The following is a 126434-nucleotide window of genomic DNA, read 5'->3' as shown; positions in this document are numbered from 1 at the left end:
TCTTGGCTACAGGGTCATTTTTATTGTCATAATAAAATTTATATAGAAGTATAAATAAAATTGATACATCTCTAAGTCCTGAATAAATATTTAAAGAATTTGTTACATATTTTTCTTTGAACATGTTTTCTCTTTGCCTGCAAACACATACAGGCTTTTAGTTTTGATTTATATAGAGTTAAATATATACATATATTACTCTAAAGATAAACCTTAGGTGTAAGAAAATTATGAAGTGTGTGTGAGTATGAGTTTGTACACATTTTCAGAAGGAGAAAGCAATATTAAACAAAACAAATTAATACGGTGACTTATTAGAAAACTAAAAACCTCAAAAATGTTGAAAGCAAATCTATACTCTGCATTGTATTGAATTCATTGCTGTAAAATGTTAGGGCTTGTTGTTCAGAATCTCCCTATGCACATTCTCTGTTTTTACTTGTCTGGTACTCATGCTAGACCCATAATTTTCTTGTTTTGTAGTTATGAAGTACTCATTATGTAATCTGGTCAGGGATTATAAGAATGATTTTTATGAAATTTAAGAGTGCACACAAAATAATTTTTAGATGTGATTACAAAATTACTCTATTGTTATATTTTAACATTTAATTTTGTTTTATTGGAGAAACCTGTATAAGCCTAATTTTCTTTATTGTTTCTTTCACTTTTCATAATTGACATAAGTAAATCTATTGAGTGAGCTAATTTGCTTTGGTAAGTACTAGGGAGACTTCATAAGTCGTGAGGATGTTTTTACATATGTAGCAAACAAATATGACTTCTGAGTAAAACATGCTTTATAATAAGTCATAAATATTTTTGCTGGAGTTTTTAACTTCAAGTCAGAGGTGTAAAATAGCAATTTTGAAGAAATAACATTGTTTCATCATGTGGAGAGGACATTTTCAGGCTGCAAAGCTGACTTGCTGAATTTAAACACAATTTCTGCTGCTTTTATCTCCTAATGATCTTCAGTTTTGTTTGTCTTATGTGTATTCCAACTATATATGCATCACAGCGTTTCTTCGTTTACTGTGTTATGACTACAGTTTTCTCATTGTTGTCTTCATGCCTTGTCATTTTACATGGTAGTTTGTATGTTCTCATGAGAAAGTTGGTATTCTTTAATGCACTGAAAAATTGGTTTTAACTGAAGAATTTGCTTATCAATAAAACTTTCAGATTAGTTAAAAGAATAGACATACACTGTTAACAAGTGAAAAGATTACATCACTTCATTTTTTCTTTGTAAAAAAATATTTATTCTTACAAAAAGCATGGCAAATATAAAATTTGTAAAAAAAAATGTATTTTAGAAATTAGATTCTGGAGTTAAAGGTAAAAGAACAATTTTAAATTTAATTTTGTATGATATATTTATATCACAACTTATGTTTCTACGCAGAATCTTTTTTTTTTTTTTTTTTTTTGAGACAGAGTTTTGCTCTCTCAGGCTGAAGTGAAGTGGCCCGTTCTCAGATCACTGTGACCACCGCCCCCAGGTTCAAGTGATTCTCCTACTTCAGCCTCCCAGGTAGCTGGGATTACACCACACCCAGCAAATTTTTGTATTTTTAGTAGAGATGCGGCTTTGCCATGTTGGCCAGGCTAGTCTCAAACTCCTGACCTCAGGTGATCCACCCGCAGTGGCTTCCAAAAGTGCTGGGATTATAGGCGTGATCCATCATGCCTGGCAGAATCTTCTATTTTTAAGTGTGAATGTTGAATGTGGCAAAACAATACAATGACCTGTGGATTTGAAATTTGGAATAATTTATCAATATGTATCAAAATACATCTTGATAAAACAATTTGAAGAAATTCCATAATTTCTTTTTTGATATGGAGTCTCGCTCCATTGCTGGGGCTGGAGAGTAGTGGCATGATCTCAGCTCACTGCACCCTCCACCTCCCAGGTTCAAGCGATTCTCCTACCTCTGCCTCCTGAGTAGTTAGGAATTACAGGTGCACACCACCATGTCCGGCTAATTTTTGTATTTTTAGTAGATATGGGGTTTCACCATGTTGGCCAGGCTGGTCTCAAACTCCTGACCTCATGATCTGCCCACCTCGGCCCCCCAAAGTGCTGGGATTACAGGCGTGAATCAGCACGCTTGGTCCATATTCTTATATAAATTTTTTTTGTTAGGTAAAGTTTAATCTACAGATTTTTAGTCACCTAACTGTAGCCAACTCCTTGATCACTGGTAAATTACTGATTAGTAATTCCAAACTATTGTCCAGATGCAGTGGCTCATGCCTGTAATCCCAACACTTTTGGAAGGCCGAGGCGGGCGGATTTCCTGAGGCCAGGAAATCGAGACCAGACTGGCCAACACGGTGAAACCCTGTCTCTACCAAAAATACAAAAATTAGCTGGGTGTGGTGGCAGGTGCCTGTAATCCCAGCTACTCGGCAGGTGGAGGCAGGAGAATCACTTGCATCTGGGAGGCGGAGGTTGCAGTGAGCCGAGATTGCGCCACTGCACTCCAGCCTGGGCAACAAGTGAAACACCATCTCAAAAAAATAATTTTTTTAGAAAAAGTAATTCCAAACTATTTTATTTTAGTCACTGTAAAAACTGAGTATTCTTTAATTATTAAACAGGAAAAAGTATTCTGATATTAGTGTTTCTGAAACTTTCAGAAAGTGTAGACCAGTCAAAAAATGATCATGTATATGCAGACCATAAATTTTATATTTAATTATAGGTTCATTCTAGCTTTTAATATAAAAATTTGATATACTTAAAATTAGTGGTTCTTTTAAATCATGGGAGAAATATCATTGTTAGTATTCATTTACCAAAGTACTTTTTTGGCTTAGTAATGAGTACTTTAAACCAAAAATCAAGTTCTACATACTATCTACGGGTGTAAATAGTGAGTTTTAAATTCGTTTTAGATTCTACTAAATTCAAAAATTCAAAGCCAAAATGTTACATCAGAAATGGAAAAAAGCATTAGGTGAGAGGGTGCTGGGCATAATGATTAAGATTGATACTTTCAGTATCAGGTGGTTCCTGTTTGCATCCCAGTTCTGCCACTTACGAGCTATATGGCCTGAACACAGTTTGTTAACCTCCGTGTGCTTAACTCTTCAGCTGTACAGTGAGGATAATAGTGCTTAAATCTTAAGGCTTTGGTAAAATTAAAGCAATTAATACTGATAAAGGTACGAGAAGAGTTCCCAGCACATAGTGAGTGTACAGGAAATGTATTAGCTCTTGTTAATTCTGTTAGCTCATGATCAATGTTGAGCCTAAAAAGAACGTGGCTGAATCAGTGGTTTGTAACCCATGTTTATTCTAATCAGTCTGTGGCTATAATAGTAGTTGGATGTTTTTAATACTGTCTTTGGCAAATTCCCATATATTCACATACAGCACAGTTACAAATATCTGTGGAAGTATTTCTTGTTGAGTACTGCTCCTTAGCACTCCAGTAACACTAAATAAGCACTTAAATGCCTAGAGTCTGTCAGTTTTAAAATTAAAGAGGCAAATTGTTTCTTCATCTGCTTGTTTAATAAATTTCTTATTGCCAAGTATTTATGTTCATTTGTTAAATTTAAATGTAGTTTACAAATATGTGTTCAAATATTTTTTCTCTAACAAGTGAAGGAGAACATCTACTTACACATTTAGAGAAAACTTTAAACAGTTGCTTTAGAATCTGTTGTTTCTTAAAGTATTACATTATGTTGAACATTCAAATCAAGATATTTTCTGAATTTTGGGTTCAGACTATTCATAATATTAAAAGTTTACCTTCCTACATTACTAAATGAGAAAGGCATTTGAAATATATATATTCATCTTAAAATTCCAGGAAACATATATATATGTCTTAATTTATATATCTATGTGTGTGTATGAGTGTGTGTGTGTATGTTTCCTGGAATTTTAAGATGAAGAAACACTTTTTCTCTGACCCAATTTCATAAGGTATACCTCTTTTTTAAAATATTGGCTGGGTGCAGTGGTTCACACATGTAATCCCAGCACTTTGGGAGGCCGAGATGGGCAGATCACTTGAGGTCAGGAGTATGAGAGCCATCTGGCCAATGTGGTGAAACCCCATCTCTACTAAAAAGACAAAAATTAGGCCGGGCACGGTGATTCATGCCTGGAATCCCAGCACTTTGGGAGGCTGAGGCAGGCGGATCACCTGAGGTCAGGAGTTCGAGACCAGCCTGGCCAACATGGTGAAACCCTGTCTCTACCAAAAATCCAAAAATTAGCTGGGCATGGTGGTGGGCGCCTGTAATCCCAGCTACTCTGGAGGCTGAAGCAGGAGATTCACTTGAACTCAGGAGGCAGAGTTTGCAGTAAGCCAGATCGCACCACTGCACTCCAGCCTGGGCAACAATAGTGAAACTCTGTCAAATAGGTAGATAGATTAGATAGAATAGGTAGATAGATAGATAAGATAGATTGCCCAGCCAGCCTGCCAGCCAGCCAGCCAGCCATGGTGGCTCACACCTATAATCCCAGCTACTGGGGAGGCTGAGGTGGGAGAATTGCTTTAACCCAGGAGGTGAGGTTGCAGTGAGCTAAGATCGCACCATTGCTCTCCAGCTTGGGGGATAGAAGGAGGCTCCGTCTCAAAAAAAAAAAAATGTATTTGCCGGGCATGGTGGTTCATGCTGTAATTTCATAACTTTGGGAGGCCGAGGCAGGTGGATCACCTGAGGTCAGGTGTTCGAGACCAGGCTGGCCAACATATAGTGGAACTCTGTCACTACTAAAAAATACAAAAACTACCTGGGTGTGGTGGCGTACACCTGTAGTCTCAGCTACGCAGGAGGCTGAGGCTTGAACCTGGGAGATGGGGGTTGCAGTGAGCTGAGATCGTGCCACTGCACTCCAGCCTGGGAGACAGAGTGAGACTCCATCTCAAAAAAGTATTAATAGTATTTTTACTGGCAAAAAAGTATTAATAGTATTTTTACTGGCAAATCAGAGTTTTATACATTAAAGGGTACAAAGTGATGTTTTGATATATGCATATAAAATAAGTAAAATTACATATCTACTCAACCTTTTCGTGGTGAGACATTTGAAATTTACTCCTAGTTATTTTGAAATACACAATGCATTATTGTTTACTATAGTTATGCTGCTGTGCAATGGATCTCAAACCCTATTTTTCTCTGTCTATTTCAAATCTTGTACCCTTTGATTAACAACTCCCTATTTCCCTCTCAGACCTCTGCCTTCTGGTCACCGCTATTTCACTTTCTACTTTTTTGAGTTAAACTTTATTATATTCTACATATAAATGAGATCATGCAGTGTTTGTCTTTCTGTGTCAGACTTATTCATCTAGCATAATGTCTTCCAAATGTGTATTGTTTCAAATGATTGGATTTACCTTCTTTTAAGGCTGAATTGTATTCCATTTACCACATTTAAAAAATTAATTTAAATACATATTTATTGGTTGATAAACTTGTGTATTATGTAAAAATGTGTTAAAGAATATATTAATGGAATTCAGCATATAAACATCTTATAGCTAATTTTTACTGAGCACTAACCATAACATTATGTGTTAATGGATTTTAATTCTCATTGTAAATTAACATTTAACATTTAAACACTCATTTTTAATAAAAATTAACAAAAATTGAATCACATATTTTTATGATTGTTTGAATGTATAAAATGGTACATTAAGAAATAATTTAAGCAAAAAACATTAATATTTGCAATAAATTGAAAGTAGTTAATTATTTTCAGATGATATCTTTGTTTACTTTGATAACAAACTACCAGACTCTTAAAAGTCTATTCAGGTGGGTAGGCAAAATTCTAAGATGATCCCAAGGATTCCCAGTCTGTTGCACATCTGCTGTGCAATCCTTTTCTCTTGAGTGTAAAAAAGGTGTGACTGTGGTGAGAAATCACTCATGAAATAAGGTTACTAATATGTTGACTTGGTGTTCATCAATTTCATGTGCGTCCGTGTGAAGAGACTACTAAACAGGCTTTGTGTGAGCAATAAAAGCTTTTAATCACCTGGGTGCAGGCGGGCTGAGTCTGAAAAGAGAGTCAGTGAAGGGAGATAAGCGTGGGGCCATTTTATAGGGTTTGGGTAGATAAAGGAAAATTACAGTCAAAGGGGAGTTGTTCTTTGGCGGGCAGAGTGGGGGTCGCAAGGTTCTCAGTGGGGGAGATTTTTGAGCCAGGATGAGCCAGGAAAACAACTTTCACAAGGTAATGTCATCACTTCATCACTTAAGGCAAGGACCGGCCATTTTCACTTCTTTTGTGGTGGAATGTCATCAGTTAAGGTGGGGCAGGGCATATTCACTTCTTTTGTGATTCTTCAGTTACTTCAGGCCATCTGGGCATATAAGTGCAAGTCACAGGGGATGCGATGGCTTGGCTTGGGCTCAGAGGCCTGATATTCCTGCCTTATATTAATAAGAAAAATAAAACAAAATAGTGTTGAAGTGTTGGGGAGGTGAAAATTTTGGGGGAGTGGTATGGAGAGAGAATGGGCAATGTTTTTTAGGGCTGCTTCAAGCAGGATTAGGGGTGGCATGGGAACCTAGAGTGGCAGAGATTACGCTGAAGGGAGATCTCGTGGTAAGGGGTGATATTGTGGGGTTGTTAGAAGAAACATTTGTCGTATAGAATGATTGGTGATGGCCTGGATACGGTTTTGGATGAATTGGGAAACTAAACAGAAGATACAAGGTCTGAATAAAAGAAGGAGAAAAATGGGTATTAAAGGACTGAGAATTGGGAGGACCTAGGACATTTTTTTTTTTTTAATTTATGAAGTATTAATTGATGATTCTTGGGCATTTCTCGGAGAGGGGGATATGGCAGGGTCATAGGATAATAGTGGAGAGAAGGTCAGCAGATAAACACATGAACAAAGGTCTCTGGTTTTCCTAGGCAGAGGTCCCTGCGGCCTTCTGCAGTGTTTGTGCCCCTGGGTACTTGAGATTAGGGAGTGGTGATGACTCTTAAAGAGCATGCTGCCTTCAAGCATCTGTTTAACAAAGCACATCTTGCACCGCCCTTAATCCATTTAACCCTGAGTTGACACAGCACATGTTTCAGAGAGCACGGGGCTGGGGGCAAGGCCATAGATCAACAGCATCCCAAGGTAGAAGAACTTCTCCTAGTCAGAACAAAATGGAGTCTCCTATGCCCACCTCTTTCTACACAGGCACAGCAACCATCTGATCTCTCCTTCCTTTCCCCACACTTCCTCCCCCTTCTCTTCAACAAAACCGCCATCGTCCTCATGGCCCGCTCCCGATGGTCGCTGTCTCTCCGGAGCTGTTGGGTACATCTCCCAGACGGGGCGGCAGGGCAGAGGCGCTCCTCACCTCCCAGACAGGGCAGCCGGGCAGAGACACTCCTCACTTCCTCCCAGACGGGGTGGCGGCCAGGACCTAGGACATCTAATTAGAGAGTGCCCAAGGGGATTCAGCATAATTACTTGCTTGGTTGGCAAGTTTTTGGGCTCTATCCTTGAGTTTTTTTATGTTGTCATACACCGGGCCAGATTGATTTAGGTAAAAACAACACTCTTCATTTAAGAATATACAGAGTCCTCCTTTTTCAGCAGTGAGTAAGTCAAGGCCTCAGCAGTTTTGGAGGACAACTACAGCTAAAGAGTCAACTTGGGCCTGGAGGACTGATAAAGTTTGTGATATGTCTGTGATGCTAGCAGAGAAGTCATTAGACAGGCTACAGAAGGTTGTGACAGAGGTTGAAATGCCTGCTATTCTAGTACTGAGAGCAATAGTGGAGGCAGAAAGTCTTAAACTTACTATCAAGGGAATTAGTGGAATAACTCTTTTTTGTCATGTCGGTGTCATGAGGGGAACAGGGAGCTCTTCAGTCCTATTTGCAAATTGAATTTTGGGGGTAAGGAAAACTAGTGTGCATGTGCCTGTCCAATTAGCAGGTAGACACATGTAGGTAGAGGATCTACAGAGGAAGAAGAGACTTTGTGCGAGGCAAAACTGGAGATGTAAAAAGGTGAGAAGGAGTGCTGCAAGGGGTGTCTTGTACCTAGGCTGCTAGGGATCCAACTAGGGCGGCAGCTGTCAGAGGTTGTAATGGGGACTGATGGGGTAACTGCTTAGAGGAGGAAGTTTGATTTTCGTGGTGTATGAGAAAACATTGAGTATCTATGAGAAACTTTTCACTGTTATTTTGGGGCTGGGTATAAGTAAACAAGAAGGCCTGGGAGGAGAGTCTGATGAGCAGGGGGAAGGTAGCCAAGGATGGAGTGAAATACAGGGTAAATGTCTTCTTAAGCAATAATTACTGCTAACATTTTTGAGTTTGTCAGTATTGATAGAGGGCTTGTCTGTAATATGGAGCTGGAAGTCTCCAATTGTTTCAGTGATGTGTGTAGTTGGGCTTTGGAGATGAAGAGTAAAGGAACATCGAGAAGGTGGAATATTACTTAGGGGAATTCCAGTGGGTCTTTGCCAAGAGATACATAAAGGGCCGGCCACAGGAATAGTAGTTTGTATTGTGAGAGGTCTAAATATGGGGGGAGTAGTGTTAATATAAGGAGAAAGGTTCTTTAAATAAGTGCAGAGGAGGGCGGCAGCTTGCTGATGTGAAATGTCTGGGGAGGTCTTACTGGACTTGTCTAGAAAGTAAATGAGTTCTTTAGGAGGGTAAAGGTAAGGGCTGTTAAAGGAAGTTCGGAGGTGTAAGGAGACAGGAGATGTTGCCCAGTCTGTCTGTAAGGCGGGGACAGCTATGTAGGCACTGGAAGAAAGGGAAATGCAAAGCCAGCAGTTGTTCACTAAGGAGGGATTAGAAGTGGCTAGGAGTGAATGGGTAAGGTTGATAGTGTGGTGGAGATAGCTGGGGAGAGGTAAAGGGTGACATAAGAATGGGAATGAGAATAAGAGTGAGTATAAAAGTAAAGAATAGAACTTCATCAGGGTGGAAGTATTGGAGGGTGCCCTGCCAGCAAAGATCATCTACCCACTCTAAGAGGGAATTAAGAGTGGCGGTTTGGGGATAGCACCAAGAGATATCAGCTGTGATGGCTTGAAGAAACAGTGTAAACCAGCAGTGTAAACAAGAGTAGGGCATGTATGAGTAGTTGAGAACAGAGAATAGGAGTATGACTAGACAGAAAATAGTAGGGATGACAAGTTTTTTGGGGCTCGGCCAAAGTGGTGGGGGTGACTTCATAAAGCCTTGTTGCAAAAAGTAGGGTAAAGACGAACAGACCTAATAGAATGAAGGGATGTATTAGGCTCATAAGGGTTATTACTGTTCTTCAGAAATACAAGTGAGTTTAAGGGAAGTCGGGGAGAGTACTTGTGACTTCCAGGAGGAAGAGGAGGGATTAGGCTGGCTGTCCGATGGACACAGCTTTATTCTGGAATGGTGAACCCAGTGGGGAAGATCCTGCAGGCGGACAGAAGTTGGGGTGCTATAGATGACTAAGTAGGGTCTGGTCCATCGAGGTTGTAGAGTTTGAGGGGTCAGATTCTTAACAAGAACTGATTGTCTAGCTAGGTTGTCTTCATATGGCTGGGGATCTGGAGTAGGCAAGAGAAGATTAGCAGCCTGGTGAATTTCCTGTCTAGCCTGTTGGAGGACTGGAAGATAGTCACCTAGAGGGCTGGTGTCTGGGATGATGTTGGGGCCAAGCAAGAAAGTGTGTCAATATAAAAGTTCAAATGGACTGTACCCTGTACAGCATCTCAAGGACAGGCTCTGAGAAGGGCAAGAGGTAAAGTACTGTCCATTTTTTTTTAAGTTGGAGGCTGAGCTTGGTGAGGTGTGTCTTTAAAAGACCATTAGTCCGTTCTACCATTCCTGAAGATTGAGCATGATAAGGGATATGAAGGTTCCACTGAATACCAAGAGTCTGAGAAACTGCTTGGGTGATTTGACTAGTAAAGGCTGGTCCATTATCAGACTGTACAGAGATGGGAAGGCCAAACTGAGGAATTATGTCTGATAGAAGGGAAGAAATGACCAAAGTGGCCTTCTTAGACCTTGTGGGAAAGGCCTTTACCTATCCAGTGAAAGTGTCTACCTAGACTAAGAGATATTTTAGTTGTCTGACTTGAGACATGCGAGTAAAGTCAATTTGCCAGTCCTAGGCAGGGGCAAATCCTCGAGCTTGATGTGTAGGAAAGGGAGGAGGCCTGAACAATCCTTGAGAGGTAGTAGAATAGCATATGGAACACTGAGAAGTGATCTCCTTGAGGATAGATTTGTATGATGGAAAGGAAATGAGAGGTCCTAAGAGATGGGCTAGTGGCTTGTAACCTACATGGAAGAGGTTATGAAATGATGACAGAATAGAATGGGCCTGTGAGGCTGGAAGGAGATATTTTCCTTGGTCTAAGAACTATTTGCCTTGTGTGGGAAGAGATTGATAGGTGGAAGTTTCAGTGGGGGAGTAGGTGGGAGTAACTGATGTGAAGGATAAAAACTGGCCATGAGGGACAGAAGTTGGAGAGCTAGCTGCTTGTCTAGCCACCTTATCAGCATAAGCATAGCTGTGAGAGACAGAAGTTGGAAAGCTAGCTGCTTGTCTAGCCACCTTATCAGCATAAGTGTTGCCTAGAGCAATGGGATCTGAGGCCTTTTGATGACTTTGCAGTGAATGACTTCAGCTTCCTTTGGAAGTAAAGTGGCCTTGAGCAGAGTTTTTATTAAAGAGGCATTAATGATGGAGGACCCTTGTGAGGAAGCTTCTTTCAATCTATATGACCACATGGTGGTGCAGAATATGAAAGGCATATTTAGAATCAGTATAGATATTGACGCATAGTCCTTTTGCAAGAGTGAGGGCTTGAATTAAGGCAACTAGTTTGGCTTGCTGAGAGGTAGTGGAGGGGGGCAGAGCAGTAGCCTCAATGATAGATGTGGAGGGTACTATAGCACAGCCTGCCTTTGCTGGTGAGTGGCGATTAGGCCTGGTGGAACTGCCATCAATAAACTAAGTGTGATCAGGGTGACAAACAGGAAAGAAGGAAATGTGGGGAAATGGGGTGAAGGTCAGGTGGATCAGAGAGATGCAGTCATGAGTGTCAGGTGTGGTATCCAGAATAATGTGGGAGGCCAGATTGAAGTCCAGGCCAGGAACATTGGTAATTGTGGGAGACTTAACAAAGAGTGAGTATAGCTGAAGGAGCCAGGGAGCAGAAAATATATGTGTCAGGTGTGAGGAAGAAAATAGATTTTGGAAATTATGAGAGCTGTAGAGAGTGAGTTGAGCATTGTTTCTGATTTTGAGGGCCTCTAAAAGTATTAGGGTGGCAGCAGCCACTGCACGGAGACATGATGGCCGGCCTAAAACAGTAAGGTCAAGTTGTTTGGACAGAAAGACTACAGGACGCCATCCTGGTCCTTGTGTAAGAATTCTGACTGCACTGTCCTGCACTTTGGCTGCGTGTAATGAAAAGGGTTGGGATGAGTCAGGGAGAGCTAAAGTGGGGGCAGTCTCTAAATCTGTCTTCAAGGAATGGAAAGAGGAGTGAGGAAAGGATTTAGGATCTATGGGGTCAGCTAGGTTTCCTTTTGTGAATTTATATAATGGTTTTGTTAGGATGGCAAAACCAGGTATCTAAAGGTGAAAGTATCTAACTATGCCTAGGAAGGAAAGGAGTTTTGTTTTTTAGAAGGGGTTGGGGTTTGAGAGATCAGTCAGACATGATTGGCAGGGAGAGCATGTGTGTTTTTATGAAGAATTATGCTGAGTTAGGTAACGGATGGAGAAGAAATTTGAGCTATGGAGGGGGATACCTGATATCTTTTGGAGAATAAATGCTGAAGGAGCAAAAGTGTGTCTTGTTGAGAAGATTCAAAGGAGGGGCTGCAAAGAAGAAGGTCATCAATATATTGAATAAGGTGAGAAGCAGAGGGGTGGAAAGAGTAAGTCATGAGAAAGAGCTTGGCTGAAGTAATGAGGGCTGTCCTTGAAACTTTGTGGCAGTACAGCCTAGGTAAGCTGCTGGGACTGATGGGTGTCAGGGTCAGTCCAGGTGAAAGCAAACAGAGGCTGGGATGAGGGGTGCAGGGGAATAGTGAAAAAAGCATCTTTAAGATGGAGAACGGAATAGTGAGTTGTGGAGGAAGGTATTGAGGACAAAAGAGTGTACGGGTTGGGCACCACAGGATGGATAGGCAAAACAATTTGGTTGATAAGGTGCAGATACTGAGCTAATCTGTAAGACTTGTCTGGTTTTTGGACGGGTAAAATGGAATTGTAAGGAAAGTTTATAGGTTTTAGAAGCCCATGCTGTAGCAGGAGAGTGATAACAGGCTTTAATCCTTTTAAAGCATGCTGTGGCATGGGATATTGGCATTGAGTGGGGTAAGGGTGGTTAGGTTTTAATGGGATGGTAATGGGCATGTGATTGGTTGCCAGGGAAGGAGTAGAGATGTCCCATACTTGTGGGTTAAGGTAGGGGGATATGAGAGGAAGACGAAAAGGAGGCTTTGGGTTGGGGAGAAGGGCGGCAATGAGATGCGGCTGTAGTCCAGGAATAGTCAGGGAAGCAGATAATTTGGTTAAAATATCTTGGCCTAATAGGGGAACTGGGTAGGTGGGGATAACTAAAAAAGAGTGCATAAAAGAGTGTTGTCCAAGTTGGCACAAGAGTAGGGGAGTTTTCAGGGGTTTTGAAGCTTGGCCGTCAGTACCTACAACAGTTATTGGGGTGAGGGAAACAGGCCTTTGAAAAGAAGGCAATGTGGAGTGGGTAGCCTCTGTATCGATTAAACAGGGGATGGACTTACCTTCCACTGTGAGAGTTACCTGAAGCTTGGCATCTGTGGTGGTCCAGGGGGCTTCCGAGGCAATCAGGCAGCATCAATCTTCAGTCACTAAGCCGAGCAGATCTGGGAAGCAGTCAGTCAGAGAGCATTGGGCTAGAGCTTTAGGGGCTCTAGGAGTGGCTGCTGGGTGAGCTGGGCAGTCTGCCTTCCAGTGGGTCCCTGCACAGATGGGACATCGCTTGGGAGGAATCCTGGGCTGTGGGCATTCCTTGGCCCAGTGGCCAGATTTTTGGCACTTGAAGCAAGATCCTGCTGGAGGAAGTCTTGTAGGAATGCTTGTCTGCTGCAGCTTAGGCATGTGTGGCTTAGGCATTTTGAAGTTCTTGTATGCTGGAGATGTGGCTGGGTTTTTTCTCACAGCAGAGGCAAGTAATTGTAACAGAAATGCAATGCCGTCTGGCTGCTTCCTCTCTATTATTGTACACCTTGAAGGCAAGGTTGATTAATTCTTGTTGTGGGGTTTGAGGGCCAGATTCTAATTTTTGAAGTTTTTCTCTTAATGTCAGGAGTGGATTGGGTGATAAAATGCGTATTAAGAATAAGGTGGCCTTCTGGCCTTTCTGGGTCTAGGGCGGTATAGCATCTAAGGGTTGCTTCTAAGTGGGCCATGAACTGGGCTGGGTTTTCATCTTTATCTTGGGTAGTTTCTTTAAGCTTGTCATAATTAACAGCTTTATAAGCTGCCTTTTTAAGCCCTTCAACTAGGCAGGAAATCATGTAATCTTCCCTAGCTATACCTGGGGAATTTGCCTGGTAGTTCTATTGGGGATCCTCTTGGGGAACTGCTCTAATGCCTTCCTGGAGGTCTGGCTCATGAAGCCAGTGGTTATCAGTGTGATATTGGGCTAGAGAAAGAACTCTTTCCTGTTCATCTGGGGAGAGGGTAGAAGTCAGGATGACATTTTAGTCACTCCAGGTTAAATTGTAGGACAGAGTTAGATATTGGAATTCCTGTATATATTTAGTGGGGTCTGATGAGAAAGAGCCTAAATGCTGACTGATCTGAGAGAGGTCTGATAGAGAAAAAGGTACATGTACCCTGACTATGCCTTCAGCTCCAGTCACCTCTCTAAGAGGAAATTGTTGGGAGGTGGGGAAGAATTAGTCACAGAACTAAACTGTAAGTCGGACCAGAAGTGAGGAGGGGAGGTGGTAGGATTATAGGGTGGAGGAGCAGAGGCTGAGGAGGAATTGGGACTTAGGTCGGCCTGGTGACCAGCAGCCTGGGGAAGAGGGGAAAGGTCAGATGGATCTGTAGAAAAGGAAGACTGGAAAGACTCAGCGACACTTGGGATTGGGACTGAGGGGACAGGCAGGAGGGAAAGGAGGATTTGGGAGGAATCGCATTGGAAACAGAGACTAGGGAGGGAATGATGTGTGAAAAATGCCTGGACATAAGGCACCTCAGACCATTTGCCTATCTTTTGACAAAAATTATTTAGGTCTTGTAGGATGGAGAAATCAAAAGTGCCATTTTCTGGCCATTTAGAGCCATTGCCAAGTTTGTATTGAGGCCAAGCGGTGTTGCAGAAGAAAATAAGGCATTTAGGTTTTAGGTCAGGTGTTAGTTGAAGAGGTTTTAAGTTTTTGAGGACACAGGCTAAGGGAGAAGAAGGAGGAATAGAGGGTGGAAAGTTGCCCATAGTGAAGGAAGAAAGCCCAGAGAAAAGAGTAGAGACACGGAGGGAAGTGGTTCAGGGGTTCTTACCCTCTAGAAAAGTGGGAAAGGGGTCGGGGCACAGAGATATGAGGTTGCGCATGGAAATAAGGGATCGGGGCACAGAGATATAAGAGGTTGGGACATGGAAATAAGGGATTGGGGTACAGAGATATAAGAGGTTGGGGCGCAGAAATAAGGGATCGGGATGCAGAGATACGAGGTTGGGGTACTTGCCCCTCCCCCAGACAAGCGGGACTTGACACTAAGGGTGAAGGAGAAAGGATTGAGGGTTTCTTGCCCCCCAGAAAAGCAGAGAAGGTGTAGAGACACAGAGAGAAGGGGTTGGGGAACTTGCCCCTCCCCCAGAAAAGCAGGACTTGCCGCTAAGGGTGAAGGACCAAGGCAGGCATCCCTGCGTGGTCTGACACCTCTGAAACATGGGTGAATAATCAGAGAGGCATCCCTGCAATGATTAAACACCAAGGAAAGGCTGCCTTCCCAGTCCGTGACTGGTGCTGGAGTTTTGGGTCCATGGATAAAATGTGTCTCCTTTGTCTCTACCAGAAAATGAAAGGAATTGAAATTAAGAGAAGGGAGAGATTGAAGTGTGGCGCCAAGATTGAAAGGAGAAAGAAGTTGAGGGATAGTGAGGGAGGTTGGAGAAGAGAGTAAAAAGAGGCCACTTACCGGATATGAAATTGGTGAGACGTTTCTTGGGCTGGTCAGTCTGAGGATCTGAGGTGGATCTTTCTCATGGAGCAAAGAACAGGAGGACAGGGGATTGATCTCCTAAGGGAGGTCCCCTGATCTGAGTCACAGCACCAAATTTCATGTGCGTCCATGTGAAGAGACTACTAAACAGGCTTTGTGTGAGCAATAAAAGCTTTTAATCACCTGGGTGCAGGTGGGCTGAGTCTGAAAAGAGAGTCAGTGAAGGGAGATAAAGGTGGGGCTGTTTTATAGGATTTGGGTAGATAAAGGAAAATTAAGTCAAAGGGGAGTTGTAGTTTGGTGGGCAGAGTGGGAGTCACAAGGTGATCAGTGAGGGAGATTTTTGAGCCAGAATGGGCAAGGAAAAGGACTTTCACAAGGTAATGTCATCACTTAAGGCAAGGACTGGCCATTTTCACTTCTTTTGTGGTGGAATATCATCAGTTAAGGCAAGGACCAGCCATTTACATTTCTTTTGTGGTGGAATGTCATCAGTTAAGGCAGGGCAGGGCATATTCACTTCTTTTGTGATTCTTCAGTTACTTCAGGCCATCTGGGCATATACGTGCAAGTCACAGGGGATGCGATGGCTTGGCTTAGGCTCAGAGGCCTGACAATCAAAAGGGAGATTATCCCAATTTGGCTAAACTTAATTAGAGGTGCTTTTAAGAGGAAGAGACACATCATAGAAAAACACCCCTGCTTGCCTGGAAGTAAGTGACTTCTAGGTGGGCCATGCTGTAAGCTGCTTATGGTAGTCAAATGGCAGGAAATGTTTGTATATTGTCATCATTTCTGCTTCCCACATATTGCTTCCCATAGGAAGACAGAAGAACTCCATGAAAAAAAAAAGGGGGGGGTCTCATTCATGCAAGAAATAATCACTTCTCGTTTGAGATAGTGTTAAGATGAACAGAAAAGACCAAAACATGAACACATCAATGAGAGGAAAAAGACAACATGGTCAAAAGTGCTCACTGACATTATGGAGAAACATTTAATAAGCCATAGTGAATGATCAGCCTCTGGGATACTGGTAGTCTACCAAGAAGGTTAAACTCATTCTAATAAATCAGCATGTCTCCACCATTCTGGTAGCCCAGTTTTATACTATCCATTTCAGAAATACCATGGAGACTAGTGGGTACCCTCCTAAAATTGAAATTATAATTTAAAAGCATACCTAATTATTTGTTTTCTCAATTGAAAAGCTTTGAAAACAATGAATTTATTAATAATGAACTGCTAATATTAGAAGATTTTACTATATTGTAATACAACATTGAACTTTAAACACCTTAATATGAATATTTCTTGAATGCATAAACAGTTATGTAGATAGTTTCTCTTAGATTAACATGATAAAGGTAAAAGAAAACATTTGAAATGGAATAAAATTAAAGCCACATTTTTCAATGTCTTGGCATAATTGCCATGCTTTTTTAAATGGCCAGATTACTACCAAGAAGCAAAGACAAGATTTTAGCTTTGCTCAATCATTACATGATTGACCTTTAGAAATCTAAAATTCTGGCTAAAAAATTAGAAGAAAATATTTTTTAGGTAACTTCCTAGGATTTCTGAGGCAATATAAGAATTCTGATAGACAGGAAAAAAAACACACTAAATACACACGTTGCTCTTCTCTGATTTGCTTTAACATTAAAAGATTAAAAATTGCAAATATAAACTCTAAATTTAGAGTATGTTAAAAGGTTTATTTTTCAGCCAAGCAAATAATTGTATAAAATTAATGAGTAACAGATGCCATCATATGCGAAAAATAACATGACTAGATTCAGTAATTAGCTATAAAAATGAAAGCCCAATTAAATTAAGACCCTGATAGGTGCATGTGGAAAGCATGTGCAAGGTGCTTCATCTCCACTTAGCGCCTCCTTCTGCCTCTTTACAGAGATAACAATTTCCCCTGAGTGACTTCCGGTGAATACTGAGAACTAAGAATGCTTTGTTCAGAGTGATTACTGAGAACATGGTTAACACAGTTTTTTCATATTGTAATAAAATTTTGTAAATCTTACTCTACCTCTGAAAGGCTTTTAATAAAAGAACTGTTTAGGTATAGTACTCAATTTGGATTCATAGAAAAATTTATTCTTCCAGGTAAGTCAGAAACACGTCAATCAAATTCTATAGTACATTCTTGAATGAGATAAAGTCTTCTCAGCTAAGAATTCTATTTCATTAGTACATTAAGAGAAAAATAGAAAACCAGTACTTTGGGCCCAAAACAGTGTTTGGCATGTGAGTACCACCCAAACAAGTGCTCTTTGCTCTTTATCATCAGTGTTAAACTAGCAATAGCACTGTGTGGTTTCCTAGAACTAGCTGGCCTGTTTTCTACTGATAAAAGTGCAGAAAGCACTGAAATAGTGGAGGGTCATATAAATTGAATACTTATATGAAATACAATTTTTAATAAAAAGTAGCGTTTGATGTTGTACAACTCTGGGTGAAACTATTAGTGTGAAGTCATATTTTTACTTCTATTGACAGAATAACTTCATTGACAATATTCTGATTTCCAGTAATATTCCTTTATCTGCTGTATATTTGCTAGCTTTAGATCAATATTACCTGAGCTCAAAAGAAATCAACAAAATGAATATCAATGAGTATTTTATTATTGATGCATATGCTTATTTTGCTTAAAGTATGTTAGCTTTTTATGAAAGATTTATACTTTCAGTGTTTTTTACTGCTGAGAAGTGGCTATTCTGCCAGGAAACTGGCATTCTCAGCTCTACTCACATTGACTAATAGTGAGTGGAAGTGATGTGTGGATGCAAAGCAAATGTTTCTTCTCAGCATGTCCTTTTTCATCCATTGGCTGAAGAAAGAGGAGGATGTGAGAGAAAACGAAAGTATTCCGGGTGCGGTGGCTAATGCCTGTAATCCCAGCATTGGGAGGCTGAGGCGGGTGGATTACCTGAGGTCAGGATTTCAAGACCAGACTGACCAACATGGAGAAACCCCGTCTCTGCTAAAAATACAAAAATTAGCCAGGCATGGTGGCGTGCACCTGTAATCTCGGCTACTCAGGAGGCTGAGGAAGGCGAATCATCTGAACCTGGGAGGCAGAGGTTGCAGTGAGCCAAGATGGCACCATTGCACTCCAGCCTGGGCAACAAGAGTGAAATTCCATCTCAAACAAACAAAAAAGAAATATAATCTCTGAAAGATCATGAAGTGCTCTTAAAAAACATTAAAAGAAAAAAAAAGAGGACAGTGACGTGAGTAGAAAATATATTTTGCTAAGCCTCTGAAATTTCAGCATACAACATGCATTACTTTAACATATTATTTCTTCAGTTTTGATTTTTTTTTTTTTTTTTTTTTTTTTTTTGTGCGGAGTTTTGCTCTTGTCGCCCAGGCTGGAGTGCAGTGGTGCAATCTTGGCTCACTGCAACCTCCACCTCCCAGGTTCAAGTGATTCTCCTGTGTCAGCCTCCTGAGTAGCTGGGATTACAGGTGCCCACCATCATGCCCAGCTATATTTTTGTATTTTTAGTACAGATGGGGTTTTGCCATGTTGGGCAGGCTGCTCTCAAATTCCTGGCCTCAGGTGATCCGACCACCTACCTCTGCCTGGAAAATTGCTGGGAATACAGCCGTGAGCCATTGCGCCCGGCCCCAGTTTTGATTCTTAAGGATATAATTCAATTCCTTGATGAATTAAAACTGAAAGGAGAACAATTCATTTGTTAAGGTGGGTGATTTAGGGAAGACCCCTTGCTTTTGGCCAGCATCTCCACCTCCAGTCCCAGGCATTATTCTGTTCTCTGCTCCTGTGAGCTTGAATATTTTAAAACTCTACATGAAAATCAGATCGTTTGGTATTATTTTTTTCTGTGCTGGCTTATTTTACTTAGCATAATGTCCTCTGGGTTTATTAATGTTGTTGCAAATAGCAAGACTTTCTTCTTTTTAAGGCTAAATAACATTCCATTATGTAAATATACCACATTTTCTTTATCCATTCCCTTGTCGATGGATACTTAGGTAGACTTCATACATTAGCTATTGTGAGTAATCCGTATCTTTACTTTGTTTTTATATAATTTTTCCTTCCTTTTTTTATTCCTAGATTAATCTTAAAATGTAAATTATGACTTAAACGTTTTCTATGCCTTATTTTGGTTAATATTTTGGCCGATTAAGGAGATGTTTCTTTTTTTATTATTTTTTATTATACTTTAAGTTCTAGGGTACATGTGCACAACATGCAGGTTTGTTACATATGTATACATGTGCCATGTTGGTGTACTGCACCCATTAACTCATCATTTACATTAGGTATATCTCCTAATATTATCCCTTCCCGCTACCCCAACCCCACGACAGGCCCTGGTGTGTGATGTTCCCCATCCTGTGTCCAAGTGTTCTCATTGTTCAATTCCCACCTATGAGTGAGAACATTCACTGTTTGGTTTTCTGTCCTTGTGATAGTTTGCTCAGAATGATGGTTTCCAGCTTCATCCATGTCCCTGCAAAGGATATGAACTTATCCTTTTTTGTGGCTGTATACTATTCTGTGGTGTATATGTGCCACATTGTCTTAATCCAGTCTATCATTGATGGACATTTGGGTTGGTTCCAAGTCTTCACTATTGTGAATAGTGCCACAATAAGCATACATGTGCATGGGTCTTTATAGCAGCATGATTTGTAATCCTTTGCGTATGTACCCAGTAATGGGATGGCTGGGTCAAATGGTATTTCTAGTTCTAGATCCTTGAGGAATCACCACACTGTTTTCCACAATGGTTGCACTAGTTTACAGTCCCACCAACAGTGTAAAAGTGTTCCTATTTCTCCACATCCTCTCCAGCTCCTGTTGTTTCCTGACTTTTTAATGATGGCCATTCTAACTGTTGTGAGATGGTATCTCATTGTGGTTTTGATTTGCATTTCTCTGATGGCCAGTGATGTTGAGCATTTTTTCATGTCTGTTGGCTGCATAAATGTCTTCTTTTGAGAAGTGTCTGTTCATATCCTTCACCCACTTTTTGATGGGGTTGATTTTTCTTGTAAATTTGTTTAAGTTCTTTGTAGATTCTGGATATTAGTGCTGGGTACTAATGTACTACTTCATTTTCAGGTTAGCGTTTTAGGGCTATGCTTTCATTTTCAATGTGTGAATGTGCTACTCCCATCAACCATTCTGAGTCTGCCTTGAGGAATCTACTAGTTGATGATATTGGGTCTAAGGACTCTGAGCTAACTGGCTGACTGGAATCACCTGGCCTGAGCTAATTGACTTTATTCACCTTGGCTGAGATAATTGACTAATTGGAATCACCTAGGCTTAGCTAATTAGATTATTGAAATCACCACCACTGAGCTAATTAGATGAATGGAGTAACTGTGTTGAAGGAGATGCATAGTGAAATGACATGTTACTTTTGGGGCTTCTTAATAAGACATACTCATAAATGGACATTACATAGACATTATTTACACAACTGTGTAATTTGTAAATGTTAATCCATGTACATATTTTGTGTCTGTATCTAAATCTAAACAAAAAAAACTGTCCAAAATAAACTTCAATTTGCTTTCAGTATAGAAATCTAAGTCACAGACTTAACGCTTTTTTTCCCCTACCTAAAAAGTCATTTCTCCAGCCAACAAAAAAGCCAAGATTTTAGCCTTGAGCCACATGTCCATAAAAAAAGAGCCCCTGACTGGGCGTGGTGGCTCACGCCTGTAATCCCAGCACTTTGGGAGGCCGAGGCGGACGGATCACGAGGTCAGAAGATGGAGACCATCCTGGCTAACACGGGAAACCCTGTCTCTACTAAAAATACAAAAAAAAAAAAATTAGCCAGGTGTGATGGCTGGTGCCTTTAGTCCCAGCTACTGGGGAGGCTGAGGCAGAAGAATGGCATGAACTCTGGAGATCCAGCTTGCAGTGAGCCAAGATCACACCACTGCACTCCAGCCTGGGTGACAGAGCAAGACTCCGTCTCAAAAAAAAAAAAAAAAAAAAAGCCCCTGAATTTCTTGAAGTTTAAAGAAAATTATTATTTAAAAAATTTGTATGAGGGTCTATATGCTGAGGCTACTGTAGCTCTTATCCTAGTTCACCAGAATGAAGAGTCATCATTGAATTGGCAGTGAATGACTCCCATGACCTTAGTCTATCTTCTGTTCACAGATGTGACCAATACAGACCAATTCTTTCTTCATATGTATTAAATGTAGCAGAATGTATATCAGATACCTCCATTTGTGTACTTTTGTGGATATAGCTCAAAAAGCATATAAAATTTTACCTTTATCAAAGTTTATTACTCAGTAGAAATACCTATCAATACTTCCACTTTCTATATTTATATTCTGTATAAATACAGAATTATAGACACATCCGGATATAGATATACATAAGTAGATAAACACACACGAGATTATATGAGTTTGTCTATGTAAATATTCATGTATACAAAAGATGTTCATCAAGAGGCACTTTTAATCCCTCATCCTGCCTGGAGGATACAGACTTAGACTTATTTTCACCTATATTGCTTTATATAATCTCAGGCTGGAACAGAGCCATTAAATGTTATGAGTAAACATCAAGAAAGTTTCACATTATGGGGCACAGCCTGAGAAGTTTTCATTACTGCCATGTAAGACTTTACGTTCACTTTGACATTTTAGGACCCCACACTCATACTCACTGTATGCCTGTGTTATTCACATCAGCCATGTTGTGATGTGGCTTTATAACACCACAAAATGTAATGCTTTCACTTTTCCAATTTAGCTAATTGGCTGATCATATCCATCTGAGCTGAGAGGATTGGCTGATTGAATTAACCTGGGCTGAGCTAATCAGCTTCTCAAATTCACCTGGTTTACAGGTGTTGTGAAGGAAAATAATCTCAGTCTTACTTTTTTTCCTGAGGCTTAACAGATGTATGTATATATGGAGTGTGTATAACATACCCAGGGGACCCATTCTGTATGTTTATCCACCAATCTTATACCTGTATCTATATGTATTTAAAAAGCCCCCAAGAAAAAAATAGGTCAGGACTCGACAGAAAAATGGTAAACAAAAGGCAGAATTAGATCACAGCTTCCACTCAGACACACAGAGCAGCATGTTGAGACCCGCATCATGAACTTTTCCTCCAGAACTACTGCAGAAACATACCAGAAAAGCCAAGAAAATCCAAAAACCCTCTGAAAAAAGCAGATTGCTCCTGCAGGACCTGGGAGACTGCCCAAATACCGTGAGTTCCCAAGCTGTGAAAGTAAGAAAGGGGGATTGTTTGCCCACAAACACACACCCTCACTGAAAAACCTGATGGTCTAGATCACGGAAAAAGAATTTGACCTTACCTGGAGCTGAATCAATTTAGAGAGCTGAGCAAAATGCAGGAGTAAAAGCAGCAGCCAGAAAAGACCTGTGGGCAATCTGGGTTCCCCAGAAAACCCAGTTCTGATCTATTTTACAGGGATCCTTGGGGAGGGATGCCAGAGGCACTGGGAAAAGACTACAGGGAGAAGAAAAGCTCCAGCTGAACTTTGTAACAATTCGACTGGACACGAAGTCTCCTGACCAGAACATAGGAAGAGTGTGAATCCGGTGTGCACACATGACAGGTGGTAAGGTGTGAAAGTCCTGCTTATTTTCTCAGCTGGAAGGCTGGGAGCCTGTGGCAAGTTCTCAGCCCTGCTTACCCACTGCCTGGAAACAGACTCGGTGCTGTGGGGGTGGCACGGTGAGAGTGAGACAGACCTTTTGGGTTGTACAGAAGCTGGGTGAGGCCTGTAACTGCTGGCTTTCCCCCAGTTCTCTGACAACCTGAATGACACAGCAGAGGCAGCCATAATCCTCCTGGAAACATAACTTTGATGACCTGAAAACCACACCTCCACCCCCATAACAGCCACAGCAAGCCCTGCCCAAGGACAGCCCGAGCTCAGATATGCCTAACCCTGCCCCCACCTGATAGTCCTTCCCTACCCACCTTGGTAGCTGAAGACAAAGAGGGTATCCTCTTGGGAGTTATGGGGCCCTGCCCACTGCCTGATCCTCCTTTTACTACCACAGCTGATGCTCTCTTGAAAGCACCACCTCTTGTCAGGAGGCCAAACAGCACAAAAATAGTGCATTAAACAACCAAAATTAAGAAGCATCAGAGTCCGTTTTACTCCCCTGCCACCTCCACTGAAGCAGGTGCTGGTATCCATGGCTGAGAGACCTGCAGATGGTTCACATCAAAGGACTCTGGGCAGACAAGCCCCAATACCAGCCCTCAGCCTGGTACTAAGTTGCTAGATCCAGAAAAGAAATATCACTACAGCTCATCTCTAAGAAAGCCACATCCCTAGGAAAAGTGGCAGATTACTACATCAAGGGAACACCCTGTGGGACAAAAAAATCTGAACAGCAGTCTTGAACCCCAGATCTTGCCTCTGATATTGCCCACCAAAATGAGAAGACACCAGAAAAACAACTCTGGTAATATGAGAAAACAAAGTTCTTTAACACCCTCCAAAAATTACACTAGCTCACCAGGAATGAATTTGAACCAGGAAGAAATCTCTGATTCATGTGAAAAGGAATTCAGAAGGTCGATTATTAAGTTAATCAAGGAGGCACCAGAGAAATGTGAAGTCCAATTTAAGAAAATTTGAAAAGATACAAGAAATGAGGGGAGAAATCTTCAGTGAAATAGACAGCATACATAAAAAACAATCACGACTTTGGGAAATAAAGGACACACTTAGAGAAATGCAAAATGTCCTGAAAAGTCTCAGCAATAAAATTAAACAAACAGAACAAAGAACTTCAGAGCTCGAAGACAATATTTTAAAATCAACCCAATCCAACAAAAACAAGGAAAAGATAATTTTAAAATAAGCCTCCAAGAAGTTTGGGATTATGTTAAACAACCAAATCTGAGAATAACTGGCTTTCCTGGAGAAGAGAAATTAAAAGTTTGAAAAACATTTTTTGGGGGAATAATCGAGGAAAGCTTTCTCAGCCTTGCTAGAGACCTAGACATCAAAATAAGAGAAGCTCAAAGAACATCTGGGAAATTAATCACGATAGATTATTGCCTAGGCAAATTGAGGTTTTTAGTTTTCTAGTAAATTAGTCATATTATAAAAATAATTTTTTTTGTTCTAATATTGTTGTGTTCTTCTGAAAACAGATACAAACTCATAGTTACAGAAACACACTGCATAATGTTTTTACACCTCACGTTTGTCTTCAGAGTAATATGTGTGCATATCTAATCCAACTTAAATCAAAACTAAAAGTCTGTATGTTTTTGCAGGCAGAGTGTCCACATGTTCAAAGAAAAATATGTAAAGTGTTTTTAAAAATATTGAGGTCCCAGATATGTATGGATTTTATGTATATTTGTATATAATCTTTATTATTACCATAAAATGACCCTGTAGTCAGTAACCATTTAATAGTATATTTTAAAATAACTAGAAGCATAAAACTAATTATTTGTAACTTAAAGAATAAATGCTGGAGGTGATGAATCCCTCATTTACTCTGATGTAATTATTACAAATTGTATGCTTGTATCAATATATGCCATATATGCCATAAATATATATATATACACTATGTACCCACAACATTTTTTTTTTTAAGTTTAAATAAGAAAAAAACAAAAATTTAACCTATGAGAACAATAGTCTCTAATTTAGTTGCAGGTTAAAGCCACTGAAAAAGAATAGATTACTAGAGATATTATTCCACTATGTTACAAAATAATATACTGTTACCGTCTTTTACCTACACCCTTGAGTAAGGTGGTATAGGTTAAAGTTACTGGCATAATAGCACTTCATTGAATGCACAGTAAACTTAACATGTTTAAAAATGTTTAAAAAATTAAGTTCACATAAAATCTAAAAATTTTAAATGTACCACATTCTATTACATATAAGCACAATTGAAATGATATACTACTAATTTTATTAATTTTAATTTTAACTAAAATAAAGTTTCTCTCACTATAATGCACAAGAATATTACTTAGAAACCTATCTCATACACTACTCAATATTATAAGTTAACCACAAAAAATCACTTAGATTTTAATCATGCACCTTCTATTTTAATATCTTTATTCTTTTATGGAAAAGTACATAAATAATGCCTATCTAATAAAAAATAATCACTCATATGTCTGATATGGCAACAGATGATCACAGGCTTTCACATGTGAATACAACAGAAATGAGGAGCATAAAATAATTTGAGGGTTCAATTACATCATTATTTGCTTTTCAAAAGGTCTGTGACTTTTTTGAATAAAAAGTATACTTCCAATGTAATTATAACTACAAAAAATCTACTCCAAAAGGATTTTATCTTTAAAAAAAGTTATATACAAAAAACTTATCTAACAATTTTAGTTTGGGATGATTTTCTATACTCAACACCCTGATTTAGTGTAATATCTGACATGCCAGTGCCTTATTAGTTCTACTGTGTATTCTCTGACATGGACATAGACTTAATTTTGGATAAAATATTCTTTATATTTAGTGCATTTACAAAAAATATATCTTAGTATACTCCCTGATGTTTTCTTTTTTTTTTTTTTTTTTTTTTTGAGATGGAGTTTCACTCTTGTTGCCCAAGTTGGAGTGCAATAGCATGATCTCGGCTCACCGCAACCTCCACCTCCTAAGTTCAAGCAATTCTCCTGCCTCAGCCTCCCGAGTAGCTGGGATTGCAGGCATGCGCCACCACACCTGGCTAATTTTGTATTTTTTTTTAGTAGAGACGGAGGTTTCTCCATGTTGGTCAGGCTGATCTCGAACTCCCAACCTCAGGTGATCTGCCCGCCTCGGCCTCCCAAAATGCTGGGATTAAAGATGTGAGCCACTGCATCAGGCCTTACACTCTGATGTTTTCTAAGCTGTAGTTTTTTTAAAAAATGTTTTTCCAAATTCATTAAATTTGCAGGGTATTTCTCCAATATAAATTTCCTGGTGTTCAACAACGTTTGAGAAACTGCTTTAAGGTTTTCCTCTAGCACAAAATGTATACAACAAGATCACAATGTAATACAAGTAAAGGCACTAAAACCCTCTTTATATTTGTAATGTTCATCTTCAAAATAAATACTCTTTTTTTTTTTGAGGCAGAGTTTTACTCTTGTCCAGGCTGGAGTGCAGTGGTGTGATCTCGGCTCACTGCAACCTCTGCCTCCCGGGTTCAAGCGATTCTCCTGCCTCAGCCTCGTGAGTAGCTGGGATTACAAGCACGCACCACCACGAATGGCTAATTTTGTATTTTTTTTAAGTAGAGATGGGGTTACTCCATGTTGGTCAGGCTGGTCTTGAACTCCCAACCTCAGGTGATCCGCCTCCTCAGCCTCCCAAAGTGCTGGGATTACAGGCGTGAGCCACTGTGTCCGGCCCAAAATAAATACTCTTAAAGGTTTATCTGATAGATCTTTTGATAGTAATTGCATTTTTAATGCTTTTATTAAGTATGAAGTCCATGATGTTGAGTAAGATGTGAGCAGATATGAATGGCTTTTCCACATTTCTTATATTCATATAATTTTTCTCAAGTATAAATGCTTTCCTGTGCAATAAGATGTGAGCATTGAGCCAGGCATGGTGGCACACACCTATAATCCTAGCACTTTGAGAGGCCAAGGCAGGCAGATCTCCTGAGGTCAGGAGTTCGAGACCAGCCTGACCAACATGGAGAAACCCCATCACTATTAAAAATACAAAATTAGTTGGGCATGGTGGTGCATGCCTTTAGTCCCAGCTACTCAGGAGGCTGAGGCAGGAGAATTGCTTGGGCCCAGGAGGCAGAGGTTGCAGTGAGCCAAGATTGCGCCATTGCACTCCAGTATGGGCAACAAGAGTGAAACTTTATCTCAAGAAAAAAAAAAAAAGATGTGAGCATTGGTTAAACCTTTTGTCATATTATTCACACTTGAAGAAGTTTTCTCCAGTATAAATTAACTTACAATCAAGTGTGACAAAAATTTAAAGGCTTTGTCACATTATTCCCACTTCTACTGTTTCTTACCAGTATGATTTCTTTCATGTTTAGAAAAGTTTGAGGTGTTCTAAAAAACATTGTCACATCTTTCATGTTTGTAGAGTTTCTCTCCAGTATGATTTGAGAACTTATTAAAAGCTTTGCCATATTCTTCACATTTCTAGAATTTCTCTCCAGTATGAAGTATCCTTTGTGTAATAAGGGTTTAGAAGTTAAAGCCTTTGTCACATTCTTTATCTTCTGTAAAAATTTTCTGATGTTCAGTAAGAGTTGAAGACCAGTTAAAGACCTTGTTACATTTTTAGTATTTGTAGGGTTTGTCTCCAGTATGAATTATTTTACATTCAATACAGTTTGAGGACTGGTTAAAAGCTTTGCCACATTCCTCATATTTGTAGGGTTTTTCTCCAGTATAAATTTTCTTGTGTCTAGTTAGTTCTCAAGACCAGTTAAAACCTTTGGCACATTCTTAAAATTTGTAGTTTCTCTCCTGTAAGAATTATTCTTATTCAGTTCTGAGGTCTACTTAAAAGCTTTGCCACATTCTTTACATTGTAGGATGTCTCTCCACTGTGAATTATCTTTTGTTCAGTAAGTTTTGAGGACCACTTAAAAGCTTTGCCACATTTGTAGGGTTTAGCTCCAGCAAAAATTTTCTTATGTCTAGTAAGGTTTGAGAATTGGTTAAAAGCTTTGACACATTCTTCACATTTCTAGGTTTTCTTTCTAGTATAAATTATCTTATTGCAGTAAGGTTTGAGGACCAGTTAAAAGCTTCCCAATTTTTTTTTCATTTGTAGGATTTCTCTCCAGTACGAATTATCTCATTTTCAGTAAGTTTTGAGGACCACTTATAAGTTTTGCCCCATTCTTCATATAAATTACCTTATGCTTAATAAGAAATAAGAAATGGTTAAAAGATTTGCCACATTCTTCACATTTGTAGGATTTTTCTCCTGTATGAATTATCTTATGTTTAGTAAGGTTCAAGGACCAGATAAAAGCAATGCCACATTCTTCACATTTGTAGGGTTTCTCTCCAGTATGAATTATCTTATGTTCAGTAAGGTTTCAGGACCAGTTAAAAGCTTTGCACATTCTTCACATTAGTAAGGTTTATCTTCTATATGAATTCTCTCATGTTTAGTAAGAGTTGAGGAAGAGTTAAAAGCTTTGCCAAATTCTTTGCATTTTTAAGGTTTCTCTCCAGTATGAATTATCTTGTGTGTAGTAAGGTGTGAGGACTGGTGAAAAGCTTTGCCACATTCTTCACATTTGTAGGGTTTCTCTCCAGTATGAATTTTCCTATGTTTAGTAAGGTTTGTGGATTGGTTAAAAGCCCTGCCACATTCTTCACATTTGTAGAATTTCTCCCCAGCATGAATTTGCTTATCTGTAGTAAGGGTTGAGGATTGTTTAAAAGCTTTGCCACATATTTCACACTTGCAGGGTTTCTCTCCAGAATGAATTCTCTTGTGTGTAGTAAGGTTTGAGAAATGGCTAAAGGCTTTGCCACAGTCTTCACATTTGTACGGTTTCTCTGCAGTATGAATTTTCTTATGTGTATTAAGATGCAAGGACTGCTTTGTCACGTTCTATACATATGTAGGGTTTCTCCCTAGTGTGAATTAATTTATGTTTAGTAAGGGTTGAGGAATGGTTGAAAGTTTTGCCACATTTTTCACATTTGTACGGTTTCTCTCCAATATGAATTCTCTTATGTGCAGCAAAGTTTGAGAATCATCTAAAGGCTTTGCCACATTCTTCACATTTCTAGAATTTCTCTCTAACGAATTATCTTATGTGTAATAAGGGTTGAGGATTGGCTAAAAGCTTTGCCACATACTTCACATTTGTAGGGTTTCTCTCCAGAAAGAATTCTCCTATGTGTAGTAAGATTTGAGAACCAGCTAAAGTCTTTGTCACCTTCTTCACATTTGTAGAATTTCTCCGCAGTATGAATTATCTTATGTGTGTTAAGGTGTGAGGACTGCTTAAAGGCTTTGCCACATTCTTTACATGTGTAAGGTTTCTCTCCAGTATGAATTTTTTTTATGTTTAGTAAGGTTTGAGGAATTATTAAAAGCTTTGCCACATGCTTCACATTCATAGGGTTTCTCTTCAGTATGAACTCTATTTAGTAAGAGTCGAGTAATGGTTATAATCTTTGCCACATTTTTCACATTTGCAGGGTTTCTCTCCAGTATGAATTAATTTATGTTTAGTAAGGGTTGAGGTTGAAGAATGGTTAAAAGCTTTGCCACATTCTTCAAATTTGTGGGGTTTCTCTCCAATACAAATTATCTTATGTTCAGGAAGTTTTGAGGACCACTTAAAAGTTTTGTCTTTTTTTTTTTTTTTTTTGCATTTGTAATGTTTCTTCTCAGTATGAATTATCTTTTGTGTAGTAAGGTGTGAGAAATGGTTAAAGGTTTTGTCACATTCTTTACATTTGTAGGGTTTCTCTCCAATATGGATTCTTTTATGTTCAGCAAGGTTTGAGGACTGCTTGAAAGCTTTGTCACATTCTTTATATATGAAGAGTGTCTCCCCAGTATGTATTCTTTTATGTTTTGTAAAGGTTGAAGACCAGATAAAGCCTTTGTGAAATTTATCACATTTGTAGAGTTTGTCTCCAGTATAAATTATCTTATGATTAGTGAAAGTTTAGGAACATTTAAAATCCTTGTCACATTCTTCACATTTGTAGGAATTCTCTCTAGTATGAATTATCTTATGTTGAGTTAGGTGTGAAAGCATGCAAAATGATTTCCCATATTTTTTACATTTGAAAGAGTTCTTTTTAGTGTCTCTTATGTTATTTCTACATAAATTTGAATATTTATGAAAGACTTTCACATATTTATTACACTGAAATATTTTGCTCTGGGTGGTTTTCAAACATTGGTTAAGTCCATTATAACCTTCTTTGTGTATCGTATCACCATTCACCCCTTTATAGTCTTTTCTTAATTGTAAATTCTCATGTCCCCATTTTGCAAATATTCTTAGTATTATTTTTTGGAAAGAATCTTTTATGCTGTGCTTTGGCCAAAGGTCTTGAGTAAAATGAGAACACATAACTGAAAGAAATATAAATAAAAAATTACTCTACTTGCTAGACTCAGATGAATATACTTTACAAATCTAACCTATAAATTATACAAACTACATAAACAAGATGGCATAGCAAAATAACACAGGTACTAATTTTTTCCTAGACATATAAATGTAATAAAAACATAGTGACAAAAATACATTTTTTTCTTTTCTTTTTTATTTGAGACAGAGTCTCGCTCCATCACCCAGGCTGGAGTGCAGTGGCATAATCTCAGCTCACTGCAAGCTCCACCTCCCAGGTTCACGCCATTCTCCTGCCTCAGCCTCCCGAGTAGCTGGGACTACAGGCGCACACCACCATGCCCAGCTAATTTTTTTTTTTGTATTTTTAGTAGAGACGGGTTTTCACCATGTTAGCCAGGATGGTCTCGATCTCCTGACATTGTGATCTGCCCGCCTCTGCCTCCCAAAGTGCTGAGATTACAGGTGTGAGCCACCGTGCCCAGCCAACAATAATAGATTTATGCACTGGGAACCTATGACAGATTTTTACATAAGTTTGTTTGTATCTGTGTGTGTGTGTGTATCTCACATTATGCTTCCAAATATAAAAAAAATTGAAAGAACTGAAGAAACAAGTAGAGAGCAATATAATTACAGTAAGATATTTCAATACCCTATGATCAGTGATAAAAATAAAACAAAGCAGAATATTAGTAAGGGAACATAAGATTTGCAGGCAGTATAAAACAATCATTACTAAGAAAGGTATAGAGAATACTCCTTAACAACATAAGGACACATCCTTTGCAGTAGCTCATAACATTCTCTTTGATAGACCACCTATTAGGCCAAAAAAGAAGTCTTAACAAATATTTAAAACTAAAATTGCATGGATTACTTTTTATAACCAAAATTGAATAAGAATATATAAACAATAGAAGAAACCTGAAAAATTCACTATTATCTACAAATTAAACAATACTCTTGAGCATGCTCCTGGTGAAAAGTTGAAATAATTAATACTGTGAAGATGTTTATACTGCTCAATGTAATCTACAGATTTAATGCAATGTTTTAAAAATTTCTCATTGCATTTTTAAAGAAATAAAAACAGTAAATGCAAAAGTATATGAAATTGCAAGAAACAATAATGTAACAAAAATATTCAAAAAAAAGAACAAGTTGGAGGCATTACAGTTCCTGATTTCAAAACACATAAAGCTAAAGAATTAAAATAATTTGGTATGAATGTAAAGGTTAAAAAGTAGACTAATAAAATAAAATGAAACACATACATAAACTTTCACATATGTGGTAATATAAAGAGTTATTTGCATACCCATAATTATTGCAGCATTGTTATTGTAAGCCAATAGGAGAGAGCAATGCAAATTTCTGTCATCAAATCATTCAGTAGATATAATTCTAAATATAAATATATTGAAAATTCACTGTTTTCAAAAATAAGGAAATATTCTAACAAATAAAAAGATAAGTCTTGATGACATTATGCAAAATGAAATAAACCAGCCACAAAATGATAATGTATGAGATATATAAAGCAATTATGCTCTTAGAAACAGAAAACAGTGATGTTTGAAGTGCCAGAAAATAAAAAAAGTTAGTTGTTTAATGTGTATTGAGATTTAGCTTTGCAAGACAAAAAGATTCTAGTGATATGCTGCATAACAATATCAATATAATTAATATAACTAAACTGAATATTTAAAAATATTTTATTGTAAATTTTGTTATGTGATTTTGGCAAGTAAAAATGAATAATACTTAAAAGAGATACAGAGTTATGGTAGTTTTAAAATTACCTTCAAATACAATAGCATGTCTCTCACACAAAAATAATACAGATTCACAAATAAATAGGATGTTGAAATTAGAATAATTTTTATGACTACTCACCTACAGAGGATTAAACAACCATTCACAACAAACCTACACCACAAATGTACAAGTTATAGGCCGGTCATGGTGGCTCACGCCTGTAATCCCAGCACTTTGGGAGGCCGAGGCGAGTGGATCACGAGGTCAGGAGTTCAAGACCAGCCTGGCCAAGATGGTGAAGCCTCGTCTCTACTAAAAATACAAAAAAATTAGTCGGGCACAGTGGCCGGCGCCTATAATCCCAGCTACTCGGGAGGCTGAGGCAGGAGAATCTCTTGAACTCAGAGGGCGGAGGTTGAAGTGAGCCGAGATTGTGCCACTGCACTCCAGCCTGGGAGACAGAGCAAGACTCTATCTCAAAAAAGAAAAAAAAAAGCTGAGAACTTCCCAAATTTTGATGTAATAAAATAAAAAATATTCTTAACCAATAATACCTGATTAGGAATTATTATATTTTAAAACAAAAAAAATAAAGACTTTCCACAATCAAAGGTAACAGTGTTCATCAGCACTAGCACAGTTCTAAAAGAAATGCTGGCTGGGCGCGGTGGCCCATGCCTGTAATCCCAGCACTTTGGGAGGCCAAGGAGGGTGGATCACTTGAGGTCAGGAGTTCAAGACCAGCCTGGCCAACACGGTGAAACCCCGTCTCTACTAAAAATACAAAAAATTAGCCAGGCGTGGTGGCACGCACCTGTAGTCCCAGATACTTGGGATGCTGAGGCAGGAGAATCACTTGAACTTGGGAGGCGGAGGCTGCGGTGAGCTGAGACTGCACCACTGCACTCCAGCCTGGAAGAAAAAGCGAGACTCCATATCAAAAAAAAAAAAAAAAAAAGCTACATGGTACCGAGGCACAGTGGCTCATGCCTGTAACCCTACACCTTTAGGAGGCCAAGGCAGTCAGCCTTTAAATTGAAAAATAAAATGATGCTGGACAGCATCATAAGACCATATATAAATATAAAGCCCTCTATTAAATGTAAATATTTTATCTGTTTATTTATTTTGAGATGGAGTCTCGCTCTGTCGCCCAGGTTGCAGTGCAGTAGCACAATCTCGGCTCACTGCAAACTCCACCTCCCAGGTTCAAGCAATTCTCCTGCCTCACCCTTGTGAGTAGCACGACTACAGGCCGGTACCACCAAGCCCGGCTAATTTTTTATATTTTTAGTAGAGATGGGTTTTCACCCTCTTAGCCAGGATATCTACATATAAAAACGGGGCTCCAAAATATATAAATATTGACAAAGGTGAAGCAAGAAATAAATTGCAAGATAAAAGTTGTAGACATCAAGACACCATTTTCAACAAATAGAAAATTCAGATAAAAGATTAATAAAACAGAAAATGTGGACATTATAGACTTTAATAATTATTTTGCATATAGAGAAATATGTGAGAGTCGATAATTTATAAAGAAAAAATGTTTATTTTGCTCACAGTTTGGCAGACTGTACAAGTGTGTGCCATTATCTGCTTTTGGTGAGGGTCTCAGGAGGCTTACAATCATGGTGGAAGGCAAGAAGAACTGAACATATCACATGTTAAGACAGCAATTGAAAGGTAAAGAAGCCAGTTTTTTTTTTTAACATAGAGTTTCTCAAAACTGTGCAGATATTTATGTGTCCCCAATAACAATGGAAAAGCAGTCAGATTGTGCAGCTGCTTCTATGCCATGAAGACGTCTTTGGTTGTTACTGTAAAGTTGAAAAGATCATTGAAGGGAAAGAAGAACTCCTAACCACAGGTGATCCACCTGCCTCCTACCAGCAATTTCTGCTACAATAATGGTAATATGAGCCACCCTGACCTGTCCCTACCTAATTCAAACAGAATAAATTCTGTCACCACCCTTTAGTGCAAAGATGAAACTTAACACTTAAAATGTATCTTGAACCCCTCATACTTCATTCTGACATCACCTTAGAGTAACATGAAGCCTTTAATTAAAAAAAAAAAAAGAATACTTCCAGAGCAATAAATAGAGCCTGTGGGGAGGGCAGAAGTAGAGATTTCTGCAAATTGGCTATGTAATCCTAATTAGAAACCAGAGCTGATAACCACTTAGCTAAGCACTGCCTCTGAAGCTTTAATGAGCTTCTAAATCACTTGGTGATTTTGGCCCTACTGTATGTAATATGAATCTGCAGGTCTGGAAAGGGTCCATGAATGGGTGTTTTAAACAAGTTTATTGACAATGCTAATGCTGATGTTGTTCTCCTGGCTTATTATCAGCCTTACTTAGAGAAAGCAGGCACAGCACAGAGTCCCTTACACTCAGCACTTTTGTCACAACACAAATATTTTTGGTACAAATGAAGACAACCAATCTCTATCCTAAAGTATCACATTTTTTGCTGGTTCTTTAAAGTTTACAGAGAAAACAGAAGGCAGTGATGTCTGAAGAAGTCTGTATTTGGAAAACAACATTTACACATGTACTAATGCAATGTTCATTAAGTAATAAATTTGTATTGTGTTTATATTTACTTGTTTGGTGACTTGTGAGGCAACTACTGGGTTTGCAGGAATATTAAGTTGCTAAATGTAATGTCTCTGCAGACACTGGTTTTAATTAAAAAATTACCGGGCACAGTGGCTCACGCCTGTAATCCCAGCACTTTGGGAGGCCAAGGCGGGCAGATCATGAGGTCAGGCGATCGAGACCATCCTGGCTAACACAGTGAAACCCCATCTCCACTAAAAAAAAAACAAAAAAATTAGCCAGGCGTGGTGGTGGGCGCCTGTAGTCCCAGCTACTCCAGAGGCTGAGGCAGGAGAATGGGGTGAACTGGTAAGCGGAGCTTGCAGTGAGCAGAGATTGCACCACTTCACTCCAGCCTGGGTGACAGAGCGAGACTCCTTCTCAAAAATAAATAAATAAATATAAAAAAATTAAGCCGTTCCAAGATGGCCAAATAGGAAGAGCTCTGGTCTGCAGCTCCCAGCATGATCAATGCGGAAGATAGGTGATTTCTGCATTTTCAACTGAGGTACCTGGTTCATTTCATTGGGACTAGTTGGTAGTGGGTGCATCCCATAGAGGGTGAGCCGAAGCAGGGCAGGGCATCAACTGGGAAGCCGTGACAGACTGTACCTGTAAAATCAGGACACTGCCCCGCCTAAATACTGTGCTTTTCCAATGGTCTTAGCAAACAGCACACCAGGCTGGCTCAGTGGGTCCCATGCCCACAGAACCTTGCTCACTGCTAGGGTAGCAGTCTGAGATCAACCTGCGTGGCAGCAGCCTGGCAGGGGGATGGGTGTCCGCCATTGCTGAGGTTTGAGTACGTAAACAAAGTGGCAGGGGAAGCTCAAAATGGGTGGAGCCAACCGAAGCTCAGCAAGGCCTGCTGCCTCTGTAGACTCCACCTCTGGGGGCAGGGCAGACTGTCTCCTCAAGTAAGTCACCAACATCAAAGACCAAAAGTAGATAAAACCACAAAGATGGGGAGAAACCAGAGCAGAAAAGCTGAAAATTCTAAAAACCAGAGCGCCTCTTCTCCTCCAAAGAATCGCAGCTCCTCGCCAACAATGGAACAAAGCTGGATGGAGAATGACTTAGATGAGTTGACAGAAGTAGGCTTCAGAAGGTCGGTAACAACAAACTTCTCCAAACTAAAGGAGGATGTTCAAACCCATCGCAAGGAAGCTAAAAAACCTTGAAAAAAGATTAGACGAATGGCTAACTAGAATAAACAGTGTAGAGAAGACCTTAAATGACCTGATGGATCTGAAAACACCATGAACTATATGATGCATGCACAAACTTCAGTAGTTGATTCAATCAAGTGGAAAAAAGGGTATCAGTGATTGAAGATCAAATTAATGAAATAAAGCAAGAAGAGAAGTTTAGAGAAAAAAGAGTAAAAAGAAACAAACAATGCCTCCAAGAAATATGGGACTATGTGAAAAGACCAAATCTATATTTGATTGGTGCACCTGAAAGTGAAGGGGAGAATGGAATCAAGTTGGAAAACACTCTTCACTCTTCAGGATATTATCCAGGAGAACTTCCCCAACCTAGCAGGCCATGCCAACATTCAAATTCAGTAAATACAGAGAACACCACAAAGATACTCCTCGAGAAGAGCAACTCCAAGTCACATAATGGTCAGATTCACCAAAGTTGAAATGAAGGAAATAACGTTAAGGGCAGTGAGAGAGAAAGGTCAGGTTACCCACAAAGGAAAGCCCATCAGACTTACTGCGGATCTCTCGGCAGAAACTCTACAAGCCAGAAGAGAGTGGGGGCCAATATTCAACATTCTTAAAGAAAATAATTTTCAACCCACAATTTCTTTTTTCTTTTTTTTTTTTTTTTTTTTTGAGATGGAGTCTTGCTCTGTCTCCCAGGCTGGAGTGCAGTGATGCGATCTAGGCTTACTGTGAGCTCTGCCTCCTGGGTTCATGCCATTCTCCTGCCTCAGCCTCCCGAGTAAGTGGGACTACAGGTGCCTGCCACCAAGCCCAGATAATTTTTTTTGTATTTTTAGTAGAGACGGGGTTTCACCGTGTTAGCCAGGATGGTCTCCATCTTCTGACTTTATGATCTGCCCACTTCAGCTTCCCAACATGCTGGGATTACAGGCATGAGCCACTGCACCCAGCCACATTCAACCCAGAATTTCATATCCAGCCAAACTAAGCTTCATAAGTGAAGGAGAAATTCACCACCAGACCTGCCTTACAAGAGCTCCTGAAGGAAGCAATAAACATGGAAAGGATCAACCAGTACCAGCCACTGCAAAAACATGCCAAATTGTAAAGACCATCGATGCTAGGAAGAAACTACATCAACTAATGGGCAAAATAACCAGCTAACATCATGACAGAATCAAATTCACACATAACAATATTAACCTTAAATGTAAATAGGCTAAATGCCCCAATTAAAAGACACAGAATGGCAAATTGGATAAAGAGTCAAGACCCATCAGTGTGCTGTATTCAGGACACCCATCTCACGTGCAGAGACACACATAGGCTCAAAATAAAGGGATGGAGGAGGATATACTAAGCAAATGGAAAGCAAAAAAAAAAAGGCAGGGGTTGCAATCCTAGTCTCTGATAAAACAGACTTTAAACCAACAAAGATTAAAAGAGACAAAGAAGGCCATTACATAATGCTAAAGGGATCAATTCAACAAGAAGAGCTAAGTATGCTAAATATATATGCACCCAATAGAGGAGCACGCATATCCATAAAGCAAGTCCTCAGAGATGTACAAAAAGACTTAGACTCCCACACAATAATCATAGGAGACTTTATCACCCCACTGTCAATATCAGACAGATCAACAAGACAGAAGTGTTATAACAAGGATATCCACAACTTGAACTCAGCTCTGCACCAAGCAGACTTAATAGATATCAACAGAACTCTCTGCCCTAAATCAACAGAATATACATTCTTCTCAGCACCACATCGAAATTATTTCAAAATTGACCACATAGTTGGAAGTAAAGCACTGCTCAGCAAATATAAAAGAACAGAAATCACAAGAAACTGTCTCTCAGGCCAGAGTGCAATCAAATTAGAACTCAAGATCAAAAAACTCACTCAAAACCATGCAACTACATGGAAACTGAACAACCTGCTCCTGAATGACTACTGGGTAAATAACAAAATGAAGACAGAATTTAAAAAGTTCTTTGAAACCAATGAAAACAAAGACACAACATACCAGAATCTCTGAGACACATTTAAAGCAGTGTGTAGAAGGAAATTTATAGCACTAAATGCCCACAAAAGAAAGCAGGAAAGATCTAAAATCAACACCCTAACATTACAATTAAAAGAACTAGAGAAGCAAGAGCAAACAAATTCAAAAGCTAGCAGAAGGCAAGAAATAACTAAGATCAGAGCAGAACTGAAGGAGATAGAGACACAAAAAAAACCCTTCAAAAAATCAATGAATCCAGGAGCTCGTTTTTTGAAAAGATCAACAAAATTGATAGACTGCTAGCAAGACTAATAAAGAAGAAAAGAGAGAAGAATCAAATAGACACAATAAAAAATGATAAAGGGGATATCACCACCAATCCCAAAGGAATACAAACTACCATCAGAGAATACTATAAACACCTCTACACAAATAAACTAGAAAATCTAGAAAAAATGGATAAATTCCTGGACACATACACCCTCCCAAGACTAAACCAGGAAGAAGTTGAATCTCTGAATAGATCAATAACGGGGTCTGAAATTGAGCCTACCAACCAAAAAAAGTCCAGGACCAGATGGATTCACAGCTGAATTCTACCAGAGGTACAAAGAGGAGCTGGTACCATTCCTTCTGAAACTATTCCAATCAAGAGAAAAAAATGGAATCCTCCCTAACTCATTTTATGAGGCCAGCATCATCTTGATACCAAAGCCAGGCAGAGACACAACAAAGAGCATTTTAGACCAATATCCCTGATGAACATTGATGTGAAAATCCTCAATAAAATACTTGCAAACCGAATCCAGCAGCACATCAAAAAGCTTATTCACCAAGATCAAGTTGGCTTCATCCCTGGGATGCAGGGCTGGTTCAACATACACAAATCAATAAATGTAATCCATCACATAAACAGAAACAAAGACAAAAACCACATGATTATCTCAATAGATGCAGAAAAGGCTTTCAACAAAATTCAACAGCCCTTCATGGTGAAAACTCTCAATAAACTAGGTATTGATGGAATGTATCTCAAAATAATAAGAGCTATTTATGACAAACCCACAGCTAATATCATACCTAATGGGCAAAACCTGGAAGCATTCCCTTTGAAAACTGGCACAAGACAGGGATGCCCTCTCTCACCACTCCTATTCAACATAGTATTGGAAGTTCTGACCAGGGCAATCAGGAAGGAGAAAGAAATAAAGGGTATTCAATTAGGAAAAGAGAAAGTCAAATTGTCCCTGTTTGCAGATGACATGATTGTATATCTAGAAAACCCAATCATCTCAGCCCAAAGTCTCCTTAACCTGATAAGCAACTTCAGCAAAGTCTCAGAATACAAAATCAGTGTGCAAAAATCAGACACATTCTTATACATCAATAACAGACAAACAGAGAGCCAAATCATAAATGAACTCCCATTCACAATTGCTACAAAGAGAATAAAATACCTAGGAATGCACCTCACAAGGGATGTGAAGGACCTCTTCAAGGAGTACTACAAAACACTGCTCAACGAAATAAAAAAGGACACAAACAAATGGAAGAACATTCCATGCTCATGCATAGGAAGAATCAATATCATGAAAATGGCCATACTGCCCAAGGTAATTTGTAGATTCAATGCCATCCCCATCAAACTACCAATAACTTTCTTCACAGAATTGGAAAAAAATACTTTAAAGCTCATATGGAACCAAAAAAGAGCCTGCATTGCCAAGACAATCCTAAGCAAAAAGAACAAAGATGGAGGCATCATGCTACCTGACTTCAAAATATACTACAAGGTTACAGTAACAAAAACAGCATGGTACTGGTACCAAAACAGATGTACAGACCAATGGAACAGAACAGAGACCTCAGAAATAATACCACACATCTACAACCATCTGATCTTCGACAAACCTGACAAAAACAAGAAATGGGGAAAGGATTCCCTATTTAATAAATGGTGCTGGGAAAACTGGCTAGCCATATGTAGAAAGCTGAAATTGGATTCTTTCCTTACACCTTATACAATAATTAATTCAAGATGGATTAAAGACTTGTATGTTAGACCTAAAACCATAAAAACCCTAGAAGAAAACCTAGGCAATACCCTTCAGGACATATACATGGGCAAGGAGTTCATGACTAAAACACCAAAAGCAATGGCAGCAAAAGCCAAAATTGACAAATGGGATCTAAATAAACTAAAGGGCTTCTGCACAGCAAAAGAAACTACCATCAGAGTGAACAGGCAACCTACAGAATGGGAGAAAAATTTTGCAATCTACCCATCTGACAAAGGGCTAATATCCAGAATCTACAAAGAACTGAAACAAATTTACAAGAAAAAAACAATCCCATCCAAAAGTGGGCAAAGGATATTAACAGGCATTTCTCGAAAGAAGACATTAATCAACCAACAGACACGTGAAAAAATGCTCATTATCACTAGTCATTAGAGAAATGCAAATAAAAACCACAATGAGATACCATCTCACACCAGTTAGAATGGTGATCATTAAAAAGTCAGGAAACAACAGATGCTGGAGAGGATGTAGAGAAATAGGAACACTTTTACACTGTTGGTGGGAGTGTAAACTAGCTCAACCATTGTGGAAGACAGTGTGGCAATTCCTCAAGGATCTAGAACTAGAAATACCATTTGACCCAGTGATCCCAATACTGGGCATATAACCAAAGGATTATAAATCACAAGGACAGAAAACCAAACACCGCATGTTCTCACTCATGGGTGGAAGTTGAACAATGGGAACATTTAGACACAGGGTGGAGAGCATCACACACTGTGGGCTGTCATGGGGTGTGGGGCTGGGTGAGGGATAGCAATGGGAGAAATACCTAATGTAAATGACGGGTTGATGGGTGCAGCAAGCCAACATGGCACATGTGTGCCTATATAACAAGCCTGCACATTGTGCACATTTACCCTAGAACTTTAAGTACATAAAAAAAATTTAAAAGATTAGGCCCTAAAATGTATACTTTTTTTCCATTTATCTGCTTTTAGATTTCAGAAAATTGTGAGCACTAGCTCTAGAAAGGCAGTAGAATACATCACCCAAAACTCTAATCTCTTCTAATAAGTTATGTGAAGTAAGATTCCAGGGTGGGGCCAGACCTAAATAAGGCCCCCATTAAGGGTGAATCTGAACAGAACCGGGGCAGGAAGTGGACCTTATATAGAATTCTGTTCTCTGTGCTACTGGGGTATTTTCAGTTTTGTTTTTCCTGAGCTTACCTAAGAGAAACTTAAATCTTAAGATTTGTGTAATTTTGTTTCAGTCACTGCCCTGTCAATTTTATAACATATATTCATAAACAACTTAAACAGATCTTTTAAGGTTTTCTAGGGTAATTTTATTAGAAGATAAATAATATATTTAGCAAGGTAAAAAAATAGAAATAATAACAACTTTTCTGTCCATAAACATCCCTTCAGGTGATGACATCTGAAGTCACAACAATATAAAGAACATGTACCAAATAAAGTCCAAGTTTTTCTGCACACATCTATTCATTGTACCAACCATATGTTGCTTAATTCAACCATGTATCCAGTTGCTAGTCTAGACTAAAAGTTCCTGGATGGTTGGGACCACAACTGCTTCATCTGTCTTTGAATAGCCATATGAAGTGAAAGTAATTAGTTTCTCTCTTTGAGTCTCCAGACCTTCTCCATGTTTCTAACTGAAGTATCAGGAAACTGAAGAAACTGTCATCTAGGTACCAACCAAAGATATCTCTTGAATGAGAGGAGGAACAAACACAGGATAACTCATTTCTCTTAAAACAAGACAGAAGCAGAATATACCACTCTTGTCAGCCTGAAACAATTCTGTTCTGGACATCCTTAAATGTCTCAAGAATGCCTAGGTGATTGTGAGAGGGTTTCCAGTGACTTGGAGCTGATGCCTAATGATAAGCTAGGCAGGAGAGACTCAGGCTCATTCTAAATAGAAAATGAAACTTCCCTGGTGAAGCTCCAGAACCTGCATCACCTGTCCTGACTAGCTAGCTCCTGGGTAAAAGGACAAGAATACTCTACTCAAGTATTACATTTTTTTACAGGTAGGGATAGTTGTGGTCATGGCTCTGGATACTTTGTTACTCACTCCAAAAATGTTTGTTTAAACTTGTAGATCCTGCCATTAGATTCTATTTACACCTGGAGTCTCTCCCATAACTGTAGCAGGTCATTAAACAAGATATGAAAATCTCAAAGAGCCACACTCTCAAAGAGGGGGGCTTTAAGATGTCTATGCTGACATCTCACAATGCATAAAATATCTCCTGTTGGTTTTCTGAACATTTGTAATCCAGAATGTGACATGTATCACATTCAAGCCACTTAAGAGATTGCAAAGACAGAAAGGTAGTCACCATAATTCATCCAGAAGTTGAAGAATTTACACCATATCATATGTAGTTCATCCTAAATTCACCTAGTAATTGGGGAAGCCATTCGTGTATGCTAATTTGTTCTAGTCAATGCCAAAATAAACTTCACATTGTCATGACAGGAGGTAGTTTTGCAACTTGAAGCTAGGTGCCTGCTGAAGGTAGGCTTTCAATCTCCTACATAAATAGTTAAATAGGGTACTATCTTTTTGTCTATTTACATTTTAAAGTAATGGCTCTGGCGGGGCGTGGTTGTTCACACCTGTAATCCTAGCACTTCTGAGGCAGAGGCAGGTGGATCACCTGAAGTCAGAAGTTCAAGACCAGCCTGACCAATATGATGAAAACCCATCTTTACTAAAAATACAAAAATTACCAGGTGTGGTGGCATGTGCCTGTAATCCCAGCTACTTGGGAAGCTGAGATAGGAGAATAGCTTGAACCCAGGAGGGGGAGGTTGCAGTGAGCTGAGATCGCGCCATTGCACTCCAGCCTGGGTGACAAGAACAAAACTCCATCTCAAATAAATAAATAAAGTAATGGCTCTGTACTCCCTGAGCACTGATCTACAGATAAAGAACTCCTGCTTGCCCTCTCCTGATGGCTAGTGTCTTCTCTTGACTCCTACTACATGCCACTGAATAATAGCCCACATCACACAGCTCACAGCTGGCAGCTCACATCTTACATGAACCACAATTGCCACAGCAGCACTTGAGTGCCACATCAGAGTGAGGCCTGAGCTGCAGGATGAGAGCCTGCAGGCCTCCTGGGTAGAATTGTACCTTCACAATAATGGGACTGGGAGCAGTGTTTCAGCCTCAGTTTCTATTTTTAATAGTAACATTAAAATATACTGCTGAATTTCTAGCATGATTCCAGATAGACATGGCTCTAGGAGTTATCGTTGTGTCAGTCCAGCTCATTTACACAAACCATGGGATACTAATAAGGCTTCTGAAACAGACACATAAAGCTTTAAAAAGAAAAATAGCTCTGTCTGAGCAAGATTGTATTGAGAGAAAAAAAGAAGTTAAAAGCATCTTAAGAAAAAACTCAGATAAAGATTGATCAAGTCAGCAAAATAAATATTCCCCTTAAAAGAATTTCTCGGCCGGGCACGGTGGCTCACGCCTGTAATCCCAGCACTTTGGGAGGCTGAGGCGGGCAGATCACCTGAGGTCAGGAGTTCGAGACCAGCCTGCCCAACATGGAGAAACCCAGTCTCTACTAAAAATACAAAAAGTTAGCCAGATGTGGTGGTGGGCGCCTGTAATCCTAGCTACTGAGGAAGCTGAGACAGGAGAATTGCTTGAACTGGGAGGCGGAGGTTGCAGTGAGCCAAGATCTCACCACTGCACTCTAGCCTGGGTGACAAGAGTGAAACTCCGTCTCAAAAAAAAAGAAAAAGTGTCCTGGCACCATGGCTCAGGCCTGTAATCCCAGCATTTTGGGATGCAAAGGCGGGTGGATCACGAGGTCAGGAGATCGAGACCATCCTGGCTAACACGGTGAAACTCCATCTCTACTAAAAATACAAAAACAAAATTAGCTAGGTGTGGTGGTGGACTCCTGTAATCCCAGCTACTCAGGAGGATGAGGCAGGAGAATGGCGTGAACCCGGGAGGTCGAGCTTGCAGTGAGCAGAGATCGCGCCACTGCACTCCAGCCTGGGCGACAGAGCGAGACTCTATCTCAAAAAAATAAAAATAAAAATAATTTATCTGGCCCGGGCGCAGTGGCTCACATCTGTAATCTCAGCACTTTGGGAGGCCAAGGTGGGTGGATCACCTGAGGCCAGGAGTTCGAGATCAGCCTGACCCACATGGAGAAACCCCAACTCTACTAAAAATACAAAATTAGCCTGGCATGGTGGCTCATGCCTGTAATCCCAGCTACTCTGGAGGCTGAGGCAGGAGAATTGCTTGAACCTGGGAGGCAGAGGTTTCAGTGAGCCAAGATCATGCCATTGCACTCCAGCCTGGGCAACAGCTTGGGCAACGAGAGCAAAACTTCGCCTCAAAAAAAGAAATAAAGTTTCCTCTGGAAACAAACAGCAAACCTACTCTCAGCATGAGAAACATGAACGTTATGAAGAAACTGCAGAATTTTAGGTTTCTCCTCCATCTCTTTTGCTCTCTCATCTCCTAGCCATTGAATGGGAAATCTATGTTGAAATACATCTGACAACTTTCACCAGCACTTTCTGATAAAGTATTGGAATCTGACTTTGTTCATATAGTGAAATATATTTGAGTTTGCAACATAGCTAACATAAAAACTATTATGGTTTTGGGGTGGCCACATCACCTTTGTTTATCTGTCCTGTAATAGCAGCATTCCAACTTAGTGACATGAAAGACACAAATCATGCTTACATATAATTTTCCCTATTGGATTAATTAATAAACATATCAGACTAATATCTATTGTAAAAATTTAGTAGTCTTTTTTACGTTAGCTGGAAATATCTAAGTATAAACAATTTCAATTTACTAGTTGTAAAGCACATAGGATTTAAAAAAGTCTGTAACCATAATTCAGTTAAAATACTTTATTTATTTATTTATTTATTTTGAGAAAGAGTCTCACTCTGTTGCCCAGGCTGGAGTGCAGTGGCACAATCTTGGCTCACTGCAACCTCCACCTCCCAGGTTCAAGCAATTCTCCTGCCTGAGTCTCCTGAGTAGCTGGGACTATAACCGCCCACCATCATGCCTGGCTAATTTTTTTTTTTTTTTGTAGTTTTAGTAGAGACAGGGTTTTGCCATGTTGGCCAGGCTGTTCTCCAATGCCTGACCTCATGATCCACCCATCTTAGCCCCCAAAGTGCTGGGATTACAGGCATAAGCCACCGTACCCAGCCTAAAATACTTTATATTACAAAAGTATGAATAACAATATTAAAATGATTTGAGATTAATTTAATATAAATATTGTGGCCTTATATTTATACTATTGTAAAAAATACTGTTTAACTTATATGAATATGGGTTGTCTATGAAACACTACAGATAACTATGTTAATTGTTCTGAACTAATAAATAGAAACCAAAATACAACTACAGACCCCGTGGTTCAGTTAGACCCCCTCGTTCAGTTTATACACTGAACCTTGCTTTTGCAGTGTAAGTACTTTGGCCTGCAAATGTTAGATAATTACCTTGGATAATCAGTTTTCTGTCAAAAAAAAATACTCAGTATTTTCTAGTCTTCATCATTCTGTATTGTGAAATTTAATCCCACTTTTGTCCTCAACGTTTATGTGCTCTCAAAATGAGCTTAAATCTAATCAAATCTGTTTCTACTTTAAAAGACTAAAAGTCAAAGGCTGGGTGTGGTGGCTCACACCTGTAATCCCACCATTTTGGGAGGCTGAGGCAGGTGGATCACAAGGTCAAGAGTTCAAGACCAGCCTGGCCAAGAGGCCAGCCTGGCCAATATGGTGAAACTAAAAATACAAAAAAAATACTCTACTAAAAATACAAAAAAAAAAAAAAAATTAGCCAGGTGTGGTGGCAGGCACCTGTAATTCCAGCTACTCAGGAGGCTGAGGGAGGAGAATTGCTTGAACCCGGGAGGCAAAGTTTGCAATGAGCCAAAGATCATGCAATTGCACTTCAGCCTGGGTGACAGAGTGAGACTCCAACTCAAAATAAATAAATAGAAAAATAAAACAACAACAAAGAAGACAGAAAGATGTTATAAAAATCCATGGTGCACATGAATAAAGCAAGTTCTTAGAGACCAATGAAGAAACTTAGATTCTCACCACTCACAGTGGCTCACACCTATAATTTCAAAACTTTGGGAGGCCAGGGTGGGCAGTTCACTTAAGGTCAGGAGATCAAGACCAGCCTGGCCAACATAGTGAAATCCTGTCTCCAATAAAAATACAAAAATTAGGCCAGACTTGGTGGCTCATGCACTTTGGGATGTCAAGGCAGGCAGATCATTTGAGGTCAGGAGTTTGAGACCAGCGGGGCCAACATGGTGAAACCTCACCTCTACTAAAAATACAAAAATTAGCCAGGTTTGGTAGTGCACACCTGTAGTCCCAGCTGCTCAAGAAGCTGAGGACAAGAGAATTGCTTGAACTTGGGAGGTGGAGGTTGCAGTGAGCCAAGATTGTTCCACTGTACTCCAGCCTGGGTGACAGAGCAAGACATCTCAAAAAAAAAAAAAAAAAAAAATAGCCAGGCCTGGTGGCATGCACCTGTAATCCTAGCTACTTTAGAAGCTGAGGCAAAACAATCACTTGAACCTGGGAGGCAGAGATTGCAGTTAGCTGAGGTCGTGCCACCGCACTCAAACCTGGGTGACAGAGATGAGACTATGTCTCAAAAAAAAAAAAAAAAAAGTTAGATTCTAACACAATAAGAGTGGGTGACTACAACATTCCACAGACACTATTATATCACTGAGGCAGAAAATTAACAAGATATCAGAACCTAAACTCAACACTTGACAAAATAGTCCTAACAGACATCTACAGGATTCTCCATCTAAAAACAACATAATATACACTCTTCTCATCACCACATGGCAAATACTCTAAAATTGACCACACAATCAGAAATCAAACAATACTCAACAAATTCAAAAATCTCCAAATTATCCCAATCACACTCAGACCACAGCTTGATAAAAATATAATTCAAACGAAGAAAATAACCTGACAACATGTACTTACATGGAAATTAAACAACATGCACCTGAATGACTTTTGGGAAACAACAAAATGCAGAAATCAAAGAGTTCTTTGAAACAAATAAGAACAAAAATACAATGTACTGAATCTCTGCAACACAGTTAAGGCAGTGTTAAAAGTAAAATTACAGCACTAAATGCTTACATCAGAAAATTAGAAAGATCTCAATTTAACAACCTAAATTATAAATAAAAGAACAAGACAAGCAAAAGGAAGCCAATCTTTAAGATAGCAAAAGGCAAGAAATAACCAAAATCAGATCTGAAATGAAGGAGATTTAGACATGATAAACTATACAATAGATCAAGAAATCTAGAAGTTAAATCTTTAAAAAACTAAATAAGATAAACAAACTACTAGCTAGATTCATGAAGAAAGCAGAGAATAACCAAATAAACACAATTAGAAATGACAAAAGGGCAAGAAATTGAGACCATCCTAGCCAACATTGTGAAACCTTGTCTCTACTAAAAATACAAAAATTAGCGGGGCGTGGTAGTGCGTGCCTGTAGTCCCAGCTACTTGGGAGACTGAGGCAGAAGAATCGCTTGAACCCAGGAGGCAGAGGTTGCAGTGAGCTGATATCGCACCGCTGCACTCCAGCCTGGCGACAGAGCAAAACTCTGTCTCAAGAAAAAAAAACGACAAAAGGGACATTACCACTGACCCCCACAAAAGTACAAATAACACTTGAAGTCTACTATGAACATCTCTATGCACAGAAACTAGAAAATCTAATAGAAAGAGATGTATAGAAAAGATCAATATTATTAAAATGGTCATACTGCCCAAAGAAATTTACAGATCTAATGCTACACCTATCAAACTACCAAAAACATTCTTAAAAGAACAAAAAGAAAAAACAATTTTTAAAATTCATACAGAGCCAAAAAAGAGCCTAAATAGCTAAGGCAATACTAAGAAAAAGAACAAAGCTGGAGGCATCATATTACCAGACTTTAAACTGTACTATAGGGCTGCAGTAACCAAAGCAGCATGGTTCTGGTACAAAAACAGACTCATAGGTCAATGCAACAGAATAGAGAGCCCAGAAGTAATGCTGCACACCTACAATCATTTGATATTTGACAAAGCTGATGAGAGGAGTGTGGGAAAAATTTCCTACTTAATTAGTGGTTCTGGAATAACTAGCTAGCACTATGTAGAAGATTAAAACTGGACTCCTTTCTTACACCTTACAAAAATCAACATAAGATAAATTAAAGACTTAAAGGTAAAATTTACAATTATGAAAAACCCTGGAAGATAACCTAGAAAATACAATTTTAGAAAGAGGAACAGCAAATATTTCATGATGAAGATACCAAAAACAATTGCAACAAAAGCAAAAACTGATGGGACCTAATTGAACTAAAAAGCTTCTTCACAGCAAAAAAAAAAAAAAAAAAAAAAAAAAAACAGTAAACAGACAACCTACAGAATAAAATAAAATATTTGCAAACTATGCTTCTGACAAAGGTCTAATATCCAGAATCCATAAGGAACTTAAACACATTTTACAAGAAAAAAACAACCTCATTAAAAAGTAGGCAAAGGACATGAACAGATCAAAAGAAGCTATGCGTGTAATTAACAGGCATATATATATTTAAAAAAAAAAGCTCATTACTAATCGTTACAGAAGTGCAAAGAAAAACCAAAATGAGATAGCATATCACACCAGTCAGAAGGGCTATTACTAAAAAGTCAAAAAATGGCCGGGTGCGGTGGCTTATGCCTGTAATCGCAGCACTTTTGGAGGCCAAGGCAGGTGGATCACCAGGTCAGGAGATTGAGAACATCCAGGCTAACATGGTGAAACCCCATCTCTACTAAAAATACAAAAAATAAGCCAGACGTGGTGGCGGGCACCTGTAGTCCCAGCTACTCGGGAGGCTGAGGCAGGAGAATGCCGTGAACCCGGGAGGTGGAGGTTGCAGTGAACCGAGGTTGCGCCACTGTACTCCAGCCTGGGTGACAGAGTGAGACTCCATCTCAAAAAAAAAGTCAAAAAATAACAGAGGCTGACAAAGTTGCACAGTAAAGAGAATGCTTATACACTGCTGGTGGGAGTGTAAATTAGTTCAAGCATTGTGAAAAACAGTGTGGCAATTCCTCACAGAACTAAAAACAGAATTACCATTTGACCTAGCAACCTCCTAGTTGGGTATATACCCAAAGATATATAAATTATTCTATCATAAAGACACATCCACAGGCATGTTCACAGCAGTACTATTCATAATAGCAAAGACAGGGAATCAGCCTAAATGCCTATCAATGGCAACTGGATAAAGAAAATAGGGTATGGTCATGCACAGTGGCTTGTACCTGTAATCTCAGCACTTTGGGAGGCTGAGGCAAGTGGACTGCCTGAGCTCAGGGGTTGGAGACCAGCCTAGGCAACATGGCAAAACCCTGTTTCTACAAAAAATACAAAAAGAGGGGCCAGGTGTGGTGGCTCACACCTGTAATCCCAGTACTCTGGGAGCCTGAGGCAGGTGGATCACTTGACATCAGGAGTTCAAGACCAGCCTGGCCAACATGGCGAAACCCTGTCTCTACTAAAAATACAAAAATTAGCCAGGCATGGTGGCAGGCATCTATAATCCCAGCTACTTGGGAGTCTGAGGCAGGAGAATCACTTGAACCCAGCAGAGGGGCAGAGGTTGCCATGAGCCAAGAATGTACCACTTCACTCCAGCCTGGGGAAAAGAGTGAAATTACGTCTGAAAAAAAAAAAAAGAAAGGAAAAGAAAAATTAACTAGGTATGGTGGTGCATGCCTGTGGTCCCAGCTACTAAGGGGGCTGAAGTAGGAGAGGATTGCTTGAGCCCAAGAGTTGAGGCTGCAGTGAGCTGCAATCACACCACTGCACTCCAGCCTGGGTGACACAATGAGACCATTTCCAAAAATAAATAAAATAAAATAAAAGATTTGGGTCAGGCACTGTGACTCGCACCTGTGATCCCAGCACTTTGGGAGGCTGAGGCAGGCAGATTACAAGGTCAGGAGTTCAAGACCAGCCTGGCTAACATGGTGAAACCCCATCTCTACTAAACATACAAAATTAGCTAAGCATGGTGGTGCACACCTATGATCCCAGCTACACAGGAGGCTGAGGCAGGAGAATGGCCTGAATCCGGGAGGTGGAGGTTGCAGTGAGCCAAGAGCACACCATTGCACTCCAGCCTGGGTGACAGAACAAGACTCTGTCTCAAAAAAAAAAAAAGATTTAAGAAAAACAAAATATTGGTGGTGGCTCACGCCTGTAATCCCAGCACTTTCAGAGGTTGAGGTGGGTGGATCATGAGGTCAGGAGATCAAGACCATCCTGGCTAACATGGTGAAACCCTGTCTGCAATAAAAATACAAAAAATTAGCTGGGCACGGTGGTGGGGACCTGTGGTCCCAGCTACTCGGGAGGCTGAGGCAGAAGAACGGCGTGAACCTGGGAGGCAGAGCTTGCAGTGAGCCGTGATCAAGCTTTTGTACTCCAGCCTGGGCAACAGAGCTAGACTCCATCTCAAAAAAAAAAAAAAGAAGAAAAACAAAATATTATATATAAACATGATGGAACACTGTGTACCCATCAAATAAGAGCAAGATCATTTTTTTTTGCAGCAACATAAATGGAGGTGGAGACCATTACCCTTAGAAAACTAATGTAGAAACAGAAAACCAAATGCATGTTATTATTTACAGTAAGAGCTAAACAATAAGAACACATGGACACAAAGAGGGGAACAACAGACACTTAGGCCTAGTTGAGAGTGGAGGGTAGAGGACAAAGAGGATCAGAAAGAATACCTGTTTTGTACTATACTTAGTACCTCCATGATTAAATAATTTGCACAACAAACCCCCATGACACAATTTTATCTACATAACAAGCCTGCATGTGTACCCTTGAATCAAAAATATCTAGCAAACCCTATAGTAATGGCAGAAAAGCTTTTTAAACTGACAACTTCCGCAAAGTTTCAGGGTACAAAATAAATGTACAAAAATCTGTGACATCCTTGTACATTAACAACATCCAAGCCAAAAGCCAAATCAAAAACACAATCACATTCCCAATTGCGACAGAAAGAATAAAATATTAGAGATATGGCTAACCAGGGAGGTGAAAGATCTCTACAACAAGAACTACAAAACACTTCTTAAGGAAGTGAGAGATTACACGAACAAATGCAAAACTATTTTATGCTCATGGACAGAGAAGATCAATGTCATCAAAATGGCCATAATTTCTGTCCAAAGAAATTTACAGATTTAATTGCTGTTTATATCAAACCACCAAAAACATTATTTTTATTTTTTATTTTTTTGAAATGGAGTTTCACTCTTGTCGCCCAGGCTGGAGTGCAATGGTGCAATCTCGGCCCACCACAACCTCCACCTCGCAGGTTCAAGCAATTCTCCTGCCTCAGCCTCCCAAGTAGCTGGGATTACAGGCATGCGCAACCACGCCCAGCTGATTTTGTATTTTAGTAGAGATGGGTTTCTCCATGTTGTTCAGGCTGGTCTCAAACTCCCGACCTCAGGTGATCTGCCTGCCTTGGCCTCCCAAACTGCTGAGATTACAGGCATGAGCCACCATGCCTGACTCCAAAAACATTCTTAACACAACTAAAAAGCACTATGTTGAAATTCATATGGAACAAAAAAGAGCCCAAATAGCCAAGGCAATCCTAAGCAAAAAGAACAAAGCTGGAGGCAATGTATTACATTACTATTTTATAGGGGTATAGAAGCTAAAGCAGCATGGTACTAGTACAAAAGCAGACTCACAGACAAATGCAACAGAATGGAGACACCAGAAATAATGCCACACACCCACAACCATCTGAATTTTGGCAAAGCTAACAAGAGGAATGTGGGAACAATTCCCTATTTAATCAATGCTGCTGGAATAACTAGCAAGCACTATGTAGAAGATGGAAACTGGACCCCTTCCTTACACCATATACAAAAATCAACTCAAGATGAATTAAAGACTTAGATGTAAAATTTTAAATTAAAAAAAAAACTAGAAAGCCGGGCATGGTAGCGTGTGCCTGTAATCCCAGCTATTCAGGAGGCTGAGGCAGGAGAATCGCTTGAAATCGGGAGGCGGAGGTTGCAGTGAGCCGAGATCGTGCCATTGCACTCCAGCCTGGGTGACAGAGTGGGACTCCGTCTCAAAAGAAATAAAAATAAATAAATAAAAATAAAAATAAAAAACTAGAAAATAACCTAGGAAATACCATTCTAGACAAAGGAACAGGAAAAGATTTTATGATGAAGATATGAAAAGCAACTGCAACAAAAGCAAAAATTGACATATAGGACCTAATTAAACTAAAGAGCTTCTTCACAGCAAGGGAAACTATTAACAGAGTAAACAGACAACCCAGAGAATGGAAGAAAATATTTGCAAGCTATGCTTCTGACAAAGGTCTAACATCCAGAATCCATAAAAAGCTTAAATAAATTTATAAGAAAAAGCAAATAATTTTATTGAAAAGTAGGCAAAGAAGATGAACAGATGCTTTTCAAAAGAAGACATACATGTGACTAACAAGCATATGGAAAATATACTCATTACTAATCATTAGAGAAATGCAAAAAGAAACCACAATGTGATACCATCATATAGGAGTCAGAATGACTATTAATAAAAAGTTAAAAAATGACAGATGCTGGAAAGGTTGTGGAGAAATGGGAATGCTTATACGCTGCTGATGGGAGTATAAATTAGTTCAACCATTGTGAAAAGCAGTGTGGCGATGTGGGGAAAAGAAAGAGATCAGATTGTAACTGTGTCTGTGTAGAAAGTAGACATAAGAGACTCCATTTTGTTCCGTACTAAGAAAAATTCTTCTGCCTTGAGATGCTTTTAATCTGTAACCCTATCCCCAACCCCATGCTCCCTGAGACATGTGCTTCGTCAACTCAGGGTTAAATGGATTAAGGGCTGTGCAGGATCTGCTTTGTTAAACAAATGCTTGAAGGCAGCATGCATGTTAAGAGTCAACACCACTCCCTAATCTCAAGTACCCAGAGACACAATACACTGCGGAAGGCCACAGGGACCTCTGCCTAGGAAAGCCAGGTATTGTCCAAGGTTTCTCCCCATGTGATAGCCTGAAATATGGCCTCAAGGGAAGGGAAAGACCTGACCATCCCCCAGCCCGACACCCATAAACGGTCTGTGCTGAGGAGGAATTAGTAAAAGAGGAAGGCCTCTTTGCAGTTGAAATAAGAGTAAGGCATCTGTCTCCTGCTCGTCTCTGGGTAATGGAAATTCTCGGTGTAAAGCCGATTGTATATTCCATCTGAGATAGGAGAAAACTGCCTTAGGACTGGAAGTGGGACATGCTGGCAGCAATACTGCTCTTTAAGGCATCGAGATGTTGAGATGTTTACGTATATGCACATCAAAAGCACAGCACTTTTTTCTTTACCTTGTTTATGTTGCAGAGACATTTGTTCACGTGTTTACCTGCTGACCTTCTCTCCACTATTATCCTATTGTCCTGCCACATCTCCCTCTCCAGGAAATGCTCGATAATGATCAATAAATACTAAGGAAACTCAGAGGCCGGTGCTGGCGCGGGTCTTCCATATGCTGAATGCTGGTCCCCTGGGCCCATCTTTCTTTCTGTATACTTTGTCTCTGTGTCTCTTTCTTTTCCAAGTCTCTTGTTCCACCTGATGAGAAACGCCCACAGGTGTGGGGGGGCACCCACCACTTCATGGTGATTCCTCACAGAAATAAAAACAGAATTACCATTTTACCCAGCAAACTCATAATTGGGCATATACCCAAAGAAATATAAATTTTTCAGCAGGGAGTGGTGGCTGATGCCTGTAATCCCAGCACTTTTGGAGGCCAAGGTGGGTGGAGCACCTGAGGTCAGGAGTTCAAGACCAGCCTGCCCGATATGGCAAAACCCTGTCTTTACTAAAAATACAAAAAATTAGCTGGGCGTGGTGGCGGGCACCTGTAATCCCAGCTATTCGGGAGGATAAGGCAGGAGAATCACTTGAACCCAGGAGGCAGAGGTTGCAGTGAGCTGAGATCCCACCACTGCACTCCAGCCTGGGCGACAGCAGCAAAACTCTGTCTCCAAAAAAAAAAAAAAGAAAAATATAAATTTTTCTGTCATAAAGACATATGCACATTCAGGTTCATTGCAGCACTATTCACAAAAGCACTAAATGCCTATCAGTGGTAGACTGGATAAAGAAAATATGGTACGGTCAGGCATGGTGGCTCATGCCTATAATCCCAGCACTTTGGGAGGCCAAGACAAGTGGATTTCCTGAGCTCAGAAGTTTGAGACCAGCCAAGGCAACATGGGGAGACCCCATTTCTACAAACAGTACAAAAAGAAAAATTAGCCAGGCATGGTGATGTGCACCTGTCATCACAGCTACTTGAAGAGCTAAGGTAGGAGGGTTGCTTTAACCCAGGATGTTGAGTTGCAGTAAGCCAAGATTGCATCACTGTAACTCCAGCCTGGGTGACAAAGTGAGAGCCTGTCTCCCAAAAAATGAAATAAAATAAAATAAAAGTATTTTAGAAACAAAAATATGGTACTTAAACATCATGGAATACTCTGTGACCATTAAAAAAAAGAACAAGATTATATTCTTTGTAGCAACATAGATGGAGTTGAAGCCCATTATCCTTAGAAAGCTAATGTAGAAACAGAAAACCAAGTGCATGTTCTCATTTTTAAGTAAGAGCTGAATAACAAAAACACATGGACACAAAGAGGGGAACAACAGACACTGAGGCCTAGTTGAGGGTGGACAGTGGGAGGACAAAGAGGATCAGCAACAATACCTGTTTGGTGCTATGCTTAGTACCTCAGTGACAAAATAATCTACACCAAACTTCCATGACACAATTTTACCTACATAATAAACCTGCATGTGTACCTCTGAACCAAAAATAAAAGTTAAAAGGAAAAAACTCTCTGGGTGGGGGAGAGTGCAATCCAAGTGGCAGGACTGGTTTGTGCTACAAATAGGAGCCCAGGTGGGGCTGTGCTCTGAATTTATTTCTGGGTCCATGCAGGCAGAAGAGATTACAGACAGGTGGCCCAGAACCCTAGGTTGGTGGAGAAAATAGTTTGCTGCTGCAGATTCAGTGTTTGGTGGGGGGCGGGGGGGATAGGCCAGGAGACTTGTAGACACTTTTGTGAATTTTTGGCAAGAAACACTAGGATCAAAAATACTGTAGGAAAGTTAACTGAGGGTGGTGCCTAGTCCTGGGAGAGGTGTGGACACATCAATGTCTAGTGGTTGTGTTTGTGAGTGGGTGGGGATCCTGTGGTGGCAGTGGTAAAAGGGGGTCTGTCATCAAAGCTGCTTTTTTTTTGAGGCAGAGCCTGGCTCTGTCACCCAGGCTGGAGAGTAGTGGCATGATCTCAGCTTATTCCAACCTCTGCCTCCCGGGTTCAAGCAATTCTCTCCCTCAGCCTCCTGAGTACCTGGGATTACAGGCAGTTGCCACCATGCCCTGTTACTTTTTTGTATTTTTAGTAGAGACGGGGTTTCACCATCTTTGCCAGGCTGGTCTTAAACTCCTGACCTCGTGATCCACCTACCTCAGCGTCCCAAAGTGCTAGGTTTACAGGCTTGAGCCATCACGCCCAGCCAAAGCTGCTTTCTTCTTTTTTTTTTGAGATGGAGTCTTGCTCTGTCACCCAGGCTGGAGTGCAATGACACAATCTTGTAATGCCCAACCTTGTTTTCACTAACCCTGTTTTTAGACACTCCCTTTTGCTCTCTTAATCACCTAGCCTCATTTCCACATGAACAGACTCTCCCTTAGCTGGGAAAGCCAGAAGAGCTCCATCTGGCCCCCTTGATTTACAAGACATTAAGGACTCCTTACCCAACCCCCTTTTCCTCAAGGAGTTAAGTTGTGTAAGCAGATTCTCAACATATCAAAGGAGTCCAATTAACTGATAAGGTACTGGAACAAACCATGTATGAAGTTCCCAGGATTTTGCTCAAAAGATAACACCATAAAGCCTTGAGTTTGTGTCTGGAGTAGTGCCCATATCTAACTCTTATGAAGGATTTAGATCCCCGCACCTGGTACCTTACTTTTTTTGTAACCATTTGTCTTTTAAATTGTTTGTTTCTCTGTAACCATTTGTCCTTTTAATTTTTTGCATGTTTTTACTTCTGAAGAATTGTTGCATTTAAGCTCCCCTCCCTTTCCTAAACCAAAGTATAAAAGTTAATCAAGCCTTTTCTTTGGGGCTGAGAGAATTTTGAGCGTTAGCCGTCTCTTTGGCCGCTGGCTGAATAAAGGACTCTTAATTCATCTCAAAGTATGGTGTTTTTCTAACTCACTCGGGTACAACAATCTCGGCTCACTGCAACCTCCACCTCCCAGGTTCAAGTGATGCTCCTGCCTCAGCCTCTGGAGTAGCTGGGATTACAGGCACCCGCCACCATGCCTGGCTAATTTTTGTATTTTTCTAGAGATGAGTTTCACCATGTTGTTGGCCAGGCTGGTCTTGAACCCCAGACCTCAGGTGATCCGCCTGCCTCTGCCTCCCAAAGTGCTATGATTACAGGCATGAGCCACTGTGCCTGGCCAAAGCAGCTTTCTTCTAAGTTTTCAGTCTTCTCTCATACTGGGAGGAGACCTGGAATCACAGGACAATGAGCAGTGTGACAGCCTGTGCACAGGAGAGCAGAGCTTCCCATTTCCAGACACCCGGAGTTTTAGTCCAGGCCAGGTCTCTATTATATTGTTTTTCTGGCAAATCTGTAGAGTTTGCTGAACACCAAGCAATTCTCCAACACCAACCTATTATCTAACATTTGAATTCTGATACCACCCAGAATCAACACAGACCCTGATTCAGGGTTCAGTTCCATAAGATTTTCCTTAGTGCAGATGCCAGTCACAAACCCCATGGGACTATCTATGCTTCTGAGGTACTTTTGAAAAATTGAGGACCTCCATAACCTCCCTCAAGTTAAATAATTTGATAGAGCTACTCAAAGAACTCAGCAAAACACTGCAGTTATGGTGACCAGTTTATTACATAAGATACAACTCAGGAAAACTGAAACGGAAAAAATGTACAGGATAAAAAAAAGGTGGAGAAAGATGAAGAACATAAATTCCTTTCCAATTATGAATTACAGGGTGCTATCACATAGCCAGAAATAGGTTCTGCACATTTGCTCCTTGCTCTCATTAAAAAATCAGCTAAATTTGTCTTCAGCAGTCAAAATAAACTACTTCTAAATCAAACCTCACTTAAGTTTATTTCTTTCCCACAGACTCCTGAACTTTAAGCTACCCTCAGTGTGAGCCAACATATAACCCCATTTTATGTCCCTTCTAAGATTCTCCTGAACCAGAATCTGATTTTTTTCACTCTCCATTTGCCATTCTCCTCCTACCTTATTTTTAAATCTTCTTTGCTGCTCCCTATGAAAGAAAGCCCTGGTCTGCCTATCCTTTGCAATCCTTAATTCTCTTATAATTAGTACTTCTTCCTGTTTCAATACTTCTTTGGATTTTAAATTATTCTTACATAAATCTGTTTTATTTTACAACTTTTAGAAACGGCCTCAAAACAAGAACAATATTATCTTCAGGAAGAATCTTTCAGGGGGCCGGGCACGGTGGCTCTCACCTGTAATCCCAGCACTTTGGGAGGCCGAGGTGGGTGGATCACAAGGTCAAGAGATCGAGACCATCCTGGCTAACACTGTGAAACACCATCTCTACTAAAAATACAAAGAATTAGCTGGGCGTGGTGGTGCACGCCTGTAGTCCCAGCTACTCAGGAGCCTGAGGCAGGAGAATCACTTGAACCCGGGAGGCAGAGGTTGCAGTGAGCCGAGATTGCACCACTGCACTCCAGCCTGGGTGACAGAGCAAGACTCCCTCTCAAAAAAAAAAAAAAAAAAAATCTTTCAGGCCTGGCGCGGTGGCTCATGCCTATAATCCCAGCACTTTGGGAGGCCGAGGCAGGTGGATCATGAGGTCAGAAGTTCGAAACTCCATCTCTACTAAAAATAGAAAATTACCTGTGCACGGTGGTGCATGCCTGTAATCCCAGCTATTCAGGAGGCATGAAATCACTTGAACCCGGGAGGTGGAGGTTGCAGTGAGCCGAGATCGCACCACTGTACTCCAGCCTGGGTGACAGAGCGAGACTCCGTCTCAAAAAAAAATCTTTCAGGCTGGGCACGGTGGCTCATGCCTGTAATCCCAGCACTTTGGGAGGCCGAGGCAGGTGGATCATGAGGTCAGAAGTTCGAGACCAGCCTGACCCACATGGAGAAACTCCGTCTCTACTAAAAATAGAAAATTAGCTGGGCATGGTGGTGCATGCCTATAATCCCAGCTATTCAGGAGGCATGAAAATCACTTGAACCCAGGAGGCAGCAGTGAGCCAAGATGGCGCCATTGCACTCCAGCCTAGGCAACAAGAGCAAAACTCTGTCTCAAAAAAAAAAAAAAAAAAAAGAATATGTCAGTCCCCTTCCATCTTAACCTTAACTGCATCTGCCTGTGGGTCTCCAGCTTTCCTGGGCTCTGTAGCTTCTCTCAGTATATAGTCTTCTTTCATGACTTGGACATCTGCCCGGGAAGCTCCCAAGGAAGAACAAACTGGGCCTTTAATAACCTCCTATCGCAGGATCGATATTAGCTTTAGCTTGTAGTCACTGGGTGCAAGCTTTAATTTCCATATCAGAGTTATTCACTTGGTTTTTGAAAGTTTAAGTGTTTGAAAAATCCAGTGAAATTACCCAAACAGTGTTTATATAAAAAAAAGGAGACCAAGTGCTGTGGCTCACACCTGTAATCCCAGCACTTTGGGAGGCCAAGGAGGGCGGATCACGTGAGGTCAGGAGTTCGAGACCAGCCTGGACAACATGGCAAAACCCCATCTCTACTAAAAATACAAAAATTAGCCAGGCATGATGGCAGGCACCTGTAATCCCAGCTCGGGAGGCTGAGGCAGGAGAATTGCCTGAACCCAGGAGGCAAAGGTTGCAGTGAGCTGAGATTGTGCCACTGCACTCCAGCCTGGGTGACAGAGCGAGACTCCACCACAAAAAAAAAAAAAAGGAAATTTTAAGGTGCTTACATTTCATACCTCAGTAAGAAAAGCAAAAGTATCTATTCCTTTCAGACAATAAGTGTGTTATTATATTATTTCCATTAAAAATCATATAGTAAGTAATTAGTCATATGGGAACACTTTTAGTAGGTTCCAAGTTTCATCTTACAAAATTTGGCATTAAACTCAGAAATCAAGATAACAGGATATAGAACAGGTATAGTCAATGTCACAAATTTACCCTGCACAAAGAGGAACTGATGTTTTTGTGAATCTTGTAACTTACCCATTATCTACCACTTTTTTTTTAATGTATGCATTTTCTATAGCCAAAACGGAAAATATATTTTACCTATTCTTTTCTTTGGTAGCATTTTAAAAAATAAGCCTTGGAATTCTGTTTGAAATTCACTCAGCCATAAAAAACACACCTTACAGAAAAAAAAAAAAAAGGTAAATGAGAATTTTAAACAAATGGAATGTGTGATTAGATTTATTTTCTGAAACCCACCTCTTTTATGACCTCTCAGGAGACACTGCACTATGTCCCAGGGAGTTCCCAAGTGCATTTTACTTTGCAAGTTCTTGCACCATCTCACCGGGGTCAGGTTTTTGTATTTTGCTTTGTTTTTTAGGGATACCATTTTTCCGACGAATCTCAGAGAATCTAGAGACAGAAATCATTTCTGTTTTCACCTCAATACCAGCATCTGATTGGCTGACCAGCAATGTGTGTCCAAAAAATGGAAGCTGGGTTGGGTGAAGACAATCCTTTTTTTTTTTTTTTTTTTTTTTTTCCAGACGGAGTCTCTTTCTGTCGCCAGGCTAGAGTGCTGTGGCGCGATCTCAGCTCACTGCAACCTCCAACTCCCTGATTCAAGGGATTCTCCTGCCTCTGCCTCCCGAGTAGCTGGGATTACAGGCATGCTCCACCATGCCCGGCTAATTTTTTTGTACTTTTAGTAGACACGGGGTTTCACCATGTTGTCCAGGATGGTCTCGATCTCCTGACCTCGTGATCCGCCCGCCTCGGCCTCCCAAAGTGCTGGGATTACAGGTGTGAGTCACTACGCCGGCAACAAAAGTGAACTTCTAAGGTTGTGTCATCTGTTTCCCCTCTCTGCCCTCCAAGCTATCACTGTTAAATATAATGGGTATTGAGAAAACTGTTAGATATTATTAAGGAATTCCTATATATCCTCCAGTTGAGTTAGGTGTTCTGATGTAGCTCAAGTATTTTCTTATCCCTACCTCCAAGGTCTAAACTAGCAAATCACATCAGGACACCTACAGAGGACAATTGGTGATTTTCCAATAGAAAGTGAAATAACCCCGTTAATGAGAGTAATGCAGTAATTTTTAAAAAGAGAAGTCAGATTGAGATGTAGCACACTCAGGGCACAATTACCCTGATAATAGCCACTTCACACAGATTGGTTTAGATGTTTTTCTAAAATGAGCAAATTTAGGCAACATAATTCATGTTTATCCCCAGCCCCAGGTGCTTCCCCATTCCTAATGGTCATCCCAAGCTGTGCACAGCAGTGTGGTACAGCACGGTGAGAGAGAGCCTCAGGGATGTGATGAGGGTCTTTGCTGCATTGTCAAAATAATTAAAAAGTTGTTAAAAGGGTATCCAAATGTTCTGTTTCTTCCTCTTAAGTAGCTACTAAGATGCACTATACAAGTTGACCCAGGTAAGGAAAAGAGCAAGTACATTTCAAGGCTCAGCTCACTTGTTGATTAGCTGTAATTCCCTGGGCATGTGACCCCGCCTACTTGAGCCTGGTTCCCTGTCCATAAAATGCGCAAATACTGGGGAGGGTGGGTCCTGGAGCGTTATCCAATCAGTGGCGCTGTCGTGGGACCCACCCAATCAGACGCGCAGTTGGAGAGGGGGCCGTGGCTTCCGGCTTTTGGCGGGGCCTTTGTCTCCAGCTCCCGCCAGAGCTTGGGACCGGCCTCTGCTTTTCCGCGTCCTCCACCTCGGGAACCCCTGGTGACTTTGTCGCAGCCTCCGTTACCCTGTGATCTGCAGGTCCTGGGAGACGCACAGCTAAGATGCCCGGACATCCTGGAAGCTGGGAAATGGTGAGTGTGCGGGGTCAGGCATCCCGAGAGGGGAGAGCAGGCTGTGAAAGTCGAGGGACCCGCCTCCTCACAGTCCGCTCCTGATCCCTGGTCGCTGGCGCAGCTCCGCCCCAGGCCCCTCTGGCTGCAAGATGGCGGCTGGTCCCGCAGCCGAGACTCCCGCGTCCCTCCCCATTCCTGCGCGGTACCCTGTCTGGAGCTCTCTGGTCAACTCTGCACCGGCAGCCCCGAGTATTTCCCAGATTGTTCAGGGATGACCGGCGAATGATCGGGGCAGAATCCCGACTCGGTGTGTGCGCAGGAGGGGCTGCGGCCCTGGGGTCTTCAGTTTCTGTTGTTAATTTTTTTTTTTTTTTTTTTTTTGAGAGGGAATCTTGCTATGTCGCCCAGGCTGGAGTGTAGTGGCGCGATCTCGGCTCACTGCAACCTCGCCTCCAGGTTCAAGCGATTCTCCTGCCTCAGCCTTCTGAGTAGCTGGGATTACAGGTGCGCACCGCCAGGCCTGGCTAATTTTTATTTATTTATTTATTTTTACTAGAGATGGGGTTTCACCATGTTGGCCAGGCTGATCTCGAACTCCAGACCTCAGGTGATCCGCCCGCCTCGGCCTCCCAAAAGTCCTGGGATTACAGGCGTGAGCCACCGCGCCCGGCCTCTTAGGAACATTTCTGAATCTCACACTCGGAGGCTGTCAAAAGTTGGATAATTGACTCTCATATGTGGGCCTGGTCCACAGGTGGGTTGGTTACTCTCAGACCAAGATTCAGTACACATGTGAGGCTGTGACTGCACTGAAAAGCACAGCCCACAGACAAAACTGTGGCTCTCTTGCAATACTGTCAACCATTGAGATTGTGACTCACATACTTAGACCCAACATACAGGAGGTGTTGACCCTCATACCTGGAACCTGGACATGTGTGGAATTTCTAATCTCATTCCTGGACTTTCCTGCAGGTAAGATTGTATGCATCCACTAAGCACCTTAGTGATTTGACTCTCCTGCCTTGGCCCAGCCCACAGATGGAGATTGTTACATACCGCTTGACTTTGCACCTTGAAGATGTGACTTTTTTCCAGCTTTGGTGATGCCCACAGATGGCATTGTGACACATAGCTGGGCCTTTCACTGAGGTGACAGGAGTCTTTTTTCTTGCCTTGGCACTGTCCACAAGGTGCATTGTTACATATTGCTAAGCCCTGCACTCAGGTTATGTGACTCTCCTTTTTTCCCTAGTCCCTGAATATTTTGGACGTTAGGACATGTTACTAGATCTAACACCTATAAAATAAGAGGCTCCCGCCCAGGCCCTTTCTTTTTCTTGTTTTTGTTTGTTTGAGAGAGTCTCGCCCTGTCTCCCAGGCTGGAGTGCAGTGGTGCTATCTCGGCTCACTGCAACTTCCGCCTCCCGGGTTCAAATGATTCTCCTGCTTCAGCCTCCTGAGGTGCTGGGATTACAGGTGCCTGCCACCACGCCCGGCTAATTTTTGTATTTTTAGTGGAGACAGGGTTTCACCATGTTGGCCAGGCTGGTCTGAACTCCTGACCTCGTGAGCCACCGTGTCTGGCCCTGCCAGGCCCTTTCTACAGAGGGTCTTGTGACATATCTCTGCATCAATCACTTAGGAGAGTGACTCTCCATTTTTGCCTGCACTCTGCCTACAGGAAAAATTGTGACTTATCACTAGACTCAGGTAATATGTCTCTCCTGCCTGGGCCTGGACCACAGAGAGCATTGTTATCCATTGCTGGGCTCAGCACCCAGGTGATGTGACTCTGCTGCCTGTGTCCTGCTTTCAGGGGAAGTTTGTAACATATTCCTGGCTAAATATTCAGGTGATGTGATACTCCTGTCTGGTCTCTGCCCTCAGAAAAGACTGTGACATATTCCTGGCCCAAAACCCATGTGATGCGACTCCTCTCTCCCTATTCACAGGTGGGATTGTGAATTATAGCTTGGCCCAGTTCGCAGGTGCAATTATGACTCTTCTACCTTCAACCAGCCAGTAAGAGATGCTGCCTCTTATAGCTAGGCTTAGGGTTATGAGTATTATCCTGGGTCTCTTTCTTGTACAAATGTCATAGAGAATTACTTTTTTTTTTTTTTTTTTTTGAGACGGAGTTTTGTTCATGTTGCCCAGGCTGGAGTGTAGTGGTGCAATCTCGGCTCACTGCAACCTCTGCCTCCTGGGTAATTTTTATATTTTTAGTAGAGATAGGATTTTGCCATGTTGGCCAGGCTGCTCTTGAACTCCTGACCTTAGGTGATCCACCCACCTCAGCCTCCCAAGGTGTTGGGATTACAGGCATGAGCTACCATGCCCAGCTGAGAATTACTTTTTTTTTTTTTTTTGAGACAGGGTTTTGCCCTTGTTGCCCAGGCTGGAGTACAATGGAGAGATCTTGGCTCACTGCAACCTCCGCCTCCTGGGTTCAAGCGATTCTCCTGCCTCAGTCTCCTGAGTAGCTGGGATTACAGGCGTGTGCCACCACGCCTGGCTAATTTTGTATTTTGAGTAGATACGGGGTTTCTCAGTGTTGGTCAGGCTAGTCTAGAACTCCTAACCTCAGGTAATCTGCCCGCCTCGGCCTCCCAAAGTGCTGGGGTTACAGGCGCCAGCCACCGTGCCCAGCCAAATTACCACTGTTTTGAATACTATATAAATCTGTCGTGGTACAGAGAGTGTCATTATAGAGTTCAGCAAGCAGGTGAGATTGTGTTTCTTCTTTACCCACCCCACCAACCATTAGAATTGTCACCCTCACACAGTGATGGAGCCCACTGGTGAGGTCCTGAATCCCATGCACAGACACAGTCCACAGTTAAAATTGTGGCTGTTATATGTGAACATTCTGCAGGAGTTTGAATAATGACTCATTTCTAAATCTAGTTCATAGGTGAGAATTTTTCAATCTGAACCAATGAGAAGTCTATCTTCCTGAGGACATGTTGACTCTCATACCTGGGCTGAGGGCCAGAGCAAACGTAGCTCAGAAGAGAGATGGAGGCTCTTATGCACAGGTTCAGTTCATTGGTGAAATTGTCACTAGCGTACTTAGACCCAACATAGAGAACGTGGTGACTCTCATACCTAGAACTGGGACCTGTACGGGATTAATTCATCACTGGACCTTCCTGCAGGTGTGGTTGTGACATTGGCCAGCACCTGAGTGATTTCAGTTTCCTGTCTGGTCCCAGCCCAAAGGTAAAATTGTAATATATCACTGATCCCAGCACCTAGGTGATATGACTCTCCTCTTTTTATGGGACCCCACAAATTTTGGGTATTGTAAAATATTACTGAATCCTGCACCCATGTTATGTGACTCTCCCACCTGTGCCCTACATGTTGTGCCATATTATGGCACAATATGTCACATTAGAAATTGTTACATATGGCCGGGGATGGTGGCTTATGCCTGTAATCCCAGCACTCTGGGAGGCTGAGATGAGCGGATCACTTGAGGTCAGGAGTTCAAGACCAGCCTGGCCAACATGGTGAAACCCCATCTCTACTAAAACAGTACAAAAATTAGCCGCCTGTGGTGGCGCATGCCTGTAATCCCAGCTACTTGGGAGGCTGAGGCAAGAGAATCACTTGAATCCGGGAGGCGATGGTTGCAGTGAGCCAACATCACACCACTGCACTCCAGCCTGGGCAACAGAGCAAGACTCTGTCTCAAAACAACAACAACAACAACAAATTGTTACATATAAGGCCGGGCACAGTGGCCTCAGGCCTGTAATGCCATCAGTTTGGAAGGCTGAGGCGGGTACATCACCTGAGGTCAGGAGTTCAAGACCAGTCTGATCAATATGGTGAAACGTCTCTACTAAAAATACAAAAATTAGTCGGGCATGGGGGTGTGCGCCTATAGTCCCAGTGACTCGGGAGGCTGAGACAGGAGAATTGCGGGACATGGAGGTTGCAGAGCCAAGATGCGCCACTGCACTCCAGCCTGGGAGACAGAGCAAGACTCTGTCTCAAAAAGTAAAAATAAAAATAAAGAAATGGTTACATATTGTTGGGTCCAACACCCAGGGGATGTAACACCTTTTCTCTGGACCCTGCCTACATGGAGCTTTGTGACGTAACTCAATGATGCCCATCACCATGGTGATGTTACTTTTTTTTTTTTTTTTTTCGGAGACAGAGTCTCGCTCTGTTGCACAGGCTGGAGTGCAATGGTGTGATCTTGGCTCACTGCAACCTCTGCCTCCCAGGTTCAAGCGATTCTTCTGCGTTAGCCTCCTGAGTAGTTGGGACTACAGGCATGTGCCACCACACCCAGCTAATTTTTGTATTTTTAGTAGAGATGGGGTTTCAGCATGTTGGCCAGGCTGGTCTCGAACTCCTGGCCTCAAGTGATCCACCCTCCTCAGCCTCCCAAAGTGTTGGGATTATAGGTGTGAGCCACCGCGCCCTACCAGTAATGTTACTTTCTTCTCCTGCCTGGTCTCTGCTTACAGAGACCTAGCATCAAGGTGATGTGACTCTTATTTTTCTTAGGCCCTTCATATTTGTGTATTGTGACATATTGCTCAGCTGAACACCTAAAGGTTGGGAGTCTCCTACCTGGGCCCTTCCTACAGGGAGCACTGTGACATGTCCCTGCCTTCATCATCTAGGAGATATGACTCTCCTCTTCTGCCTGCACCCTGCCTACAGGGAAAATTGAGGCACATTGCTGTGGCCAGCAACCAGATGCTGTGTCTTTTCTGCATGGGGTCTTTATTACAGAAATGATGGTTGACATGGCTGAGCCCAGCATCCAGGTGATGTGACAGTCTTCTTCTGTCTGGTCCCTGCATACAGGAACATTGTAGCATATTGCTACGCCCAGCACCTAGCTGATGGGATTTTTCCCTGGTTTTAGGTTTTGCCTGCAGCAGACATTGTGAAATATTGCTAGGCCCTGCACTGACATGTGAGTCTTCTGCCTAGGATTTGGCCACTTGGGCCATTGTGACATATTGCTGGGTCCAACAGCCAGGTGATACAACTTTTATGCCTGGACCCTGCCTGTGGGTGGCATTTTGAAATGTCTGTGCACCAGTCACACAGGTGATTTGACTCTCTTGTCTTACCTGGCTTCTGCTCACAGGAAGTTTTGTGACATTTTGCAGCACATAGCTGATTTGATTTTTTTTTCCTTAGTTTTTCCTCCAGGGAAGATTGTGAAATATTGGTGAACCCAGCACCAAAGTGGTGTTACTCTATTTTTTTCTTAGCCCTGCTCACATAAGACATTGTGACATGTTGCTGGGTTTTATACCCAAGTCATGTGAGTTTCCTGCCTGGACCATGCTTACAGAAAACATTTTAACACATATCTAAGCTCATCAACTATTTTATATGACTCTCCTCTTTTATCTGGGCTTTGTCCATAGATCAGATTGTAATATATCTTTGAGCCTGGGTTGTGCTAACAGAAAAGAGAGTGACTTATTGTTTGGCCCAGCACACAGGTGATGTGATTCTTATGCTTGGTCCCTGTTTCAAGTGGTCGTTGTAACATAACTCTGGGCCAATCACCTAAATAATAGGTCTCTCCTTTTTATTTCTGAATCTGTCCACAGTAGGAAATGTGAGATATCGCTTGGCCCAGCACTCATGTGATGTGACTCCTCTCATGCCTAGGCCCTGCCCACTGTAGTGATTGTGCTACCAGCTCCTATGTTATCTGACTCTTGTCTTCTTCCCGAGCCCTGCAAACAGGTAGCACTAGGAAATATCCCTGGGCCTTTCACCTAGGTGATGTGACTTTTCTGCCTGGGCTCTCCTTATCCAGGTATTATAACATGTTGCTGGATGCAGCATTTAGGTAATGTGACTTCTTCTCTACTGCTTGGACTCTGAACAAAAAAAAAGATTTAGATGTATCACTGGGCCCAGCACCTACATGATGGGACTCTTCTCTTGTCCGGGCCCTGTATACATTTTTTTTTTTTTTTTTGAGATGGAGTTTCACTCGTTGCCCAGGCTGGAGTTCATTGGCACAATCTCGGCTCATCTCAACCTCTGCCTCCCAGGTTCAAGCAACAATCCTGCCTCAGCCTCCCGAGTAGCTGGGATTACAGGATGCACCACCACACCCGGCTAATTTTGTATTTTTAGTACAGACAGGGTTTCTCCATGTTGGGCAGGCTGGTCACAAGCTCCCGATCTTAGGTGATCTGCGCGCCTCAGCCTCCCAAAGTGCTGAGATTACAGGCATGAGCCACCGCGCCTGGCCCCTGCATACATATTGTGACATGTAGCTGGGTCTATCACCAAGGAGTCTCCTACATAAGCCCTGGCTATGAGAGTATTATGACATATCTTTTCATTCATCACCTAGGTGATATGACTCTTCTTCAGCCTGCACCCTGCCAAAAGAGGATTGTGATGTATCATTGGACCCAGCACCTAGATGATGTAACTCTCATCTTTTCCCTGGACCTTGCATATTTTGGGTATTGTTACATATTACTGGGTCTGACATTAGGGGATGAGAGGTCCCTGCCTGGGCCTGCCCACAGGGGGCGTTGTGACATATTTTGACATCCATCAATTATAATATGTGACTTTTCTCACCTACATGCACCATGCCCCTGAAAAACATTGTAACACACCACTGGGATCAGCAACCAGATAATGTGTCTCACCTCTCAGGGTATTGCTCATAGAGAGCACTGTAACATATTGTTGGGCCCTGCACCCAGGTTGTGTAACTTGCTGCCTGTGCCCATCTTACAGGAAGAGATGTTAAGGCATCCCTGGCCAAGCACCTAGGTGATGTGACTCTCCTGTCTCGTCCTTGCCCTCAAAAAAGATAGTGACATATCTCTAGACCAGCCCCAGGTGATGTGACTCTCCTGCTCACTCCTTACCCATAGGTGTAATTGTAACATTGTAACATATATATATAACACACACATATATATGTTATATATGCACATATATAACATGTAACATATAACATGTTATATACAACATGTATGTAACATACATATAACATACATATATATATTTTTTTGAGACAGAATCTTGCTCTGTCGCCCAGGCTGGAGTGCAGTGGAGCAATCTCGGCTCACTGCAAGCTCCGCCTGCCGGGTTCATGCCATTTTCCTGCCTCAGCCTCCCAAGTAGGTGGGACTACAGGTGTCTGCCACCATGCCCGGCTAGTTTTTTGTATTTTTAGTAGAGACGGGGTTTCACCATGTTAGCCAGGATGGTCTCGATCTCCTGACCTCATGATCCGCCTGCCTCAGTCTCCCAAAGTGCTGGGATTACAGGTATAAGCCACCTTCCCAGCCCTTGTCATATATATTTTGCCTGAGCTTATGAATTACTATGATGATTCTCATACCTTGGACCAGGCAATAAAAGAGATACACCTTGCCTAGCTAGGCTTGGGAAAACAAACATTCTAAGTTTCCTTTTTTTTTGCAAAGGTCATGGAGAATTATCACTCTCTCAGATATTATAAAAAGCTCTCAGGTGGCACAGAGAGTGTCATCACAAGCCAAAAACACAGATGAGATTGTGTTTTGTGTATCTTTTTTTTTTTTTTTTTTTGAGACAGAGTCTCCCTTTGTCACCCAGGCTGGAGTACAGTGGCACGATCTCAGCTTACTGCAACCTCCACCTCCCAGGTTCAAGTGATTCTCCTGCCTCAGCCTTCTGAGCAGCTGGGATACACCTGGCTTTTTTGTATTTTTAGTAGAGATGAGGTTTTACCATGTTGGTCAGGCTGGTCTCGAACTACTGACCTCATGATCCACCTGCCCCAGTCTGGGCCTAGGGCCACAGGTACGATCATGGGTTTATACAATCACAAAGATCTCAGAGTGGATTTGACTCTCCTGTATATTGTATAAAGCCCTCGGGTAATGCACTGAGTGCCCTTACGTGGCCCAGCACACAGGTGACATTGTTATACTCATATGCACAACCAGCCAATAGTAAATATTGTCATCCCTTAACATAAACATAACCTACTTCTGAAGTTCTGAATGTCACACCTGGAGGCAGTGGAAAATTGCAAAATTGACTCTTATAGGTGAATCTGGTCCACAGATGGATTGGTGACTCTCAGGTCAAGATTCAGCACACCTGTGAGGCTGTTTTTTTTTTTTGAGACTGAGTTTCACTTTTGTTGCCCGTGCCAGAGTGCAATGGCATGATCTCGGCTCACTCCGCCTCCTGGGTTCGAGTGATTCTCCTGCCTCAGCCTCCCGCGTAGCTGGGATTACAGGCGCCCGCCACCATATCCGGCTAATTTTTGCATTTTGAGTAGAGATGAGATTTTGCCATGTTGGCCAGGCTGGTCTCTACTCCTGACCTCAGGTGATCCACCTGCCTTGGCCTCCCAAAGTGCTGGGGTTACAGGTGTGAGGCACCGTGCCTGGCTGAGGCTATGATTTTACTAAGAGACACAGTCTGCAGAAGAGATTGAGGCTGTTATGCATGGATTCATCTCATCTACATTGAGATGGTGACTTGTGTACTTAGACCCAATATCCAAATGGTATTGACTCATACCTAGAATGAAGACATGTGAAGAATTGTTTTATCTCATTTCTGGGTCTTTCTGCAGGTGTGATTGTGACACATACCTCTGCTCAGAATGTGAGCGATTTGACTCTCCTGCCTGGGCCCAGTACACAGATGGGATTGTGACATATCGCTGGACCCAGTATGTAGATTGTGTGACCCTATACTCTTGCCTTGGTGCTGTCACAGAGGGCATTGTGACATATCACTGGTCCCTGCACCCAGGTAATATGTTTCTCCTTTCTGTGCCCTGCCCAAATGGGCTATTGTAACATATTACTGGGTCTAACAACCAGATGATATGAATCTCCTACCTAGACCCTGGCTTCAGGGGACATTATGCCATATTTCTGGACCCATCTATTTGATGTTACTCTCCACCTTTACATGGGCTTTTCCCTAGGAGACGTTGTAACATATCTGTGCCAAGCACCTACATGATCTCACTCTTCTCTCCTGCCTGGGCCCTGACCACAGAAGAGGGGGTGACATATCACTAGGCCCTCACCACAGGTTATGTGATTTTTCTGCCTGGTCCCTGTCCAGAGAGGACATTATGACATTTGCCTGGGCCCATAAACTAGATTATATGACTCTCCTTTTGTCTCTGAAACTTGTCCACAGTGGAGATTTTGACATATCACTTGTCTCAGGATCTACATAATGTGAATTTTGTTCCATGCCTCAGTCCTGCCCACTGGGTGATTATACCATATAACTAGTCTCAATTCCTAGGTTATGTGACTTTTCTTTATGAGCCTTACCCACATAGGGTATTTTGACATATCTCTGGAGCCCTCTCAGATGAGGTGACTCGGCTGCATGGGCCCCTTTTTTTCAGAAAATATTGTGCCATATTTTTTGACCTAGTAACAAGGTGATGTGACCCTCATCTACTGCTTGGTTTCTGCCCAAGGTGGGATTGTAATTTTTTTTTTATTTTATTATTATTTTTTTTTTTTTTGAGATGGAATCTCACTCTGTTGCCAGGCTGGAGTGCAGTGGCACGATCTCAGCTCACTGCAACCTCTACCTCCCAGGTTCAAGCGATTCTTCTGCCTCAGCCTCCCAAGTAGCTGGGGCTACAGGCACGCACCACCATACCCAGCTAATTTTTGTATTTTTAGTAGAGATGGGATTTCACCATGTTGTCCAGGATGCTCTCGTTCTCTTGACCTGGTGAACCGCCAGCCTCTGCCTCCCAAAGTGCTGAGGTTACAGGTGTGAGCCACCGCGCCTGGCCAGGGATTGTGATTTATCACTGGGCCTAGCACCTTGGTGATGTGACTCTCCTCTCCTACTACAGGTTTCAGAAAGATAATGTCATAATTATCATAATGTCAGAAAGATAATGTCATAATTCTCCTATTAGCAGGGCCCATGCAGAAAAGTCACATCACCTAGTCGTTGGACCCTGCCATATTTCAATATACACAGTTTGTTTCACCTGGGTGTTGGTGAATTGTGTATTGTATATATTAAAATATGGCTAGTCCAATACCTAGGTGATGGGACTCTCTGTACCTGCTAATAGAGGAATTATGACATGTCATTTGTTTATCACCTAAGTGATGTAATTCTTCTACCTGAACCCTGTAAAAGGGGAGGATTGTGACATATCACTGGACTCTGCATCTGGGTGATATCACTCTCTTTAACCTGGGCCCCTTGTATTGTGGGTATTATGACACATCACTGGGTCAAACCAAATGGGTAAAGAGCTCTTGCCTGGGCCCTGTCTGTGGGAAGCACCTTGTGACATATCTGTACATCCATTATTTTGGAGGTGTGACTCTCCTCTTCCATCTGCACCATGCCCACAGAAAGACTGTGTCGCATATCTGGCTTCAGCAACCAGGTGCTGTGTTTCTTGTGCCCAGGCCTTGCCTGCAGAGAGAATTGTGACATAGTTGGGTCCAGTATCCAAGTAACATGACTTTGTTGTCTGTGCCTTGCTTTCGAGAAGGAATTGTAACATAACCGTGGACAGGCAACCAGGTGATATGACTCTCCTGCCTGGTCCTTGCCCTGAAAAATTGTGACATATTTCTGACTCAGCAGCAGGTGATGTTACTCTCCTGTTTGCTTTCTACTCACAGGTTAGATTGTGACATACACTTCAGCCCAGTTCACAGTTGCAATGATGATACTCACACCATAAACCAGTCCATAGCAGAGATACTGGTGCTGGTAGCTAGACTTAGAGAAATGGGTAAAGTCCTGGATTACCATTCTTTCACATTTTGTATAAAGTCTTTGGACGGTACAGAGAGTGTTATCATAGGGCCAAGCACACAGGTGAGACTGTTTCTCAAATGCACAACCTACCAAATGTTAGCATTGTCACCCTCACATGGACAGACCCCACTGGAGAGATCTTGAATTTCACACGTGAATGGAGTCCACAGTAAAAATTGTGACTGTCATGTGTAATCATGTGACAACAGTTAAGATGGTGACTCATTTCTAAACCCAGCTCATAGGCAGGTGAGAACTCTTTTCTCTAGACCCAGCCAACTGGAGAGATGTTGACTCTAATGCATGAACCTAGGTCCACAGGTATGATTATGAGTTTGTATTAGAAAAAAAGTCTCAGAGCAAATTGTGACTACCATGGATATTGTATAAAGCCCTCAGGTAGTACAGAGAGTTCTATAACAGGGCCTAGCACACAGATGACATTGTGACACTCGTATGCAAACCCAGCCAACAGTAAAAATTGACAGCTTTCCACATGAACACAGCTCATTGTTGAAGTTCTGAGTCTCACACCTGGAGGTGGTTGGAAAATTGACTCTCAAATGTGCATTCGGTTCACACGTGGGCTGGTGACTCAAACCAAGATTCAGCATACCTGTGAGGCTGTGACTCCACTAAGGGGACACAGTCCACAGCAAAGATTGAGGCTCTCATGGATGTATCCAGTCTACCGTTGAGATTGTGACTCGTGCACTTGGACTCAACATACAACATGTGTTGACTCTAATACTTAGAAATGGAATGTGTGGGATTGTTCATTCCTACATTTTTTTGTGACTGTGATTGTAACATACACCTTTGCCCAGCATCTGAGTGATTTGACTCTCCCGCCTGGTGCCTAGTACACAGATCGGATTGTGACACATTGCTGAATCCAACACCTAGGTGGTGTGGCTCTGTACTTTTGCCTCAGTGCTGCCAACAGGGGGGCATTGTGACATATCACTGGACCCCACACCCTGGTTATGTGACTCTCCTGCCTGTGCCCTGTCTTCATGGGCCGTTGTGACATTGCTATGTGCAACATCCAGGTGATGTAACTTTCCTTGCTGGGTCCTGCTTGCAGGAAGCATTATAATCTATCTGCATCCATCACCCAAGTAATGTGACTCTCTTTCTACCAGGTTGCTGCTTAGAGAAATAATTGTTACCTATCACTGGGCCAGCACCTAGCTGTTGTGATGCTTTTTTTCTACTTACATTCTGCTCACAACTTAGATTTTGACATACTGCTGGGCTAAACACCAAAAATGAAGTTATGTTTTTCCTCAGCACTTTCCTTATCAGGCATTGTGACATATTGTTTGGCCCAGAACTAAGGTAATGTGAGTCTCCTGCCTGAACCCTGTCCTTAGTGGGCATAGTGACATATTTGTGAACCCATCATCCATATAATGTGACTTTCTTACTTGGCTTTTCCCTATAGGAGAGATTGTGACATATATTTGAGCCCAGAACCCAAATAATTTGACCGTTCTTTCCTGCTATGGCCATGCTCCCATAAAAGAGAGTGACTTATCACTGCGATTAGCACACAGGCTATGTGATTCTTCTGCCTGGTTCCTCTCCACAGGAGTTACTTTGACATATCTCTCGGCCCATTACTTAGATGATGTGACTCCTCTTATTCCTGGGATGTGTTCACAGTTTGGATTGTAACATATCGCTTAGTCAAGCACTTATGTGATGTGACTCTTTTCTCATTCTTTGGCCTTGTCCACTGGGGTGCTTGTGATATGTAGCTGGGCCCAGCTCTTAGGTTATGTGATCTCTTTTTTTTTTTTGCCTGATCTCTGCATACATTTTGTATTGTGATAGATATGGCTGGGTCCAACACCTAGGTATTATGAGTCTCCTGAATGGGCTCTGTTCAGAAAGGTATTATGACGTATTCTTTTTTCTTCATCACTTAAGTGTTGTGACTCTCCTTTTTTGACTATAACCTGCTACAAAGGATAATTGTGAAATATCACTGAACCCAGCACCTAGGTGATGTGACTCTCCTTTTTTCCTGGGTCTCACATAATTTGAGTATTGTGATATATTGCTGAGACCCAACATTTAGGGGATGGGAAGCTCCTTTCTTGACCCTAACCACAGGAGCTTTGTGACATATCTCTGCATCCATGACCTAAATATGTGATTCTATGTTTCTGCTTGCACCCTGCTAACAGAAGATTATGACAAATTGCTAAGTGCAATGTATCTTGTTTATCTTGTGCTGACCTGCTGTCTCATCCTGTGACTAAGAATGCCTAACCTGGGGAGGCAGCCAAGTAGGTTTCAGCATATTTCACACAGCTGCTATTCAAGATTGAGTTGCTCTGGTTTGAATGCCTCCAACATTAAGATCCACTATAAAATTATGAAAAAAGTCTATAGTAAATGAGAATTAAATTAGGGTGGGCTATTCTAGTCTGGGTGCAGTGACTTACAATCCTGTAATCCCAGCACGTTGGGAGGCCAAGGCGGGCAAATCACCTGAGGTCAGGAGTTTGAGACCAGCCTGGCCAACATGGGGAAACCCCGTCTCTACTAAAAATACAAAACTTAGCCAGGCGTGGTAGCGCACATCTGTAATCCCAGCTACTCGGGAGGCTGAGGCAGGGGAATTGCTTGAACCCAGGAGGAGGAGGTTGCAGTGAGCTGAGATTGCACCACTGCACTCCAGCCTGGGTAATAGAGCAAGACTGTATCTCCAAAAAAAAAAAAAAAAATTTTAGAATGGGCTATTCTGAAAGATGTAGCAATAATTATATTTGTGTTTACGAGTTTTTTTGTTAACCTCTACACTTGATAATGAAAGAGGTTTCCACTGTTAAAGGAAAATAAATCTGTTGATGCCAAAATTACTAAGTCACTAGAAAAGTCAAGTTGAGAACTATGTCAGGCAAACCTGCCTCCCATTTTATTTCTAAATAAGATAACTACAAAGATAAAAAAGCTACATACTTTTTTTACAATTAGCCAACAAGGAAATTCCTTGAGAACCAAAGACAGACAGAACTCAGAGTCATTTCTCTGAGCCTTGCCTGAGACAAATGCACATCTGATTGCTTCCTCTGCACTGCTGTTAATTTAGATATGCAGATTCACCGAGCCAGACTAAATTGTGTATTCAGTTAAATGCTTATCAAGGACTCAAAGGAATCCAGACTTTTATCTCCTATTTACTTATGACCTGGATGCCCTCACTTCAAGTTGTCCTGCATTACTGGATCAAACCAAGAAAGAGAGAGAGAGGAAGAAGGAGGAGGAGGAGGAAAAAGGGAGGGAAGGAAGATCTTATACATATTGATTGATGTCTCATGCTTTCCTAAAATGTTTAAAAGCTGCTGGGCACGGTGGCTCACACCTGTAATCCCAGCACTTTGGGAGACCAAGGCAGGCAGTTCACCAGGTCAGGAGACATCCTGGCTAACAGGGTGAAACCCTGTCTCTACTAAAAATACAAAAACATTAGCTGGTATTCATAGAAAATATAATTTTTAATTATTGAGTAATCTGAATAAATGGATATATCATAAAAAAAAAATTGGCTGGGCATGGGGGCATGCGCCTGTATTTCCAGCTACTCAGTAGGTTGAGTCAGGAGAATCACTTGAACCCAGGAGGCGGAGGTTGCAGTGAGCCGAGATTGTGCCACTGCACTCCAGTCTGGTCGACAGAGCAAGACTCCATCTCAAAAAAAAAAAAAAAAAGAAATATAAAAGTAAGTGTAGGCAATTGTAGATGCAAATACACATCTGTTTAGACAAATTCCTACTTTCAAAATCACAGAGAATGGTCACTTTTTAGCCTTTTTATGAATAAAATTCTGGATTCCATTTATTATTCTATTAGAACTTCTGTACCTATTTTGAAACTTGAGATTAAATTGTCTTTTGCTGAGTTTGCCCAGTTTATATTTCAAGTAATACTATATCACGGGAACACGTTAGAGATTTTCTATATTTTTGTTTTGCATCAGTTTCTAAAACCTGGAAATTATCTTGTTTTGAATTTCTTATGAAAATAGAATACTGTTCACTAAGAATATTCCATTAGCATACTGCAACTTAAAGTCGGGAGATCTAAACTTTTTCTGGTAACATTACCTATATAATATTTAGTTTTTTAAAAAATTTCTCTCTCTTTCTGTATATGCTTTTTAATTTACTTTTAAAAAATGTGCATAACATGTCCTTGAATTCTATTAATGGACCTCAATGCTTTAAAAAAATTTTTTGATAAAATAAAAACTCAGTCTGAATGTGATGGTTCATGCCTATAATCCCAGTACTTTGGGAGGCTGACTTTGTAGGATTCATTGACCCCTAGAGTTTGAGACCATTCTGGGCTATCTAGTGAGGCTTCATCTCTACAAATAAAAATATGATAACAAATTAGCTGAGCATGGGGGCACATGCCAGTGGTCCTAGCTACTCAGAAGGCTGAGACAGGTAAATTGCTCGAGCCTAGATTGCTGAGGCTGCAGTGAGCTGCAGTCATGACACTGCACTCCAGCCTGGGTAACAGAGAGAATCCCTCTCAAGAATAAGAAAAACAAACCCCACGGAGGATAAATAATAAAATATTCAATGTTTGTAATACCTCCTACTCAAAGGACCAGAAGCCAGGAAGGTCATAAAAGCTGAAATTTAAAAACAATTATTTTAATTTTTTAGTAGCCATATAATATATTATAAGTGCGGATGACCTTATACACGAGGTTAAAGGCAAATCAGGCAAATACCCTCTGGGTTGGGCCTGCTCAGCTCAGGGAGGAAGCCCTGCCTGAAAAGGCGGCAGCCTAGGCTGTCACTCTCTTCATTCAGCCCAGCGTCTGATGACATCTTCTTTCATTCAGGGCTTGTGGGGGCAGGACCTTAGAAGATATCCAATCAGGGACGCTGGGCTGGAAACCGTCCAATCAGGCACGGGGCAGGAGAGGACAGGGCGGCTTCCGGGATGTGGCGGGGCCTTTGTTTCTGGCTGCAGTTTGAGCTCCGCGTCTCGTCTTCATTCTTCTGTGTCCTCTGCTGCTAGAGGTTCAGCCTCTGTGGCTCTGTGACCTGCAGGTATTGGGGGATCCACAGCTAAGACGCCAGGACCCCCCGGAAGCCTAGAAATGGTGAGAGTGCCGGTCAGACATCCGGAGAGGGGGAAGGGGCTGTGGCGTGACTCAGGCCTTCCCGCAGTCAGCTCCACAATCTGCGCGTGCCGGAGTTCTTGCCCAGCTCGGCCTCAGTCCCCTTCAGACATAAGATGGCGGCTGGGCTGGCAGCCGGCCCCGGCGCCCTGTCTCTTCTCTGTGCAGTGATTGTGTCCCGGCCTGGAGCCTTCTCTGGGCAGCTCTGCAGCCGCAACGCGGCGTCTCTCCTAAATTGTGCAGGGGCCACAGGAGGGTCGTCAGGGGAGAATCGTGACTCCTGATGCAGTTTCATGAATAGAAAGAGCTTTGGTCCGTGGCATTTTTAGTCCCTCTTTTGGTCTATTGGAAACTTAGGAGAGTCGGCCGGGCGCGGTGGGTCGCGCCTTTAATCCCAGCACTTTTGGGAGGTCGAGGCGGGCGGATGACGAGGTCAGGAGTTCGAGAGCAGCCTGGCTAATATGGTAAACCCCGTCTGTACTAAAAATACAAAAATTAGCTGGGCGTGGTGGCTCGTGCCTGTAATCCCAGCTACTCTGGAGGCTGAGACAGGAGAATCGCTTGAACCCAGGAGGCGGAGGATGCAGTGAGCTGAGATCGCGCCATTGCACTCCAGCCTGAGCATCATAGTGAGACTGTCTCAAAAAAAAAAAAAAAAATGTGAGGGTCACCACAAAAATATTAATCAAAGAGTAATTTAAGACTGTGAGGTTTGTAGTTTGGGGTCCATGGGAAATGAAGGAATTTTTTTTTTTTTTTTGAGACGGAGTCTCTCTGTCCTCCAGGCTAGAGTACAGTGGTGCAATCTGGGGTCACTGCAGCCTCCCTCTACCGGGTTCAAGCGATTCTCCTGCTTCAGCCTCCTGAGTAGCTTGGAACTACAGGCGCGCACCACCACGCCTGGCTAATTTTTTCTGTTTTAGTAGAAACCGGATTTCACCGTGTTGCCCAGGCTCACCTCCAACTCCTGAGCTCCGGCAGTCTGCCTGCCTCGGTCTCCCGAAGTGCTAGGATTGCAGGCATGAGTCACTGTGCCCGGCCAGGAAGGACTTTTAGAACGCGCATGATGAAGAAAACAAAATTCAGTACTTTGTTAGGTAGAGTCATAGTTTTTTAATTTGTACGATTAAGATGGAAATTTCCTGGTTATATAATCGGGTTAATTGGCAGTTTATAGTTGTTTAAGGCTGAATTTTTTTTTCCTCAGTGTAGTAATTTACAAAATATACGTTTGAGTTTATAAGGTAGAAACCCTGACATTAGAGCGAGGTCAGTCTAATTGCCTGCCACTTATTTTCACACTCCACAGAAGAGTGATTTTCCTCTGCATTTTTCTCATATGTTTCAAGCAGGGTCTGAAGTCTACACCGTACTCCCCATTCCTCCAGCCTAATGGATTTGAGTAAAATACTAAATTTTCAGTCCAGGCAGGGTGGCTCATGCCTGTAATCCCAGCACTTTGAGAGGCCGAGGCAAGCAGATCACGAGGTGAGGAGTTCGAGACCAGCCTGGCCAACATAGTGAAACCCTGTCTCTACTAAAAATATAAAAATTAGCTGGGCATGGTGGTGCGTGCCTGTAGTCCTAGCTGCTCGGGAGGCTGAGGCAGGAGAATCTCTTGAACCGAGGAGGCAGAAGTTGCAGTGAGCCAAGATTGCGCCACTGCCCTCCAGCCTGGGCAACAGAGCAAGACTCCGTCTCCAAAAACAGAAACAAGAATTAGCGAGGTGTGGTGGCGGGTGCCTGTAATCCCAGCTACTTGAGAGGCAGGAGAATCGCTTGATCTCGGGACGCGGAAGTTGCAGTGAGTCGAGATCGCGCCTACACTCCAGCCTGGGCCACAGAGTGAAACTCCCTCTGGAAAAAAAAAAAAAAAAAAAACTAAACTAAATTTTCCTTTATTTCTGACATTCCCATATGCCACCTTCTCCGCAATTCATGTTATCAACTATTTTTTCTTTTTTCTTTTTGGTTTTTTTTTGAGATGGAGTTTCACTTTTGCTGCCCAGGCTGGAGTGCAATGGTGCTATCTCGGCTCCCTGCAACCTCTGTCTCCCAGATTCAAGCGATTTTTCCTGCCTCAGCCTCCTTAGTAGCTGGGATTACAGGCGCCTGCCACCACACCCAGCTAATTTTTATATATTTTTAGTAAAGACGGGATTTCACTATATTGGCCAGGTGGTTTCGAACTCCTGAGCTCAGATGATCCACCCACCTCAGCCTCCCAAAGAGCTAGGATTACAGTACTTAAAAATAGCCAGCACGCCGGGCTATTTTTTTTTTTTTTGGTGTATATTTTAGATACAGAGATACATTTTAGATAAAGATATTTTAGATATCTGTACATTTTTGATACAGATATTTTAATTATTTTTTGAAAAATCAATGGATAGACTTAAATAAATTTTCCTTCCTTCTTTCCTTCTTTCTTTCTTTCCTTCCTTCCATCCTTCCATCCTTCCATCCTTCCTCTCGCTTTGTTTCCCAGGCTGGAGTGCAATGGTGCAATCTCAGCTCATTGCAACCTCCCGGGTTCAACCGATTCTCCTGCCTCAGCCTCCCAAGTAGCTGGAATTACAGGCACCTGCCACCGCACCTGGCTAATTTTTTTGTATTTTTAGTTGAGACAGGGTTTCACCTTGTTGGCCAAGCTGGTTTTGAACTCCTGACCTCGTGATCCACCCGCCTTGGCCTGCCAAAGTGCAAGGATTACAGGCGTGAGCCATCAAGTCTGGCCTAAATTTTGTTTTCTATTTGAAAATATTTTCCATATTGAAAAGAAAGCAAAAAATAATCCGCTTATACTGTTTGTAAAAAATAAAAATCTCTGTGCCTCTTTTCCTTTTCTTTACTTTTTTTTTTTTTTTTGAGACAGTGTTGCTTTGCTGCCCGGTCTGGAATGCAGTGATGTGATCTCTGCTCACTGCAACCTCTGCCTCCCTGGTTCAAGTGATTCTTTTGCTTCAACCACTCCAGTAGCTGGAACTACCGGCACCTACCACCATTCCCAGCTAATTTTTGTATTTTTGTTAGAGACAAGGTTTTTCCATGTTGACCAGGCTGGTCTCGAACTCCTAACCTCAGGTGATCCACCTGCCTCCGCCACCATGCCTGGCCTCTTTTTTCCTTTTGTTTTCCCTAGGCACAGGACTCTTCCCCCCCCGACCCCCTTCAGATGGAGTTTAGTTCTTGTTGCCTAGGCTTGACTGCAGTGGAGCCATCTCAGCTCACTGCAACCTCTGCCTCCTGGGTTCAAGCGATTCTGCTGACTCAGCCTCCCAAGTAGCTGGGACTACAGGGATGCACCACCACGCCTGGCTAATTTTGTATTTTTAGTAGAGACGGTTTCTCCATGTTGGTCACACGGTTCTCAAACTGCAGACTTCAGGTGATCCACCCGCCTCAGTTTCCCAAAGTGCTGAGATTATAGGCATGAGCCACCATGCCCAGCCAGAGACTTTTTCAGAGTGTTTTTAGGTCAAGTTTTTCCTTTCAAAAAATATGGGTGATTTTTCCTCAGCCACAATTCATTTTGTTGTTTTTGTTGTTTTTTTCTGGTCCTGGGTTTCAGTACTGTCCAGGGATAAACCAAGATAACCACCATGGCTCTGTGTGCTACAGTGTCATAGGCTGGGTGCAGTGGCTCATGCCTGTAATCCCAACACTTCGGGAGGCGGAGGTGGGTGAATCACCTGAGGTCAGGAGTTCAAGACCAGCCTGGGCAACATGGTGAAATCCTGTCTCAACTAAAAATGAAAAAAAATTAGCTGGGTGCAGGGGCAGGCGCCTGTAATCCCAGCTACTTCGGGAGGCTGAGGCAGGAGAATCGCTTGAACCTGGGAGGCGGAGGTTGCAGTGAGCTGAGATCACGCCATTGTACTCAGCCTGGGCGACAAGAGGGAAACTCTGTTTAAAAAATAAATAAATAAAATACAATAAAAATTATCATTTACCTTTCTCTTTCCCAGAGTGAGTTTAGGAATCTTCTCAGGTGTCTTTTATTTTATGGCTGGGTGATTTTCAACAGAATTCCAAGGCTTAGCTTTTAGAATGCTACCAAGGAAAAGAATAGGGAAAATCTATTTTATTTGGCTGTACAAAATTAATACATTTTTATAAGAAAACGTGGTATATAAGTGGTGAGTTACACAGATTCATAAAAACATCAGTTACTCTCTTTGCAGGGTAAATTTGTAAAGGTGATTATCTGTATTCTATATCCTGTCATCTTGATTTCTGAGTTTAATGCTAAATTTTATGAGATGAAACTTTGTACCTCCTAGAAGTGTTTTCATATGATTGTTTACCACATAATTTTTTTTTTTTAATTGAGACGCAGTCTCACTCTGTTGCCCTGCTAGAGTGCAGTGGCACAATCTTGGCTCACTGTACCCTCCATCTCCCAGGTTCAAGCAGTTCTCCTGCCTCAGCCTCCCAAGTAGCTGGGATTACAGGCATGTGCCACCACGCCCAGCTAATTTTTGTATTTTTAGTAGAGATGGTGTTTCACCATATTGGCCCGGCTGGTCTTGAACTCCTGACCTTGTTATCTGCCCGCCTTGGCTTCCTAAAGTGCTGGGATTACAGGCATGAGCCACCGCGCCTGGCTGGTTGTCTTGTTTAGTTAGTCTGTTCATAGTTTTCTTTGCTGTGCAGAAGCTCTGTAGTTTAATTAGGTCCCATTGGTCAATTTTTCCTTTTGTTGCAATTGCTTTTGGTATCTCCATCATGAAATCTTCTGGTTCTTAAGTCTAGAATGATTTCCTAGGTTACCTTCCAAAGTTTTTTTTAAAAATAATTTTACATTTTAAGTTTAAGACTTTAATTCACTTTGAGTTGATTTTTATGGTGTAAGAAAAGGGTCCAGTTTCAGTTTTCTACATAGTAGTAGCTAGTTATTTTAGCAAATTTATTAAATAGAAATTTTTTTTTACATTTCTCTTGTAAGCTTTGTTGAAGATCAGATGGTTGTAGGTGTGTGGCATTATTGCTGGGCTCTCTATTCTGTTGTATTGGTCTATGAGTTTGTTTCTATAACAGTACCATGCTGCTTTGGTTACTGTAGCCCTGTGGTATAGTTTGAAGTAAGGTAATGTAATGCTTCCAGTTTTGTTCTTTTTGTTTAGGAATGCCTTGGGTATTTAGGCTCTTTTTTAGTTCCACATTTATTTTAAAATAGTTATTTTTAGTCCCGTTAAGAATGTTTTTGGTTGTTTGGCAGAAACAGAATTAAGTCTGTACATTTCTTTGGGCAGTTAGGCCATTTTAATGATACCTTTTCTATTCATGAGCATAAAAGGTTTTTCTATTTGTTTGTGTCATCTCTTACTTTTTGAAGCAGTTTTAAAATTCTTGTCATAGAGATCTTTCACCTCCCTGGTTAGCTATATTTCTGGATATTTGATTGTTTTTGTGGCAAATAGGATTGTGTTTTTGATTTGGCTTTTGGCTTCAATATCATTGATGTACGGAGATGTTACTAATTGTTGTGCATTTATTTTGTATTCTAAAACTTTGCTGAAGTTGTCTGTCAGTTTAAAAGCTTTTCTGGAGCCGGGCATGGTGGTTCATGCCTGTAATCCCAGCAGTTTTGGGAGGCCGAGGTGGGTGAATCACAAGGTCAGGAGTTCGAGGTCAGCCTGGCCAACATGATGAAACACTGTCTCTACTAAAATTACAAAAATTAGCTGGGCGTAGTTGTGTGGCTTGTAATCCCAGCTATTCAGGAGGCTGAGGCTGGAGAATTGCTTGAAACTGGGAGGTGGAGGTTTCAGTGAGCCGAGATTGTGCCACTGCACTCCAGCCTGGGTGACAGAGCAAGACAACGTCTCAAAAAATAAAATAAAAATTTAAAAAAAAAAATTTTCTGTTGAGGCTATAGGGTTTTCTAGGTGTAGAATCATGCTACCTGCAAACAAGAGTAGTCTGACTTTCTTTGTCTTTCTCTTGCCTGATTGCTCTGGCCAGTACTTCCAATGCTGTGTTGAATAGGAGTGATGAGAGAAGGCATCTTTGTCTTGTGCCAGTTTTCAAAGAGAAATGCTTCCAACTTCTGTGTGTCCATTCAGTGTATTGGCTTTGAGTTTGTGACAGAGAACTCATTATTTTGAAGTATGTACCTTCAATGCCTAGTTCGTTGAGGGTTTTAACATGAAGAATGTTAAATTTTCTTGAAAGATTTTTCTGCATCTATTGAGATAATCTTGTGGTTTTGGTCTTTAGTTCTGTTTATGTGATTAATCACATTTATTGATTTGTGTATGTTGAAATAACCTTGCATCCCAGGGATATAGGCTACTTGATCATAGTAGATTAGCTTTTTGATGTGCTGCTGGATTCGGTTTGCCAGTATTTTGTTGAGCATTTTTCCATCATTTTTTATTAAGATCATTGGCATGAAGTTTTCTTTTTTTGTTTTATACCAGGTTTTGGTATCAGAATAATGCTGCTATATAATGAGTTGGGGAAGAGTTCCTTCTCAGTTTTTTGGAATGGCTCTAGTAAGAAGGGTATCAGCTTTTTTTTGTACATCTGGTAGAATTCTTCTGTGAATATGTCTGATCCTGGTTTTTTATTGGTTTCTAGGCTATTTATTATACTTCAATTTTGAATCTTGTTGGTCTCTTCAAGGATACTTTTTTTTTTTTTTTTCAGTCTTTGGAGGATGTACGTGTCTAGGAATCGGTCTATTCTAGATTTTCCAGTTTGTTTACATAGAGGTATTCATTACATACTTGAATAATTATTTTGTTGTTTTGGGGTCAGTGTTAATAGCCATTTTGTCATTTCTAATCGTGTTTATTTGGATCTTCTCTTTCTTCATTAATCTCTCTAGAGCGCTATTCATCTTATTAATTCTTTCAAAGATTTTACTCCTGGATTTCTCCTTTTTGTTTTGTTTTGTTTTGTTTTGTTTCGTTTTGTTTTTGAAGCAGAATCTCGCTCTATTGCCCAGGCTGGAGTGCAGTGGCACAACCTTGCCTCACTGCAACCTCTGCCTCACTGCAACCTCCACCTCCCTGGTTCAAGCAATTCTCCTGCCTCAGCCTCCCAAGTAGCTGGGATTACAGGTGCCCACCAATACACAAGGCCAATTTTTGTATTTTTAGTAGAGACTGAGTTTCACTATTTGGCCAGGCTGGTCTCGAACTCCGGACCTCAAGTGATCTGCCCACCTCGGCCTCCCAAAGTGCTGGGATTACAGGGGTGAGCCACCGTGCCCAGCCTTCTCCATGTTTTTATCACTTTTTTGTCTAACTCTCCAGTTCAGATCTGATTTTCATTATTTCTTGTCCTCTGTTAGCTTAGAGGTCAGTTTGCTTTTTCTTCTCTTGTTTTTTGATGTCAGGTTTTGTGTTTTTTTGTTTTTTGAGACAGAGCTCAATGAATCCAATGTCTACTGAAATTCAGATGTTCAAGAGTTCAATATGTCCAGAGACCTGGCTGTTGTAAAAGAAAATATAAGTTATAAATCAGAGGCTTTATTATCCTACCTGAAAATAAGAGAGAATATCTTGTTCAACTCTTTTATCTTAAAGCATTTAGATTATATGGAGATATTTTTGTTGCTTTTTTGAAATATATTTAAATCATATTAACAGCCAAATAAACCTTTTGGCATTCTTTTGACTCAAGATTGTCTTTATTTAAGACCTCAGATTCATTGCTTATCCTTGATTTGGGAAAATTTAATTTTTTTTTTAGTCTTTTAAAGTAGACACAGATTTCTTTAGATTAAAGCTTATTTTAAGAGCACACAGAAGTTTAGTACGAAGAATGAATTAAATTTAGAAATACAGAATGATAAAAACTAAAAAATACTGAATAAATTTCTTTGACAGAAAACTGATAATCCAAGATAATTATCTAATATTTGCAGGCTGAAGTACTTACACTGCAAAAGCAAGAACAGTTCAGTGTGTAAACTCAACTTTGGAGTCTGTGTAGTTTTTTTTGTGTGTGGTGTTTTTTTTTTTCTTTCTTTGAGATGGAGTCTCACTCTGTCACCCAGGCTGGAGTGCAGTGGCACGATCTCGGTTCACTGTGACCTCTGCCTCATGGGTTCAAGTGATTCTCCTGCCTTCACCTCCTGAGTAGCTGGAGTAGCTGGGAATACAGGCATGTGCCACCATGTCCGGCTAATTTTTTTTTTTTTTGAGACAGTCTCTTTCGCCCAGGCTGGAGTACAGTGGTACTATCTTGGCTCACTGCGATCTCCGCCTCCTGGGTTTACGCCATTTTCCTGGCTCAGCCTCCCAAGTAGCTGGGACTATAGGTGCCCGCCACGGCGCCTGGCTAATTTTTTGTATTTTTAGTAGAGACGGGGTTTCACTGTGTTAGCCAGGATGGTCTCGATCTCCTGACCTCATGATCTGCCTGTCGCGGCCTCCCAAAGTGCTGGGATTACAGGCGTGAGCCACCGCGTCCGGCTGTATTTTTTTTTTTTTTTTCCTTAAATTTACTTTTTCTGAGACGGAGTTTCACTCCTGTTGCCCAGGCTGGAGTACAATGGCATGATCTCAGCTTACTGCAACCTCCACCTACTGGGTTCAAGCAATTCTCCTGACTCAGCCTCCTGAGTAGCTGGGATTACAGGCATGCACCACCATGCATGGCTAAATTTTGTACTTTTAGAGTAGAGACAGGGTTTCTCCATGTTGGTCAGGCTGGTCTCGAACTCCTGACCTCAGGTGATCCACCCACCTCAGCCTCCCAAAGTATTGGGATTACAGGCATGAGCCACCATGCCTGGCCTAATTTTTTTATTTTTATGAGAAATGGGGTTTCACCATGTTAGCCAGGATGGTCTCCATCTCCTGACCTTGTGGTATGCCTGCATGCCTGCCTTGGCCTCCCAAAGTGCTGGGATTACACCAATGAGCCACCATGCCTGGCCTAAATAGTTATTTTAATATTCTTACTCATACTTTGAAATATAAAGTAGTTTTAACTGAAATACAGTTACAGACAATGTTTAAAATACTACATACATTATGACTAGTACATTAAAGTTGGTTATACTTAGATATTTATATCTAATATCCAAAGAAAAGTCATTACCAAATTGTTACAATAGATATTAGTCTGACATGCTTATTAATTTATCCAATATGGATAATTACAGGGAAGCTTAATTTTAGTGTCTTTCATTTAACTAAATTGGGATGCTGCTATTACAGGACAAATAAAAACAGGTCAGGTGGCCACTCAAAAAATATAGTAGCTCTTCAGTGGCTGGTTACGGTGCCTTACGCCTGTAATCCCAGCACTTTGGAAGGCTGAGGCAGGTGGATCACCTGAGGTTGGGATTTCAAGGCCAGTCTGACCAACATGGAGAAACTCCATCTCTACTAAAAATACAAAATTAGCCAGACATGGTGGTGCATGCCTGTAATCCCAGCTACTTGGGAGGCTGAGACAGGAGAATTGCTTGAACCTGGGAGACGGAGGTTGCAGTGAGCCGAGATCGTGCCATTGCACTCCAGCCTGGGCAACAAAAGCGAAACTCCATCTCAAAAAAAAAAAAAAAGGCCAGGCACAGTAGCTCACACCTGTAATCCCAGCACTTTGGGAGACCAAGGCGGGTGGATCACCTGAGGTTGGGAGTTCAAGACCTGCTTGACCAACATGGAGAAACCCTGTCTCTGCCAAAAATAGAAAAATTAGCTGGGTATGGTGGTGCATGCCTGTAATCCCGGCTACACGGGAGGCTGAGGCAGGAGAATTGCTTAAACCTGGGAGGCGGAGGTTACAATGAGCCAAGATCGCGCCATTGCACTCCAGCCTAGGCAACAAGAGGGAAACTCCATCTCAAAAAAAAAACCACATAGTAGCTCTTCAGTTAGCAGTGTTGCAAGCTTGAATATATTACACTATATGAATAAACTCAAGATTTCAATTCTTCATAAAAAGGTGCATGTGGAAATTGTGAGATGTATTCCAATATGGAACTCCCATCCAATGGCTAGGAGATGAGACAGCGGCAGACATGGAAGAGAAACCTTAGAAAATTCTGCTGATAATATGTATATTTTTTTCATAATGCTCATGTTTCTTGTGCTGAGAGTAGCTGTGCACTTCGTTTAGAGAGAAATTTGTTTAAGGGGAATATTTTTGGCTGACTTGATCAATCTTTAATCTAAGTTTTTTCTTAAGATGCTTTGAACTTTTTTTTTCTCAATACAGTGTTACTCAAATGGAGAGCTGTTTTTCTTTCTAATGCTTTGGGTGTCTGTTTCAGAAGCTCTGTTAGTGTCCCATGGTGCCTGTGAATGCACGATGAAAACTCTTGGAGTTATCATCATCTGAACTCATGCTGAAAACCCAACAGCTTTTTTTTTTTTTTTTGAAGACAGAGTCTCACTCTGTCGCCAGGCTGGAGTGCAGTGGCATGATCTCAGCTCACTGCAACCTCCGCCTCCTGGTTTCAAGTGATTCCCCTGCCTCAGCCTCCTTAGCAGCTTGGAGTACAGGCATGCACCACCACACCCAGCTAATTTATGTATTTTTAGTATAGATGGGGTTTCACCATGTTGGCCAGGATGGTCTCAATATCTTGACCTGGTGATCTGCCTGCCTCCTTCCCAAAGTGCTGGGATTACAGGTGTGAGCCACTGCACTCAGCCAAACCCAGCAGTATTTTTTCCATGTCACCATTGTAAGTAGAAACTGAGCCTGAATCACTGCTCAGGCTTAGTGAGCCTGCTGAACTGTCTTTCTGTCTTTGCAATCTCTTAAGCAGATTTACTGTGATGCCACTCACATTCTGGTTTAATCGTGTAATAAACAATTTTATTTCTGTTCTATCATTTTGGAGTTTCTCTGGGGCTGCAGAAATTTTTTTTAAATTCCATTTCCAAACACTGTCTTGAATTACCAGACATAATATAAACACATAAGGTGCCAACTAAGCTTTAATCTAGAGGAAACTTTTCCTTTCAGGCTTCACGTCTATTCACAATTGTGCTGCAAAGTGTATGATGTCCCCTAAATATGCAGGTGGAATTGTTTTTTTGCCTATTTGGTATATGTAATTAACTGTAGTCACTTCTAGAAAGGATAGACAAGATTTCTACAAACTTCACAGAGAAGAAACCAACCATTTTACCTCTTTATTTGTTATTTTTTATTATTTTTTATTTTTTTGAGATGGAGTCTTGCTCTGTTGCCCAGGCTGGAGTGCAGTGGCACCATCTTGGCCCACTGCAACCTCTGCCTCTTGGGTTTCAGCGATTCTTCTGCCTCAGCCTCCCAAGTAGCTGGGACTACAGGTGAGTTCCACCATGCCCAGCTAATTTTTGTATTTTTAGTAGATGAAGTTTCACCATATTGGCCAGATTGGTCTTGATCTCTTGACCTCCTGATCCACCTGCCCTGGCCTCCCACAGCGCTGGGATTCCAGGCGTGAGCCACTGTACCAGGTTATTTTACCTTTTTCAATGACTTGTATCCTCAGACCTGAAAGTGATTCACAGACCATGGGGCCCAGAAACCCAATCAAAGTAACATGTGCATTGAGTAGACATGTGGACATGAGGATCTTCACTTTCACTTTCTTCTTCTTGCTAAAAATGCCCTAAACTGTGTAGGTGAAACCTGCTGCCACTCCACCAGATTTAGCTCCACTAAATCTGCAGCCCCAAATTCTGATTCTGGGTTTTGAGATTTGAGAAATAAAAAAAAACTTTAATCTGAGGAATGCAAGTCCTTTTTTCAAACTCAGAGACATTAAAATGAGAACACAATTATTTCTTTCTCCTCCCTTTGAACTATGTATTTATCTCTTGAAACTATTTGCTATTGCCACAAGTAGCTATAAACTAAACTAATAATGCCACATTGGACACTATAACCCATACCTTAAACCTTAACAGTATATATTCAATCAATAATCAGTGTTATTTCTGTAAACAAATAAGACTTCCTGACAACTTTTTTTTTTGGTTGGTTGGGTTGTTTGATTTTTGAGACAGTTTCACTCTTGTTGCCCAGGCTGGAGTACAATGGTGCAATCTAGGCTCATTGCAACCTCCACTTCCCGGGTTCAAGCAGTTCTCCTGCCTTAGCCTCCCAAGTAGCTGGGATTACAAGCATATGCCAACATGCCCGGCTAATTTTTTGTATTAGTAGAAACAGGATTTTACCGTGTTGGCCAGGCTGGTGTCAAACTCCTGACCTCAGGTGATCCAGGCTGCCTTGGCCTCCCAAAGTGCTAGGATTACAGGCATGAGCCACCGTGCCCAGCCTAAGTGGACCTGACAAACAACTTTGTACCAGCCCACTCTCTGCCACTCTATTTTGCCTTTACAAATCTACTTGTAACTGCTGCTAAAGTTTACATTCCAGACAACTTGAATCATTGCTCCCAGGTTATAATCCTCAAGCTTGGCCCAAATAAATTATTTACTTATATTCATGTTGCCTCAGATTTCTTTTTTCTTTCTTTTTTTTTTTTTTTTTTTTTTTAGGTAAACTTATTATTTAAAATGTGCTACAGCAGCCTCTATGAGGGGATCTCTCTTTTGATTGTACCCGGCTTGCTTTAACACCCAAGAATGCAGAGCCAGGTTGATCCAACATAGAATCTGCATATATAGTTTGGCCTCTGCCTGGGATTCACAAGACAGGGCCAGGTTTTGGATTGAGAATGTACAGAAAATCAGCAAGAGACATTTTCTGCATTGTGAGAAATCAACATAGACATCTTAAAGACCTCTTTGAGAGTGTGGCTTTTTGAACTTTTCAGATTTTGTTCAGTGACCTGCTAACACGTATGTGAGAGGCTCCAGGTGTAAATAGAATCTAATGGCAGAACCTGTAAGTGTGAACAAGCATCTTAGGAGTGAGAGATCAAGACCACAAAATGTCCAGAGCTATGACCATAGCTCTACCTTCCCATAAAATATGATACTGGAGTAGAGTATTTTTGTCTTTTCTTATCTAAGAGCTAGCTAATCAGGACAGGTGATGCAGGTTCTGGAGCTCTACCAGGGCAGTTCTATTTTCTTTTATTGAGACAGAGTCTCACTGTTGCCCTGGGCTGGAGCACAGTGGCACAATCTCGGCGCACTGCAAGCTCCGCCTCCCGGGTTCATGTCATTCTCCCTCAGCCCCCCGAGTAGCTGGGACTAGAGGCACCCGCCACCACGCCTGGCTAATTTTTTTTTTTTTTTTTTTTTTTTAGTAGAGATGGGATTTCACCGTGTTAGCCAGGATGGTCTCGATTTCCTGACCTCGTGATCCACCCGCCTCAGCCTCCCCAAATGCTGGGATTACATTCGTGAGCCACTGCGCCTGGCTGGGCAGTTTCTATTTAGAATCAGCCTGAGGCTGGATGTGGTGGTTGACACCTGTAATCCCAGCACTTTGGGAGGCCGAAATGGATGGATCACCTGAGGTTAGGAGTTTGAGATCAGCCTGACCAACATGGTGTAACCCCATCTCTACTAAATACAAAAAAAAAAAAATTAGCCAGGTGTGGCACATGCCTATAATTCCAGCTGCTTTTGAGGCTAAGGCAGGAGAATCGCTTGGAGGTTGCAGTGAGCTGAGATTGTGCCATTGCACTCCAGCCTGGGCAACAGGAGCGAAACTCCATCTCACGAGAAAAAAAAAAAAGGCCTGATTCTTTCTTGCCTGGCTTATCATTGGGCAGTCAGCTCTGGGTCACTGGGAATCCTCTCACAATCAACTAGACATCTTTGCGACATTTCAAAATGTCCAGAACAGAATTGTGTCAGGCTGACTAGAATGGTTAATTCTGCTCTGTCCCAGTCTAAGATAAATTAGTCATGCTCTTCTTGTTTCTCATCTTGTATAAGTTGGTACCCAGATGAGAGTTTTTCCAGTTTTCTTGTAGTTGGGTGAAAAACAGAGAGGAGATCTGGAGACTCAAACAGAAAAACTAATTTCTACCATTTCATATGGCCATTAAAAAAATAGATGAAGCAGTCATCCCTATCATCCAGGAATTTTTAGTCTAGGCTAGCAACTGGGTACATGGTTGAATTTAGCATTATATTGTTGGTACAATGAGTAGATGTGTGCAAAAAAAACTTTGGCTTTATTTGTCCACTTTCTTTTTATTGTTCTGACTTCTGATATCATCACTTGAAGGAATGTTTATTGAAAAAATATTACTGTTTCTATTCATCTTACCTTGCTAAGAATACATATTTATCTTAACAATAATAAATTCCCCTAGAAAACTTTAAGGGATTTGTTTAAATTGCTTATTGGTATATGTTATGAAATTGACAGGGCAGTGGCTAAATAAGATTAAAATTACACGAACTCTGGAATTTAATTTTGTCGTAGGTAAGCTTAGGAAAAACTGAACAGGAAATATTCCAGTGGCATAGGGAACACAATTCTTTTTTTTTTTTTTTTTTTTCTGAGACGGAGTCTTGCTCTGTCGCCCAGGCTGGAGTGCAGTGGCGCGATCTCGTCTCACTGCAAGCTCCGCCTCCTGGGTTCACGTCATTGTCCCGCCTCAGCCTCCCCAGTAGCTGGGACTACAGGTGCCCGCCACCGTGCCCGGCTAATTTTTTGTATTTTTAGTAGAGACCGGGTTTCACTGTGTTAGCCAGGATAGTCTCGATCTCCTGACTTGTGATCCATCCACCTCGGCCTCCCAAAGTGCTGGGATTACAGGCATGAGCCACTGTGCCCAGCCAGGGAGCAGAATTCTACATAGGTTCATCTCTGCTTTTTTTCTGTTCAGATTCACCCCTTTTGAAGGCCTTATTTAGGTCAGGTCTGCTTATTGTTCTGTTTATAGTTTGGTTCACATTCTGGGTGGAAGCATCCATGTTGTTTTAATTAAGTGCCTCATGTGACTCTAAAATGAGGCTAGAATCAAGTATAAAAGGTTCAAGATACATACACAAGAGTTAAGTTTGACTTTTGCACTAAAGGGTGGTTACAGGGCCTGTTCTGTTTGGGTTTGGTAGGGACAGGACAGTGTGGCCCATATTTCCATTACTGTAGCAAAAATTGCTGGTGTCCATGGCAGAGGAGGGCACCTGAGGATAGAAAAGGTGAAACTCATATTAGTATCTCCATGGAGCAGTTCATTCTTGCTGAATCTCTTCGGTTATAAAGGACAAAAATAGGTGAACTTTTTCTGCAGGTCTCAGTCCTTCTGCTTGTGGGTGTGGTGGTAGTAGGCAAATAGGTAGTGCTGACAGCTTTAAAGGCATATTCTCAAGATGCAGGGGTAATTTGTCCAGAGAATCTCATCTGGAAAGGATTCCCGGAGATAGAGAAAAAAATGGCTTTTTTTCAGCTAAACGTGTCTCAGATCAAGAGCTGTGTCCACTCTGCTTCCTGGAATGCCGTGTGTTTAGTACTTGTAAACCTGTACTTTGCTACTTGTGTTTTTCCTCCCTAATGAGTTTGTTTTAACTGCTTTTTAAATTTTTATGATAGTCAAGGGTCTCTGCAAAATATTTCTTTCCTATATAACAGAGCCTTCTCTACATTCTCTACATCACAGCTTCTAATATGCCATGCAGAATTCTCACCATGACTTTATGAACTGCAATATTAAAAATGATCCTTTCATGATTGTTGAACATGGGAAGGTGTGGATACTCAAGATTTCTATTGGGGAAAACGGGTCCTTACTAAAAATGGAGAACATGTAATGTTGAGTTTCAGTCTGTTTTTTATTAGCTCTATGCAAAATAGGATTCAGAAAATGCTTGTTTAAACAAGAAGACATTTATAAAGCAGAAAGTTCTGAAAAATATTATCAGGATATACTTGCTTTATGGGTGCTAAAGATAGACTACTAAAAATTACTATTAAAAATTACAGCCTGGTTGGCCAGGTGCGGGCTGGGACGGTGAAACCCCGTCTCTACTAAAAAGAATACAAAAAAATTAGCCGGGCATAGTGCTGGGTGCCTGTAGTCCCAGCTACTCGGGAGGCTGAGGCAGGAGAATGACAGGAACCCAGAAGGCGGATCTTGCAGTGAGCTGAGATTTGCGCCACTGCACTCCAGCCTGGGTGACTGAGCGAGACTCCATCTTAAAAAAAAAAAAAAAAAAAAAATTACAGCCAGGTGTGGTGGCTCATGCCTGTAATCCCATGACTTTGAGAGGCTGAGGTGGGTGGATCACTGGAGGTCAGGAGTTTGAGACCAGCCTGACCAACATAGTGAAACCCATCTCTACTAAAAACACAAGAAAATTAGTCAGGTGTGGTGGCACATGCCTGTAATCCTAGCTACTCAGGAGGCTGAGGCAGGAGAATTGTTTGAACCTGGGAGACAGAGGTTACAGTGAGCCGAGATCACACCATTGCACTCCAGCCTGGGCAACAGAAGTGAAACTTCATCTCAAAAAAAAAAAAAAAAAAATTACAAAATATGGGAGACATCTGTATCTTGAACTTTGCATAAAACTGATATTTCTTTATGGTTAAATTTAGATTATAATTTACTTTTTGGGAGCAATATCACAGCAGTGATGCTGTGTCTTTTTGCGTGCATCAGCACATCTTAAAATTTGTTCTAGTGCATTTTATGTTAATTATTCACTTGATTATCAAGGGCTCTCTGACAGACTCTTTCCCTAAATAGTTATTTTCCTTTTTTCTTTCTTTTTTTTTTTTTGAGACAGAGTCTTTCTCTGTCACCCAGGCTATAGTGCAGTGGTGCCATCTTGGCTCACTGCAACCTCTGCCTCCTGGGTTCAAGCAAATCTCCTGCCTCAGCCACCTGAGTAGCTGGGATTACAGGCGCCTGCCACCATACCCAGCTAATTTTTGTATTTTTAGTCCAGACAGGGTTTCACCATCTTGGCCAGGCTTGTCTCGAACTCCTAACCTCGTGATCCACCCACCTTGACCTCCCAAAGTGCTGGGATTATAGGTGTGATCCACCATGCCTGGCCATTTGTCTTTTTATTTTATGTATATGTATGTATGTGTGTGTGTGTATATATATATATATATATATATATATATATATATATATATATATTTTTTTTTTTTTTTTTTTTGAGATGGAGTCTTGCTCTTTGACCCAGGCTGGAATGCAATGATGTGATCTCAGCTCACTGCAACCTCCACCTCTCAGGTTCAAGCGACTCTCTTGCCTCAGCCTCTTGAGTAACTGGGACTACAGGCATGTGCCACCACGCCTGGCTAATTTTTGTATATTTAGTAGAGATAGGTTTTCTCCACGTTGGCCAGGCTGGTCTCAAACTCCTGACCTCAGGCGATCCACCTGCCTCAGCCTCCCAAAGTGCTGGGATTAGAGGTGTGAGCCACCACGCCTGGCCATATTATTAAGAATCTTCATGCAACTGATGTACGTAAACCATAACATTTAATCTGGCAGCTGCTCTTCTTTCTTAGGTTTTCTTTGCATTTATCTGTCTTTTGAAAATGAAAGCTCTTATCTTTGTTTACTGGCCAGAAAAACTAGAAAAAAAACACAGACTTTTCCATTTACGGATGTTTGACAAAATAGTCTTTTTGGGGCAAAATCATTGGCATTACTGGTAAGCTTGTTAGAAACTTAGAAACTCAGACTTTATTCCAGATCTTCTGAAAAAATAATCTTCATTAACAGGATCCTCAGTTTATTGTACACCTTAATATTTTAAAGGTCCCTTCTAACACAGCATGTCTTTATCTGAAAAATATTTGCAACTGATTTTATATGATGCAAATAGAGAACTCAAAAATTTACATGTTTGTGTTCATGCCCTTAATTTTACAGTTTATCATCCAGAAAAGTATTATATACACACTGATGTTGTGGATCTTACACCACTTTCTTTTCTCAGGGGTAGAAAATACATTGGAGAATATTTCCATGTAAAGAATTATTTTATTGGATAATTTCAGTCTCTTCTATAAGTCAGTACCTGTTCTCTTTACTGTCTCATTTTACCTTGAGTCAAATTATAAATTCTGCCTGTGGCCACTTGGTAAATGTGTGTGTTTGCATGTGTGTCTGTGTGTTTTTTAGGGACCATTGACATTTATGGATGTGGCCATAGAATTCTGTCTGGAGGAGTGGCAATGCCTGGACACTGCACAGCAAAATTTATATAGGAATGTGATGTTAGAGAACTACAGAAACCTGGTCTTCCTGGGTGAGCATAACTTCAATACTCAATTCCTAATATACCCTAAAGATTTCATTTTTGTTTTCTGTAGACTGTTTTTTGGTAATTTATACTTTGCATTCATGAGTTTCAGATTCCTGTTTTCAAAAAATTTGGGGGATTTGTTGGTGCACTAAAGAATTTTTTTCAAGATGTTTCATCTTGACCCGAACTTTCCACATTTCTGAGCTGATCTGTGTCTTTCACTCCAGATTAGTAGTAATTCCAGAAATTAAGTGGCATAAAATATTGTTGCCCACAACTTAAAATCTAATTGCCAACACTAATTTTTGATTCAGTATTACCAGGTGGTGAAATTAAGAACCTAAAAAATAAGATATTTTCTAAATATTTACAAATTTTTGTTAAAGGCCAGGCATGGTGGGTCACTCCTGTATTCCCAGTACTCTGGGAGGCCGAGGCAGGCAGATACCTGAGGTCAGGAGTTTGAAACCAGCCTGACCAACATGGCAAAACCGCATCTCTACTAAAAATGCAAAAATTACCCAGGTGTGGTGGTTCACGCTGGTAATCCCAGCTACTCAGGAGCCTGAGGCAGGAGAATGGCTTGAAACCAGGAGGTGGAGGTTGCAGTGAGCTGAGATCATGCCACTGCACTCCAGCCTGGGCGACAGAGTGAGACTCTGTCTCAAACAAGAAGAAATTTCTGTTAAAAATTAGTATTTTGGGGCCAGGTACGGTGGCTCATGCCTGTAATCCCAGCACTTTGGGAGGCCAAGGCAGGCGGATCACCCTGAGGTTAGGAGTTTGAGACCAGCCTGACCAACATGGCAAAACCCTGTCTCTACTAAAAATACAAAAATTAATCAGGCATGGTGGCACACGCTTGTCATCCCAGCTACTTGGGAGGCTGAGGCATTGGAATTGCTTGAACCCCGGAGGTGGAGACTGCAGTGAGCCGAGATCGCACCACTGTCCTCCAGCCTTGGTGACAGATTAAGACTCCATCTCCAAAAAAAAAAAAATTAGTATTTTGGGATTAATGATTAGGATATTCTATCACACCCTTCATACTGGACACATTACTAGGTTAATAATCGGAGAATATGAGCAAGAGTCATGTAATTCATTTTTTATTGAAACAGGTATTGCTGTCTCTAAGCCAGACCTGATCACCTGTCTGGAGCAAGAGAAAGAGACTTGGGAGCCTATGAGGAGACATGAAAAGGTAGCCAAACCCCCAGGTAGGTGAGAGTGAAAGTGAATACAACAAACACAGATGAGAAGTCCAAAGGTTAAGGGGAAAGCCAGTCCTTAAAATGTGACTTGGGAAGCTGTGTTCCAAAGGAAACAGTTTCTGGGAAGCCTGAGTTTTTTCATTTTGCTTTCACACAGGGGTATCTTCTGTCTTATGCTTTTACATTCTCTCAGGATTCTCATTTCACTTTGGTGATCTTCCTTCAAGTTTACCGTGAGAGCCAAAGTCCTCTTCATGACATTTAAGAGACTGAACAATCTGACTGCTTTTCCATTCTTTTGGGGGACACACAAATATCTGCATACTTTTGAGAAACTCTATATTAAACTATTTTTTAAGTTCTTTCTTTGCATCATGTCTGAAATGTGTGAGTAGTGCTTTCTGTTCCATTGGATTTCTTTGTATATTTTCTGCACAGTTCATCCTGTTTTTATTACTATAGCCTTTAAATAATTTGAAATTATGAATTATGATGTTTCTTTGTTCTTTTTCCTCAAGATTGCTTTGTTCAAAGTTTATTCTAGTTTCATGTATATTTTAGAATTGCATTGTCCATTACTGTGAAAAAAATCCCACTGGAATTTTGATAGAAAGTTTGTTAAATTTATAGATCACTTTGGATACCATGGCTTTTTTTTTTTTTTTTTTTTTAGGACAGAGGCTTGCTCTGTCACCCAGTCTGGAGTACAGTGGCACGATCTCAGCTCACTGCAACCTCTGCCTCCTCTCTCAGCCTCCCGAGTAGTTAGGATTACAGGCCCATGCCATGCCTGGCTAATTTTTGTATTTTTAGTAGAGACAGGGTTTCGCCGTGTTTGGCCAGGTTGGTCTCAAACTCCTGACCTCAGGTGATCTGTCTGCCTCGGCCTCCCAAATTGCTGAGATTACAGGCATGAGCCACCACTCCTGGCCTGTAGTGGAGAGGGGTTGTAACTTGGTCATAGGGCTGCTGGTTCTGCACTAGGGTCCACCTTTAGTTGGCTTGTTACAAGGGGCTTGGGTACTTGTAATTTCCATTTTATTTTTGGACTTTCCTCTGTAGGGCAGAACACTAGGGCAGTTTTTTGCAGTCAAGTCTGCATATGGTGGGCTTTATATCAGGTTGTGGATGAGTGCGGCTTTCACTGAGTACCAGAGAGGATTTCCCCAGGTAACTGTGTGGGTTTCTAGTTAGGCAGAACTGGCCATAAACCATGGCCCAGGGAGCTGGAACAGTCATTGAACTGCTTCAGGGTCCACAGTAAAGGCCTGCATCGCTATAAACCAGTATCTTCCTCCAGGCCTTTTGAAGAACAGGACCTCTCCCAGACTGTGGCTGGAAGCAGTTTGGGATGGTTACAGAGTAGGTTCAGAATTTTCTGTGGGACCACGTTGGGTGGGCCATTTTCTGGTCTGTAGTTAAGAACAGGGATCCCGTAGTTTGCCACCTGAATGAGAGCCTGCCTTCTGAAAAAGAAAACTCCTTAAACTTGGGCTTTAAGAGAGTTTTGCAACTGCCTCCCTGGATCTCAAAGCTCTTTTAAAGGAATTTATTTTTGAGATGGGGTCTTGCTACATAACCCAGCCTGATCTTAAAATCCTGGCCTGAAGCAATTCTCCTACCTCAATGTACCATGACTTGCTGTCATTGCAAGTGTGAACCATGATGCCTGGCTCTCATAAAGGCATTTTTGTCTAGGATGGCTGACAAATTTTCTTGCTCTGCAGGGATAAGCAAGTAGGGCACCTTTTATTTTTCCATCTTACTGTTGTCACTCTCCCTATACATTTTTAGTTTTAGTTTTTCTTTTCTTTTCTTTCTTTTTTTTTTTTTTTTTGAGTCAGAGTCTTGCTCTGTCACCCAGGCTGGAGTGCAATGGCACAATCTCAGCTCATTGCAACCTCCACTTCCCAGTTTCAGCTGATTCTGCTGCCTCAGCCTCCCAAGTACCTGAGGTTACAGGTGTCCCCCATCACACCTGGCTAATTTTTTTGTATTTTAAGTAGAGATGGGATTTCACCATGTTGGTCAGGTTGGTCTAAAACTTCTGACCTCAAATGATCTACCCATCTCAGCCTCTCAAAGTGCTGGGATTACAGGCATGAGCCACCATGCCTGACCAAGTTTCTATTTTTTATTTCCAAATTTGTCTGTAATTTTGGATTCAGACATTTAGGACAATTATACTAGAATTTACATATTATGTCTGAAGTAAATTAGATAATTAGTAAGCACTCCATATTTACTAATATAAATTTAAATTTGCTGTAGGTAAAAGAGAATGATAGGATTTGTACCTACTTTTGTACCCTAATTCTAAATAATATAATTTATTCCCAAATATTTGTTTTATACGTCAGAGGCTCTAACCGTATTCTGCAAAATATATATATATGTAATTTAGTTGTAAGGCTATTCTTTGCCTCTAAAGTTGGATTACAGCAGTTTCATTTTTTGTAAGTATAGCATCTACTTAAAATATAAAAATTATCTGTAGTTTCTTTTAAATGTTTATTAAAAGTTTCTCATTAGAATCTTGTATTTGTGATTATACTGCATTTTCTCTAAAATTTTACTGCTGTACAGTTCATGCCAATGATGCAAAAGTACAAAGTTTCAGTCAAATATTGTAGTTATCTAAACAAATTCTTCCTTAATGGTGCATCAGTGTTGCATACCAGATTTTTTTTTTTTTTTTTTTTGAAACGGAGTTTCGCTCTTGTTGCCCAGGCTGGAGTGCAATAGCATGATCTCGGCTCACTGCAACCTCCACCCCTCCAGGTTCCAGCGATTCTCCTGTCTCAGCCTCCTGAGTAGCTGGGATTATAGGCGTTTGCCATCATGCCCAGCTAATTTTTGTATTTTTAGTAGAGATGGGGTTTCATCATATTGGTCAGGCTGGTCTTGAATTTCTGACCTCAGGTGATCCACCTGCCTCGGCCTCCCAAAGTTTTGGGATTACAGGTGTGAGCCACTATGCCTGGCCTTGCATACCAGATTTTATGAGTAAACATTTCCCTTATTATTGTTTTCCAGTTTCATATTAGTATATTTCTTCAGTGTAGGTTTCTTAACATCAGTTTATTTTGTTTTTTGGTTTTACCTATGTATTATAATTTCAGACAATTTTCAATTCTGTATGCTTTAAGTCAATATGGGATTTAATTAAGAGATAAATCACTGGCTGGGCACGGTGGCTCATGCCTGCAATCCCAGCACTTTGAGAGGCTGAGGCAGGCGGATCACAAGGTCAGGAGATGAGACCATCCTGGCTAACATGGTGAAGCCCCGTCTCTACTAAAAATACAAAAAATTAGCCGGGCATGGTGGTACCCACCTGTAGTCCCAGCTACTCAGGGGGCTGAAGCAGGAGAATCACTCAAACCCGGGAAGTGGAGATTGCAGTGAGCCAGATCATGCCATTGTACTCCAGCCTGGGTGACAGAGCAAGACTCCATCTCAGAAAAAAAAAAAAAAAAAAAAAAAGAGATCAATCACCAAATGTCTATCACAATCATGTTATATATGTGTGTGTGTGTTTATAAATATGTGACCCCAATTTTGGTTAAAGCTTATCTTGTATGTATTATTTTTTAGCTAATTTTTAATTGTTGTTTTATCTTCTCTAAGTGAGTAGTCATGGAAATAGTCCATTTTCACCATGTGTTTAATGATGAATGTATATTTTCTTTGTATGAGAGAAACACTTTTGTAATTTGAGGGTAATTTTTAAAAAGGTTTATAATGCTGTATTTTTTTGAGTTTTTTTTTTTAATGTTAGTGTTGTAAAAACACGTAACATGAAATTTACCATCTTAAATCTATTGAAGTGTACATTTCAGGCATGGTGGTGACTCACATCTGTAATCCCAGGATTTTGGGAGGTCAAGAAAGATGGATTGCTTTAGGCCAAAGTTTGAGACTAGTCTGGGCAATATATGGAGATTCCCTCTCTACAAATAATTTTTGAAAATAGCCAGGCATGGTGATGTGCACTCATGGTACAAGCTTTTTGGGAGATTGAGGGGGAGGGATTACATGAGCTTTGAAGTTAGAGTCTACAGTGAGCCATAATTGCGCCACTGTACTTCAGCTTGGGTGACAAAGTGAGACACTGTCTTAAAAAAAAAAAAATACATTTCAGGCATGATAAAAATATTTACATTGTTATTCAAAAAACTTCTAGAAATTTTACACCTGTGAAACTAAATACACATTCAGTAACAAGTGCTCATTTTGCCCTCTTTTCAGCCCTTGACAAACACCCTTTTACTTGCTGATTTTATGAGTGTGACTACTTAAGATATCTCAAATAAGTTGAGTCATATGGTATCCATAATTTTGTTACTTGCTAATTTCAGGTGACATAATATTCTCAAAATTTATCTTAAAATGAGGCAAGATTTTCTATTTGAAGGCTGAATAATATTACATTGTAGGTATATGTTACATTTTTTGATGTATTTATAAATCAAGGCACATCTAAGTTTCTTCAGCCTTTTGGCTTTTGTGCCAAAAGGCTGATACAAAAAATATGGATGTTCATACGTCATTCAGGTCCTGCATTTTCTGTTATGAATATAGATTCATAAATGAGATTTTTGTATTTGATGATTTCATTTTTAATTATTTGAGAAACATTTATAACTTTTTTTTTTTTGAGACAGAGTTTCGCTCTTGTCGTCCAGGCTGGAGCCCAATGGCGTGATCTCAGTTCACTGCAACCTCTACCCACCAGGTTCAAGCGATTCTTCTGCCTCAGCTTCCTGAGTAGCTGGGATTACAGGCATGTGCCACCATGCCTGGTTAATTTTGTATTTTTAGTAGAGATGGAGTTATTCCATGTTGGTCAGGCTGGTCTCGAACTTCTGACCTCAGGCGATCTGCCCGCCTCGGCCTCCTTGTTTTCCACCAACAGTCAACATAGGTTTTTTTTTTTTTAATTTGTAATTTTTTATTATTATTATTTTTTGAGATGGAGTCTCACTCTGTCACCTAGACTGAAGTGCAGTGATTCGTTCTCGTGTCCCAAGTTCAAACAATTGTCCTGCCTCAGCCTCAGGGTAGCTGAGATTACAGGCACCCACCACTATACCTGGCTAATTTTTGTGTTTTTAGTAGAGATGGGGTTTTGCCATGTTGGCCAGGCTGATCTCGAACTCCTGACCTTTGGAGATTCACCTGTCTCAGCCTCCCAAAGCACTGGGATTAAAGATGTGAGCCACTGTACCTACCTGGATGGTTTTATTTTTATTGCATCATCAACAGATTTTGTATTTTAAAAAAATTTATAGTAGCCATTCTAGATGAGTGTAAGGTGGTTTTGTTTTTCATTGTAATTTTTATGCATTTCTTTACAAATTGTAATTTTGTGTCTTTTTAAATGCTTCTTCCCATTTGTGTATATTTTTGGTAAAAATTGAGTTCAATTATTTGTCCATTTCCAAATCAGATTATTCAACTTTATTGTTAGTTTTAAGAGTTGTTTATAGGCCACGCGCGGTGGCTCACACCTATAATCCCAGCACTTTGGGAGGCTGAGGCAGGTGGATCACGAGGTCAGGAGATCGAGACCATGGTGAAACCCTGTCTCTACTAAAAATATAAAAAATTAGCCGGGTGTGGTTGTGTGCACCTGTAATCCCAGCTACTTGGGAGGCCGAGACAGGAGAATGGTGTGAATCCAGGAGACAGAGTGTGCAGTGAGCTGAGAACATGCCGCTGCACTCCAGCCTGGGTGACAGAGTGAGACTCCATCTCAAAAAAAAAAGAAAAAAAAAGTTGTTTATATATTATGAATATTAATGAATATCACATGTGATTTACAAATACTTTCACTCATTTTCTAGGAGGCATTGTCTCTCTATTAAATGTTTTCTTTTATGTACAGAAATTTCGAGGTATAGTGTAGTTAAATTTTTCTATTCTTTTCTTTGTTGTTCATGCATTTAAGGTTGTACCTAAGAAAATGGTGCCAAGACGAATGTCATGTCTTTTTTCCATATTTCTTTTTAAAAGATTTGTTAGTTCCTTTTTTCTGTCTATGTGTTTTATTTAAAATATTTGTATATACAATTCAAGAAAATTATCCGACTTTATTTTATTAGTGTTGGTATCCACATTTCAACATCATTTTTTGAAGAGATTTTTTTTTTCTATTGCTTGCTCATGACAACTTTGTAGAAATTCATTTGATCATATACAGAAGGGTTCATTTTAGGGCTCTTTATTCTGTTCTTTCATCTACTTATCTGTCTTTGTGTCAGTACCACATTGTTATTGTAGCTTTTAATATGTTTTGAAATCAGAAAGTATAATGCCTCTTTATTGTTTTCATAGTTGCTTGGCTATAGTTTTTTTTTTTTTTTTTTTTTGAGACAGAGTCTCGCTTTGTCACCCAGGCTGGAGTGCAGTAGCATAATCTTGGCTCACTGAAAGCTCTGCCTCTCAGGTTCTAGCAAATCTCCTGCCTCAGCCTCCCGAGTAGCTGGGATTACAGGCACACACAGCCATGCCCAGCTAATTTTTTGTATTTTAGTAGAGACACGGTTTCACCATGTTGCCCAGGTTGGTCTCGAACTCCTGAGCTCAGCAGGAAATCCACCTGCCTTGGCCTCCCAAAGTGCTAGGATTACAAGTGTGAGCCACCGTGCCTGGCTTGGCTATAGTTTTTAATCAAATTTTAAAATTGTGAAGAATATTTCTGTGAAAAATTGTACTATTGAATTTTATGTAGAGATTATATTGAATTAAGTCACCACTGTAGCTTGTATTTACAACTTTGGAAAAGTTAAATTCTTTGGTTCTTGAGCAAGAATATGTTGAAGAGTGTGTTTTATTTTGATATATTTTTGGATTTTCCAGTTTTGCTTTTAATTCCTAGTTTTATGTAATTTTGGTTGAAAAACACAGTGTATAATTTTGGTCTTAAATTTATTTGTCGTCATCGTTGTTGTTGTTGTTGTTTTGAGACAGGATCTTACTCTTGCCCAGGCTGGAGTGCAGTGACATGATTTTGGCTCACTGCAGCCTCAACCTCCTGGGCTCAAGTCAACCTTGGCCCCTTAGGTAGCTGGGTGTACAGACATGCACTACCATCCCTGGCTCATTTTTTATTATTATTTGTAGAGACAGAGTCTCACTGTGTTGCCCTGGCTGGTCTCAAACTTGTGGCCCCAAGTGATCCTCCTACTTTTGTTTCCAAAATTTTAGGATTATAGGCATAAGCAACTGCACCCAACTGGTATTCTTAAATTTAATAAGACTTGGTATTTATCCTAGCAGAATACACAAGGTGCAAAGAAGAATATTGTATATTCTCTTGCTTTTTACTGGAAAGGTTTGTATGAGTCTGTTAAGTCTACTTTGTCTGTGATATGGTTTGGATGTCCATGTTTCCAAACCTCATGCTGCAATGTAATCTTCAGTGTTGGATGTGGGACCTGGAAAGAGGTATTTTTGTCATGGAGGTGAATTCCTCATGAATGACTTGGCACCATCGTCTTGGTAATAAGAAAGTTTCCACTCTGTTAATTCAAAAGAGAGCTGATTCATTAAAACAACCTGGCTCCTTCACCACACACTTTCTCTGTCTATTACCGTGTGATATTTCCAGTTACTCTTTGCCTTCTGCCATAACAGTAAGCTTCCTGAGACCCTCACCAGAAACAGATGCTGGCACACACTTCTTGTACAGTCTTCCAAATTGTGAGCAAAATAAGCCTTTTTTCTTTATAAATTATCCACTCTCAGGTATTCCACTATATGCAAAATAATTGGAGTGGCAATTTACTTCTAAAGGCACTATGTTATGTTGGAGAGCAGAAAAAGCTGTGTTGGGTAAATGTAACCAATTTATATTTTCCTTCTATGTGGCTCTTTGCATTGGGCTCACCTGGGGCACTGCACACACTTATTTATAAATTTTTCACCAATGCATTTTGATCAGTATGTTTTTGTTACATTTATATGTCTATAATTATATTAGGGCCTGTGGTATTTTTCTATGACATCTTGCTTATGTAGCTTGTGTGATTTTATATGTTACATAAAGTATATTTATCTCTGAGTCTAGCAAGTGGAATAATTTGTTATTTTTATTTTTTTCAGTTATGTGTTCTCATTTTACCCAAGACTTTTGGCCAGAGCAGCATATAAAAGATCCTTTCCAAAAAGTGACACTGAGAAGATATAAAAACTGTGAACATAAAAATGTACATTTAAAAAAAGACTGTAAAAGTGTGGATGAGTGTAAGGTGCACAGAGGAGGTTATAATGGATTTAACCAATGTTTGCCAGCTACCCAGAGCAAAATATTTCTATTTGATAAATGTGTGAAAGCCTTTCATAAATTTTCAAATTCAAACAGACATAAGATAAGCCATACTGAAAAAAAACTTTTCAAATGCAAACAATGTGGCAAATCATTTTGCATGCTTCCACATCTAGCTCAACATAAAATAATTCATACCAGAGTGAATTTCTGCAAATGTGAAAAATGTGGAAAAGCTTTTAACTGCCCTTCAATCATCAATAAACATAAGAGAATTAATACTGGAGAGAAACCCTACACATGTGAAGAATGTGGCAAAGTCTTTAACTGGTCCTCATGCCTTACTACACATAAAAAAATTTATACTGGATACAAACTCTACAAACGTGAGGAATGTGGCAAAGCTTTTAACAAGTCCTCAGTCCTTACTATGCATAAGATAATTCACACTGGAGAGAAATTCTACAAATCTAAAGAATGTGCAAAAGCTTTTAACCAATCCTCAAACCTTACTGAACATAAGAAAATTCATCCTGGAGAGAAACCTTACAAATGTGAAGAATGTGGCAAAGCCTTTAACTGGCCCTCAACTCTTACTAAACATAAGAGAATTCATACTGGAGAGAAACCCTACACATGTGAAGAATGTGGCAAAGCCTTTAACCAGTTCTCAAACCTTACTACACATAAGAGAATCCATACTGCAGAGAAATTCTATAAATGTACAGAATGTGGTGAAGCTTTTAGCCGGTCCTCAAACCTTACTAAACATAAGAAAATTCATACTGAGAAGAAACCCTACAAATGTGAAGAATGTGGCAAAGCTTTTAGGTGGTCCTCAAAGCTTACTGAGCATAAGTTAACTCATACTGGAGAGAAACCCTACAAATGTGAAGAATGTGGCAAAGCCTTTAACTGGCCCTCAACCCTTACTAAACATAAGAGAATTCATACTGGAGAGAAACCCTACAAATGTGAAGTATGTGGCAAAGCCTTTAACCAGTTCTCAAACCTTACTACACATAAGAGAATTCATACTGCAGAGAAACCCTACAAATGTGAAGAATGTGGCAAAGCTTTTAGCCGGTCCTCAAACCTTACTAAACATAAGAAAATTCACATTGAAAAGAAACCCTACAAATGTGAAGAATGTGGCAAAGCTTTTAAGTGGTCGTCAAAGCTTACTGAACATAAGATAACTCATACTGGAGAGAAACCCTACAAATGTGAAGAATGTGGCAAAGCTTTTAACCATTTCTCAATCCTTACCAAACATAAGAGGATTCATACTGGAGAGAAACCCTACAAGTGTGAAGAATGTGGCAGAGCTTTTACCCAATCCTCAAACCTTACTACACATAAGAAAATTCATACTGGAGAGAAATTCTACAAATGTGAAGAATGTGGCAAAGCTTTTACCCAATCTTCAAACCTTACTACACATAAAAAAATTCATACTGGAGGAAAACCCTACAAATGTGAAGAATGTGGCAAAGCTTTTAACCAGTTCTCAACTCTTACTAAACATAAGATAATTCACACTGAGGAGAAACCCTACAAATGTGAAAAATGTGGCAAAGCCTTTAAGTGGTCCTCAACCCTTACTAAACATAAGATAATTCATACTGGAGAGAAACCCTACAAATGTGAAGAATGTGGCAAAGCTTTTAAACTGTCCTCAACCCTTTCTACACATAAGATTATTCATACTGGAGAGAAACCCTACAAATGTGAAAAATGTGGCAAAGCTTTTAACCGATCCTCAAACCTTATTGAACATAAGAAAATTCATACTGGAGAGCAACCCTACAAATGTGAAGAATGTGGCAAAGCATTTAACTATTCCTCACACCTTAATACACATAAGAGAATTCATACTAAAGAGCAACCCTACAAATGTAAAGAATGTGGCAAAGCTTTCAACCAATATTCAAACCTTACTACACATAACAAAATTCATACTGGAGAGAAACTACAAACCTGAAGATGTGACAGTGATTTTGACAACACCTCAAACTTTTTCAAACATAAAATAAACTATACTGGTGAGAAATTCTAGAAATGTAAAGAATGTGACAAAGGCTTTACATGGTTGTCACACTTGATTGTAGGTAAGATAATTTATATTGGAGTAAACTTCTACAAGTATGAAGAATGTGGCAAAACTTTTAATTAATGCTCATACCTTATTGCACAGGAAAGAATTTTTACTTAGAAAAAGGTGTATACACAAAGAATGTGGAAAAGCCATTAATATGTGCTCATCTCTTACTCAACGTCAGAGAGTCTGTACTTAATAAAACCATTATAGATGCAACTAGTGTCAAAAGATCTTTCAGAAAATAGAAGCCTTTAAAGTGAAGAAGATAATTCATTCTGAATACAAACATTACAAATATTAAGAGGGTTGTAGTACCATTACTTGCATCACAGATCTTATTGTACACATTTTGTACTAAAGAAAACCCTGGAGCAGTTGCTCAAATACTGTTCAACATCAGAAAATTTATATTGGAAAAAACCCCTGGAACATGTAATAAATTTGTAAAACAGTTTTGAAAAACTACAGCTTATAAAACATGAGGGTCTATAATACTTGGTTGATAGTACAAAGTTTGTTCAACATCAGGGAATTTATATTGGAGAAAAACCCTACAAATGTAATCCGTTTGGAAAAACATTTTTTAAAAAACCACAGCATAGAAAACACCAGAGTGTTCATACTAAAATATGTTTTTGCAGATGCAGTAAAAATGAAAAAAATTTAATCTGAAATTAAGTTTATGTAAATATCTGAGAATTCACAGTAGAAATATCTAAGGCACGGACACTTCAGACATTACACTAAATCAGTGCTAAGTACAGAAAACAACACAAAATAAAACTTGGTGGATAAATTATTTGTATATAACATTAAAAGAAGTAGAAGATTTTCAGAGTTATAATTACAATTAAAGTATATTTTTATCTTGGAAAAATTACTGATTTTTAAATTAGTGAATAATGATGTAATTAAACTCTCAAATAACTTTATGCTCTTTTTTCATTCCTGCTATATTCATATGTGAAAGCATGTGACCAATTGTTGCTGCACCAAAGATATGAGAGATTCTTTTATTAGGTGGGCATTATTTAAAACATTTTTTATGGAACAGTAAGGATATTAAAGTGTAAGATGCAGCCAGGCATGGTGGCTCATGCCTATAATCCCAGCACTTTGGGAGGCTGAGGCCGGTGAATCACCTGAGGTCAGGAGTTTGAGACCACCTGACCAACATGGTGAAACCCTGTCTTTACTAAAAATACAAAAATTTACCAGGCGCCTATAATCTCAGCTACTTCAAAGGCTGAAGCAGGAGAATCACTTGAACCTGGAAAGTGGAGGTCTCAGTGAGCCGAAATCATACCATTGCACTCCAACCTGGGCAACAGAAGTCAAACTCCATCTCAAAAAATAAATAAATAAATAAGATGCATGATGAAAATGTAACTGGAGAGGCTGTTTGTGGTTAACTTATAAAGGAGTGATGCAGGAGATAGGTTTTCAGAGTAATATTCTTCTGCATTATAGTGACAAAACAAGTTTTTTATTTTAGTTAAAATTGGTTAAATTAGTAGTAAGTCATTTTAATTATTGTAATTTTATGTAATTAAATGAAGTACATTTTTAAATTTTTAGGTTACATGTAAATATAACTTTAAAAAAATGTGTTAAGACCATTGTACATTCAATGAAGCATTATTATGCTTCTAACTTTAACCTATTTCACCTTACTCAAGGGTGTATGTAAAAGATGGTAACAATATACTATTTGGTAACATAATGGACTAACATTTCTAGTAATCTATTTCACCAGTGGCTTTCAACTGCAAATAAGTTAAAGAATATTTTTCTATAGGTTAAATATTCCTTTTTGTCTTATTTAAACTTACTGTTCTTAATTTCTGTGGGTACATAGTATGATTTTAATTACCTTATTTTATTCTTTGTGCTATTCATAATTTTTTTTTGTTTGGTTGTTTTTTTTTTGTTTTTTTTTTGAGACGGAGTCTTGCTCTCTCCCAGGCTGGAGTGCAGTGGCACAATCTCGGCTCACTGCAAGCTCCGCCTCCCAGGTTCACTCCATTCTCCTGCCTCAGCCTCCCAAGTAGCTGGGACCACAGGCACCCACTACTTGTTTGGGTTTTTTTTTGGAGACAGAGTCTCACTCTGTCACCCAGGCTGGAGTACAGTGGCATGATCTCAGCTCACTGCAACCTCCACCTCCCCGGTTCAAGTGATTCTCCTGCCTCAGCCTCCCGAATAGCTGGGATTACAGGCATCCACCATTACACCAGGCTAATTTTTGTATTTTTAGTAGAGACGGAGTTTCACCATGTTGGCCAGGATGGTCTCGATCTTCTGACCGCATGATCTGCCTGCCTTGGCCTCCCAGAGTTCTGGGACCACAGGCATGAGCCTCTGCACCTGGCCAAATGTGTATATATTTAGGCAATATATGACATGTTTTGATACAGGCATATAATATGTATTAGTCACATCAGGATAAATAAAGTATCCATTACCTTCAGCATTTATCCTTTGTATTACAAGCCAATTCTACACTTCATTATTTTAATGTACAATTGTTATTGACTATGGGGTCATTTTAATTATAAAAATTATATAGAAGTATAAATAAAATCCATACATTCCTGAGTCATGAATAAACATTGTTATATATTTTTCTTTGAATATGTGGCTGCTCTACCTGAAACACATACAGAGTTTTAGTTTTGACTTACATAGGGTTAAATATACACATACATTACTCTAAAGATAAACCTTAGGTATAAGAAAATTATGGAGTAAGTAACTGTTCTTGTGAGTATGAGTTTCTACCTATTTTAGGAAGAAAAAATCAATATTGAAGCAAAACAAGTAATTTTAATAAGCTGACTAATTTACTAGAAAACTAAAAACCTCAAAAATGCTGAAAAGAAATCTATACTGTCTGCTTTCTATTGAATTCATTACTATAAGATCTTACGGTTTATGATTCAGAATCTCCCCATGCAAACTTTTTTTTTACTTGCTTGGTACTCACGCTAGACCCATAATTTTCTTTTTTATTATTTTTTCTTTTATAGTTTATGAGGTATTATGTAAGCTCACTGGGGATTATAAGAATGATTTTTATGAAATTTAGTTGTGCACACAAAATAATTATTAGCTGCAATTCCACAATTAGTGTTTTAAGTTATATTTAGTTAGGACATTGGATTTTATTTAATTGGAGACTTCTATATAAACCTACTTTAGTTATTGTTCATTTCAATTTATATAATTGACATGTAAATTGATTGAACTAATTAGTTGAGGTAAATACTAGGGAGGCTTCATAAGTTCTGAAGTTTTTTTGTTCTGTTTTGTTTTGAGACAGAATCTCACTCTGTCACCCAGACTGGAGTACAGTGGTGTGATCTCGGCTCACTGCAACCTCCACCTCCCAGGTTCAAGCAATTCTCCTGCCTCAGCCTCCTGAGTAGCTGGGACTAAAGGCACACACCACCATGCCCAGCTAATTTTCTGTTTTGTATTTTTAGTAGAGACAAGGTTTCACCGTGTTAGTCAGGATGGTCTCCGTCTCCTGACCTTGTGATGTGCCCACCTCAGCCTCTCAAAGTGCTAGGGTTACAGGCATGAGCCACTGCACCTGGCCTTATGAGGATGTTTCTATACATAAATATAGTGAACAAGCATGACGGTGCTTGCTGTGTAACAGATTGTCCATAATAAGCCAAAAACATTTCTGCTGGAGTTAGTTTGTATCTTCAAGTCAGAGACGGAAAATATCAGTGATGAAATAATATTGATTCTTCCTGTGGAGAGAACATTTTCCTCATCTTTAGTAAAAATACAAAAATTAGCTGGCCGTGGTGGCATGTGCCTGTATTCCCAGCTACTCAGGAGGCTGAGGCAGGAGAATCGCTTGAACCCCAGAGGGAGAAGTTGCAGTGAGCTGAGATCATGCCATTGCACTCCAGCCTGGGTGACAGAGTGAGGCTTCATCTCAAAAAAAACAACTGAAGTTTTGTAAGCATCCTCAAAGAAATCTACACCTGTTTCCCAAATACTTGCAATGCAAAATTAAATTTCACAGAATCTTTTCACAAGAGTGGGTAGACAACTGTTTTCTTCAAACTGAGACCTGGACTATAAGGTCTTGGTTCTAGCAGATCTGGCAGGACTACCTACAAACCTGCATGCGGGGCTGTGTGAGTGGCTGCTGGAGCACATTGGTGGGCTGAGAAGGGCCATGGAGACATTTATGATTACCAGATGCCTTCAAAGCTGCATTATGCAAATGCTGGGCTTCACTTCCTAATGAGTTCTAGCAGACTAGTGTTTCCACCAGTCCCTGACCCATGCCTTCTGAATCTCCCTTGCCCAGGGTCCTCACAGCTGTCCACTATGTATGTCTCAGTCTCTGCCGATAGAGGCCACCTAAAATGAGAGCAGAATAGACCTCAGAAAAAGCACCTAACAACCCTACTGTAAGTATTTCAAAGAAAACCATTCAGATTTTCTCCAAGGCTTGTCTATTGCTGCTTACTGTTCGTGAGAATGCTTTCTAAGCAGCAATAGATTTGAGAATGTCATTAGCCACTACTGTTTGTTTTCCTTCTAATGTCCTGCATTAACCAAAACCAAAATGAAAGAAACAAAAAGCCTTCCAGGATATAGCTTTTGTAGATAGGCCTAGCTGGCTAGCAGTAAAATTCGGATGTTAAATTGAATCTTGAATGATCTTCAGTGCTTACACAGATAGCTCTTGGCATCAAACCCCTTGGCATCTCTTCCATTCCTTTTCCTATTCAAAATGTTGAGGTTAAAATACATCAAAGTACAGAGGGAAAAAAATCTTAGGTCTTCTAAAAATAATTATTTCATTTAGAAATCTGAATGATGGAGGGTTGGCACAGGGTCACCAGAATTCAAAAGAGGTTGAGTTTAATCCTCCAGCCCAACTGTCCACATTTAGAAATGACAACATTCATGAACTAAGTCAATATAATTTGCACAGATCTTACCCAACAAACTCTAAGCTGCAAAAACAAACACTTGCATTTACACTTTTTTTTTTTTTTTTTTGAGATAGTCTCACTCTGTCACCAGGTTGGAATGCAATGGCACGATCTCGGCTCACTGCAATCTCTGCATCCCAGGTTCAAGCGATTCTCCTGCCTCAGCCTCCTGGACAGCTGGGACTACAGGCGCATGCCACCACACCTAGCTAATTTTTTGTATTTTTAGTAGAGACGGGGTTTCACCATGTTGGTCAGGATGGTCTCGATTTCTTGACCTCGTGATCCACCCACCTCAGCCTCCCAAAGTGCTGAGATTACAGGCATGAGCCACAGCTCCTGGCCTGCATTTAAACTTTTTAAAAATGTCAAATTAGCATATTCTTTCCTCAGTGTAAAGTTTTAAGAAGCTTTAATCTGCCTTTATGAATTACCCTTTCAAAAATATATTTAAATGCTAGGAAAAGTTAACTTTATTCTCTACTCACAAATTTCTCTTACTTTACAGACAAATGTGGTTATATACACTGTTTAAAAACACTTTTCTACTAATGATACTTCATGTGTATATCTACACAAATGCTGTTTTTATTCTTCTGGGAATAAAAAGAGCTGTCCCAAGAACTAATAAAAGGATAAAAATATCTTTGTGGCTGGGTGCGCTGGCTCACGCCTGTAATCCCAGCACTTTGGGAAGGTGAGGCTGGCGGACCACGAGGTCAAGAGATGGAGATCATCCTGACCAACATGGTGAAATGCCGTCTCTACTAAAAATACAAACATTAACTGGGTGTGGTGGTGCGCACCTGTAGTCCCAGCTGCTCGGGAGGCTAAGGGAGGAGAATCGCTCGAACCCTGGAGGCTGAGGTTGCAGTGAGCCGAGATTGCCCCACTGCACTCCAGCCTGGTGACAGAGTGAGACTCAGTCTCAAAAAAAAAAAAAAAAAAAAAAATCTTTGCAATTTACCACTACTTGTTCAGCCATGTTTTTTTGTTTGGGATCTGGTGTTTGTTCTTTTCCCTCCATTTTGTTTTTTTTGAGACAGTGCACTGGTAGAAATTGGCATTGATAGGCCAGGCGTGGTGGCTCATGCCTGTAACAGCACTTTGGGAGGCCAAGGCAAGCAGTTCACTTGAAGTCAGGAGTTTGAGACCAACCTGACCAGCATCGTGAAACCCTGCCTCTACTAAAAATACAAAAATTAGCTGGGCGTGGTGACATATGCCTGTCATCCCAGTTACTTGGGAGGCTGAGGCAGGAGAATCCCTTGAGCCCAGGAGGTGGAGGTTGCAGTGGCCAAGATCGTGCCATTGCACTCCAGCCTGGGTGACAGAGTGAGACTCCCATCTCAGAAAAAAAAAAAAAAGAAAAAAGAAAATGGCACTTACAGTTGGCTAACTTTTACTTTTCTTTGGAGCAGTGGAGAATTTTTAGCCCCCTGTTGAGGCAAATGTTGAAAAGTTTGACCTTGTTCTCAGGTGCTCCAGCTTCTTATTTACAGTGGAGCTGCCATGCCTGTAAAAGCCCATGGGCCAGGTCATAAGGTAGACTTTACTGTGAAGCACAGGGAGCACCTCATTCCTCACCCTTATCCTTGTGCAGAATGTGCTCACAGGACCTGGAGAACAGGATGGTCCACATGATCCAGAAGTGCTGAACACCAGATGCAGTGCTTTGAAGGTTATGTCCAGGGTCAGAAACTAGAATCAGTAGGCCAAGCAGATGGCACTGACCAAAAGAAGGGTCTAGGCTAGGCCACTGGCCACTGAGGCTGGGTTGAAATGCTGGGACAGGTTGGCGATGTCAAGTCCAAGAACATCCAAAAGCTCTTACTAGACTCTCCACAATGTCTGTAGAAACATATGTACTCCCAACACAAACCTCTTGATGAGCCAGGTCAAGATCTTTTGAGCAGCAGATACTGCCTTTTCCCAACAGGCTATGGATGCTCCAGCAAAAGGTGTTGACTCTGCCAGTGTGGCTGTTCTCATTTCTCCATTGACCCCATGTTTCCTGCACTCCTGAGGCCAGCAGCTCAAGCAGCAGCAGTAGTAGCAGCAGGAGAGGCCAGCTCAGGCCCAGCACCTGAGGTCTGCCTGAGTTGCATGTGCCCACGCCAGCAGAGGGGATGTGATGTCATGGTGCAGGGTGAGGGCTACACACAGGGCTGGGTTGCCATGGGCTCAACAGGAGCAGCATTGAAATGATCGAGGGCTGCATACCACACCTTTGTCCACTACTGCTGCCACCACCTATAATTTATAGGTAAACACCTTTTAGGAGGCACATATAATCATTTAGAAAGATAAAAAGTCCCTCCTGCTACTTTTTTTTCTCCTTCTTTTCCCGTGCCAGACTTTTGGCTAACATCTACAAACATATTAGATGGCAGCCATATAAATTTTATTTTAATTATAATGCTTTCAAAATTACTAAATGAGTAAGTATAAAATAAAATCTTAACTACTGTATCAACAAAAGAAAATCAAGCTCATATTACAATTAAAGTGAAGAAAGTTGATGGGCTGTATATATTGATTGGTAAAAGTTTTAGATACCAAAAGTTTCACAGGCAATAGAATATCCAATTACCCAGTTAGAGCAGGTAGTCAGATAGTGATGAGTTGGGTAAGGTAGAGGCCCTGGGAATGTGCCCCAGGAATGTCAAGTGATTATCAGGTGGTCATCTCAGGATTGATTAAGTGGTCTCAGCTGGTGACAAGTAGGGGCACCCTCCTAACAAATAGAAAACATTTTGAGCGTTTGGGCAACAACTTAATAAAATCTCAAAAATTTGGCAAGACCATCCAAGCATGGACAGTGAGAGGCAAAATAGTGGAGTTTAACCAATATATGCCTTTCTCTGGAGGTGCTCAACTGGTAAAAATAATATCTCCAATAGAGCAAGCATAGAACCTCAGAACACTCATGAAGCATGCAGACGACTTCCCTACTGCTGGCAAGTACCACACAAGCAACAGTGAGGCATTAATCATGCCAAAGGGACCAGGAGAGGAGTCCATAATACTAGAAAATAAGTGAATGTGTAAGAAACTGGAGCCAAGGGCCAGGTAGGGCACTTGATCTCTAAGTCACCCATTTGGTCCCTTTCCAAATGTACTTTGCTTTCTTTCAATAAAGTCCAACTTTTGCTTCAAATTTCCTTTTTGTCTCTTGGCTAGACAGTTTCTTTTGAGAAGACAAAAACCAAAATCACTGCAAACCTGTGTGGACTGGCCATTGGTAACACAGTGAGAAATGATTTATATTTTATTGCTGGTAATGTATTAGTTACTAACTTCTCCATATACAATTTCACATGTAAGTGTATAATTATTATATGAAGCTTTTCATGTTTTCAGAAATAACTGTCAATTTTTCTCCAAGAATTAACAATTAATAGGTAGTCATTAACATTGCTGTGTTTATATATCTCCTAAAATTATCAGATGTGAATAAGTTTTTATAAACAAAACCTTCTGGTGTGGAATGTTTTATCTATTGCAGCTCATGCATCAACATATCCCAAAAGAACTGTGAATTTGGGAACTGCAAGAATGGAGGCCAGATTTGTTTGCCATGGAAAATTTCGAGTGTTTTCCATTGCAGCTGACTCCATCATCCTTTAACCTTCTGTTGAAGAGCCAGTGAGAACCCGTTAATTTCTTTTTTCTTTTCTTTTCTTTTTATTTTATTTTTTTGAGACAGAATCTCACTCTGTTGCCCAGGCTGGAGTGCAGTTGCATGATCTCGGCTCACTGCAACCTCCACTTCCCAGGTTCAAGTAATTCTCCTGCCTCAGCCTCCCGAGCAGCTGGGAACAGGTGCATGCCACCATTCCCAGCTAATTTTTGTGTTTTTAGTAGACAGGGTTTCACCATATTGGCCAGGCTGGTCTCGAACTCCTGACCTTGTGATCCACCTGCCACTGCCTCCCAAAATGCTAGGATTACAGATGTTAGCCACCGTGCCTGGCCAGAATCTGTGAATTTCAAGCTGCAGAAGCCTTATTGTTTTAGGGTTAGCATTAAAAATGAGGAATGGGCAATTTTCTTGTATTCTTTGTATGTAATTAAGTGATAGTAAATAGATACTGAAACAAAGTGAAATGTTAATGGTGAATATTCAGAGCACCTGCTCTATTTTCTCTGGATACCCTGAGATTTCTGAATTTTTTTTTAAGGTAGTTTTGATCAATGATTAGTACCACCTTGCCAGAAATGTGCTCAGTTCAGAAATAAGTAAATAAGTTGGCTAAAAGCACAATTACTAGGTAGTGAGGTCACAGCTAGATCATTGCTGATTCCATTTTCTTCGGATATTTTCAAGGCTTCATACTGTGTTATAATGTAACATTAAGAACATATAATTTGAAAACAACTTGTTTTTCATTTGTTTCTAGAAATTATACTCCAATATTGGAGCAAAGTACAACAATTTGAAGAACATTATTAGCCAATTTAATCTGAGTTTGGCTAGAAACACCTAGAAAGTTCTAAGTATGGGGTCCAATTGATATGCAAATTTAGATTGCAAACATGTACAAACAAAGAAGATAGCAGCTGTTTAGATCAAATAAGAATTTAACAGGATTTGAACCCAGTTAAAGGCCTTAAAGGCCTTTTGTTTTTTTTTTTTTTTGAGACAGAGTCTCGCTCTGTCACCAGGCTGGAGTGCAATGGCGCGATGTCTGCTCACTGCAACCTCCGACTCTGTGGTTCACACTATTCTCCTGCCTCAGCCTCCCGAGTAGCTGGGATTACAAGCATGTGCCACCACACCCAGCTAATTTTTGTATTTTTAGTAGAAACTGGGTTTCACCATGTTGGCCAGGATGGTCTTGATCGCCTGACCTCATGATCTGCCCATCTCGGCCTCCCAAAGTGCTGAAATTACAGGCGTGAGCCACCACACCTGGCAAAGGCCTTTCTATGATATAAAAACTTGTGAATATACAGATGACTTTTTGCAGAATTCTAATAATGCTCCATTAATTCCAATATTACAGTTTGAAATTTGACTAAGCTAACAATAACTTAAATAAACAAGATTTCTAGCTTAAGTAATAAAATATAGGGGAAGTAATCTTAAAAATTATTAACTACAAAAACCAAAGCAAAGGTAATTATTCTATAGACAGTATTATGTATCCTATTTAATAGAATATTTCTACTTGTATATTTCTTCAATTTGAAAACTTTCAAAGATGTCTACACTAAAAAAGCCAGAATAATCTCCAGATTTTCTATCCAAAGCTTTTTTGAAGACTTTAAAAATGGGTTGTGTGTTACTTTTCATTTATGTAGCAAAGAAGGAATCAAAAAACAAATTACAAAAAGTAGAACATTTAAAATAATATTAAAATGTTAAAAAGAATTAGAAAAGTTTTCAAAAATAATTTGAGCTTTGCCTGCCTGAGGCCACACCTTACCTATTGAAATCAATATTTTCTGTGTGTTTGTGTGTGTGTGACTAAGTTCTTATAGCCTAAGGAAATTTTTGAAATTGCATCAAGAAAAATTTAAAATTATAGGCTTGGAGACTTTAATTCAGCTTAACAAATATTTGCTACATCTGCATAATGTTCCTAGCAATATATTCCAGGATTATATTTTCATCAAAATCTAAAAAAAAATTTAAGTTGATTTTTTATAGGTTAGATTTTGGTTTAGAAATATTAGGTTTAATACTCTAGGTAAAGATACCTGAAATACTGTAAAACTCAGTGAATAAACATTTTCATTGTCTTCTACTGTGTTCATAGACTTTATAATAAGAGATGTCCCAAATAATATTTGTGGAAATAGGCCTAAATGTATTATGTAGTAAATATTGGTATTATGCTAAGCAGGTATAATCAGGTTAAATGAATTATATATATTTTTTTCGAGATGGAGTCTTGCTCTGCTGCCCAGGCTGGCATCCAGTGGTGTGATCTCAGCTCACTACAGCCTCTGCCTCCCGGGTTCAAGCAATTCTTCTGCCTCAGCCTCCTGGGTGGCTGAGATTACAGGCATATGCCCCCACGCCCAGCTAATTTTTGTATTTTTAGTAGAGATGGGGTTTCATGATGTTGGCCAGGCTGGTCTCGAACTCCTGACTTCAGGTGATCTGCCCACCTCAGCCTCCCAAAGTACTGGGATTACAGACGCGAGCCACTGCACCCGGCCAAATTACAAATTTTTGTAAACAATATGATGAAATTAATCCCTAATCTCTACTTTTTAGGTACGTAAACTAGCAGACATATAAAGCAGTTTTTCTTTGTTCCCCTCCTTATTAGTACCTTCAGTTGATGGTAAAAGCTGTATTTTCTTTTTTTCTAGCTGGCTTGCATGTGAAATCAAGTTTTTCATTGAGAAGCTTAGTTTCCTGAGATTTTGTATACTTGGTTTTAGAGCATCCAGTTTCACAGCATCTGTTACTTTTAGGACCCTCAATTTGCTAATTCTTGAGATTTATTCTTGAGAAAATTATTATTTTAATGAAGGTAATAAATATGAAGAGTTTTTTTTTGTAAAGTTTAGTTTTTCTCCTTTCAGTTAATTTTTTCCTCATCTATTTGACCTTAAACCATATAAACTCTAAAAACTGCCCTTTAATACTGATAGATACTTGGAAACCACTTTTGTGTTAACTGCCCTTCCCCACCATTCTAGCAATTCAGAATACTAATAGCATTATTTTTACCTATACTTGTAGTCAGCGAATGCTGTAAGGTGATTAATTAATTATTATTTACCAAACACCCAAGCAGTATACTATGATTTTATTACTTTTTTTTTCCTTTTTGAGACAGAGTTTTGCTCTGTCACCCAGGCTAGAGTACAGAGGTGCGATCTGGGCTTGCTGCAACCTCTGCTTCCCAAATTCAAGTGATTCTCCTACCTCAGCTTCCCAAGTAGCTGGGATTACAGGTGCGGGCCACCATTCCTGGCTAATTCTTTTGTATTTTTAGTAAAGATGGGGTTTCACCGTGTTGGTCAGGCTGGTCTCGAACTCCTGACCTCAAATGATCTGCCTACCTCGGCCTCCTAAAGTGCTGGGATTATAGGCATGAGCCACCGCACCCAGCCTTTTATTACATTTTTAATACAAATTTATTTCTTGAATTAAATAGTTATTTCACTTTATATTAGTTTGATTTTCTTTTTGCCTATCGCTAAGTTTTGCTAAAATACTACCACTTAGCTTACACTTGCCCCAAAATTGTTTTTCATTTGTTTATAGCACTTTAAATTATCTCTGGGTTACATTTTTTCTTTCCCTGCAGACATCTGTCCTGCAGCCTGACTTCTTCCTCCTCTGATTTGATTTCTCTCTTAAGAGTGTAAAGCTGTGACCTAAGCCTCCCCTCCTTACTCCCTCAAATGGCTTCCCTGTCTCTGAGTCTCCTTCTGTTTGGTTCTGCTCTTGTTTTGCTTGCTGATTCCACAGACAGTTTGCATCCTGGTATCCAGAGAGTGTGCATGTTAGGTACATTTTTAAAGACCTTGGATGTCTAAAAATAAGTGTATTCTAGCTTTTATATTTGATGGTAATATGGTTTGGATATATGTCCCTGCCAAAATCTCTTGCCAAATTATAATCCCCAATGTTTAAGGTGGGGCCTGGTAGGAGGTAAATTAACCACGGAGGTGAATTTCTCCTTCTGGTGTGGTTCTCAAGATAGAGTTATCTCAAGATCTAGTTGTTAGAAAGTGTGTGGCACCTCCCTCCTCCCCCAACTCTCTTCCTCCTGCTCTGGCCAAGTGAAGCATGCCTGCTGCCTCTTCACCTTCTGTAATGATTATGATAATTTTATTCAAAACTGGATTTTTTTGTCTATTGAGCTCCTATTGTGTACCATGCATTATTTTGGGAGCTGAGGATTTCAGAATAGGTAGAACAAAATTAAAATAAACTTGGGTTTCTATGTAAAAAGAATTTTTATTTTGGGGTGACAAGAATATAAATAAATAACCACAGCAAATTGATATGTGTGTGTGTATATGTAGATATTTATATATAAATTTATATATAAATATATATACACACAATAAATATCTACATATACACCATCCACCCATATGATTATATAAGAAAAGCAAAAATCAAGGTAAAAGACTTGGAGAGTGATAGTGGTGTGTCATTTTCTAAATGAAAGTCTCAGGCTCAGAAAATCTGAACAGTGACCCAAAATAAATAAAAGAGCCATGTCTGTATTTCAGATGAGAGCATTCCAGACAGAGTGAAGAACACATCACTTCTGCTGCTCTGACATTAGACTAAAGATCTGAATTTCTGTTATATCTCAACTGAATTCACTTGGTTTGCCACTGCAGAGATTAATGCACCAGGTCAATCTCTAGGGGCTCTGGTCTGCAGATTGTCAAGACAGCCTATTCAACGTGTAAGAAAAGCTCATGGACCTGAAATCACCTATTTCTGCAAAAGGGGCACAACCGTTGTTAATCTTTTTACATTTTGGAGACAAAATATGCCACATTAGAGAATGCTGCTTCAACACATGTACAGAGTGACTCAGAAAGCTGCCTATCTTTCCTGAAGCCCAGAGCAAGAGGCAGCTCTGCAGCTGGTGTGGCTGGAGGGAAGGCAGCTCTGCAGTAAAGGACACAGGATGGAGCTGGAGCATCTGCAGTAGGTCACGGTGCTGTGACCTGCTGCAGAACTGACAGTTGGCAAGCCCAGCTGACAACCACAGTGCAGAATTCCAGGGATGTAAAAAAAAAATCTATTTTCAACAAACATGTATTGGAAATAGGTCTTGGCTTGCCACTGCACTTCTTTAGAGATTGAACAACTGATCATGGGATATGATGTAACAAGACCTGAAATACCCATTATGAATTGCATGTTATGAGATCTACTGGAAAATAGCATGGTATACACAGGTGCTGTATACAAGTAAGAAACACTGGTCTATAGGCCATCAAGCTGAAGCACATGCTATAGGCATAAAAAAGTTGCACGTAGAGGTGACTCAGACCTCCATGGCACCTACCTCCATGCATTGCCACCTTTCTCTCAACCCACAACTGAAGCCCTATTGGTGTTTCTTATTAACAGGTAACCAATGGGGGAAATAGTTTACCTATCCACAGATGATTCTGTACAAATGCTATTTCCAGTATAATTTAAGCTGGTAGTTATTTGGCCCTGAAAAAAAAAAACCTGGGGAAAAGATAGCCTTCCAAATGGCAGAAATTTGAACAACATATATGTTTTTGTTTACATCATTTAGAGATAGGCATCTGCATGTATTTATTGCTAATGGCCATAAGTCTGGAACTGGAAAGACTTTGATATAAACAAAAGATTCAGCAATAATGAGTCTGCAATGAGTTATATGACTGACCGGTTGGAATGAACATGGGAATATTTATTTCCTATATGAATGCTTTTTGTGAGTATGAGAAGCTACCAATAATAGGACTAACAGGGCCAGGTGCAGTCACTCATGCCTGTAATCCCAGCACTTTGGGAGGCTGAAGCAGGTGGATCATGAGTTCAGGAGATAGAGACAATCCTGGCCAACATGTTGAGACTCTATCTCTACTAAAAATAGAAAATTTAGCTGGGCGTGGTGGTGCGTGCCTGTAATCTCAGCTACTTGGGAGGTTGAGGCAGGAGAATTGCTTGAATCAGGGAGTCGGAGGTTGTAGTGGGCCAAGATGGCACCACTGCACTCCAGCCTGGTGACAGAGCAAGACTCCATCTCAAAAAAAAAATATATATATATATATATACGTATATATAACCACAGCAAATTGATATGTGTGTGTGTATATGTAGATATTTATATATAAATAAATATATATATATATTTTATATATATATAATTTATATATATATTTTATATATATATGAATATAAATATATTATATATATAATATATTATATATAATATATATAATATATTATATATTATATATATAAATATAAATATTATATATATAAATATATATATATATTTTTTATATAAATATATATGTATATACATATATACATATATGTATATGTATGTATACATATACACATATATACGTATATGTATATGTATGTATACATATACACATATATATACATATACATATATATATGTGTATATGTATACATACATATACATATATATGGCCAAATGGCTGACTGGGCTTTGGATATTAGGCTTTTTCCATACCTTTCACAATGTTTGCTTAATGGGTCCATGGAAGACAATGTGGACATGGTAGGAGGGAGAAGATTTTGCATGAGTTCAAGAACATGGACTTTCCTTTACTGATACTGGCCACTGATGCAAATGAGCACCAAGATTGCCAATAATTACCAATGCTGAAATCCTGGAAAGGTGAGCTACCTTGATTAGACCCATCAAATTCCTGGTAGAATTGTAGTAATATTCTTTCCACTTTTTCCTAGAGGTGGTAAAAAAATTTTTATCACTAGAATTGACACACATTTGAATACTGATATTCCTCTATTATGCTTCTCCTTGCATCAAATTAGTTGCATTTGCTGAGTCTTTATTCTCTGTCCTGATTTTGTACATATTATTGCCACTGATGACAGACCTTATTTTACAAAAAAAAGAAGTGTCACAATAGGCTGCAGCCTGTAAGATTTATTGGTCTTGTGATTGCCCGCATCATCCAAAACATACCCTTAAAGGAATCAGTTATGTTGCCACCTGTGAGACCATACCCTTCTGGTGAATCCTCTAAACCAGGAGCCAATAAATTATCTCATAGCTGGAACACTTTGTTCCGTACATCAAGAATTATTTCAAGGCTGGGTGCGGTGGCTCACATTTGTAATCCCAGCACTTCAGGAGGCTGAGGCAGGCAGATCAAACATCAGGAGATCAAGACCATCCTGGCTAACACAGTGAAACCCTGTCTCTAGTAAAAATACAAAAAATTAGCTGGGTGTGGTGGTGGGCACCTGTAGTCCCAGCTACTCAGGAGGCTGAGGCAGGAGAATGGCCTGAGCCCAGGAGGCGGAGCTTGCAGTGAGCAGAGATCACACTACTGCACTCCAGCCTGGGCGACAGAGCGAGACTCTGTCTCAAAAAAAAAAAAAAAATTATTTCAAGGAGTTTATTGAGCTTACCTTGTAGATCAGTGGATGAAAAACCAAAATATCCAGAAATGCTGCTTTTTGGCTCTTGTCCCACCCATTTCTATTGCAATTCCAATATTCTAGGAAACCTCTGAAACATAAATCTTGATTTTCTATGTTTAGCCTTAGCTGTGTTACTTCATACAAAATTTTGGTTGCAGAATGTGTGGATGTAGAAAAACAAACGTTCTCATAGGAGGTGTTAGAAATGATTGGGTGCAGTGGCTCATGCCTGTAATCCCAGCACTATGGGAGGCTGAGGCAGGTGGATCACAAGGTCAAGAGATCGAGACCATTCTGGCCAACATGGTGAAACCCTGTCTCTACTAAAAGTATAAAAATTAGCTGGGCATTGTGGCTCGCACCTGTAGTCCCAGCTACTCAGGAGGATGAGGCAGGAGAATCGCTTGAACCCAGGAGACAGAGGTTACAGTGAGCTGAGATTGTGCCACTGCACTCCAGCCTGGTGACAGAGCAAGACTCCTTCTCAAAAAAAAGAAAAAGAAAGAGATGATGCTACATGGGTTTGTAACTTTAGAAAGCACCTGTTTTCAGGAACGCTCCTGTGAGAAGTAACAAAACTTTTTCTTAAACACACACACAACAACATATGTAATATATTAAAAAATAGCAATCATCAAATAGTAATTTTAATGTTAGCTGTTCTCATGATAATTATCTAATTTGCCAATTTAAATGAAAACATAAAACATTACTTAACAAATTTGGATTTCTATCTCAACTTTTGGATAATCTAAAAACTGGTTCTGTTTTGTTTTGTTTTTTTGATATGGAGTCTTGCTCTGTCACCAAGCTGGAGTGCAGTGGCACGATCTTGGCTCACTGGAACCTCTGCTTCCAGGGTTCAAGCAATTCCCCTGCCTCAGCCTCTTGAGTAACTGGAACTATAGGCATGCACCACTGCACTGGCTAGTTTTTTGTATTTTAGTAAAGACGGGGTTTCACCATGTTGGCCAGGATGGTCTTGATATCCTGACTTTGTGATCGATATACCTCGGCCTCCCAAAATGCTGGGATTACAGGTGTGAGCCACCACACCCGGCCTGGTTTTTCTATTAATTAAAAAAAAAAAAAAACCCAGAAAATCCACTTAAACTCTTTGAACCACATATAAAATAGAATAAAGACCTTTTGGAAGCTGAAAAGGCCAAAGTGATCATGACCAACACAGCATTCCACTGGAGGCCATATGATCAAACAGCAAATTGTTTGTCATTAATGCAGGACGTGAGCAAACTCACGACTGTGCCTGCTGCCAGAAGGTTTGCTGAGGGTGGTCACTCCCTGGCACCAGGCTCCTTGAGGTTATCTACTGGGACATCTAGAGCCTATTGTACGAGGAATGCAGTCTTGCAAGCCTACTCTGAACCAAGCAGCTGATCTCTTCTTCCACCCCACTTCTTGCTATCTCTTTTACCAATAAATATGAAGGGCTGTGGAAAGTCTGAGCCATTATCTACTAGAGGCAAGGTGCCTCCTGACCCCTTTTCCAAACATACTCTTTTGTCTTTGTCTTTATTCCCACATTCACCCCCTTTTGTTCAGTCCCCCAAGGTCCCTGCAGGTAACAAGTGGCGACCCAGAATAGGGACTTCAAGGATGTCAACAAGTGGCATCTAAACACAGGCACTTTGAGGACATGAACGAAGAAGTTCTGCTGGAGCAGAGGAACTAAAATTGATAAGACAAACAGGGACCCTGGGATAAGTTTGCCAGAAGTGGATATAAGGTCAGTGCCCTAAAGAGGTACTGATCAGTGCCCCAAAGAAGTACTGGGAGGAGTGCTTTAAAGAAGTACTGGGAGGAGTGCTTTAAAGAAGTACTGGGAGGAGTGCTTTAAAGAAGTACTGGGATGAGTGCTTTAAAGAAGTGCTGGGAACGGGAAGTTTTCTGAATCAGGGTAACGGGGTAGAACTTGTCTGTTGAAGAACATTATGTGCGGTTGCTTAAAGTTCTGTTGAGACAGTCTGGAGCTCAGGTTAATTTGCAGACACTAACTAACCTCCTGCAGAAGCCACAAAAAGTTATTACACATAACCCATGGTTTCCACAGGCAGGCACTCTTGATATGGAAAATTGGGACAGACCAGCCAAAGGATTAAAAGGGGCTCATCAAAAGGGTCTTAAAGTTGATTCTTCTGTTTTTCCCACTTGGAGTTTAATTCATACTGTACTTCTGCCATTATCTCCCTATTATTCTGCAGGACAGCAGGCTTAGTCTAAAAATCTGAAAGAATCTGTTGTCCCACCCACAGCACCAATTGAAAATAAAAAACAGGAGAGGAAGGACAAAAATTGGCCTTTACTGCCTCCTCCAGTTGCAGAAACATCTATACCACATCCTTTGGCAGAAGAAATAGAGACCCCAATACAAAGAACTTCACACTCTGCTGCTATAGCTGGAGAGCCTTTAGGACCTTGCACTTTTCCTATTTCCATAAGGCCTGATCCAAACAATCCACAGCAGCTTGTTAATGAATGCACTCCACTAGAGTTTAAGTGGTTGAAGGAATTAAAAGTGAGTGTGGTAAATAATGGCATACAGAGCCCATTCACTTTAGGATTGTTAGAATCTGTGTTTGGTGCTATGCATCTTGGCATGAACTTGCTGGTCTGCTAGCACATGTCTGACATGGAATTTAAATTGGCAAGAAATGTGTGCAGACAAGGCTAGACAGAATCATGTTGCTGGACACAGAGATATTACAGAGATATGCTGTTAGGTAATGGCCCTTATTTGGACCCGGAAAGTCAAATGGCACTCCCAGATGCTGCTTATCAGCAGTGTGCACAGGCTGTTAAGCACACCTGGGTCACAATTCCTGAAGAGAGAGTCCCAGTACAATCATTTTTACGTATTATGCGAGGGTCATAGGAACCCTGTGCACAATTTCTTTCAAGATTACAAGAGGCAGTGAAGCATCAGATTCCTCATACTGCGGCTGCAGAAATGCTAACCTTAACTCTAGCCTTTGAGAATGCAAATGTGGATTGTAAATGTGCACTGGCACCTGTGAGGTGTATGAAACCTTGGGAAATTTTCTCAGAGCTTGTCAGGATGTAGGAACTGAACTTCAATGATCTGCAGTGTTAGTGCAGCAATGGCTAATTTAGCTGTTGACAAATCTAAAAGGAGCCAAGGGTCAAACCCTAAAATGGGAAAATGTTATAATTGTGGAAAAACTGGACGTTTTAAAAAGGAATACCACCAGATCTCGGGACAGAAAGGATCTTACAGTGCAGTTCCCCCACCAGTGGAAAAAACACCAGGACTTTGTCCTCACTGTAACAAAGGAAATCACTGGGCTAATCAGTGCCACTCAAAATTTCATCAGAATGGGACCCCCTGTTGGCAAATGAGACAGGGGTCTGGACCCAGGCCCCTCAAACAATGAAGGCATTCCCAGTTCAGACCACAACCCCATTTCAGGGATGGGTTCCCAGAGGCACATTGATTCCCTCACCCCAGGAACACCAGGAAGTGCCAGATTAGATCCCACAGTCAGAGAAAGGGTTACATTAACTGGGGAAGACAAACCCACCAA

At 40.6% G+C, this 126434-nt stretch overlaps 2 protein-coding genes across 8 annotated transcripts; one reads left to right on the top strand and one right to left on the bottom strand.

The window, feature by feature from the left end:
* Positions 1-28171: 28171 nt before the first annotated feature.
* Positions 28172-35211, bottom strand: LOC134760666 (zinc finger protein 253-like). Its single transcript, XM_063719786.1, has 2 exons — positions 35173-35211; positions 28172-28805 (listed from the first exon to the last, which is right to left on the bottom strand). Exons 1-2 carry the CDS (start codon positions 35209-35211, stop codon positions 28404-28406), a joined length of 441 nt encoding a protein of 146 aa, XP_063575856.1. The 3' UTR covers positions 28172-28403.
* Positions 35212-60885: 25674 nt separating this feature from the next.
* LOC100442137 (zinc finger protein 43) lies at positions 60886-109392 on the top strand. 7 transcript variants are annotated; one of them, XM_054540007.2, is made up of 7 exons: positions 60956-61157; positions 67501-67577; positions 69742-69923; positions 95072-95198; positions 96317-96415; positions 104051-104116; positions 104519-109392. In XM_054540007.2, exons 4-7 carry the CDS (start codon positions 95087-95089, stop codon positions 106663-106665), a joined length of 2424 nt encoding a protein of 807 aa, XP_054395982.2. In that variant the 5' UTR covers positions 60956-61157; positions 67501-67577; positions 69742-69923; positions 95072-95086; the 3' UTR covers positions 106666-109392. The 7 variants fall into 7 exon arrangements, with proteins under 7 accessions (XP_024093038.3, XP_054395982.2, XP_054395980.2 ...); XM_054540005.2 differs by having other exon boundaries at positions 67501-67615; XM_054540009.2 differs by lacking the exons at positions 67501-67577; positions 69742-69923 and adding an exon at positions 62029-62114 and having other exon boundaries at positions 60973-61157.
* The last annotated feature ends 17042 nt before the right edge of the window (positions 109393-126434 follow it).

This window comes from Pongo abelii, chromosome 20 (genome assembly GCF_028885655.2).
Source record: "Pongo abelii isolate AG06213 chromosome 20, NHGRI_mPonAbe1-v2.0_pri, whole genome shotgun sequence".
NCBI classification, from domain to species: Eukaryota; Metazoa; Chordata; class Mammalia; order Primates; family Hominidae; genus Pongo; species Pongo abelii.
Note: the sequence above shows the minus strand (reverse complement) of the source record. Positions and strands in the feature narration are given on the sequence as shown.

Excerpts from the sequence above, each read along its gene's own strand:
- LOC134760666 (XM_063719786.1), bottom strand. The coding sequence starts at position 35,211 with ATGCACCCACTACCAACTAGTCCCAATGAAATGAACCAG. Across the intron at positions 28,806-35,172 it reads GTCCCAATGAAATGAACCAG|AACGTGACAAAGCAGTCCTT; the intron begins GTACCTCAGTTG and ends ACATATGTATAG.
- LOC100442137 (XM_054540004.2), top strand. The coding sequence starts at position 61,128 with ATGCCCGGACATCCTGGAAGCTGGGAAATG. Across the intron at positions 61,158-95,071 it reads ATCCTGGAAGCTGGGAAATG|GGACCATTGACATTTATGGA; the intron begins GTGAGTGTGCGG and ends TGTGTTTTTTAG. Across the intron at positions 104,117-104,518 it reads CTTGTACAGTCTTCCAAATT|TTATGTGTTCTCATTTTACC; the intron begins GTGAGCAAAATA and ends TATTTTTTTCAG.